The sequence below is a fragment of the Citrus sinensis genome, chromosome 4 (genome assembly GCF_022201045.2).
Source record: "Citrus sinensis cultivar Valencia sweet orange chromosome 4, DVS_A1.0, whole genome shotgun sequence".
Lineage (NCBI taxonomy): Eukaryota > Viridiplantae > Streptophyta > Magnoliopsida > Sapindales > Rutaceae > Citrus > Citrus sinensis.
The window spans coordinates 1,237,237-1,378,415 of NC_068559.1; the positions used below are offsets into that span (position 1 = coordinate 1,237,237).

At 33.9% G+C, this 141,179-nt stretch overlaps 17 protein-coding genes and 1 long non-coding RNA gene across 22 annotated transcripts; 13 read left to right on the forward strand and 5 right to left on the reverse strand.

Moving 5' to 3' along the window:
- The first annotated feature begins 5,341 nt into the window (after positions 1-5,341).
- Positions 5,342-8,520, forward strand: LOC102627293 (zinc finger CCCH domain-containing protein 29). The gene is made up of 2 exons (XM_006486245.4): positions 5,342-5,553; positions 6,224-8,520. Exon 2 carries the CDS (start codon positions 6,268-6,270, stop codon positions 8,230-8,232), a length of 1,965 nt encoding a protein of 654 aa, XP_006486308.1. The 5' UTR covers positions 5,342-5,553; positions 6,224-6,267; the 3' UTR covers positions 8,233-8,520.
- Positions 8,521-10,636: 2,116 nt separating this feature from the next.
- LOC102627010 (N-(5'-phosphoribosyl)anthranilate isomerase 1, chloroplastic) lies at positions 10,637-12,442 on the forward strand. Of its 2 annotated transcripts, none has more exons than XM_052440180.1 (5): positions 10,637-10,941; positions 11,084-11,149; positions 11,227-11,594; positions 11,676-11,839; positions 11,918-12,442. In XM_052440180.1, the coding sequence occupies exons 3-5, from the start codon at positions 11,364-11,366 to the stop codon at positions 12,141-12,143; spliced, it is 621 nt and encodes a 206-aa protein (XP_052296140.1). In that variant the 5' UTR covers positions 10,637-10,941; positions 11,084-11,149; positions 11,227-11,363; the 3' UTR covers positions 12,144-12,442. The 2 variants fall into 2 exon arrangements, with proteins under 2 accessions (XP_052296140.1, XP_006486307.1); XM_006486244.4 differs by having other exon boundaries at positions 10,637-10,907.
- A 72-nt stretch (positions 12,443-12,514) lies between these two features.
- LOC102617119 (uncharacterized) lies at positions 12,515-21,164 on the reverse strand. Its single transcript, XM_052440181.1, has 24 exons — positions 20,851-21,164; positions 20,492-20,622; positions 20,206-20,290; positions 19,965-20,018; positions 19,667-19,710; positions 19,446-19,549; positions 18,758-18,821; positions 17,651-18,110; positions 17,082-17,414; positions 16,745-16,966; positions 16,499-16,597; positions 16,332-16,404; positions 15,974-16,101; positions 15,580-15,871; positions 15,258-15,496; positions 15,049-15,173; positions 14,722-14,839; positions 14,369-14,424; positions 14,145-14,238; positions 13,882-14,071; positions 13,734-13,802; positions 13,569-13,672; positions 13,426-13,494; positions 12,515-12,883 (listed from the first exon to the last, which is right to left on the reverse strand). The coding sequence occupies exons 1-24, from the start codon at positions 20,902-20,904 to the stop codon at positions 12,776-12,778; spliced, it is 3,315 nt and encodes a 1,104-aa protein (XP_052296141.1). The 5' UTR covers positions 20,905-21,164; the 3' UTR covers positions 12,515-12,775.
- Positions 21,165-25,950: 4,786 nt separating this feature from the next.
- LOC102626725 (gibberellin 2-beta-dioxygenase 2) lies at positions 25,951-28,427 on the forward strand. The gene is made up of 2 exons (XM_006486243.4): positions 25,951-26,957; positions 27,929-28,427. Exons 1-2 carry the CDS (start codon positions 26,145-26,147, stop codon positions 28,280-28,282), a joined length of 1,167 nt encoding a protein of 388 aa, XP_006486306.1. The 5' UTR covers positions 25,951-26,144; the 3' UTR covers positions 28,283-28,427.
- A 3,293-nt stretch (positions 28,428-31,720) lies between these two features.
- LOC102626227 (xylan O-acetyltransferase 1-like) lies at positions 31,721-35,400 on the forward strand. 2 transcript variants are annotated; one of them, XM_006486242.4, is made up of 6 exons: positions 31,721-32,137; positions 32,258-32,802; positions 32,889-33,060; positions 33,677-33,876; positions 33,970-34,128; positions 34,815-35,400. In XM_006486242.4, the coding sequence occupies exons 2-6, from the start codon at positions 32,300-32,302 to the stop codon at positions 35,161-35,163; spliced, it is 1,383 nt and encodes a 460-aa protein (XP_006486305.1). In that variant the 5' UTR covers positions 31,721-32,137; positions 32,258-32,299; the 3' UTR covers positions 35,164-35,400. The 2 variants fall into 2 exon arrangements, with proteins under 2 accessions (XP_006486305.1, XP_006486304.1); XM_006486241.4 differs by lacking the exon at positions 31,721-32,137 and having other exon boundaries at positions 32,156-32,802.
- Positions 35,401-47,435: 12,035 nt separating this feature from the next.
- On the forward strand, positions 47,436-49,563 carry LOC102616818 (protein trichome birefringence-like 30). Its single transcript, XM_006486466.3, has 5 exons — positions 47,436-48,077; positions 48,184-48,358; positions 48,449-48,651; positions 48,748-48,906; positions 48,992-49,563. Exons 1-5 carry the CDS (start codon positions 47,683-47,685, stop codon positions 49,338-49,340), a joined length of 1,281 nt encoding a protein of 426 aa, XP_006486529.1. The 5' UTR covers positions 47,436-47,682; the 3' UTR covers positions 49,341-49,563.
- Positions 49,564-50,331: 768 nt separating this feature from the next.
- LOC102625759 (anaphase-promoting complex subunit 1) lies at positions 50,332-72,276 on the forward strand. 3 transcript variants are annotated; one of them, XM_006486239.4, is made up of 37 exons: positions 50,332-50,685; positions 50,821-50,884; positions 51,137-51,221; positions 51,546-51,829; positions 52,033-52,138; positions 52,244-52,404; positions 52,992-53,179; positions 58,664-58,733; positions 59,164-59,334; positions 59,554-60,041; positions 60,428-60,887; positions 61,289-61,627; positions 61,904-61,987; positions 62,443-62,535; positions 62,648-62,707; positions 62,865-62,963; positions 63,121-63,261; positions 63,587-63,667; positions 64,316-64,384; positions 64,512-64,583; positions 65,225-65,318; positions 65,398-65,480; positions 65,672-65,728; positions 65,865-65,942; positions 66,067-66,188; positions 66,279-66,439; positions 67,199-67,275; positions 67,352-67,465; positions 67,560-67,661; positions 68,262-68,402; positions 69,230-69,403; positions 69,727-69,790; positions 69,877-70,016; positions 70,277-70,422; positions 70,581-70,659; positions 70,823-70,921; positions 71,345-72,276. In XM_006486239.4, exons 1-37 carry the CDS (start codon positions 50,456-50,458, stop codon positions 71,738-71,740), a joined length of 5,472 nt encoding a protein of 1,823 aa, XP_006486302.1. In that variant the 5' UTR covers positions 50,332-50,455; the 3' UTR covers positions 71,741-72,276. The 3 variants fall into 3 exon arrangements, with proteins under 3 accessions (XP_006486302.1, XP_006486303.1, XP_015388200.1); XM_015532714.3 differs by lacking the exons at positions 50,332-50,685; positions 50,821-50,884; positions 51,137-51,221; positions 51,546-51,829 and having other exon boundaries at positions 52,033-52,161; XM_006486240.4 differs by lacking the exons at positions 69,727-69,790; positions 69,877-70,016; positions 70,277-70,422; ... (1 more) ...; positions 70,823-70,921; positions 71,345-72,276 and adding an exon at positions 69,544-69,709.
- Positions 72,277-76,097: 3,821 nt separating this feature from the next.
- Positions 76,098-77,004, reverse strand: LOC107178010 (late embryogenesis abundant protein EMB564). The gene is made up of 2 exons (XM_025101123.2): positions 76,731-77,004; positions 76,098-76,451 (listed from the first exon to the last, which is right to left on the reverse strand). Exons 1-2 carry the CDS (start codon positions 76,966-76,968, stop codon positions 76,285-76,287), a joined length of 405 nt encoding a protein of 134 aa, XP_024956891.1. The 5' UTR covers positions 76,969-77,004; the 3' UTR covers positions 76,098-76,284.
- A 1,081-nt stretch (positions 77,005-78,085) lies between these two features.
- On the forward strand, positions 78,086-80,675 carry LOC102625479 (ribonucleoside-diphosphate reductase small chain). Its single transcript, XM_006486238.4, has 2 exons — positions 78,086-79,275; positions 80,118-80,675. Exon 1 carries the CDS (start codon positions 78,263-78,265, stop codon positions 79,250-79,252), a length of 990 nt encoding a protein of 329 aa, XP_006486301.1. The 5' UTR covers positions 78,086-78,262; the 3' UTR covers positions 79,253-79,275; positions 80,118-80,675.
- A 4,701-nt stretch (positions 80,676-85,376) lies between these two features.
- LOC102625197 (probable protein phosphatase 2C 2) lies at positions 85,377-87,512 on the forward strand. Its single transcript, XM_006486237.4, has 4 exons — positions 85,377-85,983; positions 86,190-86,534; positions 86,643-86,822; positions 86,938-87,512. The coding sequence occupies exons 1-4, from the start codon at positions 85,573-85,575 to the stop codon at positions 87,100-87,102; spliced, it is 1,101 nt and encodes a 366-aa protein (XP_006486300.1). The 5' UTR covers positions 85,377-85,572; the 3' UTR covers positions 87,103-87,512.
- A 4,995-nt stretch (positions 87,513-92,507) lies between these two features.
- On the forward strand, positions 92,508-104,152 carry LOC102624350 (clathrin heavy chain 1). Its single transcript, XM_006486234.4, has 29 exons — positions 92,508-92,838; positions 93,155-93,359; positions 94,297-94,385; positions 94,482-94,560; positions 94,699-94,826; positions 95,374-95,472; positions 95,574-95,762; positions 95,841-96,068; positions 96,158-96,223; positions 96,327-96,443; positions 96,581-96,778; positions 97,437-97,553; positions 97,665-97,724; positions 98,065-98,151; positions 98,336-98,419; positions 98,519-98,653; positions 98,738-98,800; positions 98,883-98,987; positions 99,069-99,181; positions 99,267-99,519; positions 99,615-99,751; positions 99,826-100,104; positions 100,191-101,193; positions 101,465-101,950; positions 102,050-102,220; positions 102,306-102,491; positions 102,588-102,710; positions 103,194-103,304; positions 103,619-104,152. Exons 1-29 carry the CDS (start codon positions 92,794-92,796, stop codon positions 103,766-103,768), a joined length of 5,106 nt encoding a protein of 1,701 aa, XP_006486297.1. The 5' UTR covers positions 92,508-92,793; the 3' UTR covers positions 103,769-104,152.
- A 488-nt stretch (positions 104,153-104,640) lies between these two features.
- On the forward strand, positions 104,641-107,766 carry LOC102624638 (GDP-Man:Man(3)GlcNAc(2)-PP-Dol alpha-1,2-mannosyltransferase). Its single transcript, XM_006486235.4, has 7 exons — positions 104,641-105,063; positions 105,746-106,032; positions 106,130-106,316; positions 106,602-106,670; positions 106,771-106,964; positions 107,135-107,244; positions 107,346-107,766. Exons 1-7 carry the CDS (start codon positions 104,761-104,763, stop codon positions 107,588-107,590), a joined length of 1,395 nt encoding a protein of 464 aa, XP_006486298.1. The 5' UTR covers positions 104,641-104,760; the 3' UTR covers positions 107,591-107,766.
- Positions 107,767-108,087: 321 nt separating this feature from the next.
- LOC102624918 (hypothetical protein) lies at positions 108,088-110,059 on the forward strand. Its single transcript, XM_006486236.4, has 2 exons — positions 108,088-108,254; positions 109,069-110,059. Exons 1-2 carry the CDS (start codon positions 108,213-108,215, stop codon positions 109,777-109,779), a joined length of 753 nt encoding a protein of 250 aa, XP_006486299.1. The 5' UTR covers positions 108,088-108,212; the 3' UTR covers positions 109,780-110,059.
- Positions 110,060-112,102: 2,043 nt separating this feature from the next.
- LOC102623576 (transcription factor bHLH51) lies at positions 112,103-113,296 on the forward strand. Its single transcript, XM_006486231.4, has 2 exons — positions 112,103-112,568; positions 112,671-113,296. The coding sequence occupies exons 1-2, from the start codon at positions 112,233-112,235 to the stop codon at positions 113,172-113,174; spliced, it is 840 nt and encodes a 279-aa protein (XP_006486294.1). The 5' UTR covers positions 112,103-112,232; the 3' UTR covers positions 113,175-113,296.
- A 4,918-nt stretch (positions 113,297-118,214) lies between these two features.
- Positions 118,215-119,738, forward strand: LOC102624059 (transcription factor MYB73-like). Its single transcript, XM_006486233.4, has one exon. The coding sequence runs from the start codon at positions 118,554-118,556 to the stop codon at positions 119,409-119,411; it is 858 nt and encodes a 285-aa protein (XP_006486296.1). The 5' UTR covers positions 118,215-118,553; the 3' UTR covers positions 119,412-119,738.
- A 1,016-nt stretch (positions 119,739-120,754) lies between these two features.
- LOC102623366 (uncharacterized) lies at positions 120,755-121,391 on the reverse strand. Its single transcript, XR_371476.4, has 2 exons — positions 121,114-121,391; positions 120,755-121,002 (listed from the first exon to the last, which is right to left on the reverse strand). It is a non-coding gene; the product is annotated as an uncharacterized LOC102623366 (long non-coding RNA).
- A 5,213-nt stretch (positions 121,392-126,604) lies between these two features.
- On the reverse strand, positions 126,605-127,090 carry LOC127901759 (RING-H2 finger protein ATL66). The gene has a single exon (XM_052439317.1). The coding sequence runs from the start codon at positions 127,088-127,090 to the stop codon at positions 126,605-126,607; it is 486 nt and encodes a 161-aa protein (XP_052295277.1).
- A 5,872-nt stretch (positions 127,091-132,962) lies between these two features.
- Positions 132,963-134,860, reverse strand: LOC102616521 (ethylene-responsive transcription factor ABI4). Its single transcript, XM_006486465.3, has one exon. It carries the CDS (start codon positions 134,682-134,684, stop codon positions 133,635-133,637), a length of 1,050 nt encoding a protein of 349 aa, XP_006486528.1. The 5' UTR covers positions 134,685-134,860; the 3' UTR covers positions 132,963-133,634.
- Positions 134,861-141,179: the final 6,319 nt, after the last annotated feature.

Sequence of the window (141,179 nt, forward strand, 5' to 3'; positions counted from 1 at the left end):
GAGAAGCCCAACCAAATATACACTAAGTGGTAGTTTAGAGTGATGTTATAGGCTTATAGAGTTATAGTAGCTTTGATCTAAATGATTTTGTTCAAATCATGATTAAATTGACGCATAGTGGAATAGGTCCTTAGTGAATAGGAATGTTGAACAAGAGTGTACACTATTGTTTAGGTTATCACTTTTAAACTTTAAGTATTAAAGTCAAGTTGTGAAGTGATTGTTAGAGAAACTTAAATGGTATTCGGCACTTCAAATATTAACTTTTTGGTTAAGTGATAACTCATTGAATGCATTGACATATAGGTGGATGTATCATTATAAATTCAAAAATTATCAGTCATCTACTTTTAAATTGTCTTATTATCAAACATACGATAATACTTTCAAGTTGTATCATTTGCTCCTCCTAATTTTATAAACTATATCATTTATATACTAAATTGTTAACTTCCAAAACTAGAAATACAATAAGGAGAAACCATGTAGCAAGTGGTCCAGGAGAGGGTTTTAATGCTGGATCAAAGAAAATAAGAACTATAAATATTGCTAGAGCTGCTAGAACAAGTAGAAAAAGAGGTCTGATTTGTTTTCTTGTAGTTCATAGTTCATAACTACATATATAGAAATTTAGTTAGTTTTTTTTTTTTTGTAATTCAAGAAGGACATCAGATGTCAACCTATCCAAAGTGAACTAATCCCAAAATTCATCACATGCATATATTATAATAGGTGCTATGTAATGAGTTGATGCTCATTGTGTATGATATAATTTTGTTGAAAACAAATTATAAATATTAGTTTTCCAATTTATTATGCTTGTTATGTTATTTTGAGTTGATGTGAATATACTTTTAGATGAGCTAAATTATATTTTGGACTTTTTGGATGTGTGTTTGAAGAAGATATATTGTTATTTGCATATATATTTTGGTTGCATTTTGAACAAGTTGTTATTGTTTTAGTTTATGATTATTACCATTGAAAATATGTGATTATTGTTGAATACTTATTGAATACAAATTTTATAGGCTGCATTACGTTCTCATAAAGATAGTTACAAAGACACACACTAGCACAACTAGGATATACTTAAACTTTCCTTCAATAAGCTTTAGCCTTTTCTTTATCTTCACTATATCATCATTTAGCTTCGAATCTTGTTCATATGACATCTCATCATTAGTATTAAGATATATGAAAGCTTCAGTAGTGAATCATTCCCAAAAACCACAATGCTTCACCCCATAATGCTTCCACCTGCATGATCAAAACATTGTATTAGTATTCTTCAATGATGTTGCCATTATAGCCACCACCTGCACGTCACTCGTGTAATATTTTGGCAAGCATTTTACTTTTTAATCTATCGACTCCACTCACATGAGAACTTGATGCTTCCCTAGAGGTCATTTTCAAATGAATGGCTTATTGTAAAAGTTCAATGGGAGTATTTTTGGTATATTTGAAGTGATTTTTTTAGGTGTGTAATAGATCAATGAGCAAGATTGCTGCTGATTTTTTGTTGCAAATGAGTAGCAAATTGGTTGAATACTGCAAGTTACTTGTTTTAGTGTATTTTAGGTCCTTATATAGCCAAATTTATAGTAATTATTGGCTCCAATGGATACAATTTAGGTTTGGTGCTTTTGGGGTAATTATGTCTTTTTACATTAACTTGAGTTTCATGGGCAAAATGGTTAATTTGCTATAATTCTATTAATTCTTTAATAGAAACTAATGATTTAGTGAATGAATGATACATTTTATAAAATTGGGGTGGATAAATGATACAACTTGAAAGTATTGTAGTATGTTTGATAACATGACAATTTAAGGACATACTGATAATTTCCCTTATAAATTTACAAAATATTTTGCATGTTCAAAAACTTTATCATTTTCATGTGTTTTAAAAAATATTAACATTTATTTCATTTCCATAATAGGAACTTCAAGAACCATTCATAGCACAATATTGAGAGTAAATTAATTAATTGATTAGTCAGAAAAAAATCATATCATTAAAGAAATATAGTCCCTTGAATAAACTAAGATTATCTCTTGACCTGAGGTTTTAGTTACTCTTGTATTTTATCGATCATGAAGTAATCTCGGTCCCTCGTGAGTTGCGAATTTGTAAACCCTTTACTTGCATAAATACTTAATATACTTAACATTCTTTGAGAGTTTGAAATAGTTCTGATATGGAGGGTATCTTTGTAAGAAGGAAGAAAAGTAGATTATTACTGAAGCTTGTGAAAGTCCATTCAATTGATTGTTGATTTGAAAAGGGGAAAAAAAACGTATTGTTGATGACGGTAGAGTTTGCAGAAAAATAAAATTATATAACGCTGGTTTGGTTTAAGGAATTTGAGTGGGCAATAGATCAAGTAGACTGTACATTTTTGTTTTTAAATGTAATTTTCATAGTAGGGGGGTTTTATCAGGATGTTGAAGGGTGTGCTAAGTACAACTCACTATCTTATCCAGCCGTGGCTAAATAGCCCCGCAATTGAGCGAGCCAGTTTAGATTTGTGGCATCATTGGGCTGTGCAACAGAGAAAAATATTCCGGTTGTTATTCCTTTGAAGTACTCACATATATTTTCATCAGCTACCACACCCCCCTTCATTTTTGGGCCAGTATGATAGGAGCTTTTAACCCCTATCTAAATCTATATAACACCCCTTTTAAATTGTATTTCCTAAAACACCCTCAGTTTAATTTATAAAATACAAACCAATGTATCGATAAATTAGTCAATTATTCCATAAAATTTTACCCTAAAAATGGTACTTTTTTTTTAATAAAATAGATGTAAATCCTAAAATCTTAAACTACTTTTCTCTTATTATATATTTCTATCTCCGTAACTCTAAACTCTCATAATTTTCTCAAAAAAAAAAATTGTTTGTTCAATTAAAATTTATAATATACATATAAATTATGAAATAGGGTAGGCGTAAAAAGTTTTTTTAAAAAGATAATTTATTTAAGTGTTTAATTGAATTCCTATTTATTGAATTTCCATTTAAAAGAAGAAATGAATCAATTAATCTTTTTGTTATTTAAGTAATTTCAATTAAAAAAAAAAGAGAATATTTTGAGGAATTTCAAAGGGGTGTTAAAAGCCTACTTCTGTGACCAAAGGCGTGTACTTAGAATCACCCAATGTCAAAGTTGTTCCACATCGGCCCCAAAAATACTACTCGTCGACCCGAGTCCATGGTCCAAGAAGTCTGTCTAATCAGAGTCAAACAGCTCATCATATTTGACCACAACAAGAGACCATGATTCCTTGCACCTGTGACAGGTATGTGATAGACAACGTATCAACAAATCTTATCTTCAAACTTTGATGATCGAAAGCCACCATGAAGTTGCGCTAGCGGCTTGTCCTTCAACAAAAGTTATGAGCAAGTTCCAAGTCTTTTTAGGGATTTAAATATTAATTGTTTCTTCTTCTGGGGTGAACATCCATTTAAATATTAATGACCTCCTATTTTTTAGCTAGTTTTGGTAGATTTTTGGGACCTTTCTATGTTACAGAATCTGTAACATACAACCACCCAAAAACTAGTTTCTTTACACCTCTAAGTGTTGTTATTCAAACAATTCAGGGGTTGTGTAAAATTTATTTTGGGTGAGCTGTAAGTTACAGAATCTGTAACTTAGCAGCACCCAGATGTTTGAATTGTATATCTATTGAATTGATAAGAATAGTACTGTACCATCTTTTGTACCATCGACAAATATCGTATTGTATGGTGATATCTATCCGTAGAGGTGGTAATCAAATAAAGCTGTAAGTTTGATGAGCAAATCATGGGATTGCAATGATTAACTTTACGAACTGTACAGAGAACGCGCAATAAGTCAAGTCTGTGGACTCCGTGTGTAGACGGGGAATCAATCGTCAACGTGGTTAACATTTATGGCGTGCCCGAATAGAAACAATAAACAAACAAACAAATAATTGGAGAGCGTCGCAGCTACGCTGGTCCATATTTTGCGTAGTGGAAGGGTGAGTCAGGCGTCACCCACCTGATAAATTAGCAATTTCAACGCGTTTCTCACTCCCGCACTCCCACTTGCTTCCAGCTTTCTTTTCCTTGTCCAGTTGTCCCCCACTCGCACCCCTCAGCTGATGACAACCAACTCGTTACAAAAAGAAAAGGATAGTAATGACATTTACAGTACAGCCCTCCTTTTTCTATATTTTCTTAAATAATAAAATGCTTTTTGCTTTTTGTGGTAAACCCGTCTTTAACTTCTACGTGAATATGATCAAAGCACTAGAACATTTATTCAAACAGTAAAATACAAAAGACTCTATAATTAACGAAGATATCTTACTTACTCCATTATGATGTTGGGTATGTATAAGTGATAATTTTTTAGAACAATAGATCAACCTAACATCAGCATAATAGAAATAGATAAGTTTGTGTTGACATAAAATGACATGATTTTTAAACGGATTTTGACATAAAATGACATGATTATTAAACGAGTTGAACTCTTACCGCCAATATATAAATCAAGTCTCATTTTGATTTCAAGTCTCAACATACCGACACATTCACGATAAAATTATTTGTTTGATTTGTTATATTTATTTTCTTTAATTCATTATTTATTCTAATAATTTGATTATTATTAACTCATTTTAAGTTTACAATAATTTTTAAAAAATTTTAAAAAATAAGCAAAAGCTCAAGTCCAGTCCAAGCACGTTTACTCTAATGAACTTGAATCTACACCTGAAAAAGTCGAGTCTAAGTTCTTAATTTGCCAACTCTAGTCCCTGTGTGTATAACATATTAAGATAAAATTTAATGAGGAATAGTTGGCAAGGTGAGTACTTTAAATTGTTGACTTAATTGATAAATGAGTTGGCCCAATAAATTGGGACAATATTCCGGCTCAAATGGTCACCCCAACTAAATGGAGACCTATTGATATAAGTACCTAAACTGTGTTATTATGTGAGAAAATTTAAAAACTTGAGGGATCCCAAAATCATTAAACCCATAAATCAGTAGAGGAGTGGGAGGCAGAGAGCGAAGCGCGCGTAAGCTTATTAGAGAAATTGGCACAAACAAAGGTGACTGACAACCCATGAAACCCGTTAGATATATCACAGCGTAAAATAGGACCCAATCACTTGTGTTTGCATTTGCATTTGTATTTGAGTTTCATTTCATTTCATTTCATTTCAATTCTTAACAGGAAAGAAACCAAACCAAAAACTAAACTAAAACTAAAGCAGTGGCCCTGCCTTTGAAGCATTGACTTTGACCAAAAGAGGAAACAGAGACGAAGAAAAGTCTCAAAGTCCCTCACTCACCTTCCTCACCTTCCTCACCTTCCTCCTCCCTTCTTCTCTTCAAAGAAACACATAAAAAGGCCCTCACCCCCCTTACCTTAGTCTCTCACTTCACACAAGTCATTTCTCAAAAGCTGAGTCTTTTTGTTCCTCTTCTTCTATAAAATTAACACTCTTAAAGAATCAAAGAATCTTATCAACTTATCAAGCTCTACTCATAGGTATGTTTTTTTTTTCTTTTGAGCAATATATGAACAAAACTCTTGGCTTATGTTTGTGTTGTACTTGTTGGGCATTTTGGTTTTTTTTTTTTTTTCAGTTAAAGTCTGATTTTTTTTCCAATTTAGCATGTAATTCTTAAGGATTGATTGCTTTGTATGTATTGTACTTGGTGCGTTAATGGGTTTCTTTTGATGGTAGATTTTACTTTTTGGGTTTCCGGGGTTGCTTGTGTTGAGTTTATTGGCTTGTTCTCTTGTGTTTTTAGTATTTGTTTCTATAAATTTGTCTTAGGGGACGAAGTCTTTGCTTTGGAGCTTACTATCGTATAATCATTGCTTGATTTTTGTTCTTTTTATATTAAATAAATCTATTTGTTGATGTAATTGAGGAATATTAAATGATCTATGCGAAAATTTTAAATTTTATGGTATAAAGTTTCTTCGTTTCTATTTTATTTGTATCTCACCACTATTAAGGGTCACAACTTTTCAGGTCAAGGGTAAAGTAATTTTATTTTGCTTTCTTGTATTTTTTACGTCAACCAAGAAGAACTTTTATATGTGCTTCATCCATTCTATGCTATAATCTTTCTCTTATTTTACTTCTTTACTATGGTTTGAACTTTAAATTGGGTGCCATATTAAATTGTTGTTGTTTATGAATATGCAGGAATTGGGTATTCAAATAGTAAATTCTGCAGCTCAAATTTCCTCATGGAAGGTGGACTCCCCAAGCTAAAAGATGGTGCCTTGTATAACAAATCCTCAATTTTGCTGGAATTGTCAGCTTCTGACGATATCTCTGCCTTTAAGAGAGAAATAGAAGAGAAGGGTTTTGATGTTGATGAGCCCAGCTTCTGGTATGGTAGGAGAATTGGATCAAAAAAGATGGGATTTGAAGAGAGGACCCCAATCATGATTGCTGCCATGTTTGGAAGTGTTGCGGTATTGAAATATGTTATTGAAACAGGCAAAGTTAATGTGAATAGGGCCTGTGGTTCTGATGGTTTCACTGCCCTTCACTGTGCTGTTGCTGGTGGTGCCAACTCTTCCTTTGAGGTGGTCAAGCTCTTACTCAGTGCATCTGCTGATGTTAACTGTGTTGATGTGTATGGGAATAAGCCAGTTGATCTCATTCCAGTTGCTATGAAATCACCACTCCATTCAAGAAAAAGGGCAATAGAGTTATTGTTGAAAGGCGATCATACTATTTTTGAAGAAGAAGAATTGGTGAATATTCCTGTGCCTCAGTTATCAAAAGATGGAACTGAGAAGAAAGAGTACCCAATTGATGTATCATTGCCTGATATAAACAATGGAGTTTATGGAACTGATGATTTTAGAATGTACGCTTTTAAGATAAAGCCATGCTCGAGGGCTTATTCACATGATTGGACAGAGTGCCCATTTGTTCATCCGGGTGAGAATGCTAGGAGGAGAGATCCTAGGAAGTATCCTTACACCTGTGTCCCCTGCCCTGAGTTCCGTAAGGGGGCATGCCCCAAGGGGGATGGATGTGAGTATGCTCATGGAGTTTTTGAGTCCTGGCTACATCCTGCCCAGTACAGAACCAGACTTTGCAAGGATGAGATCGGCTGCGCGCGCAAAGTCTGTTTCTTTGCTCACAAGCCCGAAGAGTTGCGCCCTGTATATGCATCCACGGGTTCAGCTATGCCTTCACCTAGCCCTGTTTCAGCCAGTGCAGTGGACATGACGACTTTGAGTCCCTTGTCTCTTGGGTCAGCATCTATGCCATTGCCCGCTACTTCAACTCCACCAATGTCTCCCTTGGCTGCTGCTTCCTCTCCCAAGAGTGGAAACTTGTGGCAGAACAAAGTTAATCTTACTCCACCGGCCTTGCAGTTGCCAGGTAGCAGGTTGAAGACCACTTTTAGTGCAAGAGATTTGGACTTGTTGCTTGGGCTAGAAAATCGCACTAGCAATTTGCAGCAACAATTATTGGATGAGATATCTAGTCTCTCCTCCCCATCTTCTTGGAGCAAGGAATACAGTAGGATTGGAGATGTGAATCGAAACCTTGACGAAGTTTTCGAATCTCTTGATCCTTCTATGTTGTCTCAGTTGCAGGGAATGTCACAGAAACAATCAACGCCAACTCAGTTGCAATCTCCAACCGGGCTTCAAATGCGCCAAAACATGAACCAACTTCGTGCAAGCTATCCAGCTGCCAACCTCTCATCCTCTCCAGTGAGAAAACCTTCATCATTTGGGTTTGATTCTTCGGCTGCAGTGGCAGCTGCAGTGATGAATTCAAGGTCTTCTGCCTTTACAAAGCGAAGCCAGAGTTTTATTGATCGTGGAGCAGTGACCAGTCGTGCTGGTCTCAGCATGGTTTCTAACCCTCCGACTATGAGATCCTCTAATCTATCAGATTGGAGCTCCCCTGATGGGAAACTGGATTGGGGAGTTCAAGGAGATGAGCTGAACAAACTTAAGAAGTCAGCTTCATTCGGGTTTCGTAGCAACAATATAACAACCCCAACAACAAAAGGCTTCACTCCATCATCATCGAATGTTGATGAGCCAGATGTGTCCTGGGTTAATTCCTTGGTGAAAGATGTTACGCCAGAAGGACAGGGATTGTTTGGTGCAGAGAAGCAGCAATACAATCCATGGATGGAGCAAATGTACATAGAACAGGAGCAGATGGTGGCATAATGAAAACAGCTATGTGCTCCTACCTTATTCTGACCAAATTCATATTCTTTGAATTCTTCTTAGATTCCACGTTTGTAGCTAAAGTTGTAGGAGCTAAAAAAGAGAGAATATAGTGAGCATAAATGAGGCCCTGCTCATATCATTAATAGTTTAGCTTAAAGAAAGATTTGTTAATTGTTTTTACACTCTTACATGGAAAGAGGTCTAAAGCCCTTTCCCTACATTGTGTAATCTTTTGATGATTCCCACTGTAATCTACAAAATATAATACTATTTGTTTCAATGCTAGTACTTGTTCAGTGCTCTCTATTCTTTTAAATCTTCTGGAATGTGATTTTTTTTCCCTTCCATTTTAATTATTAGCAAAAAGAAAGATTATATTGAAGCTGAAATGAAACAATAGAAGATATTGTATCACTTCTATATATATAAATTTCGGAAAAGATTTTAAAAATGGACTCACAAATCTCACTTTATTGTCAGTGATTTCTATTATTTGAAGCCATCAAGCATATTTTCATACTGATAGTGAAACTGGTTTTGTGAGCGGAGCAACGGAGAAGCCATATGTGCTGGTGTTGATTGGCTGACTGCAGCAGCCCAAATTAGAAGGAATTCTTCGTGTCTACTCCTGAAACGTTAGGAGGCTTGGATGTCCTTTTTCTGTAAATTTATATGCTGAAGAGACAAGTACAGACACCTAAAATATTTGCATAAACTCGTTTATGGAATGTTTTCTTCGAATAAAACTTTATTCAGAAGCAGCGTCATAGTTCTCAAAAGGGCAAGCGAGTAGTGAATCAGTACAACACTTGAGCTCTGGCAATGAACTTGGCCGCCCAAATGTCAATAATTTTACTTGAAGCTGGCGGCTGTCTCACTGCCAAGGATTTTCCAGGAAATTGCTGCTGGGAAAATTTTATCCAAACGTCATCAAAATGACGTGTGGGGTCCCCATACTTTTACTTCTGCTCCGTCTTGCCCTGGTCACTCCGAATGAGAAGCTGTCCTGTAATGATCAGCCGCCCACAAAGACCAATTCTTAGCCATACATCATCATTATTTATTTATTTTTATTTTTCATTTGGGAAGAAATTTCTTGCATGCTTCTTTTGAATCTTGAGTCACCAACACAATTAATGCTGTTCTTTAATGCTGTCTGAAGCTGACAACAAGGAGAAATAATCTCCAAGACTCTCCCTGCATTGGCAATACGATTAAGCAAATGGGTTGGCATAGAGAATGATGGGTAGGTTTGAAATTGTGACGTTATAATTTTTTAGTTATAATTGTTGTGAAAAAGAATTATGGTTATGAAATAAAAATTAATAATATATAATAAATATAAATTTTAAATAATAATTTTGATAAAATTATTAACGATATAATAAATTTTTTATTATATAAATGTAAAATCATATTAACATATCTTTTAAGTTACAGCAGTTAGTATTTATTAAATATTTTAGTGCTGTAATTTAAAAACTATAATTGCACAACCTTAATCTCAAACGCACCCGATATTATTTAGGAAAATTATCATTTGTATATCCTTAGTTTACTCCATTATCAAAAATACTACAACACTTTGAGGGTGTATCAATCGTCCACCATAAGTTGACAAAATGTATCAACTGACTAACAAACTGTTAGTTGTTGTTTAAGTATGATGACGTCAGAAGGGTAATTTGGTCTTTCCATATGATACAAGTGATAATTTAAGGGTATACAATTGATAAAAAGAGAATTTAAGGGTATACAAGTGATAATTTTCAAGGGTAAAATCGTCAATTCACTGTAATTCCGTTAACTTTCAAACGGCAGCTAACGGTTTGGTGGTCGGCTGATACATTTTGTCAACTAAGGCTGGACGATTGATACACCCTCAAAGTATTGTAGTATTTTTTATAACAGAGTAAATATAGGGTATACGAATGATAATTTCCCTATTACTTATCACAAATGTATTAAGTGATAAAAATTTTGTGATAGTTACAAATGTATTGCAAGGTAGGTGGATCGTGAATAATTTTTTTCCACCGATTGCAATTTTTTTAAAAACTGGATAGCATATTCTCTCCATTGTCTAATGATTTACTTGGATAATTAGAGGAATTAGTGTGGTACTGTGAATGTGACTTCTTAATTAAATAATTAAAATATTAGCATTCAAAGCATTATGATACGAATATTTGACTGAATCAATGGTAGTTTTGGAGTGTTTAAATTATATGTCTAATATTTGACCTTTTCCTTATAAGAATATAATTTTTTGAACGACAAGTATCAACATGCCATGCTTGTAATATATAGTAATCCACATTCAAACCAACGTTTATTATCATACAGAAGAAACTTAATAACACTAAAATTTGACCGAGAAATATCAAATAGAAGCTTTGGAGAAAATCTACCAAAAAACAAAATATCATTATCAGCGGGGCCCGCTGGCTGCATATAAAGATTGGGCCGAAATTTTATCTTAACGAGAGGTGTTAAATACGGAGGCGAATGTGTCATTTTCCCATAGCTGCATTATAAGTTCATCGTTATTTAAACAGTAACAGTTACTATCATTTGGCGGGTAACTTTTGACAACTCGCTGCCAAGTTACATCTCCCAACAAGATATGCAAAGCATTCCCATATTCTGAACATAGAGCAATATGACCACCGGTCGATTTCTCTATCCCTCCTTGAGCGTGTTTGGGTGATTTGCGTATTTACTGTTCGATGAATTTCCCCAAAGAAACGTTATTGTTTTATATGCCATGAGTTTTCTGGGTTCTAATATTTTTGCGCTGTATATATTAATGCATGATTTTTTTATTAACTGCATTCATCTTTTACAGGGTTGAATACTACTAATGGTCACTTTCAGCCCAAAATTTTTGAGTTGCACAAGAGGCATATCCAAGGTGATTTAATTTTACATTTTGTTCTTATTTTTAGCATGACATTTATTGCAAGGTCAGTGATTTTCTTGCATTTACAGGGGCCACGGAAGTGAAAAGACTATGCTTGCTAAGGAATGGGTCGTTTGCAAAGAATAAGATTACCTGCAGTTCTGCCCACAACGGCAAATTTTCTTCTAAAACTGAACAAAGTGAAAAGAAACCGCCTTTGGTTAAGATGTGTGGAATTACATCAGCCAAAGATGCTGCTTTGGCAGCAGAAGCTGGTGCTAATTTCATTGGGATGATTCTTTGGCCCGACTCCAAACGTTCAGTTTCACTTTCGGTTGCAAAAGAGATTTCGAAAGTTGCGAGAGAATACGGGGCAGAGCCAGTTGGGGTGTTTGTGGATGATGACGCCGAGACAATGTTAAGAGCTTCTGATTCCGCAGACCTTGAATTTTTGCAGGTTTGCATTTACTTCTGCTCTTGATTGCAATTAACATGACAATGTTCAAATAGTTACATTTTATGCTCTGAGGTTGTGTAGCTTCATGGAGATGGTTCTCGATCAGCATTTCCAGATTTAGTGCAAAAAAACAGAATAATATATGTACTTCATGCAAACGAAAATGGGGACCTACTGAACCTGATTTCTGATGAAGAGTGCTCTTTGGTTGATTGGGTTCTTGTGGATAGTGCAAAGGGTGGCAGGTAAAAGGAAAATCTTGCTTCTTGTAGTATTGTTCTTGAAGTTCATTTTATATGAAATCTTTCTGATACTCTGTGCAGTGGCAGAGGATTTAATTGGACCCAGTTTATGTTACCACCAATTCAAAGCAAACATGGATGGCTCTTGGCTGGAGGGATCAACCCTGAAAATGTTTGTGAAGCTCTTTCTATCCTGAAACCTAATGGAGTTGATGTTAGTAGCGGCATTTGTGCCTCGGATGGTATTCAGAAGGATCAATTGCGAATATCTTCCTTCATGAATGCAGTTCATTCTATGCACTACTGAGTGGCGATGACTGCCAAAGCATGACCCGACAGATAAATGACATGAACCTGACTGCCAAAGCATGACCCGACAGATAAATGACATGAACCTGACTGCCAAAGCATGACCCGACAGATAAATGACATGAACCTTAGTCCTTCAAATATTTGAGACGACTCAAGAATAAGCAGTTCCCGAACTGAAATTTGAGCAATTTGAGCTACATATGTCTACTGTGAAATATTTTCCATTTTTAATATGAATTGTGTAAGCACTTTGAGAATAATACTCAAGGATTGTGCGGCCTGTCTTCGATCTTCTTTCACGAACAGGCAATAACTAAGGTGAAGCTGAAAAGCTATCTGCAATTGTTATATCAAGAATTTCGAAAAGGATTGAAAGAGATTTTATGCATTAACATGTAAATAAAGTTCCAAGTAATGCATAAGGTGTCTCAAGTATAATTTTAGTAGTTCTGTACCCCCCCAATTTCTGATTTCAATAAGATTCTTTACCAATTACAGTTTAGAGAAATGGGGAGTTAACTATCAGAATCATCAACACCCGAAGTTTGCAGGGGTGCCATATCCCAATGCATTATAAGATCTTCATGGAGGGCTTGTCTTTCAAACGCCACTATGATAAGGAATTTGTTATAGCTGCCACCATTTGCGCCTCTCCATTCTCTTTGCAAGTTCACCTGCTAAATCTGCGAAGTTCTGAGCCCCATTTTGCAGTTCTTCAGTTCGTTCACGAAGCATCTGGTATATACAAACAAGGGAAAAAGATTGATGAAATGAAATAAGGAATCCAAAAAAAAAAATTTACTGGAGAAAATTAATGTGATAATTTTCCATCATAATGGTGGTCAGAGCCTAGAATTTTAATCAGGGGATGCCGGAACATAGGATGACCTTACACCCCTCCCCCACTTAGAATGGCTCCGCTCGTCACCGCGGCCTGAGCCCTCTGGTTTTGTTTAGCCACCTATAGGTAGTTCGGGTTGCCTCCAAATTTTTTTAAAAAAATTATTCCTCTCTACCAGTTCAAGATGCCAATTAAATTATAAAACCAAAAGCCTAAATACTGGCGTCCACATTCCAACGAATTTGTATGATTATGTGAGAGATACTTCTTTGGTAGGTTAGGCAGTATTGTCTAAAGGTCGGGCTTGTAAGATTGGTCAATTATTTGCTCTCAGAACTTTTAGAGCCATTATTAAAACAGTTATAGTCTCCAGAAAACTTAAACTTCCCTATTGCTTTTCGAAAAGTTGTCCTTAGACACTCAACAAGTGATTTACCTCGAGTTTTTCCCCGCGTTCTGCAAGCTTGTCCTTTGCTTGTGCAGCTGCGGCGGCAGTACCCTGGACCTGGAACCACTGATTAAGTTAGAAAGTATTATTTAGAAAAAAAAGTAAATTCCGATTATTCAAATGGAAATTACCTCAGATTTTTTATATTTAGCCTTAATTTCATCAACAGTTCTGGATTTAGGTTTTGTGTCAGTAGCAGCACCTTCAAATAATTTTTTCCTCTCCGTTCCCTTATCTGTCACAACAGCACTGTAAGGTGTACACAAAAAGTTAAAGAAACAAATCTACGAGTATACCTTTTCTATCGTTCTTGCTTGTTTGGGACGAAGATGTAACGATTAGAGGTCCATCAATGTCAATGTCATCTGAAGCATATTGGTAACACAGTCAGAGAAGGAGGGAGAAAGTGCCAAAGGAGAAAGATCAGAGTAAGAGATAGAGAACCTATGTTAAGTTCAATGACTCCTTTATCATCTGGAATGTCCGTGGATGGCTTTAAGAATGGTGGGTTCGAGAATATGCTGTCTAAGTGTGCACAAGTCTTGTTACTAACTTCTGGGATAAGTACATTTTGTTCCGCCTTATCTGCTTTGAAGCCCTTAATAATCCCACCTAAAATCCCAAGGGCAGTGCCCTGTGACCGTGGAAATTAGACACAGAATCCCACATTCTATATAGAAGCAAAGACAAAGAGCCTAAATATCAACCTCTTCTTTCCTCTGAGCAGGAGATAAATCGATAGTGGCGTCAGCTGCAGCTTCAAGGACCTTATCATGAAGATGGGGGAAAGACTCTGGAATCCTGAAACAAGGCAAAGATTCATATGAAATTACTGGGAGAATCTACTCTAGGCATATAACCGGATGCAGTATAATGCACACACAAAGGAAGAGAGGAACGGGCTGGAAGGACTAGGAGAAGAGAGAGAGACCTGAAATCATTTTCCCAGGAAAACAGTGACATGAAAGCAAATTCAAATCCATTTATCTGCAAAAGAAAAATGTAAAAATCACGTACTAGACAATATAACCCAAAGCAAAAACTGATTGGCGACGCCAAAATACATGCGAATACACACAAATATCATGTGATATTAGTATGATTCTATCACTAGTCTGCTTGGCATCTAAAAGAGAAAAGCAACCGCTTTGACAACAATTAAATTGTGACATAATTTAGGGACATGGATCAATGTTAAGCTGGTATTGTATGATACCGTATGGATAAATATCTGGTCAATTTAGAAAAAAAGATAAAAAATAAGGAAAACGAAGAAAAATCAACCAGGACAATTTCCCCACTATCAGACGAACATAGTGTGTCCTCCATATTAGTTTTATAGTTCCACCTTAGTAGTGACATTAGAGAAGTCTCTCCTCCTACTTCAAGGTATGGCAAAAACCTGTCAAATGATAAAAAGAAAAATACTAATAATAAAAATAAGTTTCAAATAATTGGGCAGAATATGCCAAGATTCAAAAACCTATGAAAAAATTTGGTGCTACATATATCTATTTCCTCTTTGAATAAGTGAAAGGGATTTGGTTTTTGAAACATAAGATATTTTACAGCATCCACATCAACAAGAATTGCAGTTTACATGAACTTTACCTTATCTCAATATCCCCAGTTTGATAAAGTACAACTAGACCACACTCTTTCTCATTTTTCTTAAAGCTTGTAGTCCAACAACAAGGCTTTAAAAGATTCACCTTGTGAATGGAGTCAGTATGCCCCTAGAAATAGGCAATTTTACTTCTTGTCAAGTGGAGATAGAAAAATCATGAACTTCAAACAAATTAATGAGAAACCAGAGGCACCTGAATCAAAGATTTCAAAGGGTACAACCACAATGCATCTTCATAACAAAGTAAAACAAACAAGTGCTCGAATATCCGCTCCAAATATGTGGCTTCAGTAGAGGTTTCAAGTTCAGCTACAACTGGATCACTTCCAGTGTTGGCATTTGTTTGATCAGGTTCACTAGTAGCTTTGCTATTTTGAGGTGCGTTCAATGACTGTTTCTCACTGGAAGTTTCAGAGAAAAAATTCCCACCCTCTGCATGAATGCTTGTATCAGGAAGATATAACTCGAAATGCAAAAAAGAAATTTTATTCTCTTTCACAACTGAAAATACTTGCCTATAATGCACATATAAATCGCATTTGACTCCTGATGATGTATTGACCGGGAGAAAAGTATATGACCTGTGGTGCTATCACAAACAACAATATGTGCATCCTTGGTCATAAAGAACAACGTCTCCTTCTTGGTGTCATTTGAAGAGTTGATATCCGAGTCTTTTGGACTTATTGTCAAGTTACTTGTGTCAGAGAGTGATTTCACAGCCAGATACAGTACAGGGGAATTTGAGTTGGATAAACTATCTGTAATAAATAAAACTGAGAATGTACTGATGTCAAGCATTGCGACCTGAAATACGAATGTGAAAAAGTAAATCCTAGGCCGTACTGCCACTCAACACAAGCTAGAAAGCACAGTATCAAAGAACAAAACAAAAAAATTGATCCTCACTTGGCTACATTCAAATCCTACGGCAAGTCTGGCTCCAAAATTTGAAAATTTGAGGTTGCATATGGGAGAATTGAGGACAGAAAATAAAGCCTTGCATTGAGGCCCATCCCCACCGGGCAAAATGTGAACTGCAGGCAAGTTATGCAGCAAAATTCATAAATAAGACTGAAAACAGTGTATATGGAGAATTAATTACAAAATTGAAATTAGCTTTATCTGTTGTACTTCTAAAACCAGCCAACTAGACTGATCCAAGTTGTCTATATGATTTGAACCATTACCAGACAAAGTTCCTGACAGCCATAACACTACTGATCTAACAATTATAAGAAATGACATAAGTATATGCAAACCCAACCTTCTTTTCCGGTTTCTGTCACTAAGTTCAAGGTTTCTTCGTTTGAACTCTTGATGAGATTATATAACCAAACCTACATACTCTCCAAGAAAAAAGGGAAAAAAAAAAGGTCTTTAGACGATTACATCTGCTGACATTATGAGAAGACACCCAAAAAATGCTCTTACCAAGCCACTAGAACTGCCAATGGCTAAATTTAAAGTGACGGAGCAAAATTCCAGTGCTGATACTGATTCACTTTCTGTAGCTGTTCTGATACCTGGCAGCTGCCCATCAGACAATACATGCTCCATCAAGCAAGAATGTCCCAATCAAAGTAATATGATCTGGATTAATAACCCCAATAACAACAGCCAAAGTTGTACATAACAATCCCCAATAAGAAATCACAAAACTGATATAACTCAACCAACCTCAGATCCTAAAACGTGAATAAGTGACAGAGTGGGATATGTGGCATCCCATATTCGAATAGATCCATCTCTGTAACCTGCTATATATAATCTCTCAACCAGATAATCTTCAGCATCATATAATTGGCAGGGAATCCCGCCGGTCAAAGGCCACTTTGTAGTACTCCCTGTCAACTGAGTTGATGGTGTATGTGATGCTCGAACTTTCGCAGCTGAGAGAGTCTAATCAAACAAAGTGAACCTAATTTAACAGCTGGTAATAAATCAACAGCAGAAATTGCAGATGAATTTTGAATCTATCCAATGTCTCTCAAGAAATCTCTAAATCTAATAATACCTTTGAAAGTTCTACTGACAGCTTCCCATTTCTACATACCATACACAACTTTCCCACTGTCATGTCCGGTTCAATGGTGGGTATGAGAATGGGATACTGCAATGAAGAAGAAGAAATATTTTTCCTCTCTTCAGATTTTTTAGAAGAAAAGCGTGGTCTATCATAAACATGTAGTTTTCCTGGGTTTGTCAATACACATGGCATGGTGCCATGACTTTCATTCATGCCATTAAGTAATAGAACCATATCAACAAAAGAACCTTTAAGTTCAAGGTCTACACGGCCAATGCATTTCAAACTTTCTATTCTAGAAGACCAGTTCAGGTACAACATCTGCAGAAGAGAAAAAAAGGAATTATAATTCTAAGCTTACATGAAAAATGATATTTCATGGACATAGGAGACTAGAAATTCCATCACTGTTCGCCAAAGATACAAAGAGATATAATGTTGACTCAAACAATTGAAAATAAGACGCCTTCCACCATTATTATATTGAATTGGACAATAACATAAGACTTAACTATGAGCAGAATGTAAAAAGTTATTATTCGGGTTAAGAAGAGTACTGTTAGGACTTCTTCAGACCCAATTTCATCACCACCATAGACAAAGAGTTGGCCACGGCAATCATTACGGGATCTCTCTGCAGACCAATGCAAAGTGATGACAGGGAGTCTTCTGTTTCCTGATGATAATTGTAGTTTACTAAAATCAGCAGATGAATTTTCAGATTTCCGATCTTTGGTAGAGGCTGCAGTGTGTAAGTTCCAAAACAATATATCTCCATCTACATAACCAACCGCAAGAACTGACCCATCATTAGATGCCCAACAGAGAGAGCTTATCTCTTTCTCCACTTGTTCATTGTCTGATACGGTTTCAGAAAGATCATGACTGGCATTTTTTGAAGGATCATCAACTATTTGAGTCTTCAATTGAAGATCTTTACTCCCCCTAACTAGGACAACTTTATCTTCAGAAACATCCCAAAGAATAATCAAGCCATTCGCATATACAAGCAGCAATCTGCAAAAGGAAATTCTTTTAATGCTTCAAAATAAGGGGAAAAAACCGCAATAGAAATGGTTTATTTTTTTTTCTAGTATCAAGTTCCATTTTTTGGTATAGTGTTTTCCTCAGGCTTGTTAAAGGAAAGTACATATCCATCTCCTGGGAATAATCCTAACAGAATTTGTAAAATTGGTCATTCTACTAGCAGCTTCAGCCGGGGTCACATAGTATTATAGAATAACCCAGTATGACATCACAATAAGTGATGCAACTCAGTAAATCTCCAAGCAAAGGAGACACCAAGATCCATTTTCTCTATCTTGCATCAATGTTACCAGCATACAAAAACCACAATGGAGCTCGGGTTCGAGTTCCATTTCCAGCGTCAGAGGCACCTATACCTACTTAAGTTCTGTAAATTGTGTACCTACGCAGTCCATGAACACCTTGATTACTGAGACTTAGAAAAGAGTAATTGCAGCTCAAGATGTCTCAACTAACACACTGACTGAATCCCAATGTGGAGTTCACATGCTTTTGAAATTGCAGTAACCTGATTTCAACAAAGAAACGAAGTTTGCTTCTGATGATGAAATCAATGAAACCAGACTCATCAGGTGGCATGCAGTAAAAGAGAAGAGAAGCATTGAAGGCTGCCTTGCCTTTTTCCCTCTGAATATGGTTGGGGCAGAACTCCAACAATAGATGATTGAATACTAGCAGCTTCTGCAGAATTGAGAAAGATAGTAGCATTGTTTAGATGTTGGGTATTGTATAGCTAATACAAATGATTCTGAAGTTGAAAACAGAATAATTGACCAAATAGACATAAGTAAATTTAGTATGCCTAATTTTCAACTCAAGAAGATAGGACAGGCCACTGAAAGAACTGTGAAGTAACAAGAATTTCAGGAAAATGTCTCGATTTTCTACTTTGTTAGTAGTTCTAGATAAATTATTTTAAAATAATGAACCATCAATTAGATTCCTTTTAAGAAACAAAGTAGAAGTAAAATGTGTCCAGAATTAGACCAAGAGCAGAACCCTCAAACAGGCAGTTTCTTGTTCGCATAAGATAGGTTTTATGGATGAAAAGGAACAATAAACTATGGAAAAATTGACAGAAGAACTCTTCATACCATGTTACCAACTCCATTATATCTCTGCTCTTTAAAATCATCAATGTGAAGAAAAATCAATCAAAGAAGTGACTACAATTGGACTGCAATTAGAAAAGAAAAAAATTGATGCATGGCTCAGGACTCTAAGAATGCATATTCATCTCAAAGTAAATTCACTGGTGCCAAAAGTAAAGCCTTTATTCACTGGCGCCGAAAGTAAAGCCTTTACCTTCTATAACATCTTTCGGAACATAATACGGTGAATGTATTAATTTTCCTTCTTCAGTATCATACTTCAATACATACACCATTCCATACTCATCTCCAATGTACCTAAATGTAATGAGGAGGTACCAACATCAATAGCAAGTTACAATATTTAGACTATAACTTGCAGCCAATCAATGACAACTGAAATGCAATATGCTAAAAGAAAATCAACCGTTATACATGTAACTGGTGCCAAAGATAACAGAGAAAGCAGTTATATTGGACTCCCATGGTAAAGTAGAAGTTATTCTCCTGGCTTCTAAATCCCACAGCTGTCAAAACCAACAAACTATTAATAATCCAATCATTCTGTCCATGGAAAGGGGAAGAAAGTAAGAAGGAAATGGCTAAAAGTACACTTTTGTAAGCAACTTTGCCAGACATTTGCACTGGATGAAGATATAATAATTCCTAACAGAGTAATACTAGAGTACCTTATAACCAGACAATTGCAGCTCCGAAAACGAAGAATCAGTACCTGAATTTCATTTCCACTGGAGATACTGACCAAAAAACCCTGATTTTGTAGGAACTGCCACAAATATGAAATAAAAAAATGCCATATTTTTGTGCTGTCATAAAAATGGTGCGCAAAGATTTTTTTTTAAAAAGGGAAAAAAATCCAAGCATAGTGAAATTTGAATAACCAACTTCTCTGATCATGCATTTAATATATCCACCAGGAGCACAAAACAGAAACAAACGTATAAAGCACGAACCTCCAAATGCTTAAAGGCTAACTGCTTCGGAGATACAAGAAGGCCTTCAATATTATCACCACCAATCACTTTTATCCTACCATCTCTGCGGTGAATATAAAGAACCAGAGATTAATGAACGCCAATAAACTAAATTTTGTAAAATAAAGTGCACACCAGCCAGCTTCAATAACCAAATGCAAAACTGCTCAATTCCAATGAGTAAGGCAATGGCCAAGTGCAAGCCAGTTTCTTTTATCAATTGAACGCTCATTCTTAACGTTACCAAACAAAAATATCAACTCACTGTGTTCCGATTGCCAAGAGGGATTGAACGTGATCAAAAGCCAGAATTGATGCAGTTGAGGGGATTCCATAGTGGAGAGTGACACGTGGATCAAAGTCCTTTGATGTCAGATTTTCCTTTATCTCATCATTCTGTGGAAGAATTCCATAAATGCTGTGATTAATTAAACATCTTTACAAAAAATAAAATGAAAAAAAAATGATGATCTCAAAGACAAAAGAAGCAATGGCTATCTAAAAGCACTTATATTTCCAAACGCATCTCTTATACAAGAGCTTTTTATGCATTGTAGCGAATTATTCACAAATTTTATATATTAAATAATTGTAACGATTCGTATGAAGAAATGAATTGAGAACCTGACGAGGAGGTGACGGTTGCTTGGTGGCTTTTTTAAAAATTTTGGTGAACATTTTCGAAACGACAACGGATTTGCTGATTTTCCAAAGTCTGTTTACAAAACAATTGAAGTTTGTTTTCGGTTTGTTCGTTTCCAGTTTTGGTGCAATTGAGGATATTGGCGCGATGGAGGAGAATTTTTATCGGGGGTTGGAAGTTTTGTGATTCGAATGTTTGTGATGCGGGAATCTGACGTGGAATCGATGAGGTGATTGTATCTAGGGACCCACTAAGTAGCTCTTTTAGTCACCGTTTGATTGATTTGATTGGTATCCATCAGCGCAAAAATTGACTTTTCATCTTTAACATTGTATTCTAAAAATTATTCTAAACATTCTATACACTTATTTACTAAATTTAAAAAATTAATTTTTATTTTATACACTCTTTAAAATATTAAGAAAAATATCCACTTAAATCATTTAAATTAATTTATTCAAAACACCAATAAAAATTCAGCACACTCAAAGATTTTTTTTTAAATAAATATAACATAACTTGCAATAATGAAACTTAGTCAAGTTTTAAATAGATTTTTAAAAATAATTTTATTTATTAGTTTTCGTTAATCAAAGAATGCATTCCATATCATTTTTGCACCTATAATTTCTTTAAGATCAAGAAGTATAGACTTTCACTACCCTAATAATAATTAAAAACTAAATTGTAATCTGACCAAAAAAAGAAGAAGAAGAAGATGTTGACTAGGTTATTAGGTTTAGAGTGCTTTTATTTTTTAAAAAAAAATCAAAGACAAAAAATATGAGCACCTTTACAATAATTTCAGCTTATTTTATTTCTTAAAAAATGTAACTCTTACAAATATTTAATCTTCAAAATTATTTAAAATATTGATTTGTTGTTCCATGAATTATTTTTTAAGATGTTAGATATAAAATATTATATGTTAAATATTGAGTGTATTCTATGAGTGTTTAAAGTAATTAAATTGTATTGGGTCATAAATAAATTATCCTTAATAGTAATTTATATGATGGGTGATTTTGTAATAAATTATTTTATTAAAATAAGAGTATTTAGAGTAATTTTATAGTGCAAATAACCTTACCCGTAACATCTACCCTCACTCTCCCCCGCCAAAAAAAAAAAAAAAAAAAAATTTAAACTGCATTTACTTCTTGTTGTGTCATAATCAAGTTATTAGTGGTATACTTTTGAATTTTTTTTTTTAATTTCTCTTAGAACTAATAATTTTATTCTTAGAGTAGCATTCCCACAATATTTTGTTCTTTACATCAATTTTTTTTTTTGGTATTCAATAAGAATGGGAAGGGGCCGCCCGCAACTCAAAACATTGGAGAGAGCGAAGCCATACTATTAATAAATGTTATTTAACCATATCCGAAGGGGTAAATAGGGAAATATACCCTTGCATCGAGAATATTCGAATAATTTGGCGGTGGCTTGGATTTATTATAACTGCAGCTTCAAAGACTTGAAGATAACTCTCATCTCTTATCTTCTTCTCCTTATTGAGTTTATTCCATAGCTGTCACCTTATCATGTTAGTAATTTCAAGTTCAAATTTTTATTAATTATCTTTAATTTCTTATTATGTAGCTTGCATAAATTAATTGCACAGAACACACCAATTCTTCATCTCTTTCATTCTTTTTTTCTTTTTTAATTGATCTTTTGAAACGAGTGAAAACTTCTACTTACATGGAGGAGACGAGTTTCTGATTCACAGAGCATTCTTCTAAATAGCTTTGTGCTTACCCAACTCCTTAGATCGATCATCTTGGTGGTGTTTAAAGCCCTAGCTTGACAGAATGAATAATTCTAGAGGTTAGGGTTACGCACACCTCCACATTTTTTCCAAAAATTTTTAAAATGCATTAATTACTTTATCTGCTTTTTGCATATGAATATATTAATTTGCGGTATTTGATAATATAATTTCTTTCTTATATCTTACATCTTGAAGTTTTAAGCATTTCACAAACTTCTAATTACCAACTTGTGATTCTGGATATTGAGCGGAGTATGTGTCAAATAAATTTATTTATAATCTGTTGTTTTTATCTTTAATTAGTAAAGAAAAACTTTACGTTCATTGAACTCAAAGAATTGGCTCTAATTATAATAACTTATTAATCAATAATATGGATCGTTTTAAGCATTAATAAGTTATTAGACGTGTGAAAATTTACATTTTTTTGTCAGTTTCCATTTATATATTGTTAATATAAAAAGTGTTTAGATTAACAAACTATATATAATCATTCTTAATGATCCTGAAGAACAGGCCACCTTATTAGACAAATTGAAAGGTTAAACTTATTTTATTATAAGTCAAGAATCAAAACGCCGTACAAGCTTGAATTTTAATTTCCATTTTCTGCTGAACCGATCCAAGCTATTTTTAATTTTGTATGATTGCTCGAAGCATGCCGTCAATCTCGCCATTTGTCTTTGTTATAAAATAACAATTATCTTGGGCCAACAAAACCAAAATTAAAAATTTAACAAAAAAAAAGTATCGCCATGGATTCGTCGGTAATATTCCCAAAAATTGGCCATTTCTTATTATTTGTTAGCAATACATGATAATGAAATATATATATTAATTGATATATGATACTTGCATATATAATTAATAATAAATTTATACTTGATAATAATATTGATGTAGTTGATATGTTAGTCTGTCGTTCATATATGTTAGTTCTCGGTATCAAAATTTAGGGTTCCAATCTGAAGAAAAACTATGCCTAATGCCTCTGCTCCAATTGAGAACTGAACTTTTACAGTCTCTGGATAAAATAATTAATGTAAAATCTTGGATGACAGATAAGCGTGACATACAAAAGTACATGGATTTGGTAGCCTTTATAGTTTATATAATTATAAAATTAGATGGAACATATTTATATAAGCATAACAACAAAGAAAAACAGAACTCGTGCGACCCAAAATCTGCTACAAACCTGCAGCAGCAATAATATCCCCGCAACAAGGCAACAGACTGCCACTACCAGCAATAAAGTTGCGAATATTTTGGGCAACTTAACAATTTTTAAAAAAAAGAACAAAAAGATACTGCACTGGGTGGAGTCCCTTCGCAATTGAGTCTCATGTGTTATCAACTCGGATAATTAAACAATATTAATTAAGCTAATTGATTTACTTTTCAATTAATATATTTCTGGTAACCGTATACACCATATATAGTCCAAAGGTGAATTAAACACCAGCTAATATTGTTAATTTTTTAATATTACATTATAGTATAATGCAGATAACGTTAAATATGACTGAATATATTTGTTAGGACCTGAAGTCTAACTCAATGTCTGTCGTGATTTGCCTCAACGTATTAAAGTTAAAAAATTTTAAACTACAGAAAATTAGAAATAAATGAACACTCTCTCACTCACAAAAACTCATCATCACTCATCCTCGAACTTAAAAAATAATCTAGATAGAAATTCAAAAAAAAAATCTCGCACCCGACCTCAACCAGTCATCCTCAAACCTAAAAAATTTTGATGTATCAAAACTGAAGTCTAATAAGAAATTTAAAGCTAAAGAAAATAATAAATAATTAAAGCTCTCGTGCTCATGTGAAAATTCGAACCCTCTACCTCACAAATAAATATGAATGCTCACTATTTTATTGAAGAAAAAAATAGAGGAAAGCAATAAAATTAGGAAGCTCATAATGAACTGATATTTAAGAAGCTCCTAGGAGTCTTCAACAAACTTTTATGCCATCAATGTCTTTAAGAAAGTACACTTATATTAGGTTAATTTTGGATTATCTCTCGTAAAATGATAATCTTTAAAAATCACTAAGCTATTATAAATTTTAATTGTATCCTCTATGTTTGTTAAGAAGACAATAATTTTCATCACCGACCCATTTCTCAATTATCTTTTAAATTAAAAAAAAAAGATTAGTTGAGGTTTATAATAGAGTTGGTAAAATTTAACACGATCCGATTACCCTTCACGAACATGACACGAATAAATGGGTATGTATCGTCGAATTTGACACGATCATTAAATGAGTCAGGTTCGGGTTTACATGATTTTTTTCGTGTCGGGTTAGGGTTAACATTCTTTACTCATTTACCCGACCAATGACACAATTATATCTTATATTTTAAATTAATTTTTAAGTTCTTGTCAATAAAACTCAAATATTCGACATGATTATCGCTTTCTTTTTCTTTTTTTTTAGAAGGATGGACATATAGACAATGTTTTATTTATAAAATATTATATATATTTAGAACTTTAATAGTGTAAGTGTGTAAATATTGGTACACATGCATATTTTATGATATCGAAATATAATATAATATTACACATACATACATACATATAATATATATAACTTTAATAGTATAAATGTGTAATATTTTGGGGGTATACATAACATATGTTAAATAAATAGATACTAAATGGGTTATTAATTAACCCGTTTATTTTCCGTACCATATTTGAATCTTAATATTTTGACATGATTATTAAATGATTCATGTTTAGGTTGACTTAAATTTAACACGACATAAATACGACCCAATGGCTCATTTTGCCAGCTTTAGTTTATAATAATTTGAATGATATTTTAAAATTATTATTCCATGCGGATGGTAACATCAAATTTACCCATTTGCATTTAATCTTAAATTAAATGCATGCGGTATGATTTTATTGAAAGAGCGCACATATAATTTGGACTTAAGGACCGACAAAGACTTTCTCAACTCAACTATTAAAGTACGTGACGTGTTAAAAAATGAAATAATGTTACTCATAAGAATAAAGTTCTTACATAGAAGGACATAACCGCGTTCCAATTTTCAGTTGTCAATTGCTGGTTATAAATTAAAACTTTGACACACATTTTTGCAAGCGATGACAAGCTTTGATAAAGACAATTTGCCACCAAAATCATACGAACATCTTGACTCGTCCAATTCTGCATGCCACTCGCGTACTAGATTCTAGAATACATTAGTTCACATAAAATTTCCCAAAAACAAATAACTAATATTATATCATATATTGTTATTCCCCTCCTCTCGCTTTTAATATTAATGAATTGAATTGAATTTTTGAAATAATACCATTTATTTATTTGGTTGCTCATGGCCCATGCACACAAATTCGTTTCCCAATTGGCTCAATCACACACGTGTGTGATCACATACCGATCTCTATATATGTCTTGTATTATCAAATATCAATACACAGCTGCATAATTTTTCTTATCTCCTTCGCAATGATGGCATCCTCAGCTCACAAGCAACAACGACAACTCCACTTGCCAAACATTTGCGTCGGCGGCGGCGCGGCACCTCCACCGACGCCCTCCAACAACCACCCATCCACGTCAGCATCCCCCGCCGCAGATGCCCTCTCCCGGCTCCTCCACAGCCTCCCATCTCCCACTCTTTCCCTTCCAAATACCCGCACTCGCTCTCCTTCGGCCACGCGTCCTCCTCTCATCTCACTATCAAATCCTAACCGTAATGAACAGATCCTCTCTTCAGCTTCCCAACTCGGTTTCTTCCAACTCACTAACCATGGCATATCGTCTCAACTCGCTCACTCAGCTGAGCTAGAAGCTCTCTCTCTCTTTGAACTTGAAAGAGATAAAAAACTATCGTGTTTCCCGAAGAACTGGCCTCTGGGTTATGAAGCTGAGGAAGAAGAAGATGAAGAAGGAAACGGCGAGTCGTTTTGTTTAGATTCAGCTTGTTATTCCGACTCGAACGAGTTGAACTTAACTTCCCTACGTGAGTTCACTCGGGCTATGGAGAAAGTTGGCTTGAAGATCTTTGAAATGCTGGCGGCAGCATTAGGGTTTCAGAACCCGTTGGGAGATGACCCGACCCGGTATTGTTCTTTATTGTGGATGTCTAAGAATCTGCATGGGAATAAGCCGGTCCTTTCGGGTGGATTTTACCCGTATATAGTTGGGTTACATTACCAAATCCGGCCTTCGAAACACACGTTGATAGCTGATGCGGGTTCGGTTCCGATTTCAGCAGAAGTGGACTCTATTTTAGTCACACTTGGCGACATAGCTCAAGTAAGTTTTTAACTCTTAAATAATTTTGCTATTTTGTAATGGAAAATATTTGGAGGAGAAAAGAACGAGAGAAAAATGAGAGAAACAATTAAAAGGTAGAAAGAGAGTAAGTAGGTTGAGAATGAACAAAATTATTTGATCTTTCTCTCGTGATTTTCTCTCTCGCACTACTCTTTTGCAATTATTATGCAATTATTTGGAGCAGCAATTCAAACAGTTCTCTGAGCCGTGAATTGGACCCACTTAACTTAAAACACGTAAAAGAAGGGGCCACAAAAACAACCACATGGCAAATTAAAAAGCAATAATTTCGACATTTAACGTATTTGTGTTTGATAAGTAAGCATAATTAAATTATTAATTTTTAGAAATTCATAATAATGTGTGTTATAAGCATGACTCAATCAATTTCCAGATGAGTAGATATAAGTTAAACCGAAATTATTTGATTTGGTGAGTCTTCAATGTATGTTGCATCACCGTACGTCTCTTTTCTCTATCACTTTTTTTTAATTAATTAAAGTTGGCTCGTGGGAATTTTATAAGGTAGTTCAAATTTGACTTATTTCAGATTTATATCATTTATACATGCTAATTTTTTTTTCCCAGATTTATTTATATATCGCGTTAATAAATAATAATTGAATGTCACTATCTCAAATCTTCTAAAAAAAAAATCTTAAATTTTTGCCAATGTAACTACTCATCAAAGCTTTGTATTATTAGGACATTCAATTTTTTTTTTTAGTATGCTCGGGTGAATATGAATTCCTAACTTCGTAAGTCTGTATTTTTAAAAATAGATATAATTAAGCTAGACTACTTTGTGCAAGCTCTAATTTGACACTAATTGTAATTAAACAGTGCAACTTAATCTCAGCCAGTATTCTTAAAACATAAGGACATCTTCATTGGGGATTCCCTTAAATTAATAACAAATTTTCTTATATTGAATGTGGGTTAAATGATAGGTATGGACCAATGGAAAGACAAAGAAAGTGAGATCGGGGAGGCCAATGGGTGGTGTGGGGGATGAGAAAAGCAAATCAGATGATAGCATATCAATGATACTACTTGTGACTCTTCCAATTGACAGCGTCGTCTTCCCACTCATTCCCAAGCTTGATATTAGTAATAACAATCATGGCGACGATGCTGAGAATACCGAAGATGATAACAACAATAGTGAAGGCCAAGGCCAAAGCCATGATGATGAAGAAGGGAGAAAATTGTTTGAGTCATTTTCTTTTGAAGATTATGCATGGAGAGTCTATCATGAGCGTCTTCTCTTCAAAGACGACCCACTCGATCGATACCGCATCTAAAACTTGTTAATTGTTTTTACTGTTTTTTTCCCCTTTTTGAAGATTATGCGTGGAGAGTAATTTACTTTTTTTTTAATCCATTATTGTTTTGTTAGAGCTGTTGTAAATTATCATTTCAGTTTTACTCGGTGGGTTCTTTTGAACATTTGTTGGGTAGTTGCTTGGATTTGTTTAAAAGCATGTTACAAATTTACTTACATTCATAATTTTTTTTAAAAATATGTACCTCGACTTATTAGATATGATAGTAAAATTAGATACAAGAGCTCAAGACAAATTGAATCGACATTTGTACTCAAATGGGTCACATTCACTTTTAAAAATTTTAGAAAAAATCAATCTCACCAATAGATTTATCCACTAGATAATAAATATATATATATATATATATATATCTATATATATATATATATATATATATATTAATCATAATAAGCTTGGAACTTATTATAATTTAAAGTCTATCAAAAATTTAGATATACATCCCAAGGATAGATCAAGTACAACTCGAAAATAAACTCTAACTAATATTAAAAAATACGTTTACCTCTTCATTCCATATTTCCGTTGAAAGCAAAAACGTATGTCATGGAGGCTTGAATGGGTGGGTACCTTCAATGAATGCCCAGAGTCCTAGCCCAACATTAAATTACCAGTCCAATGGGTTTGGGTTTATGAGTGGAGATTTTGTTAGCTTAAAAGCTGAACTCATAAGTACAGTTCAATGAATAATGTAAATAATAATAAGAGAAATTATCAATCGTATACCTTTAATTTACTCCGTTATTAAGTTTACTACAACACTTTTAGGATATATTAGTCGTTCATCCTAAGTTGATAAAATGTCTCTGTCATCCACCAAACCGTTAGTTGCCGTTTAAATATGATGACGTCAAGGGGTAATTTGGTCTTTTCATATTATACAAGTGATAATTTTATGGTATATAAGTGATCATAAGTTATTTTAAGGGTATACAAGTGATCATTTTTAATGGTAAAATCGTCAATTCACTACAGTTTCGTTAATTTTCAAACGACAGCTAACAGTTTAGTGGTCGGCAGATAAATTTTGTTAATTTAGGGTGGATGATTGATACACCCTTAAAGTGTTGTAGTATTTTTGATAAAACTGTAAATTTAGAATATACGAATGATAATTTTCCTAATAATAATACATTGATAGGATGTCACATTGTTTTCTTTCAATCATACTGCATGAAACTTGTATTTCGGTCAATAATTGGATAGTTCAATATGATTGACGCTCAACGATCTGGATATATCCATCATCTTACAACAATTCTACAATGACTTACTGATCACGTTTGCGTTATGTTGAAAAAATTCCAAACGAATTGATGATAACACATTAAATAAAAGCACAAGTGGAAAGAAATAAAAGTGGTCTATGATAGTTTAGAAGGTTTCATATTCTTTATAAAATTTGTTGTCTCCGTGAATGTCGCAACAAATATAAAAATAGTTAATATTCTGTACAGAAAATCAACATTATCAATTCAAAAAGTGGTTCGATAAAAAATGGAATCATTAGTTCATTGCTATAAATTCGAAATTGTGAGCTACTTAACTGTTTGACTCTAGGCCCTATATGGGAAAAAAAAAGGGCTACAAATCTCCCAAACAAAAGCTCAATTATTTATTTCCCGTCGCCGAAAACGTCCTCATGTGGGCTTATGCTTATCACTAACTACAGGTTTTGACATCGAAAGTGAATTTTAGAAGCTATGATGGTGCAATTTATTTCAAAGGCACCACACTAGCGAAAATAATTTAAGTCGAAGTAGACCAATAATCAAGGCAAATGAACTTATAAGGCCTTAAAAGTTTAATCATTTCCCATCCAACAAAAAAAAGGAACATGATAATTAATTCCTTAGCATGAGAATAGGATGAGGAAACTTATGTACTAAAATTAAAGAATAATGATGTTATTGAATTGATGTACAATTGATGTAGTACAAGACTTTCTTGTATGGGAGATAATGTTGTCAAAATGTACTGAATTAGTATAAAATGGTTTATTTTTTTATTATTTGTAACAAAAAATAAAATCTTCTTGCACTATTGCTCACTCTCTCTCTTTTCTAAAGCTTGTAAATATAAAATTACAATATTGTGTTAAAATTCTAGACATTGACTTCAAAATATAGAAATTTATCCCAACATAAAACATATAACCCAAGGCTTTCTTAATATTAATTACTTTTGAAACCCTAACTTTTACTTATAAATACACCTTTAATTTCCCTTTTTTTAATATGAATTGCAGATAAAGGAAAGAGTGGGCTGAATCCAAAGGTGTATTGTAAATGATAGCGAAAGTGGGCACAAAAGTTTATCTATTGATCATGACTGATGGTTATGTGACCAAGAACTTGACATCAACTACTGTAAAATTTCTCTTTAATTCATTGAAGCCTCAATCTGGCCGTCTAGCCTCAATTGTATAGTTGCCTTAGCTTGGAAAAAAAGCGATGTTACACCAATCAAACTACCACCAAAAGGGAAGTGTGATAGATGAAGCGACCTAGTGTACAAACTAAAGGGACATGGTTGATGTATTGAATACACAAGTAAAAATGTTAATTAAAGGGTTTCTTAGCCTTTACTTTTCTCAAACAGAAAGTTACTAATAATTTTGATTTATTTGTGTCTATTTTATTTTTTTCCCTAAAACTCGACTCTAGTGAAAATAGTTGTTGGGGACAAAGAAATATTACATGCATGATGCTTTGTTAAAAAATGGAAAAAATTGACAATATGGTGTTAGTAATTCAATTCTATCTACAAATAAGTGGATTATCAACATTGCACCAAACTTAAACATTGACATTTGAAGTGATTTTAGGTGAAGTTTTGATGGCAACCCTAATCGTTTATTACAATAAGAAAAGCATTAATTTGTATGGAATATTGGAACAATGTTTTCTATTATTGTGCAAATCATCTCTTCACGCAAAGAAAAGATTAATGTAATCCAAATATCAGTTTTAAAAATCAGATGAATTCAATAAATTTAAAAAAAAATTATAACACAAACTTGTAGAGGACTAAAAAAAATTAATCTTGATTAAGCTTAAGATCCTTGTACCAAATATTTCCTTGTACCAAATATTTCATAGTTGTTAAGTCAAGATAAACTAGTTTAATGGTCCATTTGTTGACCAAATATGTCAGATTATTATTTGTTTAAGCACCTGCTAATTTTGTTTTTTTTTTTTTTTATCCTACTCATTGAACTAAACTTTTGGGTGGCCCAAGGCTGCATGGAACTTCCAATTCTTTTTAAAATTTTGTTATACGATTAATATATTAATATATATATTGAATCTGTAACCGTAGCCCGCAACCCCTCTCTCCCCCTCAGCCGTCCGATCTTCCATTTTGTTAAATAAAATCAAAAGTCCATCCTCAGCCATCTGATCAACATACCTTTCAAAAATCACCATGATTGTTGCCCTTTCTGTCTCCATAGATTCTGATGAACAACAAGCTCAACTCAAGCTTCCGTTTCAGAATCTTAAAGAAAATAACAGCCATCCTACACATTTTAGCAGATTAAGACCAACTTCTGAAAAGTTTTGAGTTCACTCGTCTCTTTCTCAAAGTTATTACCAAAAATAAGCATTAAAGACGCAAACAAAAACAAAAACGAAACGAAACAAAAAAAAAAGAAAAAAAGAAAAAAAACGCAACTTGAGTTCAGTCCAATGAGAAAGACAACTCTCCCTCTACCAAAAGCCTAACCATTTTCTTCAAGAAAACCCCATTTCACCAAACTTCAACTGAAATAAATAAATAAATAAATAAAGAAAATCTGAAACCTAATATATTGTAAGTTTCTTTCTTTTATCTCTCTCTCTATATTTGTATCTCTTATTCTGCAGTTTCTCACAACACTTTACTAGCTGTATTAATAATTCTTTTTCCCCCCTTATTTTTTCGTTGATGCAGCTAAATCGCCGCAAGTTGTTTTTTGGTGAATCACAAGCCACGATGAAGCACAGGAAAAACAACAATCTTTCTGTTTTTGTTGTGGTGTTTTCAATATTTCTATTCGGTGTCTTTATGTACAACGAAGATGTCAAGTCCATTGCTGAGTTTCCATTTTCATCTAGACCTAATAAAGAAGCAAAAGAAACAAACCCAGTTCAAGAAACAGTAAAAGAAACGAACACAGTTCAAGAAACAATTCAAAATGATGAAGAATCATCGGTTTCAGTTAGTTCAAGAACTTCACTAGAAGAGCCTCAAGAAGTGGAGCAAAAGGTTGAATTGCCTGTATTGATACAAGATGATGATGATCAAGAAGTTGAGTTGCCTCCAGAAGATTGTGATCTTTTTACAGGTCAATGGGTTTTTGACAATGAGACACATCCTTTGTACAAAGAAGAGGAGTGTGAGTTCCTAACAGCTCAAGTTACTTGTCTGAGAAATGGAAGAAAAGATTCTCTGTATCAGAATTGGAAATGGCAGCCCAATGATTGTTCTTTGCCCAAGTAAGAATTTTGATTTTTTGAATTTCATTTTTCTTGATTGTGGAAATTCATAAGCTTAATTATGTTTTGTGAATCTGTTGTTGAAGGTTTAAAGCAAGGTTGTTGCTAGAGAAGCTAAGGAACAAGAGGCTTATGTTTGTTGGGGACTCGTTGAATAGAAACCAGTGGGAATCAATGGTTTGTTTGGTTCAATCTGTGGTTCCTCCAGGGAGAAAGAGCTTGAACAAAACTGGATCCCTAGCTGTTTTTAGAATTGAGGTATCTCCTTTTTATTTATTATTTTTTTTTTTTGCGAAATTTCTCTCTTTAATTTTTTGCTTGTTACTTTTAACTTTTCTCTCCTTTTTGACAATATATAGAATTTTAATATTTTAAGAATGGCATTATTGAGATTTGTTTGGAAGAAAAGATTATGGCTCTGTGAAGTTATAACCAATTTAACTTTTCTAACTTTTTTGGGAGGTTATAACCTACATTTAAAATAATATTATTATTATAGTTCAATGGAGGTTCTAAAAAGACTCTAGATGTGATGAATAATCATATTTTTTTATATTTAATACAACGTTTTAATTGCTTTGTGAATAGTTTTATAATTTTTATTTTTATAATTCATGGATATTCATATTTTTTTCGTCCACACATAAATATAATTACATACTCAATTCTATTCAGTGTCGGTAGAATAATTTGTAATCAAAATTTTTTCATGCATATGCTATTGAAAATTGGAAAATAAACAAGATAAATATGTGGACTCCTTTCTTCTATCTTCTTCCAAAATAAATAAATAAAAAATATAAATGAAAAAAAAATTGGCGGCATTTGCATGGAGATTTGCCCCGCGGGATTTAAGGTGATCATGTGTTTGCAGGACTACAATGCAACGGTGGAATTCTACTGGGCCCCATTCTTGGTCGAATCAAACTCCGATGATCCAAACATGCACAGCATATTAAATCGCATAATCATGCCCGAATCAATCAACAAGCATGGTCAAAATTGGAAGAACGTTGATTATTTGATCTTCAATACTTACATTTGGTGGATGAACACTTTCTCCATGAAAGTCCTGTAAGATATAGTAACAACAATTAACGCTGCCACGTGGCACTATCCCCATTAATTCATTTTAATTCATTTTTTTTTTCTTTCCGGGGAAAACAGGCGAGGATCGTTTGACGAAGGGGCCACGGAGTATGATGAGATCGAACGGCCTGTCGCTTACGCGAGAGTATTAAAGACGTGGTCAAAATGGGTGGAGCAAAATGTGGACCCCAATCGAACGACCGTTTTCTTTGGTAGCATGTCTCCTCTTCATATCAAGTAATTAACTCATAATCCTGCCTTAATCCTAATTATCATTGGATTTATATTTTTTTTTCTTTTTAATTGGAACGATTGGCAGGCTACTGCCTGCTGTTGGCTCATTAATTAGACAATAATATTAACAATTTTGATATTTGAGTTTCAACTTTAGGTTTAATATTATATATCACTTATTTATTAAATGATAGATTTTATAATTTGTAAAATAACTTAACTACCATCTAAGAAAATAAATACTATATCAATTGATAGTTAAATTGAAATTGAAATTTAAAAATGCTTAACAGTGCTCTCAATTAAACCAAGTCTGGAAGAAGCTATATATCGATAGTGAGGCATTTTAATAGGCGATTAATAAAAAAATATATTTTTAAATAGTTTTCTGAAAAATGCTTTCTACTAAACATATTTAATTGTATCACGCACGTAGCATGCCTATGAGTGGTTGATTGTGGGCCTTGTGACCCAATTACATGACCATAATTAAACGTTATTTTAAGCTTTAGTTGGTAAACCACTTTTATACCTAATAATCAATCATTATTTGCCTCAAAGCAGCATCTTCTCTTTGGTGTCATTTCACTTCAATTGATTTTCTTCCTAACATGGGCTTTCTTTTTTTTTTCCTCCAATTACCCTTTTACTTATTTTAATAATAATTTTACCACCAAATTTTGTTACAGGAGCTTGGATTGGGAGAACCCAGATGGGATCAAATGTGCCTTAGAAACTACCCCAATCACAAACCTTTCAATGCCACTAAACGTGGGGACAGACAGAAGGCTATTTGTGGTGGCATCAAATGTTACTCGATCAATGAAAGTTCCAGTTCATTTCATCAACATTACAACTCTCTCAGAGTATAGAAAAGATGGACACACGGCAGTATACACAATTCGCCAAGGCAAAATGCTAACGCCAGAACAGCAAGCTGACCCTGCAACTTATGCTGACTGTATCCATTGGTGCCTCCCCGGGGTACCCGACACGTGGAACGAGTTCCTTTACACACGTATAATCGCCCGCACGTGACCAAGGTTTCTTTTTTCTTTTTTTTCTTTTTCTTTTTTAATGAACCTCTATTGGTTCAGCTTTTGTTTAATGATTTTCAATTAGTCTTTGTAATAGGCTGTCAATTTTTTTGGTTCATTGTTTGATCATTGAACCAAATACGGTACACAACACGGAAAACTGAACTGTATAATGCATTATGTTCAAAGGAAAATAAAGTCAATACAAAAATGTATGCAATGTAATTATGCAGACACATGATCCCACATTCTATTCCTTATTCTTTACGTTTATATTTGCGTAATCATTTGCGTAGGGGCAAATATTTTGGAAGGGCATGGAGGAATCATTACAATAACGTAACATGTTTTCTTGCAAATTTATCGATATTCGTACAAAAGTCTAAAACTGTAAAAGAAAAAGCAACACTTATCGATGAACTTAGATCTTGACCATCTCCATTTTTAGATGCTCTTGAGCGTTTTCACAAGAGGCAAATTCCAGGCTCTTGGGCCAAGTGGCCAACAATCACCTGAAAACAGAAAAATTCATGGAGTTTTTTGTTTCATCATTTCTTTCTCTTACTTGCATTACAAATACATATTCGGTGAACGTCGCAAAATAATTTGTGGCTGATAACAAAAACTTGCAACTATTGTAACATATATCATATATATCGGCTGTAAAGTGTATTCCCCGGCAGGTTTCCTTGGGATTAATGGGATTAAGATACTGTAACTTTTTAATTTACAACTGTTGTAAAAAAAATAACTCTAATTATTAAATAAAAATTAATAATATATAGTAAATATAAATTTCAAATAATGAATTATATGCAGTTTTATTTAGATTGATGACACGTTTTGTGAAATGATCGATTTAATGAATGTGAAATGATCGATATGTAAAAAAATATAAATTTTAAATAATAATTTAGTCAAAATTATTAAAGATATAATAGATTTTCCATCATACAAGTGAAAAATCATATTAATATAACTTCCAAACTACATCGACTAGTGTTTACTAAACACTTTAATGCTGCAAATTTTAAGCTATAGTTGTCTAATCTCAATCCTAAGCAGATCTTGTGTATTCTCTAATTACCCTTAGGAATTTTTTATAATTGTAATTCAATATATTTAAGAGTGCGTTTAGGATTGAGGTTGGGTAGATGTAACTTAAAAGTTACAACATTAAAGTATTTGATAAATACTACCTAGTGTAACTTGAAAGCTATGTTGATATAATTTTTCATTTGTTTGATGAAAAATCTATTATATCTTTAATAATTTTGACTAAATTATTATTTAAAATTTATATTTTTTTACATATCGATCATTTCACATTCATTAGATCGATCATTTCACAAAACGTGTCATCAATCTAAATAAAACTGCATCTCATTCATTAGCACGTATCATATCTGTAATTTGTAACTTGTTTCAATGCCATAATACAACACCCCCCCCCCCCCCCACAAAAAAAAGTGCCTACCTGCTTTTTAAGTTTGTTATTTTTTCGTCCAAAATGTTGTCAAACTAAACTGTTTTTTTTTTTTTTTTTGGTTTGGCAAACTAAACTGATTTTAAGCTCACATTTTTTTTCGCTTATAGAGGAATCTAGACACAACTTTAAATATCTTTATAATTCCAAATCTTGAATCAAGTTCACATGATGAATTCAGTTTACATACTTTTTCTGTGAGCTCTCTAATTTTCCCTTCACTTTCTTGAGTTTTCTCATCAAACAAAATGCTTAATAAACTTTAAGTTGGCATGAGAGCTAGGTCTCGATCTTTTGAATGGCTTCACCAAGTTCAATTCCTTAACCTAATATTAGCGCTATGACCTCTTTTACCTTCACTGCACCAATTAAACTCAATCGCACAAATTACACGTTCTGGAAGCAATAAGTACTCTCTTCCATTCGTAGCAATGGACTTGAATGTTACATCGATGGATCTAGACTCCTTCCTGATCAACTTCTTACTTCTGGATCTAGTAGCTCTTCTAATATAGAAGCTCATGAAAATCCAGAGTATGCTATGCAGAAACGTCAAGATCAACTTCTACTTAGCCGGATAGTGTCATCTATGAGTGTTCATATACTCAGCATTGTGGTTAGCTCTAAAACCTCCTCTGAGTTGTGGAAGAATCTTGAAAATAGTCTGGATTAGAGTCAGCAACTTATCTTAACAAAATAAAAGTTTTGTTTGGTGAGAAAACTCAAGAAAGTGAAGAGAAAATTTAAAGAGCTCGGAGAGGAAGTTTATAAATTGAATTCACCTTGTGCACTTCATTCAAGATATGAAATTACAAATATACTTATATAGTAGTCTATATTCTTCTACACGAAAAAAAAAAGAGAGGTTAAAATTAGTTTAGCTTAACAACATTTTGTAGGGAAAAGTAACGAACTAATAACTTGAATAATAAACAGCTGAGATGGCAGCTGATTCAGCAACTACATGTTGGATTTGGAAAAGACAAAGCAATAGACCTCTAGACATTTTATATCTCTGCTTACTTCTCGGACCTCTGATTGAGCCTCGATCATAATACCATTGAAAACACATAGATCTGCATAAAAATTTCATATAACTACCGCTTTACCTAAAAGCCACCATTTTTTAGTTTTCTTACTTCAGTTATAAGTTGTTTCACCTAGTGTCCAATTTCATTAATAAAATCAATTTTATTTTAGTAATCACTAAATTTGGATGCATTTAATATTTATTTGCATGATAAACTATATTATTTTACCTTAATAAAACCTTACTTGTCCTTGTCAATGTAAGTTATATATATAAACATATAAATAGAATTGAATACTAGACAATTAAATCTCTACCATTCAATTTATATATCATCATGCACCTTTTACACATATCGATTATACAGATTTATGGGGCGACATGTTGTATAAAGGTTTATAATATAAATGACTTGTCGTAAATTAAAAAAAAATAAATGACGAGTCATCTATTAAATTAAGTAATAGACGACATAACATTCATTTTATAAACAGAACCGACATGTTGTCTTTTTTTATTCACGTAACCAGCATTCGTACAGAGTATGCGCGAGCACATACTATAGATGACTCGTCGTTTATATTCCTTATTTAAACGACATGTCATATATTTATAAAATATAGAGATGACATAACCTTTTTATTTTTACTGTATGAACGGCGCGTCATCTTTTGAGTTTAATTTCACAAGGTTTTATTATTAAAAGTGATTTTTTTTCTTTTTTTAACAATTACATGGAATAATAATCTATTTCAGTTATTCCTATGTTTTTACATTTTTTCCTCCAACAGTAAAATATGTGATTTGTATATTTATATAAAAATTAAGATAAAAAAATTAATTTAGAAATTACTTATAGATGTGAATATATTATATATTTACCGTATTTTGCTTCTCAGGATTCCTACATTTTTGGAACTTTGCGCACATTTAGAGTATAGCCCCAAAATTCTGAAGATGCTCAAAACTGCTCGGAAGTTTGCCAGAATGTCTTCCTTCGTCGGAGGGGCTGGTCATTCGAGAACGTGGACGATTGCATGGGTCAATTAAAGTTATTCCAACCCTTTGCAAATTAGAAATCGGTGGACGTAAAAAGCTGGCGGGGAGAAGTACAGTGGATCTTGGACTTAGCTCACCGAATTCATTGGTATGCCAAATGATCAAGAGTTTCGAACATATTTATGGCAGACTGGAAATGGATTACTGCAATGTGTTAGCTCCCTTCACCGATTAGAGATTGCAAGAAGTCCCCAACTTCTTTGGTGGTGGAGGATGAAGAAGACAAATTATAATATCAAGCATGCTTCATTATCTGAATCTCATTGATTGTTGTAGCCTATTAAGCTGACCACAAACATTGTTCAGCCTCCATTCCCTTAGAAAAATAGAGATCTGTTGGGGAAGGGACTCACGCAAACAACTATAAATTAAACTGAATCAAAACTCTTTTCCTCTTTTGTATGATTAAAATAGGATGTGTCAGAAAAATAAACCAATAAAATCTAAATTATTAAATCAATCATAAGAGACACAAATTTTTACGTGAAAAATCTAAAGCGGAAAAAATCACTGAACCATAATCCGATATAATCTTCCACTATATTCATGGGATTACAACACAAATTTTTCTCTAAATAATATTAGAGGCTAACAACATTAAGAATCTCAATATTTTTGGCTTACAGTAACAGCTTAATAATTGTCTCCAATGGTTATCTCAAATAACAACCAATGAAAAAGTAAAAAAAAATCAAGACCAGTAAAATTGTAGAGGACGATGCCAAAACTTATCCTCAAAATTTAGAAGAAATAAAAATTAATTTTACCTTCTGATAGTCTAATTAAAAATTAAAAATTAAAAATCTTACCGGAAATTACAGTAGCCACCCACTGCCTTATGCTTTCTTTCGTCTTTTTCTTCTCCACTTTTTGCAATTTCGTCATTACGGCTGCCGATGGCTTTTTAAAGCCAAATTTCATAGCAAATTTCATTTGTCTTCTTTAATTTTCTTTAGTTCCTTAACCACCCAAATTTATAAAAGCTTAGGCTTGGGCCAAATGAGATGGACCCAGTGTGATTTAATAAAATTTTTACCTGATAGATGGATGCACAAGGGTAAGGCACCTCTTGAATTATTGGTGGCTGTCATTCTGGAATACGCATTGCTCGGGTGCAGCTGCCCCCAAGTCTTAAGCGGATGAAGATCTCCAATTCGACAAAGTTAAAAGACTTAATAGATGAAGATCAAGTTTCAGAATAGAGTGAGCGGACAGCAACAGTGGCAGCATTAGATACATCTCTCTTGTCCGTCTCTCAGATCCTTAATTGTCAAAAAGAGAGCTTCCTGACACAATGGAACAAATGTTTGCGAGGTGGTGCTCAAGGCTTGGTTTCTTGTCTTGGAGTAGCCAAAGCTCTCAAGGTCCTTTCTGTTTCTGCTCCAAGCTGGGGTCAATAGCGCAAGGATTGGACCGCAACACATATCTTGATAGTATCTCGAATTGTTAATTGTCGAATTCTTTAAGTTTTACCTGATGACTTGCACAAAGCCCGCCACCTTCAAAAGCTTTGTGTGCGGGATTGTCCAAAGCTTTTTTTTTCCCTTTCCCCAAGGGGGGTTGCCTATTACGGCATTGACGGAGCTCAGTATATATCAGTGTAAGATACTGACAGCCACACCCAAGCGTATGCACAATTTCGCATCTCTTCGATTTTTACAAATAGCAGGATGTCCAAGCATAGGATCTAACCCTGACGATGGTTTACCCACCAACATTCGTACACTTTGGATTGATTATCAGAAGATGTAGAAGCCATTATTTGAGTGGGAATTACACAGATTCGCCTCTATTAGAGAACTCAGCCTTTATGGAAAACGTTCAGAAGTGGTGTCATTCGGACCAGAGGATACAGGAATGCCGCTTCCTGCCTCTCTGACCTCCCTGCGGATGTCTAGGTTCTCAGTTCTGGAAAGCCTGTCCTCAATTGAAAGCCTCACTTCATTGAGTATCTTCAGATTAATTATTTTACAAATCTCGAATGTTCTCCAGAGAATGGCCTGCCTACTTCACTTCTGTAGCTCGATATCTCGGAATGCCCGTTGATAAAAGAAAAGTGAAAAATGGATGAAGGACAGTATTGGCCCTTGATAAACCATATACCTTGTGTTCACATAGATCATTCATTTGCCTCTGATCGCTCAACGTGCAAGAAGTGAATACTGTTCAGAAAAAATTCATGAAACTCCAGGTATATGAATATTAAAAAGCATCCAGCCAGTGATTTAGATTCTTGTCGAAATTCTAAACCCCATCGATTCTTTTTCTTTTATTCATTTATTTTCTTCTCCCTTGATCCAAACAGGTCTACCCATCCGCTCGCTTTTCGCCTGCATTCAGCCATTGCAGTTCCATGGACAAATCTGCGTATTAAGGTAAATTCATTTTATCATCCATTAATCTTTGATGTAATGGATTCTCAGAAGATCTCTTGTTGGGCTCTAGGATTTGAAGGTTGATTTCTACTGATGGGTTCGTAGAATATTTGGTGTAAAACATGTGAAAGTTGAAAATTTTTTTTTGGAATATTACTGTTCATCTTACAATTTTTAAACTGTTAATCCCGGCCTATTAGTAATATCGAAAATTCAAATTTTTAACATTGTTTCCCTTTCCCTTTGAACTGTTGATAATTTTTTGTCTTCATTTACATTTTTCTTCTGCATAAATTTAGCTCACAGATTCTAGTTACAACTATTCAAGCAAATTCTCTCTGTTTTGAATTGTATATCATTTGAGGATCATCACCATTTACTACATTTTCCGTACTTCTTTTTGGTGCAGTGCCTGCCTTGTTGAGATCTTCTTTAGTGTGCGGCAATCCAACGGAAATATACCCATTAAAAAATCTCATGCTCCGTTGTTCTCTGGTGCTAGATTGTTTGTGGTTTGTGAATTAGTAGAAATAGCGAACACTTATCCGTTAGTCATAATCAAAATATGTGAAAGTATCGCTTCTCACAATGTTTCTTTGGTTATGTTTGATACAGTCAGTTCATTTCGGATCAGTGACTAATTGACGGTTTCTTTTAATCTCTTCTGTTCAGAACATAGATCTCTGAAGCACTCTTGAGTTGTTCGTAATATTTCCTGACGCTTGTGTTCGTAGCTAGAGTCAAAAGATTCCACGAGTGTTCTGTCAAAGACGATACCTCATTGATGGGCTACCAAATTCTAACAGTGATATATCTCAAACTCTGAATTATTTGTGCTCTCCTAACATGGCATGTTTGTAATTTGTAACTTGTTTCAATGCCACATTTTCCATAAAAACGATACGGGTACCTGAATTACAAGTTCGGCACATCGTATAGCCTAACTTCGTTTCTTTGTTGTAGTTGTGCTAGCAAACATAAGAACTAAAATCCAAAGAATAAAATTGCGATTTTTCTGTACATACATATGTAATCATACATTGTTGGCTATGTATATTTGAAGAAATGTCCTAATGAATCAAGATCTTCCCTTGATTTCAAAATCATCATGAAAAAGTGGTCATTACTTTAATATGTAGTTAACATTTGTTTCTATCAGTCACAAACGTGATGATTGTTTCTCCTATGATAAGCAATACTTAATACCAGGTTAACGATTAAAAATTCAATATCACAAGACTTCTTTATGAACTACCAGTGCCATAAAGCAATCAGATTATATATACTAATTAGAGTCCCCACACCTTGTTTTAGCTGCTAGCAATGCTGAGCTTAGAAATTCTGACCAGGGGATTGGGGATGACAATAATTGGTCTTTAACCTCTCTTCAGTCATGCTCGTGAGCTTCTCAAAAGCCTCTAGGTCAGCTTCCTTATCCTCATCGGTTACAATCCCAAATTTGGCAGCCTCAGGGGGTTTGACGGGTTCATTCATCTCAGCACTTCCCACATCCTGAGTCTCCTTGAGTTTCTTTGTGTTCTCGGTTTTCTTTTCAATATAGTGCTTCAGGTACTTTGTTGTTTCTTGATCAGTACACAACTGTCGAGAATGCAATAGCGAAATAATAAACATTTGAAAAGAATTTCTATCAGTGCAAATACAGCAACTCTGAGCTCACAACTGTTAAATAAAGAAGGCAATCAACTTTGTTTCTGCTCCTCTTCTAGGCTAAGAGGATGGTGTCATTCAGGTCTAAAATAAAAATCCCCCAAAGTATAGACCCCATTGAAGATTATAAATTGCACTTTAGTAAAGTTCAATAATATTTTTTTGGGTTATTATTATTTCATTACTTCAAAAATTGACAAATATCAAATGACTAAGCAATATTGTCTCCTATCATTTTTCTACTATATTTTTACAAAATTATTATTTTACTACTTTTCCATTACAACCGTTAGTTGACTAAAAAAAAATCAATTTTACCCTTCATGATTAAAAAAAAAACTTGAAGCTTATTGACAAAATCAGCTCTTCCACATTTATTTGATTATACAAGTTTCATTTCCAACATTATGATATAAAAATAGAATTAATAATAAGACAATTTTGTAATTCATTTACAAAAATGGATACAAAATACCAACATAATTCTTTTTGCTGGAATTATGATATATGGATTACAAATTTGTCTTATTAATGATTCCATATTTGTATCCTAATGTTGGAAATGAAACTTGAATGACTGAATAAATGTGGAAGAGCTGATTTTGTAAATAAGTTTCAAGTATTTTTTTTTAAATCATGAAGGGTAAAATTGATATTTTATTAGTCAATTAACTGGTTAACTAACGTTTGTAATAAAAAAGTAGTAAAATGACATTTTTGTAAACATATAATAGGAAAATGATAGGGGACAATACTTCTTATAGTTATTTGATATTTGTCAATTTTTGAAGTAATGAAATGATAATAACCCTATTTTTTAATATCTCAAAAGTTTCTTTTAACCTTTATCTTAGATTTGAGACAGTACTAACCCAATACTTGAATAATTGAGCAAACTTATAAAATAAATTAGTGATTTTCTATTAATCGTGCTGAAACTGTGCCACAATAAACTATAATAACTAATGTTAAGGCAAGCAATGGACCTTGACAAAACCATCATACATCTACAGTTCATTGAAAATGCTTTTGGCACCATCAAACTTGCTCTCAAGCAACCAAAAATGTTTTTGCATCTATATTTGGCAGTCTTTGGTTGAAATAGACAATTTGGAATGTTTAATTTTTGAAGAATCAGTTGTTATAATTTCAGTACTACTTAGTGGATTAAAAAAAATCAATTAAAGTGATTTCTAAAGAAATTTCTATAAAGCTTTGTACTAATTCTTGCATCAGTGGTGCCTGTCGGTTTAACCTCAATATTAACATGTAAAACCACTTAAAAAACAACAGCAAATAAAATCCCTTCAGCAGACTCAAATTCACAGATCCCACGAATTCCTGCCCATCAATGTTAACTTTATGGAGCAGTCGTAATGCGCGTAAAATCCCTTCAGAAGACTCAAATTCACAGAACCCAAAGCCTTTTAACATAAGTGTAGAGGGATTTTGAGAACGTTTCCAACTCTTGACAGGTCCTCAAACCTTCCAAAAACAATAAAAATTAGATTAGCCATCGCAAAACTTCAAAGAAGAGCTACTGATTTGTGAAATCAATATAAAAGAACTGAAATCAATCAAATAAATAGTGTACCTGATGTACAGCAAAAATGAAATCATTATCTACAGTTGGTGCTATCTTGCCACATAAACTTTAGTTTTTGGCAATGGAGAAAGAGGATAATTGGTCTTTAAACCCCCGTCAATCATGCTCGTGAGCTTCTCAAAAGCCTCTCGGTCAGCTTCACTATCCTCATCAGTCACAATCCCAAAGTTGGCAACCTTGTAGGGTTCAATAGGTCCATCCATCTCAGGAATTCCCACATCTTGAGTTTCTTTGCATTCTCAGTTTTCTTTTCAACATAGTGCTCTAGATATTTTATTGTTCCTCCATCAATATTTAACTGTCAATGATGCAATAATTAAAGAAAATAATTAAATTTTTTTTGAAAAGAACTAATATCAGTGCAAAAACAGTAGCTCCAAGCAAACAATTATTAAATAGTCTTTGTTTCCCCTCCCAACTATAAAACCTCCCAGCATATTAGCTCCATTGGAGGCTATAAATTGCCCTTTATTAAGGTCCGATAATATTTTTAAAATAATTGAGACGGTGCTCCTCAAACTCATTTCGTACCACTTATCTTGCAATTGATACCGAATTGACCCAAACTTGAGCCATTGAGCTAAGGAACAGAGTAGGAAAAATGTCGAAAGTAAAATAAAGATGTAATTTTCTACTAACATGCTAAAATTTGGCCGCATTAACATATAATGATATATGGAATGACAATGGCGGTCAATGGATGTGACAAAACCGTTACTGATTTACAGTGCATGCATTTGGCACCAGCTTTCTCTGAACCGAAGCTGCCTAAAGTTTTTGGTAACCAGAGTTATTAGTCCCAACCCCAGTGATGGAATCAGTGCAGTATCACTCAGACGTACCAATAATTGTTGCCCATCAATGCTAAAGTTGTTGAGCAGTCGTAATGCAGGAAGAAGCCCTTCAGTAGACTCAAATTCACAGAACCCAAAGCCTTTAAAAACAAGCGTGAATGGATCTTGAGCACGTTTCAACTCTTAACAGCTCCAAAAACCTTCCAAAAGCAAACCAACAATACAAACATCAGATTTGCCCACGTAAAACTTCAGAGAAGTGCTCCAACATTTTGGTTAAATCAAAATAAAATAGTTAATGTATACCTGAAGCAAAGAACGCATGAATTCATTATCTCTAGTTGGTGGAATCTTGCCAACGAACATTTTAGTCTGTAGTTTCTCGGCCAACAAATTCGAAGCTTGATATGGCGTCATCGCCTGCGACAGAGTGCTGGACTGCTGTCACTGGCGTTTGATTAGAGCTAGTGTTAGGTTTTGGAGTTGTGAGAAAATGCAATTGAGGATTGTTGTTGCTTCTTATGTGCTGTCTCTGAGGGTAATGCGACATGCATGAGGTTTTTGTTTTTGGGCTTCTCCGAGTCTATAGTAAGGGAGAGATAATTAATATGACAAGTTTTTCTTATTTATTTATTTATTTTTATTTTTTAAATATTGTACTCCGGCCTCGTCAAAATTCTAAAATAATACCCCACTCATTCATTTGACATTCATATGCCCCCAAAAGAGATAAGAAAAGCCGACAAAACTCTTCACATATAAACTAGAAATGTCAAATTATTATTCCCATAATTAGAATATATCTTCCTATTAACATTAGAGAAAAATAAAACGTGGCTAAAGCCACTCTCTCACAAGTGTGAGAGCAGTGGTTCAAATCCACATAAAAGTATTGTGGAGATTTAATTTAAATTTTCTTCTTCAAAAATTTGAGTAAAAATTACCGTTTCTTGAATATTAGAGAGAGTAAAAATATGCACAGTGCTATATAAAATTAGATTGACATCGCTCGACTATTCAAGAATGTTAAAATCTGCACAATGTTATATAAGATTTGATGTAAACTAGTCCCAGTACGTAATTGTCTGATTGTAAATATCAGTTATTTAATAATGCAATATATTGTAATATGAGTAATAGTCTCATGTAATAAAAAAATATTGGAAAAAATAATTAACTTTACCTAATTATAATTGAGAGATTTTGAGAAATGTCTAAGTAGTAACATCAACGGGACGGAATGGAATGTGATTTACTAATCCCAATCATGTTTGTTTATATAAGTGGGGTATAAAAATATTATATTCCCATTCATTTATTTTTTTGAGATAAAAATATATTCCAACATCATCTCAAATGGATGGGAACCTATAAGATCTCAACCCAACAAGAAAAATTGTTATTTCTATGTCTAACTCCATGTAATGACTAAAAATGAACTCATATTTAATTAAAGTCCATAATAACTAATTAAGTAATAAATCAAATAGTAAGTCTAAATAATTAAAAAATAACTCATACTTGATTAAGGTAATAAGAGCTAATTTTGATTAAGGTAATAAGAACAAATTGAGTGGTAAATCGAATAGTAAGTCTGAATAAATATTTAATTTTAATTAAAGATATTTTACTCGACGATTTTATTGGAATGCGTAAGACTTTCTTTCCATTAGATACATGACCGATTCTTTTCTTCATCGTGTTACGATCAAAGAACGGTAATTTGACTGCTTATCAGTCCAAATCAACAGGAGCTGATGATTGTTTGTAAGATGCCCGCCGTTTCCGTTATGTCAAGAAAAAGAAAGGAACTTGACCCCGCACCAAACGATTAAAACCAAATCGAACGAACGTTTATAAAGTTTTTGGTGAAATAAACAGGGCAAGACTTGTAATTATTAATATAAATCTGCAACTTTAGTCAACTTGCTTAACTAATGCTTATGGCTCAAATACAGAGTTGCTTCAACTGCCACATGTTTTACAAAGAATATTCAAATAAATATGTATTAGGTCAACAAAACACACAACAATTGCGAATTTATAATTTTTTTTTAATTTTATTTGCAGAGAATTAAGCCACACCCAATTAAATGGGAGCATAAAACTTCTTACAACTCTAATTTACTTTTGAAATCATACAAGATTGAAGTTTCAACTCTATAAGTAATCACTATCAGATTGTGACCCTGCAATTTATTACTACTACTCATTACGTGAATGGAAATATTAGATCTCCATGTTCTTGCATTCTAAAGGGTAATGAGTATTATTAAATCTCTATTTTCTGCAACATCTGAAAGTGGTATGTGAATATAATACAATAAATCCAAAAAAAAAAAAAAGTATCAAAACAAGCATCGATATAATAAAGAATCACTGACTTTGGATCTTATTTTGTTCATCAGCATTATGCATTTTGCTGCTTTCAGCAACTAACACTATTCACAAAGACGTACGGCTATCGAAACTTAAGCTTGATATAGCTTCAATCCCTCAAAGATGGTCACAACGAAGGATGCCGGTGACAGCCAGAGATTCAATTACTTCCCCATAGTACTAGTAGTATCAATTTCTTCTATATCATTCTTTGTATTTTATCTGTACAGTGCAAACATCAAACTCTTTTCGTTTCCAGAACCTAAACACCAAGAATTCGCACAAGAAACCGAACCAGAAGTAGAAGACAAAGCAAATCAAGATAGAAAGGTTGTGTTGCCTCTAGAAAAATGTGACATCTTCGCAGGAAAGTGGGTTCTAGATAATGTGACACATCCTTCATACAAAGAGGATGAATGTGAGTTTCTAACAGAGTGGGTTACGTGCTTGAGAAATGGAAGGCCGGATTCTTTGTACCAGAAATGGAGATGGCAGCCTACAGATTGTTCTTTGCCCAGGTAATCATCAAAAGCACTCATAACCTTTTAAGCCCTTTTTTCATATTATAAAAATAATAATAAATAAATATTGATATTTTAATGATTTCGTGTATTTCGGCTTAAGGTTTGATGCAAAGCTGTTACTAAATAAACTTCGAGGCAAGAGGCTTATGCTAGTTGGAGACTCCATACATTATAACCAGTGGCAGTCCCTTGTTTGTATGGTTCAATCTGTTATTCCACCTGGCAAGAAGAGCTTGAGATATATTTCAACCCAAACAACTGCCTTCACACTAGAGGTTCTTCTAACAATTCTGTCATTTTCTGCTAATTCAATTGCTAAATTGGCTGGTCAGTGTTACTGTTTTTTCTTTTTTTAATTTTTACAGGACTATAATGCTACTTTGGAGTTTTACTGGGCACCATTTTTGGTCGAGTCAAATGCAGACCCTCCAACAATGAGAGACGGCAAAGTGGACCCGATTGTGATGCCTGAATCAATCACAAAACATGGACAAAACTGGAAGGGCGTAGACTATCTCATTTTTAACACATACATTTGGTGGACTAAATACCCAACAATGAAAGTATTGTGAGTTCTTGGCAAGTTTTTCCCTTTACTCTCTTATTATACTCAGTGTAATATTGATCAGGATCTTTCTTATTTCTTGTTAAACCGATGGAAAAGACGAGGATCCTTTGATGAAGGTGCTACAGAGTATGATAAAATTGATATGTATACAGTCTATGAAAAAACTTTGAGGACATGGGGCAAATGGGTTGAAGAAAATGTTAATCCCAATCTTACTTTTGTTTTCTTCAGCAGTGCGGCTCCTAAACATGTCAGGTACTACAGCAGATCTTTAATTAACCAAAAGTACCCTACCTCTAAATAACTTGTGCTTTAAGTAATTTAAAAAAAAATGTAACAGGAGCTCAGATCGGAACAATGTGAATGGAGTCAAATGTGTTCAAGAGACAACACCTATTTTAAACAGGACAACTCGATTAGAAGTGGGTACAAACCAGCAGCTCTTTGCAATTGCTGCAAATGTGACTCAATCAATGGAAGTACCAGTGCACTTTCTGAACATAACAAGCCTTTCTGAATACAGGAAAGACGCACACACCTCTGTTTATGGAACTGCTGCAGGCAAGATGCTGTTGCCGGAGCAGATATCTGACCCCGCAACATATGCAGATTGTCTCCATTGGTGTCTCCCTGGATTGCCAGACACATGGAACGAGTTGCTCTATGCGAGAATTGTCTCTGGCTCTTAGACAGACCTTTTGAGTTTTATATTTTTTTGCAATTGAATTGAAGATGATCCTCCCAAGTTTCTCAATCCATATTGCTTTGTTCGAAGAATTTGCATGCATCCAGTGATTCTACTGTACCGTTCTAATTTCAAGACATCATAGTTTCAGCATTGCAATTGTAACACAAGTTCATAGAAGCTACTCTCCAAATAAAGAGAAGTATTATGATGCCGCAAACACTTTAGCTACCATCAAAATCTCAAGCATTTATCAACTTCAATAGACTACCAAGTGAAGCACCAAAAGACATTAAACCGGAGGCACTACCTAAACAAGTATCCCATCCGAAAAACATGCCAAGAAACGTTCATTTCAACAAAGTTCCAACAGTCTGCGTATGCATTTTTATGGCGTCATGATTCTAAAACCGCAAAGAAATCCCAAGTGAAAACTCTATAAAGTATTCAGCCTCACAAGTACTAGAATTAATCGTAATGTTTTATTCTCAAAAGCAAAAATAATTTTTTTAAATAACTTTGACATAGCTGTAAAAATATATAAAAATGAAGATAGACTATAGATGCAAGCAAAAAGTTTTCGTCGAGAGTGAAATGACATTGTTAGATTAAACTTCCAAAATGAAATTAGGAAGGCACTCATCGTTCAAAGTGATTTGTTAATTTGTATTAAGTTAAAAAGAAGAAAGGGGATAAATATTTGGCCATTGATGTATAGCATATCTTCTATAAGTTCATCACATAGATGACATGTAGTATAGATATATGGAACTTGTATCACTATGGTGCACGATTATAAATAAATTCACATAAATGATATTAGGCATTGATAAATTCATCATTTTATCATTTCAACAAGAATGGACATTTTTGATAGAAATAAACATAGGATGCCTTATTGATAAATTGTAATAAATTAGGGACCAGATATTATTAACCCATTTTCCCCAAAAAGAAAAAAGAAAAAAAAAAGTTTAAAAGCCCTAGGGTTTAAGCCCAAGCACCATACAAAAGAGAAAAAAAAGGCGGGACTCAAACGACTATAATTAATTTAATTTCTCCCACTACACACTTCACTTCACTTGCTCGGTAACAACTTCATATCAAATCGCCACCGACATGTCGGTTGGAGTTCGCCGCTTATCAGTTCTCGGCGAGTTCAAGCCGTTCGGCTTAATTGCCGAAGCTCTCGACGGAAAGCCGCCTGATAATCTAGCCGATAAGTACGATTACTTCCTCTTCGACCCCAAATTCGTCAGAGAGCGAGCCGAAGCCGATAATAATGGCGGCTGCTCCATCTCCGCGCCGAGCAACTGCAGTGATCACGAGCTTTTTATTAGAGGAAATCGGTAACTCTTCTTCTCAGCTTAATTTACTAAATGTAGCAAAAATGAATATTAATTTTCGAATTTCGTGTTAATTTTGCTCAAATCTACATTTAACTCCTTTGTAGTTGCAATAATTTAACTACTTCTATTGTATAGGATTATATGGACGACTGGTGCTCGAGTGTTTAAGAGGTTCACTTTACCTTCACAAGTTATCACGGTAAACATAATCAATTTTATTTTTAATACTTGTCTTTGCATATTGGTTAATGGAGCTGAGATTAATCATTTTTTAAGTTTTTATTAAATTTAAATCAGAAGAAGGTCAATTTGAGAAAGTTTTCTGTTGTTTATGTGATCTGAAACTGACTATTCAATTTCTATTTTATGTAGTGTCGATAGCATGATGTTGTAGTTTCTCTTTTATGATATATTTTATTTATTTTTGTGGCTATTTTTTTCTATGTTCTAGGTATGTTGGTGTCATATTGGTGATATTTCTGAAGCCCTTCTTTGTGTCTTACAAATTGAGTCGTTGACGATTTACAACACATCAGGTGAGCCGACTATAAAATGGTTATTCATAACTCAAATAAGCTTATAATTGATCCCAGTAGATAGTTTAACTGCCAAATATCCATTTTGAGGATTTTATCCTTTTAGTTTCAAAAATTATTTGGAAATGATGTCAAATTTGTTGAAGAGAAGGAAAATGTTGTCACAATTTATGACACCAATCTCATTTTACTGCACAATCCACGATTATACCTGCATCCTGTATCTACCGTTTTTAGTTTATCGAATATATTTTATGAGTTGATACAATAGCCTCGTTTCATATTGTAAAAGGAAATTGTGCTTCCATTCTTTTATTTGAACAGGTGAAGTGATATCCATTCCACTTCCTCGTACCATCACATCGATATGGCCTCTTCCATTTGGCCTGCTACTCCAGTCAATTGAAGGGAATTTTCCAGTGCATGCTCCTTTTCCATCATCAAGCCATTTGTTAGGTGCTCGTGATATACCCCGTCCAAGAAGGGAAATTGGGCACAGTCCACAAAATAATTACAGTTTACCAAGTTCCTTTAACCATAATATCAAAGGAGAAACAGTTTCCATGTCCTCACATCTGATTCTAAGTGATCTGCTGGAGGAACCACAGGTTGTATTTGTATTCTGTAGCTTCTGCAGCAGTTTCAAATTTTCTTTTCTTTCTTTGTGACTGCCTTGTTTCATGTGAATGTTGTATCTAACCTTTCCTGCTTTTGTGTAGCGTTAACACCTCCACCCCCCACCCCCCTTGTGTTGATTTTCTGATAAGTACCCTGTTTTATTGTTATTATTTTTATTTTGTTGAACTTTCAGTGTACATATATTGAAGAAAGAGGAAAACTGAATATAATGAGGGATTTTGATGAAAGAACAATTTGGACAAGTGATCAAATTCCTTTGATGGCATCATACAATAAAGGTTCATTTGATTACCTCTCAAAAGTAATTTGATTTCCCTGAACTCCTCCAGTCTACCCTCTTTGTTCCCAATTGGTAATGTTTGATCTCCTCATTTTGTTTGCAGGAAAGATGCAGCACTCTGTGTGGGTTGCTGAAGTTGTTAATTGTATCCCTGAAGTGGCAAGTGCTAGTTTGTCTGATGTAGTTCCAGCTGGTGTACTACCAAAACAATTTTTGTTCCGTCGAATATGGCAGGGTAAAGGAGCCCAGACATCTGCTTCTAAGGTCTCAATTATTTTTTAAATCTTTCACTTTTATTTTTCCTTTTAGTTTATAAATCTATGGGGAAGAATATTGAGCATATTTATCATTTGATGATTGATTTTTACTCTTACACGGATTGTTTTTGGATAGTGCACATCAGTTGCGCTTTTGTGTTTTGTGTCTGGTCTGCTTCATTATATCCCCAGCAAGGAATTTAGTTCAAAGATTCACTGAGGGTTTGGCAGACAATAGTTGGTTGACTTATTGGTGCATACTGGTTAAGTAAACCTTTTCAAATCATCCCATAGATTATGTTAGCAAGAATTCACATTCATTTTGGTTGTTAAAATTATTTTTTATTCTTCTCCACAAATTTCACTTTTGCATTTCTAACCTTCTTGAATCAGCTTTTAACACACTTCCATCATCACATATCCCTTGTTACACTGTTTCTTCTATCCAATGTGCATGTGATCTGAATGCGGTTATTGTTGAATTTTTGTTAATACCTGTAGTGCTTGTTTATTATAAGCGTGTGAGATAGTGTTATATAGTGTATGTTACCCTTTTTGGTTCTTGTGACTTTGAATGGCGGCAAAAACCTGCAGGTATTTTTAGCTACTGATGATGATGCAGCTCCTATAATTTGTCTTCTTCTTCAAGAACAAAAAAAGTTGTTGGCTTTAAGGCTTCAGTCTGTTGAAATAAATAATGAGATTCTCTTTGATATTAAACCTGACATGAGCTGGAGTATACCAGCAGTTGCTGCTGCGCCGGTCATAGTAACACGCCCAAGGTAGAGTTAAATTTTTTTCTCATTTCCTTATTTTCTATGTCTCTATGTGTGTGTCTATATATATATATATGAAAAAAATTTGGGAAAATATATCTTATTCATAGAAGTGGCAATCTTTATATTATATACTACTCTGACTAGGATATATAAGGAAGTTATAGGAAATTAAGAAAAATAAACCATACAAGGAAAGAATAAATATATTTACACAAAATTAGGCTACAATCTCTGACTTTCAACACTCCCCCTCAAGCTGGCTCGAAGATATCTATCATTCCTAGCTTGGAATTCAGTGATTGAAAGACCTGTTTTGATAATCCCTTGGTGAGAATATCAGCCATTTGCTTTTGAGTAGTAACATATGGAATGCATATCAGACCTCTCTCCAGCTTCTCTTTGATAAAGTGCCTATCAATCTCAATATGTTTTTTACTTATCATGTTGGACTGGATTATGAGCAATGCTAATGGCAGCTTTATTATCACAGTACAGTCTCATTAATGCAGCTTTCCACATCTTCAACTCTATTAGAAACATTCTCAGCCACATGGCTCACCTGAGCGTGTAGATGTTGGAAAAAACTCGCAAAACTAATCTTCCATATTATATTCCTCCTTTTCATATTATATTCCTCCCCTTGAAGAGAAGTTTTGGAGAAAAAAGGCTTAGTTTAAAAAAAAGTCACATCTATGGTGACAAAATATTTCGTAGTAAGAGGAATATAAGAGGCAGTTTAAACAGCTTCACCCCACAAATACTTTGGCACCCTCATAGTAAACATCAAAGATTGAGCAACTTCAAGTAAATGTCAATTTTTCCTTTTTGTCACTGCATTTTGTTGGGGAGTATCAACACAAGAGGATAGATGAACAATTCCATTCTTAGTCAAATAATTTGCCATCATAGAAGAAAAAAATTCCATTCCGTTGTCAGTTCAAAGCACTTATATTTTTACTTGAAATTGAGTTTGAACCATTTTATGGAAGATTTGAGAAGTTTTAGACACTTCAGATTTTTCTTTTAGTAAATACACCCAACACACTCCAGTATGATCATCAATAAAACTGTTAAACCACTTAGCTTCAAAAATATTGGCAAAACTGGGAAGACCCAATACATCACTATGTATAAGAGAGAAGGGTTGTAAAACTTTATAAGTTTGGGCAGGAAAATGAGAATGAGTACGATGATGTCCCTTTTATTCTTAGATAACATTGGGAACAACTTTAAATATGAAAAATTTGGGTGTCCTAATCTAAGATGCAACAAACTAATTTCATTCTCATTAGGCACTTGAGAAACAATTTTGTCAACTAAGGATAGACTAATCAAAGCTTCAGGCTCCTCTTCCAAATAATAAAGTCCATCCACCTCCTTAGCACTGCCAATCTTCTTCCCCATACACACCTAAAATTCTTAGTTGGAAGGAGAAAATTTAACCATATAGTTAAGGTCTTCTGTAAGTTTACTGACAGACCAAAGATTTCAAGACAAATTAGGGACATGCAACATTGATTTTAAAATCATTGTTTTGGAATCTGAAATTGAACCTTTTCCTGTAACTGAAGAAAGAGACCTATCAGCAATTTTCACCTTTTGTTTACTGGAAAGAGGAATGTAAGTAGAGAATAAGATGGACAAACCAGTCATATGATCGGTTGCCCCTGAATCAATGATCTAAGGGCAATAAGTATTTGAAGAGATATTGAAGGTATCTAGAAAATTAGCTGTTTGGTCTAGATTAGAAGAAGTTCTTTGACTCATGAACCTGACAAGTTGCTCAAGTTGTTCTGTAGCGAACAGATTTGATCCTTGATTCCCTGAGTTTGCATTAGTGTTATTAGTTGCAGCTTGAAAACCCTTTGAATTTTGTCCATAAGACTCGTTACCCTTCCCCGAGTTTTGTGGCCTTCCATGGAGATTCCAACAAAATTATTTGATATGTCTCGGGTAATGGCAATAATCACACTAAAGTTTATCCTTGTCATCTTTCTTCTTGCTAGTATTCATTGTTCACTTACAACGCTGAATTATCAGCACAATTAATCAAGGCAGAATTATCAGTATTAGGGCTGTTCATCATTACTTTTCTTCTACGTTCTTCCCTTCTCTCATATGCATAGACTTCTCTAATTGCAAGAAGAGGTTCTTTGCTAAGTACTCGTTCCCTTCCTTCATCCAAATCTGGATTCAAACCAGCCAAAACCTCAAACACCTTCTTCTTCTCGTGTAACCTCTTAAATTTTTTTACTGTCATCTCTACACTTCCATTCTCCATCATGGTACAAGTCCAATTCTTGCTATAAGCTCTTCATGATTTTGTAATATGTAGTCACTGTATCACTTCCTTGATTGGTTGATGAATACAACACTTAAGTTCGTAGAACTCTGCAGTATTTCCAAGATCAGAATATGTCTTTGTGACTGCATCCCATAAATCTTGTGTTGATGGTAAGAAAAGGAATGCCTGACTAACGTAAGGGCCCATTGAATCAATAAGCCATGAAATTATCATAGAATATGTCTTTGTGAGTTGTGACTGCATCCCATTAATCTTGTGTTGTTGGTAAGAAAAAGAACGCATGATAATGTAAGGGCCCATTGAATCATGATGGTAAGAAAAAGAACGCATGATAATGTAAGGGCCCATTGAATCATGATGGTAAGAAAAGGAACGCCTGACTAATGTAAGGGCCCATTGAATCAATAAGCCATGAAATTATCATAGAATTCTGTTCATCTTAGATTTTATGTGAAGGGTCATCAGCCTCTGGCATGTCTATTGAACCATCAAGATAGCCCATTTTCAACTTCACAGGTTGTGACCATTGCAGAAAGTTTTGGCCATTCAATTTGTGAGTTGTAAATCTGCAATAACGGATTGTCAACAGAATTATTGACTTGAACTTGCAGAAAGTTTGAACCATTTTATGGAAGATTTGAGAAGTTTTAGACACTTCAGATTTTTCTTTTAGTAAATACACCCAACACACTCCAGTATGATCATCAATAAAACTGTTAAACCACTTAGCTTCAAAAATATTGGCAAAACTGGGAAGACCCAATACATCACTATGTATAAGAGAGAAGGGTTGTAAAACTTTATAAGTTTGGGCAGGAAAATGAGAATGAGTACGATGATGTCCCTTTTATTCTTAGATAACATTGGGAACAACTTTAAATATGAAAAATTTGGGTGTCCTAATCTAAGATGCAACAAACTAATTTCATTCTCATTAGGCACTTGAGAAACAATTTTGTCAACTAAGGATAGACTAATCAAAGCTTCAGGCTCCTCTTCCAAATAATAAAGTCCATCCACCTCCTTAGCACTGCCAATCTTCTTCCCCATACACACCTAAAATTCTTAGTTGGAAGGAGAAAATTTAACCATATAGTTAAGGTCTTCTGTAAGTTTACTGACAGACCAAAGATTTCAAGACAAATTAGGGACATGCAACATTGATTTTAAAATCATTGTTTTGGAATCTGAAATTGAACCTTTTCCTGTAACTGAAGAAAGAGACCTATCAGCAATTTTCACCTTTTGTTTACTGGAAAGAGGAATGTAAGTAGAGAATAAGATGGACAAACCAGTCATATGATCGGTTGCCCCTGAATCAATGATCTAAGGGCAATAAGTATTTGAAGAGATATTGAAGGTATCTAGAAAATTAGCTGTTTGGTCTAGATTAGAAGAAGTTCTTTGACTCATGAACCTGACAAGTTGCTCAAGTTGTTCTGTAGCGAACAGATTTGATCCTTGATTCCCTGAGTTTGCATTAGTGTTATTAGTTGCAGCTTGAAAACCCTTTGAATTTTGTCCATAAGACTCGTTACCCTTCCCCGAGTTTTGTGGCCTTCCATGGAGATTCCAACAAAATTATTTGATATGTCTCGGGTAATGGCAATAATCACACTAAAGTTTATCCTTGTCATCTTTCTTCTTGCTAGTATTCATTGTTCACTTACAACGCTGAATTATCAGCACAATTAATCAAGGCAGAATTATCAGTATTAGGGCTGTTCATCATTACTTTTCTTCTACGTTCTTCCCTTCTCTCATATGCATAGACTTCTCTAATTGCAAGAAGAGGTTCTTTGCTAAGTACTCGTTCCCTTCCTTCATCCAAATCTGGATTCAAACCAGCCAAAACCTCAAACACCTTCTTCTTCTCGTGTAACCTCTTAAATTTTTTTACTGTCATCTCTACACTTCCATTCTCCATCATGGTACAAGTCCAATTCTTGCTATAAGCTCTTCATGATTTTGTAATATGTAGTCACTGTATCACTTCCTTGATTGGTTGATGAATACAACACTTAAGTTCGTAGAACTCTGCAGTATTTCCAAGATCAGAATATGTCTTTGTGACTGCATCCCATAAATCTTGTGTTGATGGTAAGAAAAGGAATGCCTGACTAACGTAAGGGCCCATTGAATCAATAAGCCATGAAATTATCATAGAATATGTCTTTGTGAGTTGTGACTGCATCCCATTAATCTTGTGTTGTTGGTAAGAAAAAGAACGCATGATAATGTAAGGGCCCATTGAATCATGATGGTAAGAAAAAGAACGCATGATAATGTAAGGGCCCATTGAATCATGATGGTAAGAAAAGGAACGCCTGACTAATGTAAGGGCCCATTGAATCAATAAGCCATGAAATTATCATAGAATTCTGTTCATCTTAGATTTTATGTGAAGGGTCATCAGCCTCTGGCATGTCTATTGAACCATCAAGATAGCCCATTTTCAACTTCACAGGTTGTGACCATTGCAGAAAGTTTTGGCCATTCAATTTGTGAGTTGTAAATCTGCAATAACGGATTGTCAACAGAATTATTGACTTGAACTTGTTTAATGTTGACACCAAAGCTGGATTCATTGACATCTGACATTTTTAATCAGATATTTAAAGTCACAGAACAAACCTTCCGAGGTCGGAAGGAATAGCATTCTTTCTTTAGGTGGGGAACCGATGAGAAGACTAACTGCCCGCAGCGCAAATGGTACCGTTCAAATTCCTTCTTCGCCCTGGCTTCGATGATCAACCCCTGGCACATTTAGGTTTTGATCTTCGGCCATCCTGGTCCTCAGGACCCAACACAATTCTTAGATATTTCCTTTTTAAGATGCAAAGGGTGTTGATACGTCCTATCCACATAGAAAGCTTACCCTCTTCCACACAGTCTGAAAAGCTGTTGACAAAAAGATGCCCAGAAACCTAACAAGAGCTTTGATACCATGAGAAAAAAATATTGAAAAGTATAATATACCTTATTCATAGAAGTTGCAATCTTCATATTATATACTGCTCTGACTAGGCTATGGAAGGAGTTATGGGAAATTAAGAAAAATAAACTAATCAAGGAAAGAATAAATATATGTACACAAAATTAGGCTACAATCTCTGACTTTCAACAATATATATGTTTTTTTTCGATAATGATTGTCATGCTTTTCTCAATTATTTTTCCAGAGTGAAAGTGGGACTACTGCAGTATACAGACATTGTTGTTTTGGCTCCAGACAACGCGCTTCTCCTTTATGTAAGCTGTATGCATAAGTGTCCTATCTATTAAGCTTCCCTCTGTTAGTTACGTATTTAAAACCTTCTCTTGAAGTCTAATGATAGTCAGCTGCATATACTTACTTTTCTCTTTATTAATATTTTCTTCAAAATAAAAAATTCTATTTTGGCAAGTTATGTTAATGTTATATTATTCTATAATTACTGACATTTATATTTAATCTATCTGCTATGATCTATTGCTTCAAACTCCAGTTCTAGGTTTCAGGACTAAGACAATTGTTGTCTTTTTGTCTACTGGACATTCATTTAGATATTGGATAATTTTCCTACACGACATGATATTTATGTTTTAAAATTTTTTTGGAAAAGTTTGCCTCCAAACATCCTTTTGTACTTCAATTCCCTTCTCTTGGTATGACTGTGGGATATGTATATCATAAATGCAGTCAGGAAAGCAGTGTCTCTGCCGATATATGTTGCCTTCTTCTCTGCATAAAGGCAATCTTTCACGTAGTTTAGAGTTCTCAGAAGCAGCTTCTGTCTCCCATGACTTGAAAATAATAGGACTTGCAGATGCCGTTGAGGGGCGTATCAATGTCATGGTAAACACTGGACAGGTATGCTAACTTGTAAATTAAGTATTACCAGTAAAATTTAATACTTTCTGGACCTTTTTTATGTCAAATGATTTTTTAAATTTCTTAAGTTGTTGCCATTCGAGTTACACTAACTTTACAAGTGTATTAACAGGGTTTGCACAAATGTTTCTATTTATGGGTGGTATTTGAATGATAGTAATTGTTGTGGTCTTAAGAACCTTTTGTTCTATTGTCCAGATATTCCGATGTGAGTTAAGGCAGAACCCTTCCTCTTCACTGACAAATGATTGCATCACAGCAATGGCTGAAGGGCTGAGTTCCAATTTCTATAATTATTTTCTTGTTCTTCTCTGGGGAGATAACAACTCTACTTACTTGTCAGAGGCAAGTTCTGATGTGGATTCAGAATGGAACTCTTTTTGTAGTATTATAATGCAAATGGGTCAAAAACCTAGTCTAATCTCCAAGCAGCACTTGAATTCAGCACCAGACTCATCTTGGGAGTTCCTTCTTAACAGTGATTTTCACAAGAATTACTGCAAATTTAACTTTATTGCTGGGATTTCTGGAACAAAACCTGCTGTGCTGGTACCGAATTCCTCCAGAAAAGAAGTAGATGGATCGCTAATCTTGAATGACTCATTTTACTCTGAGCTTTTCATGGTGTCTTTGGATTCCTTGCATTCGTTGTATGAGAGTCTAAAACTAGATACTCTTCGCAAACGGTAAGTAAATGCGTAATGCTGTGTAGAATTGTGTTGGTGGTGTTAAACTTGTGTACTGAAAAAATAAAATAAAATAATTGACGATTAGTACCTCCTAAATGTGAAGTGTAAACCTTTTCTTTTCCAAGCAAGCAATCTTTTTTTCCCTTTTTTCCTTCATGTGGTGGACCATGTGTTTTAACATACGTTAATGTATATTTGCACCAAACAGGTCCATGAATTTAACTTAATGGTATATTATTTTACTTTTACTGTTTGCTTTATGCACTTTGATTCAAATCGTTCCACACAGTTACCTGGAAATTGCTTGGAAATCTGCTTTCTTTTTGGTCAAATATATCTTTCAATTATTGTTCTTTTAATTTAAGACTTCAATTACCGAGTAGGGACTTGGAGCTGTTGGCAGTTCTATTGTGCAATGTTGCCAAGTTTCTGGGTGAGGAATACTATTTAGATCACTATATTCGTGATTTTCCTTGTCTTTCCAAGAAATTTGGGATGTCCATGGATTCTGTCTCCCAGAAAAATCCTCCCAGTTTGTTCAAATGGCTTGAAAACTGTTTGGAATATGGTTATAACTATGCAAATGTGAACGACCTTCCACCTTTAATTCGTAAAGATGAAAGTTCCGTGGTGAGCTGGGCACGGAAGGTAGTCTCATTTTATAGTTTGTTGTTGGGTGCTAAGCCGATAGGGAAGAAGCTCCCCTCTGGTGTTTTTTGCAACATAGCTCCTGGGTCATTCTGCAGTAATGAGGAGCTCACGGTGCTGGCAATGGTGGGGGAAAATTTTGGACTGCAGCAGCTTGACTTGCTGCCTTGTGGTGTATCTCTTCCGCTGCGACATGTAAGTTGGCTATGGTAACTTATGATTTATAAAAAGCTATGAGTGTCCTTTCTTTTAGCCTACGTTTTGTAATCTTTTCTAGCACTGGGCAAGGACTTATATATTGTTATAGCCTTGAATGTGTCTACCGGTTATTACTTCATATCACAATGAACTTACTCCAGTTTCATAAATTATTTTAGTCAAGAATAGATATAGGATGGGTTGAATATCTGATTTTTGTTTATTTTTGTTTTTTTAACTCTCTTTAAAAGTTAAGTTTACTTTCTTTTTTGCTGCACAGCTATTACTGGTGACGTGATCTTGGCAGTTGCATGTTTAACCCACAATGATTTCTATGTATCCAAATTTTGCATCTTAATTCAATATTCCAGCAACATGATTATTTCTGCTCTTCACAGGCATTGGATAAGTGCCGAGAATCTCCTCCAACTGACTGGCCTGCTGCTGCATATATTCTTCTTGGTCGAGAAGATTTGGCTTTGTCGTGCTTGGCGAATACATGCAAATCTAAGGAACTTGAAACCCAGACCAATGTGAATTTAATCTCTATGTCTACACCTTACATGCTACATTTGCACCCAGTGACAGTTCCTTCCATTGTCTCTGATACTAGTGGATTGGATAGCACCAAATTTGAAGATACAGATTCTGTTGATGGGTCCATGACTGATGGGATGGAGCATATCTTCGCCTCTGGCACACAGTTACGTTATGGTCGTGATCTACGATTGAATGAGGTATGTTTGGACCTTCTTTATTGAACCATTAGTGTTAAAATGGTGGAAAGTAACTTAAAAGGAATTAGTTGTTGGATTACCAGCAGATTCGTAAGGTTTAATCTGGATTAATGTTGAGTTGAATTCTTGCGATTTAGTAGAACTTATTAATTGGGTCTTTAAAATACTGCCTGTTTATTCACATCTCGGACCTCATTTAGTTGTGCTGGAATATTTTCTTGAAATTCAACTATCTTCTGTATATATATAATTTTTATGTATTTGAACTTATAATAGGTTAGACGTGTTTTGTGCTCTGCAAGACCAGTAGCTATTCAAACATCTGTGAGTCCTAGTGCTACCGATCAGGACCTGCAACAGGTATACCATCATTTTTATTCCCTTACTTACAATTGAAAAATCCAGTCTGTTATTCCTTGGAAAATTTTTAAGTTCAAAGATCCCTGATGGACCTTAACGGTTTTTATATCCTTGGACTTCTAATTGACGCCAGCCCTAGCAAAATATGTCTATTTAACAAGCAGATCGTAGCTATTGGATTAGGAGCGTAGACAATAGATGCCTTCTTTTTTAATCTGCATTTGGTATATTTAGTTTGTGCATAATAGCATAACAAGGATCTTACATTGTGGACACATTTAAAGAGCATCAAACTGCACTGAATATGTATCTATGCTATGTTCTTACAGAACCTTCGTATTTCTTTTTGTGTTAAATAAAAATTCTGGCTACCTTAGTTTTCCTACTTAATATGTATCTTTGTTCCAAGTTTACATTGTTTTATTTTATCACTTCCTCTACTTTGTTATATAAAGGCTCAGCTATGGCATCTTGCTCAAAGGACCACTGCACTTCCTTTGGGCCGTGGAGCATTTACTCTGGCTACAATAAATACTCTTTTAACTGAGGTACCATCATTCCTAACTGTAAAAATTTATTTTCTTTGGAGAAAAGTTTCTATTTATATTTATTGGTTGAAGACATATTTCACTTTCTAACAACTCTTGTGATTTTATGTAGGCTTTTACAGTCCCAAAGCTTGTTTTAGCAGGTCGGTTGCCTGCCCAACAAAATGCAACTGTATGTCCATATCAAATTTGTGTAATGATATACTGATTTTTTGTTCTTCTTTGCTCAAAGGTGTCCTTTGATTCAAATTAAATGTAACAAGTTCCTAGGAATTGTAAAAACTCTTACCATTCCTTTTCTTCAACTTTACTTATCTTACACCTCATAGGTTAATCTGGATCCAAACATAAGGAACATACAAGAACTTAAATCCTGGCCAGAGTTTCACAATGCTGTTGCTGCTGGACTAAGACTGTCACCCATTCAGGTGTTTCTTTATTCTTAAGATCTTACGTACATTTTGTAAGATGGTGCATAAATGTTCCCACAAGCCACCCCCCACGGCCGTTTTCCCTTAATAATATGCTTATGTCATATGATTATTATTGACTTTTCTGTGATAAACTTAATCCTTTCATTTCCAGGGGAAAATGTCAAGAACGTGGATAATGTATAACAAACCTGAAGAGCCAAATATTACTCATGCTGGACTCCTCCTTGCACTAGGATTGCACGGACATCTGCGTGCTTTAACAATTAGTGACATATACAAGTACTTTTATCAGGTTTTATACTCTGGCTCTTTCTTCTTGTTATTATGGACTGTAATAATGTAATTTGTTCATTTATCTAGAGTTTGAAAAAAATATTATTGTTAAGATTACTCTAAAAATTTATATATTTGCTTTGCTTGGCCTGTATGTCTCTGAGCTGCTTGTGTTGTTATTTGATTGCTTTAGGATTTTCAGTCAAGCACCTTTCTTGGTGAAAATTTCCATGATTCTCTTGAATTTTGCATATGGGATATACTTCTTTTTGCCATTATTTGTAATTTCTTATTCTTTCTGATCTCAGCGCTTCTTTAACTTTGCTGATGCTTTTGTGTTATAGGAACATGAAAGCACAGCTGTTGGATTAATGCTTGGACTGGCAGCTTCTTATAGAGGGACCATGCAACCAGTAATATCAAAGGTTACAAAACATTGTTGCTTATGTTGTTGCCTACCCTTTTGCTTTACATTTCCTTTCTTTTTCATTATCAAGAAGCATAAATCACATATGAATAACTATTCTACTTATGTATTTTTCCTTTTGATTTTGTTTGACTTCCTATATTACGTATATTAATTTAATTCCTATTGCAGATATGTAAATTAGTGGCGCATAATTCCCTACAGATATTTTATGCTATTTGAACTTGTAGTATAGGTTCTTTTGTCATTTTGATTTTTGAGGAATTGAACATGACTTCAAGCTAACCAGAAAATATTCTCTGACTAGAAGTTATGGATATTTATTTGTTATTGACTTATTGTAATATTTTTGAACAGTTGTTCTTGTTCATGATTTAATGAATTCCTTCTTAATGGATGGATATATTAGTATGTGTCCCTTTCTACATTTAGTTTTAACTTATTATCTTATTTCGTGACAGTCCCTTTATGTTCATAATATTGTTTGATTAGAAGCTATAGATATTTATTTGTTATTGACTTATTATAATCTTTTTGAACAGTGTTCTTGTAAATGATTTAATGTAATTCCTTCTTAATGGATGGATATATTAGTATGCGTCCCTTCCTACGTGTAGTTTTAACTTATTATCTTATTTCATGACAGTCCCTTTATGTTCATATACCTGCCAGGCATCCATCATCAGTAGAGCTGGAAGTACCAACAATTCTGCAGGTCTGCTGTTATTGTTCATATGCCCTTTTTCAGATGTGTGCACATGCTTTTACACTATCAGTACAAAAATTACAGTGATTTTCCTAATTGTAATACTGATAACAACTCTCTTGTTATGATTCTCCAGTCAGCAGCGTTGATGTCAGTGGGACTTCTTTATGAAGGATCGGCACACCCGCAGACAATGCAAATCCTTTTGGTATATTGTTTTTCCAGTTTGCTTGTTGATTGGCTCAATGTTCCTTTTATAGTTTTATTCTGCTTATGTGGTTAAAGTAACATCATTGTTTATCGTAATGGGGAATGTCAATGATATATGTGAAAAGTGAAAACGTACCCATAAATCCGGTGTGGATCAAATTACAGCTAACTGTTTGTAGTGCTCAAACATTCTAATGATGTATAACATTTAGACTAATCAGGTCATTTGCGTAATCCTACTGATGTTTGTTAATCAGTCGAAGCATTTTGTACTTAGAATAGCCATGGCTAGCTTGGTGCCAAGGATTTTTGTGAATGAGTGATCTGAAATACAAAATTAGGAATTGAAACAATGAAATTTTTCATTTCTATAGTCTTGTTTATTTTATTCTACTCAAGTGGAGTGTGAACATCATAGGGAACCTAATTGATATATATTCTTGGTGAGAAAATTCAGTTGATCTGTAGTTTTTACTTAGTAGCTACCAAGATCAATATGTATCATTTTCATTCTTACATGTAGAATATTGTAAATATGGTATGCAACAAGATTTATGCAGCGTTGTGGGGTTTAATTCTCCAAGATTCCTCATTATTATCCATTGCCTTGTAGTTGACCTTGTCTATTATATGTCGCAGGGTGAAATAGGCCGCAGAAGTGGAGGTGATAATGTTCTTGAAAGGGAGGGTCATGCTGTTTCTGCAGGATTTGCGTTGGGCCTTGTTGCATTGGGTACAAGTGGTCTGGTATTTGCATTAGTTAAATTTTTGTGAGGCGGTCATCTTAGCTAATCATTATATGTTAACTGAAGGTCGAGGAGAAGATGCACTTGGTTTTACGGACACTTTGGTTGGTCGATTGTTCCACTATATTGGTGGCAAAGAAGTTCATAATGTATGTTGACTTCATGTTTACTTCTATTAATTCTCGATTTATTCTGGGTGTGCAACTTGTTTCCTTATTTCAACTTTTACAATAGCTGCACATTCTCTTTCCGAAATGTCATGTTATAAGAGCAGCACAATCTCAAAATATCTACTTAATTTTACTTTACTGAATTATTTCTGTCCTGAATTTCTTGCCAGGAAAGATCACACTTCTTGTCACTATCAGCAGATGAGCACAACCGTTGTGCTGGGCAGGTTGTCTGAGCTAATTTTGAATTATTCTATCTTTCCATATTTTCAATGTTGTGTCTGGAGCAAGAATTCTTGACATAAGTTTATCCCCATAGTAATTGATATTCAGATTCATTTCTTGGGAACCGATGTTTTGTAGATGATGGATGGAACCATGGTCAATGTTGATGTCACTGCACCTGGCGCTATAATTGCTCTTTCTTTAATGTTCTTAAAGGTAACGTGGCTACTCAGTTTATTTTGTTTGTAATTTCTGTAATATTAGTTTGTGACTGTTCATACACATAGAATACCTCCAAATTTGACAGATTTTCTCACATGGTGTTATTTATTAATTACAGACTGAATCAGAGGCGATAGTATCTAGGCTTTCCATTCCAAATACACATTTTGATTTGCAGTATGTGAGGCCTGACTTCATAATGCTTCGTGTAATTGCTCGGAATCTGATCATGTGGAGCAGGTAATTCTGGTCAGATTAACCAGTCTGACAATTGAAGCTTCCTCTATTTAGACACTTTTCGAACCGAGTCAATGAGCTTTTCTGTTTCAGGGTCTACCCATCTGAAGATTGGATTCAGTCCCAGATTCCTGAAATTGTCAAAAGTAATGTCGAAGCCCTTAGAGATGATACTAGTGACGTTGATGAAATGGATGCAGAAACATTTGTCCAAGCATATGTCAATATAGTGGCTGGGGCATGTATTTCTCTTGGTATGTTATTTCTTCAGATTTATCTACTAAATGTAACATTGAGTTTTGTCCCCTCCTGTAATTAATATGTCAAACACCTAAAGCATCTCTCCTGGTGTAATCTAGTGAGGAATCTTCTTATCTAGAATTAGTTGTTGTGTTGTTCAAAAAGAACAAGATGATTGAAGCATGCCATGAAAACTTATGAATATAAATATATATGAAAATTTTAATTACTAAAAACTTCACAAAATTTAGAGAAATACACACAGACACACACAATGATTCTAGTTATCTAAATTTTGGGTCAGATTTGTGCTTGATTTTCTAGTTGCCTGGTACTGAATTTTTCATGGTTGAAGCTATAACATTAATTCGATTTCCTGATGCTCTGTTGATTATGATGCATCTATTTCAAGGATTTTTCAAAGAGATTCTTGGTTTCCTAATGAACAAAGTTAGCTTCAGAGTTGTAGTTGGAGCAAAAGAATAAATAAAGAAATGGCATTTGCATGGTACATTTTGACGGGGCTAGAAACGTTGGAATTATGTGAACCTACACTCACATCCTTTTCTTGGGATATATATCGTATTTAACATGCTGTTTCTATTTTAATTAGAACTCCTACTTTACCGAACATTACCTCAGGTGCATGTTTAGTTGCTTTCCTTGTATTTTCAATTTAATTTTGCATCAAATTATTATTATTTAAATTGATGCTATTTATTTTGTAGCAAATATACCGATGATCCACTATGTTCATCCTTAATCATGGGCAGGGTTGAGATTTGCTGGTACAAAGAATGCAAATGTGCAGGAGTTACTCTATGGATATGCAGTCTACTTTCTAAATGAGGTCTGTATACAAAATGATGCTACTCAATATATGCTCACCGCTTCCTAGTGAAAATTATCCACTTTAACGGTTGCAGATCAAGCCTGTTTTTGCTACAAGAGGGAATGCCTTTCTAAAGGGATTGTCTCGCTATGTCGATCGGTGCACATTAGAAATATGTCTTCACCTAGTTGTTCTTTCATTGTCTGTGGTATGTAAAAACATAGTCATTTTTCCAATTTGTCCTCCGTTCAATGTACTGTTGTGGCTGAGTTTCTTTTATGGATATTGTCCATTCGGAACAGGTTATGGCTGGTTCTGGACATCTACAAACCTTTCGGTTATTAAGATTTCTCCGTGGTCGAAATTCTGCAGATGGGCATGCAAGTTACGGTATTCAGATGGCAGTAAGTTTTTCCATACGTTATCATGAGGTCTTATGCATTTGTGAAGTTTTTGATAGTCTAATGATTTCTTTAGAACATATCAAAAAATTAAGATTTTGAGTCGAATTACCAAATCATGTAATAAATATTGGAAGAAATAGATAATGACAAAGTTGAAAGGATTGTCATTGTTGATTCTATGATATTTAATTGTACAGTTTGCCTAATTAGATTGGCCTGCCAAATGTCTTAATTGGCTGCTTAGTTTATGTTAATGGAGGCTTTTTAAATGCCACTTTCATCCATTAAATCACGAGCAAAGCCTAAGTTGACAATTAAAGTTAATTAAATCTTGTATCATGTAATCCATTGATGATTTCAAACCTTTGAAATATTTAAATGTTGCTGATCACACAATGGTTGTTGCCTTCACCCTTAAACTAATTTGATTGTGTTTCATCATCATATGAGAGGAATTAATTCATGTAAGCTTGAGATGGATGCCACCATGTTTATGGGCATCCATTTGGGATACATGCAGTTGAGAAATAAGTTACATAACTATTTTTGCCTTTCAACAGTCCAATGTTCCTCATAACTTTTATTCTGCACTGCTTGTAGGTAAGTTTAGCCATTGGTTTCTTGTTTCTTGGGGGTGGAATGCGGACATTTTCAACAAATAACAACTCTATAGCTGCTTTATTTATTTCTCTTTATCCACGCTTGCCCAGTGGACCAAATGACAACCGCTGCCACCTTCAGGTATGCTAAAAGCAATATTTATGTCATGTGAAAGGTATAACTATGTTCACAGGAATCTGGTTACTGAGAATCAACAAGTTACATATCATGAATATACATTGTGAATCAGGAACTCAAATGATAAAGCACCAGTACTATACAAACGTCATTATTTGGATTCGTAACTATTTCTTCCATGTTCCCCTAAGCTGGAAACTTGTGAATGTGCAACTCCATCCATTCATATGCAAAAGTGAATGTTTGGATTGTAACTTAATTTTAATCAGATATAAAATGCCTATTTTAAGCATTGAGTGGAGAAAACAAACATGTTAAAAATCCAAATAACAGAAATATAACTCATGTGCAGTATTAGGTCCTAAAAACAAACAACCCCTTGGTGTTGGTATATCACGGACATCACAATCCCTAGCTATTCTACATGAAAGTTTCCACTTTGAAAATATATATCTGGTTGTGCTCCCCTGATTCCAAGAATTAGAAACGTACCCCTTTCCTTTTTCAGTCATGGAGTGGCACAAATAGGTCAAGTCCTCAACAGAGTACTCAAGTGTTCCCCCCCCCACCCCCCCCCCCCTTCCTCCTCCTCCTCCTCCTCCTCCTCCTTCAAGAAACTACTCAAGAGCATTTGATTCTGAATAATTACACGATTATTTTTCCCATTTCCCAGTGATCATGATTAGTTTAATTGGTGTCGGTTTGGACTGGTTACTCTGTAAAGATCAAATAAGAAATATAAGAATCATTATCTGTTTTGCCTGTGAAAATGGTGTCTGATGACCTGTTATTCATTTAGTATCTTGCCTTAATTGACTGTAATTTTTCAGGCTTTCAGGCATTTGTACGTACTTGCAACAGAGGCTCGCTGGATTCAGACTGTTGATGTTGACACTGGTCTCCCTGTGTATGCCCCTTTTGAAGTTACTGTCAGGGAAACTGAACATTATTCAGAAACAAGTTATTGTGAAGTTACCCCCTGTATTCTGCCAGAACGTGCTATAGTAAGTTATGCAGATTTTGGAATAAATTATTTAGACAGTTTCACCACAACCTTCTGTTTTCACCATTGTAATGTGAAAATGGGAAGTTCTCTTGGAATAGTCAGGATTTGATTGGATCTCGATCCACTTCTTCCACACAGGCATAGCACACGGGTATTCACAGATACACACAAGCACATGCACACACGTGAGAAACAGAGAGAAGGGTAGGCAAAGTTTCTGATTTGAAGGAACTTTGTCTATTAAAGCCATTATCATGAGTATCCTTATACATGCACATAAGCAACTACAACATGGTGTGATGACTTATTTACTGCTTGCAGTTGAAGAGAGTTTGTGTTTGTGGCCCTCGATACTGGCCTCAAGTAATAGAGCTTGTTCCTGAAGGTTAGTGGATTCTGGCACTTCACTTCTATTATCTAATGTGAATTTTAGATGATCCTTATTATTCCAAATTTGTCATAATTCAACAGATAAACCTTGGTGGAGCTATGGTGACAAGAATGACCCATTTAATTCAGGTGTTCTCTATATCAAACGGAAGATTGGAGCATGTTCATATGTGGATGACCCTGTGGGGTGTCAGTCCTTGCTATCACGAGCAATGCACAAGGTCATAATTCCATCATATTGTCTTTGTTTTCTTATTTATTGGGAACCCTTACCTCCAGTCCTCCACTCTCACTAATTATAATCAAAACCTTTCCCATTCTTCCCTCACCAACTATTATTTTAGTGCAATTTGGATCCCAAAACCTCTTGTACATGTACAGGAGAGTGAACCAACTAAGCTAGTTATTGCTTGTATTATATTTTATAACGGCCAGGCTCATTCCAGTGCTTACCGTATATTTCACTTTGTCCTTGATCCAGGTGTTTAGTTTGACATCCGATCCTAGTACTAATGACAAAAGTGGACTTGGTTCTGTTGCTGTTGATCAATTGGTTAGTACCTTCTCCTCTGATCCTAGCTTGATTGCGTTTGCACAACTCTGCTGTGATCCTTCCTGGAATAGCAGGCAAGTATCTAGTTCACCCATTTTCAGAATCCTCTTCGTGATTATTAAGCAATTTGCACGGTTAAATATCTGGAATGTCAAAATTATTTATGCAAAGAGTATTAATTTCTTTCCATTGTTGTAACCTGTGGCTCTGCAATTCATCAAACATTTTGCAGATCTGATGGTGATTTCCAGGAATTCTGCTTACAAGTATTATTTGAGTGTATAAGCAAGGATAGACCAGCTCTTTTGCAGGTAATGTTTAAGTTGGAAAGTAATTCCCACTCTCTACATGGTCTCATAATTACCTGCTACACAATGCAATGAATTAACTGATTATCATACAAAGGGGTATTGTCGTGTAAATCAATTGACAACTTTTCTGGCATTCATTGAGATTTTGCTTATTGATGTCTAGGTCTATCTGTCGTTGCACACAATGATAGGATCAATGGTTGATCAGGTTATCAATGGTCATGTTGTTGTAGGTGACTCACTCAATATCTCCAATTTGAAGGTCAGTTTTGGTATCCCTATCACTATTTTTCTATTACAGGATCCAGTCTCCTCTTCTGGAAATTAAGATAATTTGGTGATTTGTGCTTTAATAATTAATTTCTACCTTATCAGTTGACAAGAACGGAAGTAAATTATTCAAGTTTTTTTTCCCCTTGTCAGTTCCTTAAAACTTAAAACAACTATTTTCTCTTTTATAATTTCAAAAATGACTAAGGTGTTTCCATTGAAATGCTGGACGTTATTTGTACCTAAACATCCTTTTGTTTAGTTGTTAGAGTTTACGAGTTGGTCGCAGTTAGGCAAATGCATGATGTCTGAGATGGATCAGTTAGTTGATGAGAAGATATGGATAACGTCTGTTGCAAAATCAATTTCTGAATTACGTACTAATAAAAGTATCCCCACCCATTTCTCGGTGCAGCTTGCACTAGCCTACATTGATGCTCAGTTGAGTGGAAAATTGACTACCTCAAAAGGTGGCATTGTTCAATCTAAGTTCATGGGGTCGGTTAGAAAGCGAGTGGAAGAGCTTCTAAATTGTTCAAATGGATTACAAAATCACTTTAGCAACTACTTGACCTCTGGGAAGTGGCCTGATGATGAATCCCAGGGAGATAAGAATTCAATACTTCTTTCGTGGTATCTCAAGTGGTTTCGTGTACCACCTCCTTCTGTAATCAAGACAGCAGCGGAGAAAATAAAGCCGAAGCTTGTTTCATCGTCTTTGGTTCCCTTCTTGCGTTTGTTGTTCCCCACCACTCACATCAATGCTATCGATGAGATTGATAAGTTTTTATCTTTACAAGTCTGCCAATGAAGCAGTGAGTTGTCGCTTCTTATGAAATGGTTGTAGTAACTAGTGCGCTTGTTGTTACGGCTTCTTGTTGAATGGCTGTGCGAAGTGCAAAAGCAAAGGAAGCAATGACTGATATATCCACAGTGACTCTGCATGGAATGGGAGCATTCTGCTTCAAACTAGCAAATTTCCAGCGGCTACAAGCCGAACCTGCAAGGGTTGCCTCGTTGGCGGTTGGCAATTTTCGCACTTATATGTTGTACAATTAATGTGGTTGATATATGTACAAGATATGTTGGGTCACAGGTTAAAACGAGACTTGCGAGGGTCCATGGGTCGCATTAGCACGGCCCACCATGTGATGGGTTGCACTGTGCCATGCTCAAATTTGTTTTGTTAGGCCGTAATATAGGAGCCCATATGTGCCATTCTCAGGCTATGCCCAAAAAGGTCTTGCAACTTTTTTTTAAGAGGGTGTGCCTGAGGTGCCTTTTTAAGTTTACATGCCTTGTGTGTTTTGTTTAAACTCACATGTTTAATATGTCTTTTTAAGATCATGTGTGCTTTGTTTAAGTTTACATACCTGGCATGCTTTTGGACATCCAAACGAAGCAAACGATTAGTTATGGTAATAGACGAGGCAACTTGTATTATTTATAGATGACATCAACAAATACTGGAAAACTAAGCCCCACATTAGTAGCAGATAATTTCATGAAAAAAAGAAAATCAGAAATTTGGTTATGGCATAGACGTTTAAGGCATGTGTCATTTGGTTATTTAAAAAAATTATTTCTTAGTTTGTTTCTAAAATTTGATGTTTGTAACTTTAAATGTGATATTTGTGAACTTTCAAAAAGCCATTAAACTACTTTTCCATAGTCTTTAAATAAGAATCTAGTTTTTTTCATGGTAGTACATTCTTATGTATAGGGACCAGTTAAAGTTTCTACAATTTGAAGAGTTCATTGGTTTGTTACATTTATTGACGATTATAGCAGAATGATATGAATTTTTTTTTTAATGAAATCAAAAGACAAAGTAAACTTTTTATTTTAAATATTTCATAAGATGGTAACGACTCAATTTCATATACAAATTCAAGTTTTACGTACTGATAATAGAGACGAGTATATGAGTACAACAATTCAACAGTTTTTTAAATCACAAGGAACTGTCCACCAAATCACTTGTGTGGGGACACTCTAACAAAATGGCATTGTTGAACGAAAAAACACACATTTAGTATAAGTTGTTCGAGCATCATTAATCCGGGGCCACATGCCACTATCTTATTGGGGAGAAGTACTAGCATCCGTAGCATGGCTCAGTGGTTATTTCTAGAGAAGATAATGACTTTCGCCCGGAGATGGCAAAACCATCGTCCATTCTACCGCATGAAGGGCAATCTTCTGTAGAAATCTCTCAATATGGTAACCCCATGCTAAATAATGTGATTGTTACCAACACAAAACATGTCGATCCTAGCCACAATAATACGCTTGCTAACAACTACAAAGCAGCTAATTTTACACAACATGCTAATCCTAGCCAGAATAATTCCTTAGCTCCTAATGCATTTGTTAATGCACTGTAATTTTCTCCTGACATACCATAAAGTTATCCTAATGCATCATCTTTTGACAACATGCACTACCAGTTGCCACAGCAAAATGGGTTCTTAAAAATTGCTCAACCAAATAATAATGTGATTGCCATGAATGGTGAGCTTCAAGCATTCGCTATGATTATGGAATTACTTAATGTTCTAACACCTCTACTACAATCCTTAGTATATCCTTTCAAGTTCAGCTATGCAAGAAATGATCCTTTGGGGATGCCTACATTACCAGAGATCCAAGACAATTTTTGAAGCTTCATTACACCTCCAAGATGATCATTTGCGTGCTTTTAAAGACATATTTGTTGTAATTATATATTTATGTTCTTTTTGTTCCTTGCATATCTTATTATATGTTGATTTCCTTTATGATTCTAGTGACCTTGATTTTTCTCCCTACACATATGTTGCTTGACCTAGAATATTTAGAAAGGAGGCAAACACACAATAACAAAGGCAATACGTGTGACAACCATAGAACTATAATCCTAGGGGTCATAATACTTTTAGGGGTGGCTTTGAATATTCTCGTAAAACTATTTTCCATCAACATCATGTCGTAAATTATTTTATTACAAAAAGTATTTTAAACAAAATTATTGTTGATGTTTCAAAGCCTTTACATGGGAATTACAACGTATCTTGAAGAATTATAACAACTGGAGTTGAAAACGATCTAAGAATCATAAACCCATAACACACACAAGAACCAATGAATAGCACCAAAGAACCAAACTAGAAAGAAAAATGTGCTTCACTTTATTAATCACAATTAATTAATTACAAAGAAAGGTCTATATGAGAAGCAAATTATCGAAACAAAATTTCAGCTCATTCTATAAAGAATCAAAGAAGAAAAAGAAGTTATATCAGAGGCTATCGATCAGCTGGTTTTATAGCCAATTTTTGTTTATAAATTGGAACAAAAAAGATCAAGAATAACCAAGAATGTGCACTAAAATGTGCACTAAGAATGACAAAAAATGTGCACCAAGAATGAGCAAGAATGTCCACTAAAAATGCACTACGAAACTCACATCACATCAGATGCTTCACCGGCTGTCTATTCTGTTTCTGAGAGAAAATCTTGAAACCGAAACAACGACATTCTAAAGAGTTTTGCAAAAATGACCCCTAATCTTAATTTTATCTCATTAAGGCCCTAATAGTATCCCTTAATTTCAGTTAGGTCCTTGAACGAGATTGCACTTTTTCTTCACATTCTCCATCTCACAGATCTAATTCAATTGATCATTTACCACAAAAGCTGCTTTAAAAACTTTTAAGCACATAACTAAATTAGAATTGCCGGAATAAGCCATAACCCCAATCAAGTCAACATAAAATTTGAATTTTACAATGGGAATGACTTTAGTGAGCACATCAACAAGATAAAAATTAGTGTGGATTTTGGAAACTATTATAGATATTTTGAGCACTTCATCTTTGATAGAAGTAGAGCTTAACATATGTGCATGGTCATCTCATGGTGGACCTAGTTCTTAATGAGATGAATAACACTTTGATTATCATAAAATATGTTGGTTGTTTATTTTATACTTAATATTGATTTTCAAGTCTTATGTTACATCTAGATGTTTTTATTTTTCTTGCTAATAATATACTAATTTGCCTCTCTTATATTAATTTACTTTTTTAACCTTATATTTACAAGTATTTCGTTCCATTTACATAATTTATGGTTTGTTTTACACTTAATATTAATTTATTAATTTATTAATTTAGTGTTAAATTTATATATTTCATGTTTTATTACAGTAATTTCTATTTAAATAGAGTAATTTATATTTAAATACAATATTGATCTATAATTTCAATCATCTTATTATAAAATCATCCATAAAAAAGAATAATTGATTTCAAGAAATGATGAAACCAGAGATAACTGTTGTTATAAAATCATCCATAAAAAGGAATAATTGATTTCTATGAAACCAGAGATAACTACCTTTAACGGATTCTTGTTTGTCATAGCATATGTCATACAGCCCCTTATAATAATAAATATTATTTTCATATACCTCATATGTCTAACAAATTTACAATTAGGTCCAAAAGTTTAGAAGTCCCTCCTCGCAAGCTCTCCGCCTCTGGGGCTCTTGGCTTTGATCGTGGAGAAATTTTCTTTATTTATGGATTAGTCGCAGGTACTCTACATATATTACAATACATCCCAAGATTTTTTTTTTGTAAAATTTTATTTTGGCCTAGACGGTTTGAGGGATATTTAAAAACTTAAATAACTTTAAAAACATTAAAATGTTTGAGATGGAATAATTTAAAAACTAGAAAAACTAAAAAAAAAATTGACAGACAATAACATTTATATAACTTAAAAATTAAATTTATTTTATTTTAATTTTATAGTAAATTTTTTTAATATTCTTATTAAAATTATTATTTAAAAATATATTTATTGATAATATTAATTTTTATTTAACAGTTATATTTTTAAATATTTAAAATTATATTTATTAATACTATTAATTTTTATTTAACAATTATATTTTTAAATATAACTAAAGCCTGTCAGCTTCTAAAGGAGCTTCTAAAGGAAGAGAAGATGGACGATTTTTAATACTGATTTTTTTTTTCTTTGGCTTTTAAAAATCTTCTGCCCCATGTCTTTCACTTTCACTAGTCATTTTAGTAATAGTGCATAGTCATCACGTAATCAGATCATGACTCCGCAATCCTTCAACTGTGTCCAACTAATTGCAAATGCTTAGGAGCCCGTTTATTAACGATCAGTTTATTGTGATTGAAAACCAGCATTACATCTTCCACCTTACCCTAGCGCATCACACAGCCAGCAGACACCAGGCTGATGCCATAACACACAACCATTAAAACATTACCACAAAAGAGAGAAAATTAAGCCAGACGTGCCAGTTTCTGCATTCTAATAGCAAAACATGTGCATTTAGCTCGTAGTCGTGACCTTAGACTCATTGACGTCGATACCCCACTCTTGCGCCGCACGTTCTCTGCCGGACTGGTCTCCAGTGCTCAGCCCGCCTTTCCCGCCCATCTCTTGGTATCCTTCTGTCCCCAGCTGCTCCTTCCTCGTCTGCCCTCCCCGGCTCCGCCCTTCACTTTCAATAACATCCAAAACAACACTAACAATCACCAGAGAATATATAAAAGCACAAACCACGAAAAATATTTTCATTATGATACGACCACCCAATTTTATATATAGATAGTCATTATACAGTTAAGAAATCTATGATTATTTTCAAATAACGCGCACCAACTAACGAAAATGTCACATGACCCCAATGCCCGAGCCGCAAAATAATTACATATAAGAATTATATTTTGCGTTTTGGATTGTTTCTCCATTATTAAAAATTTAGAAAGCTTTACCTTCGGCGAGATGTTCTTGGGCTTCAGGGCTTTTGCCACCGGTGCCACCGGGGACAACAGTCTGTCCTTGCCTGGCCTTGGCGTCAAGTTCAGCTCTTTCTTGTCCTGACGACATGTCGTCTTCGTCTGGAGTGAAGTTAAATCCTGTGAACGACCGACAAGAGCTTCTCAAAGTAAGAAATAGAACTGCTGAAACCGAAACAGAGCGCGCACTCTCAAACCCTCGCAATGCTAGCATGCAGTAACCTGCTGGAGCAGTACCGTAACAGCGAAGCTGCTGGGATTTCATTTAAAAGAAATGAAAGGTGATGCATTTTGTGACACTTGGTGGTTGATGTGGCGAGTAGCTGGGAAGATTGACGACACGTAGCTACACCGGGTGAAAAGAGGATGACACGAGTTCGTGGATTTGATGACTGTGTTGAAGAAATGCTCTACACGATTGCCACGTATCCACATGCTCCTTCATCACTGTTTCACTTGATTTTGGGAAATTTGGGTGGTTGTCAGTGTTAGCCGATTGCCTCCTAAAATCTAAATCATGTCAAAATATTATGAACAGAATATTTTTATTTTTATTTTTATGGTTGTTGTTGTTATTTTTACTATTATTACTATAACAACTCATAGTTTTATATTTATGGTTGTGTAAATAGGTAAAAGTTTTGAATCAAACGGCTTCAGTTCACTTCGAAGTTTGATATATCGAATAAAAAATTATTGAATATTCTTTTTCAAGTTTAGAACAAAATTGAATTTTTTCAATTCATTATTTTTAAATTAATCTCAATTAAACATATTCGTACTTAGATCGTATAAGATCACAAGATGCGATTATTTAGACCTAAAAATTGGTTGCTTAAAAATTTTTTGTGCTCCCAATTATTAGTGAGCATTAAATTCAGATATTATCATATATCACTTTGATATTAGTATGCTACATTGTTGCAGAGAATTTTATTTTTCAAATGATGTGTTTATTTTATGAGATTATCAGATAACCAATAGATTTAAATAAAATAAATAGCCGCATATTAATGTCAGATAATAGTCCAATAGCTCCAAGCGTGCCGCGCTGGCTCCAAGTGTGCCGCGCTGGCTCCAAGTGTGCCGCGCATCATTATTTAAGCGCCGTCCACGTTGATTCTGTGTGCCGTTTTTACTTTCAATTTCAAACTTCAAACCCCAAACTGGCGCCAATAAAAACTCCCTCCAAATCTCAAACATTTTCAAGTTCGTACCGAAATTTCCACAAGCTTCCCGCACAAAGCCTTGCCCAAATACGTAATTTCAGTTCTCGTATAGTTTCCCGAAACCACACACAAACACCGGACCACTGACCACTCCACCAAATCCAATTTTCAATACCGTAACTACCCCTAATCTGAAAATTTCAAAAATCTCCAATCACGCTCCCAATTCCCTTGTATAAATAACAGGCAATCGTCCTTCGTGTCTTCTCGTCCTCATCAAACCAAAGAAATAGAAAAAAAAACATCTCTCTATTCTCCCGAATTAGTGCGCTTACCAAAATGCCCTCGATTCCCGAAGAGCCGCTCCTAGCCCCAAATCCCGATCGATTTTGCATGTTCCCGATTCAGTACCCACAAATTTGGGAAATGTACAAGAAAGCCGAAGCGTCGTTTTGGACTGCTGAGGAAGTTGATCTTTCGCAAGATCTCCGCCACTGGGAGGCCCTAACCGCTGACGAGAAGCACTTCGTCACGCACGTGCTCGCCTTCTTCGCAGCCTCCGACGGCATCGTCCTCGAGAACCTCGCCGGAAGGTTCATGACGGAGGTCCAGGTCGCCGAGGCTCGCGCCTTCTACGGCTTCCAAATCGCCATCGAGAACATCCACTCCGAAATGTACTCGCTGCTTCTAGAAACTTACATCAAAGACTCCGACGAAAAGAACCGTCTCTTTCACGCCATCGAGACGGTTCCCTGCGTCGCAAAGAAAGCCACGTGGGCGTTAAATTGGATCGACGGCTCGGAGACTTTCGCGGAGAGATTAATCGCGTTTGCTTGCGTGGAGGGGATTTTCTTCTCAGGGAGTTTTTGCGCGATATTTTGGCTCAAAAAGCGCGGGTTAATGCCGGGATTAACATTCTCAAACGAGTTGATCTCGCGAGATGAGGGTCTCCACTGCGATTTCGCGTGCCTGTTGTACAGTTTATTGAGGACGAAGCTAAGCGAGGAGAGAGTGAAGGCGTTAGTGAAGGAGGCGGTGGAGATAGAGAGAGAGTTTGTGTGCGATGCGCTGCCGTGCGCGTTGGTGGGGATGAATGGAGAATTGATGAGTCAGTACATAGAGTTTGTCGCGGATAGATTGTTGGGTGCGCTTGGGTACGGGAAGCTGTACGGTGTGGCGAATCCTTTTGATTGGATGGAGCTGATCTCGCTTCAAGGGAAGACTAATTTTTTTGAAAAGAGAGTTGGGGAATATCAAAAGGCTTCTGTTATGTCCAGTCTTAATGGGAATGGTGGGAACCATGTGTTTAAAATTGACGAAGATTTTTAAGAGTCGTATAATTGTAATATTACGTAAGTGTGGTGGCTTTTATTTGCTTGTTTTGTTAGTTTCTTTGCTTAAGATATGATACAAAATCTTAATTCACATCTCTGTTATGTTCATTTTTACTTGGATAATAATATTATGGTCTTATTCTCTTTCTAATTTGGCTTCCTTTTGGTTCATGTGGCCTTGGTGGGTTTTGTTTAATATTGGAGGAATTGTTGATGTGATGATTTTTATTGAGATTCTTTTTAATTTGCAGCTTATTTCCATTCTTTTGCCTATGGTGTGGGTTTGACATCAAATGTTGTTCATTTAGGGAAGATGAATTTATAGTCTTGTACTCTGCATGCAAGATTCTGACATTTTCGTTGCACTCCCAATTAACAATTGCTCTTCATATTAAGAAACTTGGATATGAATTAATTCACTCGAAGAATTAACCGCTTTTAAATTACAAAAGCAAATTTGAAGCTGATTCTATTATCATGACATTGTACAATGACAAATTGTAGATGTCTGTTTACGTGGTTCTGTATATCCATGCTTGACACTATTTTGCACACAGTTTAGTCTATCTCAACTCTTTTATCGTTTTTGTTTTTGATTTCAAATGTTCAGATTTTGCGTACAATTTCCAATCAATATTATTATTTTTGGGGTTTGATGTCAGATGTATATGATGGTAAATTCTGCTTGCAGCTTCAGGTTTCAACAGTTTTCCCTTGAACATTTGCCTTTCATGTACATTAAGAAGATTCGACATGGATATTTAAAGCACATTTTGATGTAGTCCTCTAGTTAATTATCTGAAAGCTATGTTGTCTTCTATTCTTCTTCTTCATTTTGATTCCCTTTTCCTATTCTGTAGATATTGTTTTGACCACTAAGAGGTCTGAGCCGTGAAGAGTTGAGGCAGAAGCAGAGGCTACCTTTAACTCTTTCAAAAGGATAAATGCAAAGATTCAGAGAACAAAAGGCAACTGCAAGGTTCTGTATCTGTCTGGATTCCTCTACCAGAAAGCTGGATGAAACTGAATGTGGGTGCGGCAACAAATGCGGATAAAAAAGATTGAAGTATTGAGAGCAGCAATGCAGGATACAGGATAACAATACAGCATCTGTTTGTTTAGTTTTACTTTAATAATAATATTTTAGTTCTCTAATGTTTGCTGGTATACTAGAAACTCAGGTATGGTTATGTATTGACTTGAAGCATTGTTTCTACGAGTTCTCGAGTGTGGACGCAAATGTTTTAAAATGCATATTTGAAGTTGGATTGCGTTGTCCAGATACAGTACAGTGATAAATTAGAGCTAGACAAAGCAATTCGGTTTTAAATTTTCATTTCAGAATGCATGTAGATGTTAACACTTGGGGATTGTTACTGTTTTGATAGTCTGCTTGCTCAAAGCCTAAAACGTCTGAATCCTATGATTCTTTTCATTTTGATTCCTTTTTCCCCTTTGTGCGGATGTTGATTTATTGTACACTGTTGCATTGCTCTGTCTGTGTAGCCGTGCTTGACACACAATCTTTCTGAATTCTCTTTTTTTTTTTTTCGGATTGCGGTTCTGTTTTAATCTTTTTTTTTTAAATATCAAATAAATGTATCAAATAACACCGTGGCAGCAGCCCCTAAAACTCAAGAACTTGGATGAGTGCTTAGCAAGTTCTTCTATGATGTTCTCCCACTGTCCCACACGAGTATATTTCAATGTGAACCCAAAAAAAAATCTTTTCGTAGACTTATTTGGATTTTGGGCATGAACTGTTTGTTCAAAGAAAGTCCCTAAATTGACGAGGAAGAATCCGTTAGTTGATCGGGTGAAAAGGGTATTTCTTATCATTCTAAAGGACTGCTCCATTGCTTAATTGCAGTTATATCTCAATAAATTTACTCAAATTTTTCTTTAGGATGAGACTTGTAAGTTTATATTGTTTTTTTTTTAAAAAAAAAAAAAAAAGGACAAACGGGTTCTGCTCATAATAATCTAAAGCAAAAGTTCGGAGAATATTATCTTAGTGAACTGTCAGTATATATCATATCATGGAAAACGGTAGAAATAATGAGGAGGACAGGATATCTGCTCTCCCGGAACCAATGCTGCACCACATACTGTCATCCTTGTTGCTTGAAGATGTTGTTCGAACTATTACATTGTCTAAACTATAGAAACAATCCTGGCTTACATTCCCGAATTATATCTGCTCGCAACTGCTCTGAAGAAGTTGCCCGTTGTTAGTAGGAAGTTGGCCGTTGCTAGTAGGATGTTGATTGAAATTAAGATTGAGACTCCGAATTTAAGTATCTTCGAATATAAGGGTTAAGATAGAGCATACTATAGCATCACTAGATTTTGGTGCTGAAGAAATTTTGGGTATCTTTGCCGGAGGAGTCGTCTGATTCTGAAAACGATGATGAGTCTGAGTCTGATAGCGATGGCGGTCTTGATTATTGCATTGATGATGATAATGATGGCGGTGGTCTTGATTTTTCAAGCGATTATTAGTTTGTCCAAACTAAAATTAATATATACAATTTACTCTCTACCATTTTTATTATATCTAAAAAAAACTCTTTACACAAAGAATTTATATTTTATAGGAAAAAAAAGTGGAAATGAGTCATTTCCTTGATACTTTATTTTAAAAATATAAATTATTTATTTATTATAATAAAAAAATTAAAAAATAAAAATTACAAGAAAAATATCTTATTATTGATTTTTTTAAAACATAAATTTATTATTTTTATTATTTAATTATTTAATTTATAATTATATGTATATGACTTATTAATTTATAATAAATATGAATAAAAATGTATTTAAAAATAAAAGTAATTTTGTAAAATCATGGTGGCAGGGGATTATTAGTTATTATGAAAATAATAAGCAAGTAAATGATATATATTAATTTCAATAGATGAATTGGTAATTTTCAATATTGAATCTCATTTTTACTGCATATATAAATAAGTATTGTTTTCAACTATTGCAGTTGGTTGTTGGCAGCTTCTTGAATGGTTGTTAAATGTTATGTTTTCTACTTCGTTTTTTTTAATGATTTATGATATAGATGTGGAGTTGACAAAATTTCTAGGGTTTAAGGTAGCTAATTGGATTGAATTTTATTTTTTTTTTCTAAATGAGTGCATTGCCAAATGGTGTCAAGAGTTTCAAAAATTTTATTAAATTTTTGAGGGAAATAGTCAGTTTCCCTTTTACTGAAATTAATATATATATCATTTACTCCGTATTGTTTTCAAAATAGGCAATGATCGTCAGGTAGCATAATTTTACAATATTACTCTTATTTTCAAATATATTTTTATTCATATTTATTATAAATTAAATAAATCATATAAATAGAAATTAAACTAAAAAAATCAAAGTACCAAAAATAAGAAATATATGTTTTAGTGTGAATAAAAATTATTATTAATATATTTTTCTTGTATTTTTGTTATTTTTAAATATTTATCTCATAACAAATATATATTTTATATTATCAAGATAAATTATCAAGCAAAAAACTCATTTATTCCTATTTTCCTTCAAAACTTTTGGTTTCATGAAAGTTATTAGATGTTATGAAAACAAAAGTGGAGTAAGTGGTGTATATTGATTTAAATAGTGGGGAAATTGATAATCTCTCAAATTTGGGTGTACGAGGTACATTTTAAAGTGCTGGCAGCCCATCTTGTCAAAAATTGAATGATACATCTCAAGTTAAAATATAAGCTTGTATATGCAATGATAAACTTGTGATTGACGATGAAAATTTATAACAGTTATAACATATAATAGCTGGTTCGTAAACACCAATAGCTATGGTCTATGGAGTAAAAGTTGATAGATATTTAGTAATAAGAAGTAGAAATAATAACAATAATAATAATAAAATTGTAACCAATGAAATTAGTTTTCCTACGTAATTTTTAATCAGTTTCTTTTTTTTTTTCACTACAAATTCCAAATTCAATAATGCTATATGCATAACTTTGACAATATAATAAACCTTAATAAGTATAGTGTAACTAACAACGTAAAAAAATGACAAATTTGAAAGCCTCGTAAGTCATAACACATAACATTATAATCTATCTTTCTTTTCTTATCATTTAAAAAAAAAAAATCAAATTGATCACAAATAGTTAAAAGAATGTGCTCTAATCACACTTGTTGCCTTACGTAATCTGTAAGGTATAGCCCTGGCTAAGCCCGTCATACTCATAAGAGGCATTGCAACTTACAATGGTTATGATGTAGTCTTATTGAAAAACTATATTTGCTAGACACAACTTGAATGCATTGTAACATATAACCGTTGAAATGTAAACTGATTCGAAAATGTCACCTGCTAGACAAATTAAGACATTCAAGCTTAATAATCATTGTCATCTAGAAGACTAGAACCTTGCAATATTTTTTTGAAATTGACGTGATCTTCTTCTATTTGTCCTGTAGAATGAATCATTATATCTGACCCAGTTCACGAGTGTACTAAAACAACAGCAGCTACATTGTGACTGGGAATCGGCAGGCGTTATAAAAGGATGGGCGTTTGCAACTGCGGAAAGCTTCTTGCCACCAAATGCCAAGCAACTACAAGTCAAAATAAATACATATATTATATGCCATCGAACAATCCAAAAGATTGATTCTGTTCACGGTAAAATCTTTAACCAAGCGCCAATATTGAGCTTTGAAGCTACAATAATTGAATTTCTCTGTTTTTTTTAATTACATGATACTAATACTCATATTATAACTCATATTAAATAAAATTATTATTAATATATTTACAATCAGACAATTATTGGTACTTGTCTTACATTAAATCTTATATAAAATTGTCCAAACCTTATTATCCATAATATTCATATTATATGGGATTATTATTAATATATTTACAATCAAACAATTACTGAAACTAGTTTTATATTAAATTTTACATAGCACTACCCAGATCTTATTATCCATAATTAAAAAGGAATTTAAGATAATTATTAGGACTAATCTTACATTAGATCTTATATACCACTCTCAAATACGACCTTTGCTCAATTATTATCTATAATTGGGAAGGAATTTAAGTCCCCATAAAATTTTGTTGGAGCTCGAATTTATTATCTACAATTAAGAACGAATTTGAACTCCCACAAAGAATCTATAAGGGCAAGGGGCTCTGCCACTCGGCCTTTGGTGAAGTTCTCTATTAACAATTAACAAACACCCTCCACATGCGACATTTTTCAATTTATATATCTTTTCATACTATAATAATTGAATGATGAAACTTTTGTGTTATGAGCTCTTTTAAATTTTTTAAAATCTCATGCAACTTGTATTAACAACTGTGGATGGTTAAGATATATATATTCATGTATGATATCCACCAACTACTAATTTACTATCTTATATTTTACTCAAAAGAATCTCGACTAAGAAGATATCATAGTTGACTATAAATATATAATTCACATAAATGACGCCCATATAGGCCCCTATAGTTTAACCTAATATCTAAGTAGTGTTACGAATTAATACAAAAATCTTTTTTTTTTGTTAGTGTCTTTCATTTATTTGGAGATGTCAAATGCATTTTCAATTTTTAACTTAAGGAGCAACAATAGTTCCCTTTAAAAAAAAAAGGGAAAAAAGATATGTGTGTCTACTTTTAAAGTTTGTACATTACAGCAAATCAAAATAAATATCTGTGTGTCCTTTTTATTACGAAGATTAGTCTCATTGTGGTATAGCTGTTCATTTTCGTTATATGTTAAACAATAACAAAACAACCATAATATTAAAATTAATAATTTTTACATATTTGAAAAAAATAAATGAACAAATAATAATACCACCAATCAGATCTGGAGACTGGAATTAGTTGGACAACAACTCATCGAAGCGATCCAAAGTTTTGCCGGCGCCAGTCAGCCTTTGGCGCAAGGCACCGACTTTCATCAAATTAGCCATAACCACATGTTTAACTTTTGACCACCGACGTGGCCCAGCAAGATCGCGCTACGTGTCCAATTCACGCTTTAAGGAGAAAATAAATAATAAATAATAGAGACTCAGTCTCCGCAGTTTTTAACGTGTTTGACCGTTGGCGGAAGTCAGTCAGAGAAAAACAACCGCCTCATTCTTCCTTCCGTCTAAAAGTTAACCGAACTGAACCGAGTCCATCCAAGTCAATCCTCCAAACGACACCGTTTGCTTCAACGCTTATATATATATTCCCGGCGAAGCCATAACTTCAAAAAAAAGTAGCTAAGAAACAGAAAAAGAAAATTTAGGAGAAAGAAAAAAAAAATGCCGTGCGCCGTAGCGGTACCGAACTCGCCGATTTTTTCGCCGACGATAATTCCGTCAGTGCATCGCTATCCATCATCATCTCCGAGAATCCATGGTCCAGCAATGGCAGCACCACCACCTCCAGTACCGCCAACGCCAACACTATCGTTTCAGGTTCGAGAAGTGAAGAAGGACGCTGGCGGCGGTTCGGTTTTGAAGAGGAAGAGGCCGGCTAGGTTAGATATACCATTGACGTCGGGGATTACTAATGGTCCGGGATTGAAGACGACGCCATGTGGCGACGATAGATTGGATGAGGTGGAAGTTGACGGAGAAGGTTATTCTGTTTATTGTAAGAGAGGAAAGAGAGGCTCTGTAATGGAGGATCGATACTCGGCTCTGGTTGACCTCAATAGCCTGTCGAAACAGGTATTAACAAAGTGTAATTTCATTAATGTTATTCTAATTTGGGCCGCTGAATGCTGATCTTAAAGTCGTGTGTCTATTGCTGATACATTAGGGGTGTACCTTTAGTTTAGGTTTTAAGTAGCTTTTTCTCTTCTATTAGTTAGTTTAAGATGTTCATGACGGAAACCCTAAATTGGCTATGTTTTTTAACATTGTTTATTGTGCAGGCTCTGTTTGGTGTTTTTGATGGGCATGGAGGGGCGAAAGCTGCTGAATTTGCAGAGAAGAATTTAGATAAGAACATTATGGCTGAAATGTGTTCTGGTAAATTTGAACACGAGTGCATCAGGAATGCAATTAGAAATGGCTATTTGGCAACTGATACCGAGTTTCTGAAGGAAAATCTCGGTGGTGGTGTTTGTTGCGTTACTGCATTGATACAAAAAGGCCATCTTGTGGTTTCAAATGCTGGTGACTGTCGTGCTGTCTTGAGCCGCAGAGGAGTTGCTGAAGCACTAACTTCTGATCACCATCCGTCCAGGGAAGACGAGAAAGACAGAATTGAAGCATTGGTGAGTGCAAGCTTGTGTTTTTGCTTTGTTCAATGAAGTGAGTAATTGTCCACATTATGATTGATTAAAGGCTTTGCTAACTCTGTTTTTGTTTTTATATGTTTGCAGGGGGGCTATGTGGATTGTTACAATGGTGTTTGGAGAATTCAGGGATCTCTTGCTGTGTCAAGAGGAATTGGAGATAAACATTTTAAAACATGGGTTACAGCTGAACCAGAAACTAAAGTGTTCAAGATTAACCCAGAGTGCGAGTTCTTAATCCTAGCTTCTGATGGCCTTTGGGACAAGGTGATTACTTTTTCCAATCCACATTTATTTATTGTAATCCCCTTTGGACTTTGCTGTGACTTGGATGATTTGAAAAACATTTGATTTTGATCGGGTTTATTCTTTCTCATTGCAGGTTTCGAATCAGGATGCAATAGACCTAGTTCGCCCATTTTGCGTAGGAGTAGATAAACCAGAGCCATTTTCTGCTTGTAAAAAGCTAGCAAACTTATCTTTAAAGAGAGGTTCCATGGATGATATAAGTGTTATGATCATTCAATTGGGTAATTTTGCTGTGTGATTTTAGTTGGAGGAGCGGAAAAGTATTCAGATTAAGATAAGGTGATCTTTCTTCTTCCCTGGCAAGTGTTTTTTAAAGAAACTTGCTACTGAAGAAGCTGGAGTTCCAGCTTTTTTGGATTTTTTTCCCTCAGTATCTGGTAGCCAACAGTGATCACAGGGAGAGTGGTAATTACAATAGTGTTTGAAGACAATGATGGCGGTAATAGAAAATGACATTGTGGTACAGGAGTCAAGATTTTAGGTTCAATTTTGTGCTGGGAATAGCTGCAACTTTGTATATATAATCATAGTTTTGAAGATCAAATTATAACCCAGCTAGATCTTACTTCTAAGCACTGCTTATATATATTATTAATAAAAGAATTGATTATTTCCTTGTTTTCTATGTTATGGATAATACTTTTTTAATCTCTTCATATTCGCTGTTAGCTGGCTGGTAATTGCCAGCTTGCATATCAATAAATCAAAGGAAGATTAAATGCGCAGGAATCTTTTGTTGGTGATAATGCTGCTCAGTTGACCTACAAAAATTGTCAATTAACAATCTGTAATCCCTCGTCACTGTAGATAAAAATCTGGAGAATTCCGCAATTGACAGCTAGTGTTCCACGAGCTGCTGTTTTTAGCTCCTTTGTTAGACCAAGTGAGTCGTGTTTGCAACTGGCTAAAGCATATTATTTTATGCCTTCGGCTATTGAAATAAATTATTGTCTGATTTATAAGAGATTGATTGTTTTTACCGTAACTAGGTTTATTCAAATATTATCTCAAATATTTGGTACAAAATCTACTAACTACGTACGGACTTGAACTTGGGAAGTAATTGTCACCCTACTGATTAGTGGTTTCCGAGATAATTTGTTTTAGAATTTCAATGTCTACATTTTGTATAACAACTGGACTCCATAGGCGTAATGTTCCATTTTATTTAAACAAATATTGGAGTTGCGTTATAATAAAGATAAAGCTATGTAAAAGAACTCTCAGCAGATCATCAGGTACTGAAAGTGAAAAGCAACGAATCAAACTTTTGTATGTAGAGATTAAAGAGATAGATTGACTGTGCTTTAAAGTGATGCTCTTTATATGTATGGTCAAAATGACTGCTTTTGTAGAAGTTAATAGGTGACTGGTTGGGCTTTGCTCTTCATTTTTGGATGCATTAGGCTGCTGGGGCCGACTTTGTTTACGCAATCAATAGATTTTTACTTTCGATGGCAACTCCTAACAACCCTTTAAAAACTCCCATGAAATTTCACTGTTTATATTTATAGCTCTTTCTTTGATGAAAAAGTTTGAATTAAATTTTACCGTCGTGATAATAAATCATTTAAATTGTAAATATATTATTCTAAAATAAAATACTAATTATTAGATAATTTATTTTTTCATTGATTCAATATTATTTACATCATTTAATGTTTATTTGGTATGACTTATTTAGTAGTTATAAGTATTTATTCAATTTTATAAGTTCTTATCAAAATTTTTGTTGTTGTTTGGCTGTTCTTTAATAGAGTTTTTAAAAATTAAATAAGTTATTTTATCTCTATTTACAAATATTTAAATTTTATACTTTTTGGTGTAGAGATTGAAATTTTTTTTTTAATGTTAAAATATCTAAAATATTTTCTACTTTTTTAATTATTTTTATTTTATTCTTTTCATAATAAATTTTTTAAAAACTTAACTATTAAAATAATTTTATAATTTTTAATAAAAACATTCATTGACAATCAAATAACTAAAAATTTTTAAATAAAAATTTTATTTATAAATATTCTACTAACAAAACTTTATTTAAATAATCTCTACTTAAAAAATTATGCCAAACATATCCTTATAAAAATTTAATCATTCAAAGATGGATGGTGGCCTGGCCCTGGATTCAAGATTTGTCGTTTAGTATAATTTCTTATCTAATGGAACTTTGAGCATAAAAGTGAGGTTTTATGTGGATATTAAAGGGGTGTGAATAGCATTTCTCATAAGTTTTCTAAGCCCCTTGAAGGCCCGCCATTGGCCAATAATAACTCCCACCCGCAGGTCGCCGTTCAAGTCAACTCCTAGAAAAAAATTCCATTTTCGGGCTATAACAAAATTAGGGAAAAAGCCCAGGCCGGCTTGGTCCAGGCTTCCATGGATCAGGTTGGATATGAGCGAAAAATATAAAGTCCGTATAAATTGAATTTAGATAAAAATTTAAGAAAAAAGTAATTTATAATTAAAAATATATCAAATTAAAAAAATTCAAAATATTAGATTAATATACTTTTTTATACTAGTATTTGTAATTTATTATGTTTTGTTACTACTATCAAGCATAGGCTTTTTAATCTATAAATAAAAAAATGTATCAAATTAAAAAAACTCAAAATATATATTATATTAATATATATTTTATATTAATAGTTTTGGTTTATTATATGGTGTTATTAATATTTTGTGTATTAAACTAGTACAAGATTAACCATGTAAGATTGAAGAAAATCACCATTAAAATTTTAAATTTAAAATCTCCTTATTCAAAATTGGAAGTTTTATCTTTACTAACCTGTTTTTTTTTTTTTAACCACAAAAAAAATAAACCTCTCTATAGTTATAATATTGGGACCAAACTAATTTATTACTATGAGGATATTATAACTTAATAACAAATTATTAATAGGGTATGTCAAAACTAATATATAAACTTTGATAAAATAAATATATATATACTTTTTTAAAAAATAATAAACGTTTCCCTATAGTTTTTCAAATATGCAAAGTTATCTTAAAATTCTTCAAATGTTTGCATTTTCTTTATGGTGCATTTACTAAATGATAATCGGAATGAGATAGTATAAGAATGGACTTGATTCAGAATGGGTTAGAATCGAAATAGAGAATAGAACTTAAACAAATTGTTTATCTTAGCTTTATGGATCGAAATCTGAATGAATTATATTATCATTAATGTGTTTACTTTAACTTGAAATCAAAATAAATTGTTGCAAGTTACTAAAATAACATTGGTTGATTATTGTTATTATTTATTATCACAATTTTGATTATTATTATTATTCAAAATAACTATTGTTGTTAGTAATAATAATAATAATAATAATTTTAACAATAATTTTAAAAATAGCAACAACAATAATAATAATTGTTAAAATTATTATTACTATTAATTTTATTATCATTGTTGTCATCATCATCATTATTATTAACAACAACAATTAAAATATAATAGTAATAACAATAACAATAATATAATAATATGATATAATAATATTTTATTTGAAGACAAAAGTGGAATTATAAAATTTAGGTGAGGTAAATTGGAGAGTTCAAATAATAGGAACTTGATTCCCTGCCCCTTATGGAAAACCATAAGGGGTAGGGAATCAAGTTTCTATTCCGTATTATCAAAAACACGTGGGCCTTATGTGTTTCATTCTTATTCTCACATTTATTTTAATAAATAAACGCCATTAATTGTTATCATTCCGAATTCTTATTCTCAATCTAGCAAATTAATGCGCCATTAATGTTTTTTTCTCATTTTCTTATTGCATGTGGATACAAGTTCTTTTATTGTAACATAACGTACATTTTTTTTGCAATATATCGATAATTATTATTATATGGAGGAAAATTCGTTAAGATGATATGTAGAAAAATTATGACTTTTTCATAAAGTGGAGTTTATTTTTATTTAAACTGATATAGATTGGGACTAAACATATTTTATAAATACGTTGAGGTTATTCGTATATAGAATATTACTATAGAGAGATTTTACTATATATTTTCAATAATTACTGAAACCAATAACATGTCCAAAATAACTTGAAGAAGGAGGTAGATAAATGATAAAATTATAGAAATGTCCCAAAATTTTGTCTAGTTTACAAAGTATCTCAGCTTAAATTCTTCTTCTTCTACCAATTTTTTTTTCTTTTTAGCCATAAAGAGCATTTTAGACAATAATATATCTCTAAATATAATGTCAAACTAACTATACCCATTTAGTGTAGTAAACGAGAGTCTACAATGATGATCAACAAGGTCGATATTGCTGTCTATTGTCTAATGTGGTCAGGTTGATAGTGTCAGACTGATCTTGAAAACATTATAATGTCACATTGTTCTTGTAGACATTATTGCTCAAAATCCTTATTTTAGCAACAACATATTAATAAATTTTTAAGTTAGGTCATTTTTATAAGTTGACCATAGTTTGGGCTATTTCTGTTAAACTTGCTACATTTTATTTTATTTTTAACTTTTATTCATTTAATTTCCGTAGATATAGGTCTCATTTGGAATTGAGGTTGAAACTCAATAAACTGCTTATTTTATAATTTGTGACAAAAATAATATTTGGTAAATTTTGTAAAAGTTGGTTATTTCATAGTTTTTTCTATTTTGACATTAATTTTTAAAAGCAGATAGAGAGTTACTTTTCATAAGCAGCTTATTAAATAAACTATTATGCTTTTTTAAAGTTTATATTATAACCTTAATATTTTAAAAAATAATTAAGTCTTATTTTCCTATGCACCGTAATATTAAACCATTAGATACCGTATCACCACCACAATCAAATTACCACCACAACTACTGTATATTCCTTCTAATATCAAAGTTTTGATTTAGTAAGTTCATATTTTTTTATATTTTATTGTATTCTCTATTATAAGGTTCAAAAAGGCTTGCATATAATTATGTAAATTTTTTTGAACTTTGAACAATTTCACATGAAAATTGACCATAACTTTTAAAATTAATTTCATAACCATGGCTTTTAATATTCAATCTATTTATATATTTTTTTATATAGTTATAGTGTTTATTGCATCAAGTTTAATATGAATGTATTGTATATTACTTTTCTATTTTTATCTAGATTATGTATTACTATGAATTTTTATCATATTTTATATAACAAATTTATTGAGTTTTTTTTTACTTTAGTAATTTTAGGTAATTTAAAAAGAAAAAGGCATGTCCAAACATCATTAAATATACTCCAAAAAGATAAAAGGTAATTTAAATTTATGTCTATTTTGATCATTATATAATAAAATAATATATTTATAATAAAATTTAACAAACGCATGTACACTGCTTTTTAAATTCACAGTAACCACAACAACACAATTTATCAAACACTAAATTACTTTTTTAATTAACTACTTATTATATCTATACAGTAAAAATAACTTATTTAATCAGTAACCGTAGTCCCAAACATGCCCATAATAAATTCACATATATAGTTAAGACCGCAATACGTAATCATAACTAAAGCACAGAGTTAAGAACTAAATCATATAAGGTCATAAACATCCGATTCGGATCCAACCCGAAAACCCGGCGCCTATAAAAAAAAACCTAAAGCCACTATATGCGCACATCACACTAAGGCACATTTTAACACGTCCCCTCCTCTCCTCTCTCCCTCGGCCCGATTTTTTTCTTTTTTAAAAATTCATTTCACTTTCTTTTCCTCTTCGCTTCTTCTTCTTCTTCGTGCTGCGAAGTGCCTTAAGATAAGATCTCATTCTATTTTATCTCTCTAGATCTCTCGTCTAGGTTTTAATTGCTGCCGTAGATCTCGCAGCGATTTGAATCTCTCTTGTAATAGGATTGAATTGAATTGAATCTCCACCGTAGATCTCTCCCGATCTGATCCCAAATCATGGCTGCTGCCAACGCGCCGATCTCCATGAAGGAGGTCTTAACCGTAAGCGCCTGTTTCACTTCAACTCCCTCTTTTATTTTGATCACTTAGTATTCGTAAACAATTAAGGATTCACCCCAGTTTTAGTTTTGTCTAATTATTACAATCACACGAAATTTAACAATTATTTCTGGTTAAATTTCACGTTAAGTTGATTAATTGTTATAGCTCAGCTCAATTAGTTCGTGCTTAAGTGTTAATAGATCTATGGCCAATTGTATAGGTTCAGATCTGTATTTGATGTGTTTATTTAATGTTTTATGTTGCTTAGAATTTCGAGTGGCTAATTTCTTATGATCTGATGTGTGTGTGACTGCAGTTGCCAAGTGTCGGGATTAATCCGCAATTTATTACTTTCACGAATGTTACGATGGAATCTGATAAGTACATATGTGTTCGAGAAACTGCTCCACAGAATAGTGTTGTGATTATTGATATGAATCAGCCGATGCAGCCGTTGAGGCGGCCTATCACGGCTGACTCAGCACTTATGAATCCCAATTCAAGAATTCTTGCTTTGAAAGGTATGATTTAATAATTCACATTGTTTTCAGCTTTAATGTGTCAGAATAATTCTCATTGCATGTAGTTCTTGTTACTATGTTAACTTACAGTGCATTTGGTCTCTCATGCCATGGGATCAGAGCCAGTTCTTAGTTTTTAGTACATCTTTGGAGAGAAGTACATATGTATCAAGTGTATAGCATTCATTTTCCTGAAAGCTCTTGTTGTTATATGTGTACAAGTTATTTTGTTTGAATGCAAGCTTTTCTGGATCAAATTTACAAAAACTTTAAATTTGACCTGCTGTGTCATGTTTGCAGTGGTATTATTACAATAATTTAGTTTAAATTATCATAATATTTTGAGATCTCTTTTGTTATTTGTTGTAGGAATCTAATTTTTTTCTAGTTTACATCTTTTAACAATAGTTAAGGCATATGAGCGGTGAGTTTGATTTTATGAGTTGCATCAACATTAATGAACTGAATATTTCATTGTTTTTATTACCACTTGTTTGTTTAGCAGATAAAGACCTTCCTTAGATGGGAGAATCGTAGACCTTAGATGGGAAAATCATAGATGATTGGTTTTCTGAAAGTAGGTGGAATATATGTGTAAGGTTCTTTTGGCCATTATGAGGACACTGTCAAAAAGAATTTACTGTGTATATACAGTGGAACTATCATCATAATTGCCAAAGCAGTTATGCCAATGGTGTTAGTGTTTTTTATGAATATTTATTCAATCTCCATTTCTTGTGTTCTGATAATTACTTGTTCTTAAAGGAGCTAGTACGCGTAAGATGCTGATTAAGGAATTCCTTAATGTATTTTTGGTAAAAATCAGTTTTTCTTGAGATATTTTGAGGTTCATACTGCTATGTTGTATTGAACTTTTAAGTTCCTTCATTATGTTTATAGATACTTCCTGCTCATGAACGGTGACATTGTTTTGTAGCACAACTCCCTGGAACCACTCAGGATCACTTGCAAATATTTAACATTGAGCTGAAAGCAAAAATCAAATCGCATCAGATGTCTGAGCAGGTGAGACCTTTGTTTCATTAAAGCAACTTTGGTACTTGTTCAAAATTCAAGTAATTTACATTAAGCTTAAACAAAATACGCACATTTCATGTGCAGGTGGTCTTTTGGAAGTGGATTAGCCCAAAGATGTTGGGAGTTGTCACTCAAACTTCAGTGTATCATTGGTCAATTGAAGGTAATATGTCTTTCTCTAGCATTATTAAGGATAACTTAGCTCTATCCTTACTGTTTCTGTTCCATGGATATTTATACTGCTAGTTTTGTTTCCTGCAATTTTTGCCGGTGTATGAATCTCAACCATTGTTCTATGCAGGTGATTCTGAACCAGTCAAGATGTTTGATAGAACTGCTAATTTGACAAATAATCAGATAATTAACTACAAATGTGACCCTACTGAAAAATGGTTGGTTTTGATTGGAATTGCTCCTGGTTCAGCTGAGGTATGTTATACGGATTGATGCTATCTTAAGTTTGTTGCATTCAAGGATGTGGTATACATTTTCTCTGAAAGAATATCAAGAAGTTCCCTTCTTAGCCGAATCTTGTTATATGGTACATAAATATAATAAAACATGATATGAGCATACTACATATGTAATTGAGGCAACCTGGGGCCATCTTCTGTCCCTTTTGACCTATGAACTGCTCTCACTCCACTGCTGCATCTGTAGTTCAGGGTTCATTTTCCCCTGCCATCACACACCCACACATGCTCCTGCACAAATTCTAACTTTTTTTTTAAAGAAAAGAAAGAAAGCATAATCTGTTCAACTATGCTCTGTAATGTGGTTGAACCATCCTGTCTCGTATGTTAAAGTGCTTAAATTTGGCCTTTAAATGTCATTTATGAGTGGTTGTGTTTTTTTATGTTTTCTTTCCAATTTTATAATTTGTTAGTTATAGCTCATTATATGGCCAAATGTAGAATTATTTTCTCAACCGTATGGTGTTTCACTGTTGATTTTGTTGTCCTACTATGTTTTATAGAGGCCACAATTGGTTAAAGGGAACATGCAACTTTTTTCAGTGGATCAACAGCGTAGTCAAGCTCTTGAAGCCCATGCTGCATCATTTGCCCAATTCAAGGTTGGGTTTTCTGTGCTAAAAACATTCCTCATATTTGATATTATATAAACTTCTTTGTGTTCCATTGAGGATGAAGGTATTCTTTGATTTGTCTTGCGCAGGTTCCTGGGAATGAGAATCCTTCTGTTCTTATTTCCTTTGCGACAAAGTCTTTCAATGCTGGGCAGGTTACATCAAAGCTGCATGTTATCGAGCTTGGTGCGCAGCCAGGAAAGCCATCTTTTACAAAGAAGCAAGCAGATCTTTTCTTTCCTCCTGATTTTGCTGATGATTTTCCAGTGGCAATGCAGGTACAGTTGATGCTGATATTATACAATGTTTAAGAAATTGCAATATAAAAATTGACTCAAGAATTTGTTATCTGGTAGATATCGCACAAATATGGTTTGATTTATGTTATCACCAAGCTTGGATTGCTATTTGTTTACGATTTGGAGACGGCTGCGGCAGTGTACCGAAACAGAATTAGTCCAGATCCAATATTTTTGACATCTGAAGCTTCTTCGCTGGGAGGTTTTTATGCCATCAACAGGCGAGGCCAGGTGTTACTGGCAACAGTTAATGAAGCAACAATAGTGCCTTTTGTTAGTGGCCAAGTAAGTGGATAAGCTTGCTTTTCTTTTTCCATGCCCCTGGTTTTGGGATAATTGTTTTACAAATTTGATCTGGTTGTTGTTTTTCTTAGTTGAACAATCTTGAACTAGCAGTCAATCTGGCCAAAAGAGGAAACCTTCCTGGTGCAGAGAATCTGGTGAGTTCATATTTTTGTTTTAATGCATCTTCATTTTACTTAATTACTTTCTTACTCTCATGTGTACTCAGAACTTGGTGACATGCTGTCTTGGCCTTTTCAGGTTGTCCAGCGGTTCCAAGAACTGTTTGCTCAGACAAAGTATAAAGAGGCAGCTGAGCTTGCTGCAGAATCTCCACAAGGACTCCTCCGCACACCAGATACAGTTGCCAAATTTCAGGTTTTCTTTTATTTTTGCAATTTAAGTATTTTGCAGTGTTAATTTTGCTAGTATCAAGCTGAACTGTTTATTCCAGACGTTTTAATGACATGAAAGTGGCAGTAATGAATTAATCCTGTCCATCTTCACTATTGCAGAGTGTTCCTGTGCAAGCTGGGCAGACTCCACCTTTGTTGCAGTACTTTGGGACACTTTTGACAAGGGGAAAGCTCAATGCTTTTGAGTCATTGGAATTATCTCGCCTAGTTGTGAACCAGAACAAAAAGAATCTTTTGGAAAACTGGCTAGCAGAGGACAAGTTGGAATGTAGTGAGGAACTTGGAGACCTTGTGAAGGTTTGACTTGAAACTTCATATTGAAAATTAATTTGTTTTTATAGACCTAGTTTTTGTTTTTGCGTTGGATATGAATACGGGACTATTTAATTTGAGACATTAAAGTCATTTGGCTTATGCAAACTCTATTAAGGAGAAAAATATTGCACAGTCATGTGCATTAGGGTAACATAATGAGCAAATTCAGTGCTGTCAAAGAAGTCAAGTTTATCTAAATCTGCCATTATAAATTACAGTTAACGACTAAGTATTTTTCTAGGATGAATGAGCCATCTGAATATGTATTATAGTAGTAAATGCATTGACTATCTTTTAACAATGGCAAAGAAGTCAATTAAACAGAATTTTAGATTTGGTTACCTCAAATAGTCCATTTCAGAACATATTTAATGTGACTCAGGGTTGGACTTTAAGAGAGCTGACTACTTTATGGATAATGTAATAAAAAATGAAATATTCTGTGGATTATGGTAATTTAAAAATTGTGTTTTTGACTGGAAAACAATTTTTAGGACATATTCGATCTATATGGCACCAGAGAGTTGAATATCTTTTTCATTGTGGGCAACATATGATGGTCTAGATCTTTCAATTGACCCGAGCGTCTATTTGCAAATTCTGTCTAATTTGATTTTTTTTTTCCATTTGGGTATGGCAGACTGTGGATAATGATCTTGCACTGAAAATATATATTAAAGCTAGGGCAACCCCAAAAGTTGTTGCAGCTTTTGCAGAGAGGAGGGAGTTTGACAAAATTTTGATTTACTCAAAGCAGGTAATTTACAGACCACTTGGGTTGTGACAATCTCACATTTTTTCTGTTGTAGATTTTGATATGTTGGTCATGAAGAGTGAGAGTGCATTAATGTTTGCCTTATTGTTTTAGGTTGGGTATACACCTGATTATTTATTCCTTCTGCAAACAATTCTCCGAACAGATCCTCAGGTATGTTGAAGTTCTTGAAGACTGAAATATAAAAATTATCACATTTATTAATATCATGCGTTAAAATTCTATATCTTTTATTTGGCTGGCCACCTGAGTTCTAATCCTAGGGAGGTAGGAGGATAAAAAAAATCAATTTGGGCATTGCCTACCCTCCTTTTTTTTTTAAAAAAAAATCATAATCTGTCGGATATTCTCTTTGAATTATCTTTTCTTATGATGTTTCCCATGTAATTAAAGTAGGCATTTTATGTTTGCCTTCAAATCTTATCTGAAACAATGCAATTTCATGAAAAATGAACTATTAAACAAGGTCTAACTGTGATATTTTTTATTTCAGGGAGCTGTTAACTTTGCATTAATGATGTCCCAAATGGAGGGAGGTTGTCCGGTTGATTACAATACGATTACTGATCTGTTTCTTCAGGTTTGAATGCTTTCCCTGTGCTTCTCTTAGCTGCTTTGTATTGTCCCTGCTCTACATACGTTGCTGAATTTGCTTATTAATCCTTTAATATGCATCGTAATGCATGGAACTTTGTTCATGTTGTTACAAAATGCAAATTACCTGACTATGTTTTTTGTAATTTTAATGTCTTTGACTTTTTCAGAGGAACTTGATCCGCGAAGCAACAGCCTTTCTGTTGGATGTTTTAAAGCCAAATCTACCAGAACATGGTTTTCTTCAGACAAAGGTTCTTTAATTATTTATTTGTTGATATATTTGGTTGACTTTGGGGATGCAATATATATCTTTACTCATGCTCAGTTATATTATATTCTTTCATATGCAGGTGCTGGAGATCAATCTCGTAACTTTTCCAAATGTAGCTGATGCTATTTTGGCCAATGGAATGTTCAGCCACTATGATCGTCCTCGAATTGCCCAACTTTGTGAAAAAGCTGGTCTTTATATGAGAGCTCTGCAAGTAATACAGATTCATGCAATGTCTATTTAATTTTCTTTTCTGTTATCCATTATTACCTCGATTAATTTATAACAATTTTTGCAGCATTACACAGAATTACCAGATATTAAGCGTGTCATTGTAAATACACATGCAATTGAGCCACAGGTACATATGTCAAATGCTGTTCTCATGATTGTAGTAACTAGTTAGGGTCGTATAATTGTTAACTAGTATGTGGTTTTTGCAGTCGCTGGTTGAGTTTTTTGGTACTCTTTCAAGAGAATGGGCTTTGGAGTGCATGAAGGACCTTTTACTCGTTAACCTAAGGGGCAACCTTCAGATAATTGTGCAGGTATGCAATGTTGTGTGGGGTATATATCGGTAGTGGGTGTCATATTTACCGAGCTAGAGCTAACTGATATATGTCTTGCAGACTGCCAAGGAATACTGCGAGCAGTTGGGCGTTGAGGCTTGCATTAAACTTTTTGAGCAATTCAAGTCATATGAAGGGCTGTACTTTTTCCTGGGTTCATACTTGAGTTCCAGGCAAGGAATCTCTACTTTTAGTTTGTTACTGATAATGTTTATTAATGTTAGTTTCGAATCTGATTTTGTTTGGATTATTTGACAGTGAGGATCCTGACATACACTTCAAATACATAGAGGCAGCTGCTAAAACCGGACAAATAAAAGAGGTGGAACGAGTGACAAGAGAATCAAATTTTTACGACCCTGAAAAGACCAAGAACTTTTTGATGGAAGCCAAGCTTCCTGATGCCAGGCCTCTGATTAATGTCTGTGACCGATTTGGTTTTGTTCCAGATCTCACACATTACCTCTACACGAACAACATGCTTCGCTACATTGAAGGTTATGTTCAGAAGGTGTGAGATCGGTCCCTTTATACTCATATCGAGCATTTATCATTACATGTGATAGTCTTCATTTTGAGTTTTTGAAATTGTGTTTCCTTTTATAGGTGAACCCAGGGAATGCTCCCTTAGTTGTAGGACAGCTGTTAGATGATGAATGCCCTGAAGATTTTATTAAGGGCCTCATTCTTTCTGTCCGTTCTTTGCTTCCGGTTGAGCCCCTGGTTGAAGAATGTGAGAAGAGGTAGTTCCCATTCTATTCTCCTTTCCTTCTAATTGTAGAAGTTCCTTCATCTTACTCATGTTGATCGATTTCAGGAATCGGCTTCGTTTGCTCACTCAGTTCTTGGAGCATCTTGTTAGTGAAGGAAGCCAAGATGTTCATGTCCACAATGCTCTGGGTAAAATTATTATTGACAGCAATAACAATCCAGAGCACTTCCTTACCACTAATCCTTACTATGATTCCCGAGTGGTGGGTAAATATTGTGAGAAACGTGATCCAACCCTGGCTGTTGTGGCTTACCGTAGGGGACAATGTGATGATGAACTCATCAATGTCACCAATAAGAACTCACTGTTCAAACTACAAGCCAGGTTTGTGAACTGCTTATCTCTATATTTGGTTGTGTGTAGGGTTTTCTGGTGCTTTGCAGGCTTATGAAATCATCTTTTGGTTACAGATATGTGGTTGAGAGAATGGATGCGGATCTATGGGAGAAGGTTCTTACCCCTGAAAATGAGTATAGAAGACAGCTCATTGATCAAGTTGTATCTACTGCTTTGCCAGAAAGCAAGAGTCCAGAACAAGTTTCTGCAGCTGTTAAAGCTTTCATGACTGCTGATCTGCCCCATGAACTAATTGAACTTCTTGAAAAAATTGTGCTGCAAAACTCTGCCTTCAGTGGGAACTTCAACTTGCAAAACCTGCTTATCTTGACAGCTATTAAGGCTGATCCATCTAGAGTCATGGATTATGTTAATAGACTAGATAACTTTGATGGACCTGCTGTTGGGGAAGTGGCTGTTGAAGCTCAACTATATGAGGAAGCATTTGCTATTTTCAAGAAGTTCAACTTGAATGTTCAGGCTGTCAATGTCTTGTTGGATAACATCCGAAGTATTGAACGGGCTGTGGAGTTTGCATTCCGTGTTGAAGAAGATGCAGTTTGGAGCCAGGTAGCAAAGGCTCAACTGAGGGAGGGGCTGGTGAGCGATGCAATTGAGTCATTTATCCGTGCTGATGATGCTACTCAATTCCTGGATGTTATTCGTGCTGCCGAGGATGCAGATGTCTACCATGACTTAGTGAGATACCTTCTTATGGTCAGGCAAAAGGTAAAAGAGCCGAAGGTGGATAGTGAGCTCATTTATGCATATGCAAAGATTGATAGGCTGGGTGATATTGAGGAATTTATTCTCATGCCGAATGTTGCTAATCTCCAAAATGTTGGTGATCGCTTGTATGATGACACCCTCTACGAGGCTGCAAAAATAATATACGCATTTATATCTAACTGGGCAAAGTTGGCCGTCACACTTGTGAAGCTGAAACAGTTTCAAGGTGCTGTCGATGCGGCACGGAAAGCCAACAGTGCAAAGACATGGAAAGAAGTTTGCTTTGCATGTGTTGATGCTGAGGAGTTCCGTTTGGCTCAGATATGTGGTCTCAACATTATTGTACAGGTATTAATTTTCAAATGCTCACCTCGAAGTTTATCCTCAGATATGTTTTTCTTTTTAGGTCTACTGGCATGAATTTAATTTTGCAAGTTAAGTGTTAAGCCCTTTGGGCCATAAAGACTTGATGCAAAGTTACACTGTCTAGTACATATTTACTATCTGGATCTAGTTCTATTCAGAGCAAAATTCGGAAAGTTATTCTCTATTGTTCTTATTAGTAAGTACTATATACATTATATACATTATCTCAACATCTTCCATTGTGAGTCTGTAGGTGGATGACCTGGAAGAAGTCAGTGAATATTACCAGAACAGAGGATACTTCAATGAATTAATCTCTCTCATGGAGAGTGGTTTGGGATTAGAACGTGCACATATGGGTATTTTCACCGAGTTGGGAGTTCTTTATGCCAGATATCGTTATGAGAAGCTTATGGAGCACATCAAATTGTTTTCCACCCGCCTTAATATCCCCAAGCTTATTCGTGCTTGTGATGAGCAGCAGCACTGGAAGGAACTCACCTATTTGTATATCCAGTATGATGAGTTTGATAATGCAGCAACTACCATTATGAACCATTCTCCCGAAGCATGGGATCACATGCAGTTCAAAGACGTTGCTGTCAAAGTTGCTAATGTTGAGCTATATTATAAGGCCGTTCACTTCTACTTGCAAGAACATCCTGACCTCATCAACGATCTACTTAATGTGCTTGCACTTCGTGTGGACCATACACGTGTTGTTGACATTATGCGAAAGGTTTCTTCTTCTGCTTCCATATTTTTTTATTCCAATAAATTGCTTGAACTTTTTCTCTCAGCTCTTCAATTTATGATATTATATTATCTGTGGTATTAGGCTGGTCACCTTCTCCTTGTGAAGCCCTACATGGTTGCAGTTCAGAGCAACAATGTTTCTGCTGTGAACGAGGCTTTGAATGAGATTTACGTTGAGGAGGAGGACTACGAGAGATTGCGTGAATCTATTGATATGCATGATAACTTTGATCAGATTGGCCTTGCACAGAAGGTGAGATGCAACTATTCAATATTGTGATTTTTTTCTGTTGATAAGAGTCTTTAACTTATAATCCTTTTTGGAATGGTTTGAGCAGATTGAGAAACATGAGCTTTTGGAAATGAGACGAGTCGCTGCATATATTTACAAAAAGGCTGGCAGATGGAAGCAATCTATTGCACTGTCAAAGAAAGACAAGGTTTACAAAGATGCGATGGAGACTGCCTCACAATCTGGTGATCGTGAACTTGCAGAGGAGTTGCTGGTTTATTTCATAGAACAGGTGCTTCATTAGGGTTGATTCTTCTGATATCGTATGGCTATAATTTTTGGTTTATTTGTTGAATGTGATCTAATTATTATATTGAAATTGTTGCAGGGGAAGAAGGAATGCTTTGCGTCATGCCTGTTCGTTTGTTATGATTTGATCAGACCTGATGTTGCTCTTGAACTTTCTTGGATGAACAACATGATCGACTTTGCCTTCCCATATCTCTTGCAGGTGTTTTTTTTTTCTTTGCATCTGTAGTTTTATTATAATTATCGTTTATTATGGTGGGCTAATTGGATAAACCATTAGGTTTTCACTATGTTTAATGCAAAGTTAATGTCATTAACTTAAGCTTGTGGGCAACCAATTACCTGGAATTCTGACCTATAATTTAAATTTGGCTGAATCCTGTCTCATGGGAATTTGCTTATGTTGACTTAAGCTTTTGACACGTCTTCACTTTTAACTAGTAGAAATCATGATATGAATGTTTCCCCCCTTCTTTCTTTCTCTAGCCATGAGGCTTCAGACATATCCTATCATCATCTGGATCGCCATTATCACTTTGCTTACCTTGCTGAGTTCACCAATAGGATTTAATTATGACTAATTAATGATGCTAGTCTTTATGCATAATTGGCTCCTATTCATCCTTTTCATGAAGTTAAATCTTATGAATGATATTTTTCTCACCTTCATTTCCTTTGGTTGCAGTTTATCCGTGAATACACAGGCAAAGTTGATGAACTTGTGAAGGACAAAATTGAGGCTCAAATTGAAGTCAAGTCTAAAGAGAAAGAAGAAAAGGATGTAATTGCACAACAGGTGATTACTTTTATCATATCCCTTGCCTTACAGGAGTTGGTCATTTTTGCTTTCACTTGGGCTAGTTGGTTCTCGTACCAAAGGTCCATAGATTGTGAGTTTGAACTATAGATATGAACTGTTTTCCAACAAGCTGGGACGATGCCTGGTAGGGTGGGACCCAAGCCTATGTGTGAAGTTTTTTATGTACTTGTGAGAAAGGCCCAATTCATAAAACATTTGGACAAACTTTTAAGTAGCATGCTTTATTTGGTATTAGGAATTCACAAAAGTTGTGCTATTTCATTGATACGATTTTCTTTGCCTTGTTGCAGAATATGTATGCTCAATTGCTGCCTCTTGCTTTGCCTGCGCCACCTATGCCTGGTATGGGAGGTGGTTTTGCTTCAACAGCACCACCTATGGGTGGAATGGGAATGCCTCCGATGCCTCCTTTCGGCATGCCTCCAATGGGTAGCTACTGATTTTGTTGATCAGATCGGGAAATAGGTGTAGTTGCTTGTTGGTTGGAGCACAAGAACTTAGCAGTTGTTTCAGGCTTGCTTTTGCGTGGTGTTCCTCAGGATTCGTCGCCTCCCATTGTTTTTTTGGTGTTCCTTTTGTCTCATGGTGAAAGTCTAATCAGAAATAACATGGCATTTTTTTGTACTAGTTGTGTGGATATGTGTTGTAGTATTTTTTTTTTCCCGGGTAGCAGAGGCATTTTTTGGCTGCTGGTACAGAGCACGCCGAGAGTTTCCTGCTTTGTACTATTTTTCTTGTGGTCCAAAATTGACCAGGATTATCATTACCAAACACTTCTACAGATTTAAGTTCCAATTACAATATGTTCTGTATTTTCATTTTCATTCTTAATTTCCTTTATTTTCACAGCGTTGGATTTTCTGAAGATGGGAAAAATTACACTAATTTAGACAATAGTAATAAACTGTTTTTGCAGAACTATATTTTCATCAATGCCACGTGATTTGCACAGATTTGTGATAACGTCTGCGTTTGTACCGAGACATCTCCTCTTATTATTGTAAATATTATTGAGCAATCCAGCTATGACATTTCTAAAATTTCAATGCTCTAATTCACCAATTTAGTGGGTTAGCAAGAAAAGTACTTTATGGGATAGTCTCGTGGAATAATCACAATTTTTCTTTTTGGTTAAATTATATTACGACACTATATTTAGAACGTTTGTTAGAAATTCAAATCAATACAATTAAGGAAGAGTGGCCTCCATCACGAATTTAAAGATCATTTAGAATTTTAGAGAGGAGTAGCTGTTGAGTCAGGGGTAATTTGGCCAGAGCGATCCAAATTTCTGCTGTTATTTGCAAAGTGAAAACAAGATAAAATGTTACGGAAAAATAATGTGAGTCAGAGGCAGAGCTCCCCTGGACCCCTGCTTCTATCTATTTCAATCTGATAACATATAAAGAAAGTAAACTTACAAAGTACCGAAATGGCGCCGTATGGGATTCTGATCTGGGCTGTAATCACAGCGGTCTTAGCCTCAATCTTGATCTTAGCTTCCCACGTACACAACGCCAGAAGAAATAGAACAACATCGGTGGCCTTCTTCCATCCATACACAAATGACGGGGGCGGCGGCGAAAGAGTTTTGTGGTGCGCCGTCAAAGCTATTCAAGAAGAAAGCCCCGATCTTGACTGTATTGTCTACACAGGCGACCACGACGCCTCCCCTGACTCCTTGTTGGCTCGTGCCGTCGATCGCTTCGGTGTCGAGCTCCTTCACCCACCTAAGGTGCCGTCATTTCTCTCGTTTGATTGTTTATTCCTTGTTTTTGTTTTATTAGGCTTTGCGTTTAAAGGTTTTATTTTCGTTAATTGATTCTTATGCTCAATATTTGCTAATCTGGCTCTATGGTGGTGGGATGGGAAATTGATTCATCCAAACGATGGACTGTATTGTATGTACTATTGATGGAGATGATAGTTCATTACGTGAAATGACCAATTTGACTTCCAGATGCTCCAAGGGTCATTTTGGTTACCTGCTGAGGATACTCTGACATTAGTTGATGAGAAAATGAGTGTAGAAAAGACTCAAATCCACTTCTGTAGAAATTGGTGTGCTTCTTGAGAAACTGATTTGTGAATTTGTTTGTGTTAATTTCAGAATGTGATTGATTGACAGTTTTATTTAGTGGAATTTTGGAGGGAAACAACTAACTTCCCCTTGAATTATGCTCTGTTTGCTTGGGATAGGATCTCTTCAGCCATTGGATGAGGATTCGCTTGGATCCTAATTCATGATGATTAAATTTTCTTAGTTTTTGTCAATGGCTCAAACTGATTTTAAGATTAAATGGCTATTTTTCTATATAAGGACATGTGGTGAGGGAGGATTTGCTGGTACAAATCTGTTCACCTACAATTTTTTATTTCTGTGTTGTTCATGTTTGTTTGAATTTTCTTATGCTCAGGTGGTGCATCTTTATAGACGGAAATGGATTGAAGAAAGTACTTATCCTCGCTTTACAATGATTGGTCAAAGTTTTGGTTCGGTCTATCTTTCATGGGAAGCTTTGTGCAAGTTTACACCTTTATACTATTTCGATACTAGTGGGTATGCATTTACGTATCCACTTGCTCGGATATTTGGCTGTAGAGTTATTTGTTATACGCATTACCCTACCATAAGTTTAGACATGATATCCCGTGTACGTGAAGGAAGCTCAATGTACAACAATAATGCCTCTATTGCTCAGAGGTGAGAGTGCTTTTATGAAATTATGATTTCTTTTATGTGGGTCATTTGTAATTGCTTTCCCACAAGTGGAACCTAACAACTGTTTCTTCTGTTGCAGCAATTGGCTATCTCAGTGCAAAATTGTCTACTATACATTCTTTTCCTGGATGTATGGGTTGGTAGGCTCTTGTGCAGATTTGGCAATGGTGAACTCTTCATGGACACAGTCTCATATTGAAAAGCTATGGGGAATACCAGACCGTATAAAGCGAGTCTATCCTCCTTGTGATACTTCAGGACTTCAGGCCTGTAATCCTTTTTTTTCCCAAATTATTTCTATGGACCTATGTAATACATGTACTTTATTAATCGGCTGAATTATTGATTTCAATGCAACAAGATGATATGTTTTAACTAGTATTTGGCTGTTTGTTTTGGTGCTTGCATAAAAAGATGTTTTTGTTATAGATAAAATATAGAAACATAATGTTTCAACCAATTTGCAATATTTCTGTTTTCCAAAAAATGCTACTTGCCTCCCATTTATGTTCACATCTTGAGTGGTTTCTTACAAGCTGCGGTTCTAACAGGTGCTTCCCTTGGAAAGGTCAACAGAATATCCAGCAATAATATCTGTTGCCCAATTTCGTCCAGAGAAGGTGGGATATAAACTTATAAGCACAAGGTACTACAGTTATTTAGACTCATAGTTGGACCCCTAGTTAAAGTAGTCCTTTGATATTTGATTCCGTTAATCAGGCACATCCTCTTCAACTTGAGGCATTTTCAGTTGCCTTGAGGAAATTAGATGCAGACTTGCCTCGGCCCAGACTCCAATTTGTGGGTAGTTGTCGAAATAAATCAGATGAAGAAAGACTGCAGAGTTTAAAAGATAAATCTATTGAACTGAAGGTGGATGGTAATGTGGAATTCTACAAGAATCTGTTGTACAGGTCTGTTCTGACCATTTTCATGCACCTCTTTGTTTTTACAATGAAATGGCAATTAGTTTATGATGAATTTTTAAAACTGTATTTGCAAAAATCCAAAAACTGAATGTCCATCAAGGCATTGACTTGTATGTTTGCACTCGTTTTAAGTGTTGTGTAGTTGCAATTTGCAGGGACTTGGTGAAACTTCTGGGAGGCGCTGTTGTTGGAATTCATTCTATGATAGATGAGCACTTTGGCATAAGTGTTGTAGAATATATGGCTGCAGGGGCTATCCCCATCGGTAAGCATTTTAAATGATTTCTTAGTTAAACTAAATTACAAAAGTGCTGCTTGTATGCGTGTTTTTTTCTGTTTTATGATGTAGTGTCTTTTTGTCTTCAGCTCACAACTCTGCTGGTCCGAAAATGGACATTGTTTTAGAAGAAGATGGTCAGCAAACAGGATTTCTTGCCCAAAATGCTGAAGAATATGCAGATGCCATCGTGAAAATTATTTCGATGCCCGAAACTGAGAGACTCGAAATGGCTGCAGCAGCCAGGCGAAGAGCAGCCAGATTTTCCGAACAAAGATTTTATGAAGATTTTAAAGCTGCAATAAGACCAATTCTATGTCATGCTGCTAGATGATAAGATTGCTACAAAATACAACACACATGTAACAGAAAAAGCTAGTTGGATCTTTGTCAAAGAAATAGGTTTACTACAATGTTGTTTATTTCAATTTTGGTAAGTCCAAATTTTGTTAACAAGTTCAAACTGAGCTCAGCTTTATGTTTATATGGGTTTAGGCTATTTTAACTAAAGTTTTTACTTAAAATTATAACATAAATCTTGAACCATTGATATCGTGTTATTCTAATGCCAAGGAGCTCATTAATTGAAAATGAATTATTTTCGAAAATTTTATTAAAACTCTGTTGTGGACGGCCAATTGTTTGAAGAAAATATAAAAAAGAAAATTTTGAGCAGTGAAAAATACGGCTTTGGATTTTGGGCTTGGAATATGTTTATGTTGAAAAAATAAATCAGCGCTACTTTTGTAAATTATCGATGCTTTTGGGCCATTCCGTCTTATACCCAGACGGGAAAATTTTTTTAAAAAAATGAAGATTTAAGATATTTGTGTCAAATAAAAAATAACCACGTGGCAAGCAAGTATCTGACGAAGCTCATCCTCTCGATTGAGTGCCACAAAGTATCAGGCTCTATCTTCCCCTCTTTCATGGTTGGACCATAAATCAATCAGAAGATGGCTGTTTCTCTCAATTCAGTCGTTGGCTTCAATGCAACGGTACCGTTTCTCTTCTTCATTTATTTATTTTTGCTTTTAAAAAAATGTTTTCCCTTTAATTTTCTAATCGCTTTTCAAGCAAGTTCTGGTTTTTCTAGTTTCTCTTGAATTGAAGGAAAAACAATTTTAACTTCAAGGCCTGTGTTATTTATGCGTAGAGTGTATGTATATGGCTTCTGTTGCTGTATTTTGCATATTAGATACGGTCATTGTTAATTTTAGTTATAGGTAGACACGCTCCAGACTGGAACTATATACCACTGATTGAATGAAGCATGGGGAAATGCCTTGTAGGTTGCTGTAGGAATAGTTCAGGAGCCTACAAGTCGTACTTTGAGTTTATTTTAGTGATCAATCCCGTACCCATGAGTGGTTTAGAAAATAGTTGTCATCTAGTCTCTGTTGTAAGGTGATTAATTTGCCTGTAAATTTGGGTTGGGCTACATCTTGCTATTACGCCAAAACCGAATGTGTTTCGGCATGCGTCTGACAATGTGTATTTTCATCTTGCTTTCTCTACCCTGCTGTGTCAGTTGCTTATTGATCGTAAATGGTTCTTGAATATGTTTCTAACCTTCATGAGGATGTAAGGGTTCAAAATGAAATTTGAATGTTCTCTTTGGAGTTTATCTCGTATGTATGTTTTTTAAATGTCATTGAGCAGCAGCAATGTGTGTTTTTAGAAACTAAAAGAGCAATTTTGTTTATGATATTTCCTGTCTAATTGTGTTCTAGACGTATCTTGGTGACTTTTATTCCCTTTGATTATTTACAATAATATACTTCTTCATAAAAGTTGTTTGCCCATTATCAGCATGTGTCGAGATCTTCTGAGAGAGCTGCAGCACCAAGGGCTGTCCAATTTACATCCCCCTCGAGCATAACTGTTTCAAGGAGGAGGCATATAAAGAAAAGAACATGGGGCTTCTGTCGTTCGGTTAAAGATAGCAACCGTGTGGCCACAAACACCTCTGATGAGGTGTCTGTACATTCTGAAGGATCAGTTTCTGATAATCAAGTTTCACCTGTCAATGCCTCCTCTTTGGATGCTGCCGAAGGGACTGGCCAGCTCCAAACAAGTGCTGATGGCTCAGGGCCTCAAACCTCTGAGGCTACTAATGGTTCAGTTGTTTCTTCATATCAAAAGCAGGATACGTCATCGTCAACTAACCAGCAATCTACATCAAAAAGATCTCCTTTAACAGCAAGGGAAAGATTAAGGGCGGCACGGGTTCTTAGCCGTTACACTGAAACAAAAGCTTCTAAATCGGATATGAGCAGTAAAGTATTGGATGCCTTGAAGGAAAGCGATCGGGGAAAGAGAAGATCTCGCCTTCCTGAAGCCCCTACAAACTTGTTCGATGACAGCAAGAGAGGGCTGCCAAAGCCAGGCCTGACATTTCAGTTTCCTGGGGGTATGGACCTCTTTGTTATTGCATTCTCATTTGTTTTTATCAGCACGGTGATGTTTGCAACGACTTACCTTGTCTGGAAAGTTGGTGCCATCCATTTCAATGAATACTGAGGTGGAGGTCGGTGTGATCTTGCAATTTTGGAAGATTCTCACAAACAAATTTTAGTTTCACGTCCTTTTGATGCTCAATCTTCTTTTACTAACTAGGATTTGTAATCTCTTTTAGATAAGAAATATACGTGATGTGCAAAGAATTATGTGGCCGGTGCTTATATGCATATGCATATTCACATTTGTCAGCCTTGTGTGAATGTCATCTTTTCTTTTGTGATTATGATGCTGAAACCATACAACACAATCAAACGCAATGGAGTTTTTATTTTTCATGGGATGTTAAAAAGCCCCATAAAATGATTTAGATTAGGAACATAGTGCAATGTTTGAATGAGCTACTTATTTGATGATCTTATTAATTATTTATGAGCTATTTCTCTTTGTAGCTTGTTTAGTATGTGTTTTTTTACAGGCAAACTCACATGTTTATCATTTCTGTTGGCTCTTACACTTGTCCATAATCTTTTGTTGATGTGATAAGATACAACTGGTGTAAAAAAAACGCGCACATCAATTCTGCAACTTGTAACCTTAATTGTTCGATTCTTCGAAGCTGTTGTGTTACATGTTTAACCTTCTGCATGTGATGAAGATAAGAATAGTTGTAGTAAAATGCGGCTTAAAAACTTTTAAATTTTTTAAATTTGTTATTGTTGGCCTGTAAAATTTTCTATTATGATCCTCCCATGTATTATATATTACGAAAAGTATGGGGTGTCCCAAAGAATAGGATTTTTTTCCCCATAGAACTGTAAGGGTGTAATAGTGAAATAACATTGCATTATAAATGTAGTAGATTACAAATTTTCATCTACAAACATTAATTTTTTAAAATGTGAATTTACAGCTAGATTGTGTTGTCTACCTCTATATTGAAGCTAAACGACGCGATTTAATCTTAAATCTATATTTTAATGCATGTAAATAAACTCGTTCTATCTTTATCTTTTCCTTTGTAATAGTTAAATAAATTCGTTTTATCTTTTTCTTTTTCTTTGTATAGCTAAATAAACTCGTTCTATCTTTATTTTTTCCTTTGTAGTAGCTAAATAATAGATAAAATTATTTTGACAAACCAAAATGTGTTCCAAATAGATCTCACAATGTGCACCAAGATCTTGCACATTCTAATTTTGGTACCTTTGTTGATGCCTTCTATGACAACGCAATTCCAAATTGAATTGTTGAGACAAAACGTGTTTCGAATAGATTTTGCAGTGTGCACCAAGATCTTGCACATGCTCATTGTGGACTCTTTGCGACTATTGAAATTTTTGCCAATCTTTTCAAGCCAATGGGAGCTAAGAGACGAAGAAAAAGATAAAAAGGATCTTGATACCGCTAGATCCTAGGGGAGAACATATAATTTATTGAGTGTTGTTGAGTGAGTGGTTGATAAGAAGTCGTATCAATCTTTAAAGTTCTTTAATTGTGAGTAACCCTTTTGGAGTGTGAACAGGGCCCTACATTTAAGAATCCAACTTGTTATCGTAATTGAAGCCCTTCTTGTTTGCTTGTGTTGTGTAGGGCACCAAAGAAATAGCCTTATCTTGGGCTCAGAGTGAGCAAAAGAAAGTGGACAAGAAATAAAGCAGCCAATTTTTTTTAGATGACTTCCTTTGTGCTGCAGCAGCAAATTAAAGGACCTCGAATGAGAGAGAGAGGATGAGATCATCAAGTGTTTGGAAATAACACCATCAAGAGATGCCTAGAGGAACCCACCAACATGGTAGTGGGTTCAATTCAATATGACTTTTTAATCTCAAGAAAAGGGTAGTTCATGGTCACGGATAAGTTTATTAGAAAAAAGAAAAAAAAAATGACAAAGTGAACTTTTACTGTTTCATATAATTTATATGTAGACTCTTCTTATATTAACAATCAACACATATACCTTTTTTTGTTTTTTTGTTTTTGGTTTATTTAGGATTATTAAATATATCATAGTGGTGACCGTTTTACAAATTTGAAGAGATCTATGTGATTTTTTTTTTTTAAAAAAAAAGTGAGAGATGTCCATATATATGTATATATTAAGAAAAATTTTGAAATTTTTATGTCTGTTTCTATAAGAAAAATAGACGATCTGTAATGTATTAACATTTGTAATTAGATCAAACAAACTACTTGGCTTAAAAAAAAAAAGGGGGGAAAAACGGATACCTTAGGAAAATCATTCACGTAACTTCTTATCCGAAGAAAATCTTTCACTATTATTTTAAAGTTATAAAAAAATTAGCTTTGAGGTTGACAGCCGGATAGAGCCAAAACTCATTTCTTTTGACCAATTGAAGGCTACAAGATATCACACCAATCACAATCAAGATATGAATATCACACACCCATTATTAGTGCACAAAACAGTAGCAATAACGCAACCGCAAGATGCCCAATAAAAAAGCTCAAATGGTTGCAGTTAAATTTCAGTACGATTTTTTGTTGCATTGGCAATGGAAAACTTTAGTCATCAATCTGCTACAGCCTGCCCTGATCAAATGAATTATTGGGCTGCTAATTCCAACTTTCCACTCACATGGCTGCAGCAAACACCAGCACCCCATGTTAATTCATCAGCTTCTACTTCAAATTCAAATTCAAATTCAATTGATCATCACTTTCACGAGCTTCCTTATTCATGGTCAAATATTAATCCAATGACTCAAGAAGTCGCAGAAGACAGAGCCACTGCTGTTTCAAAGAGCCACAGTCAAGCTGAAAAGCGGCGCCGAGATAGAATTAATGCTCAGCTTGCAACTCTAAGGAAGCTAATCCCCAAGTCCGAGAAGGTGAGGTGTTGCAGCAGATCAGAAGCACTTAAAAAAAGAAAGTGCTTGATTCCCAAGTTGCTTCTACTTGGTACTTACATTCTTTAACTGTTATATCTGCAGATGGACAAGGCAGCACTTTTGGGAAGTGCGATAGAGCATGTGAAGGACCTAAAGCTAAAAGCAATGGAAGTGAGCAAAACATTAACAATTCCAACGGAAGTTGATGAAGTAACTGTTGAGTGTGAGCTTTTCCAAGCTGCAGAAGCACGGGCAGAAACAGAAGCAGGAAGCTCCATTAACAAAGTCAAGGGGGATACTTTGATCAAAGCTTCTGTCAGCTGTGATGATCAGCCAGAATTGTACAAAGAAATCATAAGGGTGCTTAAGGGCCTCGGGCTAACAACAGTGAGAGCTGATATTTCAAGTGTTGGTGGAAGAATCAAAAGCATTTTGGTTCTTTGCAATAAAGATGCTTGTGATCATCAAGAGAGTGTTTCGTTAAGTAGACGTTTGAAGCAAGCATTACATTTGGCTCTAAGTAGAATGTCATCGTCTTCATCAATGGCATCAAACTGTCGCATTAGAAGCAAGAGGCAGAGATTGTTCTTGCCTTATCATAATTAATTAATTTCTCATGACAAAAAATTAATGATATGTTTCCAAATTTTCTTTTGGTGTATCCTTTATTCCCTTTTACTTATTTCTTAATGAACTTTTGAGATATCACAATTCAAACATGCTTTGTCCTATTAACTAGTACCTGAGCTTGAGATTGGATTTGAGAGAATAATAACAATTTTTGCGTGCAAAAGGCTTAAAAAGAGCGTAGAATTAGATATTTGGAAGGCGATGGCTATGTCCAATAGCCGTGCGGTCATAGCCACTCCTTTTGACCGTGAAGGCATGGCTATGATCATACGGCTATTGGAGTTTCCCAAAAGCCGGACCCTTAGTAGAAATGTTTAGACGTTACATTACTGTTAAGATTAAAACCAATGTAAGTTCACAAGTAAGAGAAACTTTACAATGAAAATTTTCAATATGAACATCCAATAAAAACCAGTTCTTGATTTTCTTTTCCTTCCACTGTTTGATAGACTAATTTCAATATGCATGTATAGGCATCAGTAGGCTTACTGCGCTGATGCGGTTCGTACGTTCCATTCAAGTTTTTCTCCTTATTAATAATACTCTTTTGATATTTATCTATCGATTATATTTACTTTGATGATACAGCTATGATCTATCAAATAAATTACACATAATGTTATACTTTTCAATTAGTATATTAATCGTTACAATCTCAAACATAGTGACATTCATTTATTAGGTGGTAGATTGATATAATCAATAATTTTCTGAATTATAAAATTGATAATCAAATATACGAGTGCACGTCGGCACATAGGATGGAAATATTAACACATCCTTAGTAAGTGCAGTTTTTTTTTTATATAAAATATTATTAAAAAAATTTAATATTATATAATTCTTTTCTTCCACAACATTCATTATGCATTCAATGGCTAAAATAGTACCACTACGGATCCAAAACCCTCCATTGAATTTGGCGGTGTCCAACGCGGGTACACATTTAAAACTATTTCTCATCAGTGCATTGATTTTTGTGTCTCCTTCAGGTAATAAATTTATGCGCATATTGGGTACATACAAATCGTTGTTGTACAATTGTATGGCCACTACTTGCTACATATATCAATTATGTGTAGTATTCCCAAAGTCATCACTTTTTTTAATGCAAAATCACCAAATTCTCACAATAGCCAGGTGAAATGTAAGGTATCACGTTCGGATTTTCTCCATTATACATATAAGTGAATTTCATGTGTGATCACCACTTTCAATTTTTTGTTTCATGAGCGGCAACCTTTCGCTTTCCTCCTCGATATTATGATACAATAGAACGAATTTTGAATGATGACAATTCCATTATTGACTTTGATACATATTCCTGAAGCTTCAATTGTCTGCCACAATGGTGATACAAATTGTTTAACTATTTTCTCTAGACTCTTATTTCAACTATTTATAATTCCGTTTTTGTTTTGGTTTCCCTTCTTATTCTTATTTAAAAATTATGCACAAAATTTTAAATCAAGTCACCCTCTGAATTAATTTAAAAAAACAAAACAAAACCATGCTTGATCCGAGGACCGATAATAAGTTTCTTCCATTATTTCACGAAGCAATTGACCAAAGATTAATGGTAGGTAAAATTTATCCCTGTACTCATTAAACAAATTGAAAATAAGCAAAGAGAAAGCTCATCGTATAAAAAAGATATTTCATTCCATCCAATGAATGGAAAGCAAATGCAACTATTACATCTAATGGATGGGGCCATGCAACGGCATCTTGTGTTGAAGGTTTATTCGAGGACCATAGCGCTTCTGCATACCATTATCATGGACAACATATGAAACTCATACATCATGATCGTGATTGTCAGAGTTATGATGAAAATACCCATACTTTTAAAATTTTGCGGATTTTGCTACAGCTTTCATGATAAATCATTATTATTTTGACGTCAAAATGTTAACCAAATTAGCCACTAGGCTAAAGCTTAGTGGTTAGAATCCATACATTACAATTGTGAGATCATAAGTTCAAGCCCCCACAATGTATTGTGGAGGTTTTATTTCCTTCCTCAATTTGAGTAACGATAGTTTTTTCTCTTTCGAAATGTGAGTGGAGTAGACGTCCTTCGAATATTAGAGATGACAAAAATTTAGGCGGTCTTCATAAGAATTGATGTAAACTAATCCCAATAATAATCTAATTTATAAATATCAGTTATATTCTCATGTAATATGAGTTATATTTTTTAGCAATAGTCTCATGTAATAAAAAAAAATGTTAACCAAATTAAGAAAAAATAATAATTGAGTTGGCTGAGATGCATTTTTTCTATTAAAATTTTAAAATCAAAGAAATTAAATACTAAGCTTTATGAAAAGGTACTATCTCCCAAAAAATAAAATTAATAATAATATTATTATTTTATAACATTTGGTGATGTTGTTATAGATACTTCAGAGAATATAAAATAAGATATTCAAGCCTCTAAAGTTTGTCCCAATAAATAATTACGTCTTCACTATTTTATACGTGAATATTCAGATATTCTTCAATTAGTGAATTCTACTTCGATTGAGATAGAAGCATCTCATAGTATATTATTGATCTTAGTCGATGTTATAGTACATTAATTTTAGCGAGCATTATATATAATAATTAGGATTCTTATCTCCATCTAAATAAATAAAAATAACTAACAAAATAAGCTTTGAATGTCCATTAAAAATAGTGTAAAAATTTTATTTTATTTTATTTTTGGAACAATATTGGGTATGGAAGTGTTTTTCCTTTTTTTTTCCTCCTTCATTATTTTCTAAGTTATTAACTATCAATCAAGATGTCTGAAGTAGAGGGTTAATTAGATCAAGAGAGAAACTTGAACCCTTGGGACAATTTGTTTGTCCATACATACATACATACATATACATATACATACATGCATATATATATATATATATATATATATATATATATATTCTCATTTTGTTAAGATGAGGATGCTAACAAAAATTAAAAAGTATAAATTTCAATACGCTAAAAGAAAAAAAAATACAGTTTTTAATATATTAAAATCTGTGTTTTTTTTTTATATATTTTAGTGATTTCACTAAAGAAGAACTCACCCGCACTTTTTTAAAGTGAGGATGTGCACTAAAATACGAAAAAAAAATAAATTTTAATATATTAGAAACCATATTTTTTTTGTCAGGTAGTGTATTGAAATTAGTGTTTTCCGTCAGTTAGTGACATCCTTACTTTATTAAAATGAAGATGTTCTCACTAGAGAGTTATTACACACACATACATATATCTATTATATAGAGTCTAGGGTAACACCTTTATTTTTTTTAATGCAAACATGTTTTTACGTCGTATGATTTAATAGAGTTAATTTTTATTATTTTAAACTACATAACTTTATAGTATATTGGGAATTAACTCTATTAAATAATATGACTTAACAATGTGTCCGCATTAAAAAAAAAAAAAAGAGGGCGCCTTTAAGTGAAAATGAATTTATACATACACACACTCAGGGAGAAAGAAACCCATCAACATTATGCGATATTCTGCCTATGATAAACATTACAAACTAAAATGCCTTTTCACCAAAAAAAGGCACTTCCAAAAGCATCTTAATCGGTTGTGTCCGTTAATGATAATAAAAGCACTATGAACTTCACCGGTTTGCATTTAGTGGGACAAATTTTGGCTTTTTAAGGCAATAACGGCTCTACCATACAGTGTTATCCACCCATATTCTCATATTCATATTTAACTGAAAAAAAAATAAATAAAAAAGACGTTACGATCCGTCAACCCTCTCTCTCTACTTCATCACCAAACTTCCGTAATCCACGAATGTCCGTTACATCTTCTTATGTCACCGTTTTCTTTTTTTTTGCTTTTATTTATATATATTTCTTTTTCAATTTCAAAATTTATACGATAGGATAAGAAACCTAACTGCCACAGTTTCGGGGCTGTCAAATCCAAGCCGTTCGTTGAGCGCAAATAATAATTCCGTTATTTCCCACCCGTTATATTAAACCTGTTAATTTATAAATACGTACTAATTTATCAGCGTAGACGAACGCATTTTATAAAATTGTTGCTTGTATGTGATAACCAATTGTACATGATTCCAAGCAAATTAAAAATACAAATTTAGTTAAATAACCATGATTTACTAATAGCAATATATCTTGGGATAATAACATCTAAATCCACAGCTTTTAAATATTTCTCAAGAAAGGATATAATTTATCCATTGGTATCAAATAAATCCTCAATTAAATATGATCTTGATAAAATAACTGAAATAACGCCCCTTTTATGGTGTATTGTAATTAGGGGTGGAAATTGAGCAATTTGTATGACAAAATCTCTCGCATAAATGTAATTAAAAGTACTAAACGAGTTATGTGGGCCATACTCATATCACTAGCTATTTAGCATGTTTAATACTTATGTATGTATGTATCTTATTTTCTAGTTCTTAATCAATTAATTCTAATCTAAATCTAACTATGATATAATATAGTTATATTTGTGGGTATCAATTAGCTTAACTAATAAAACTTCTTAGGTAGTAGAAGTGGACTGAGCTATTGAAGTTCAAACCCTTTTATCATAGACGGTAGAATATTTAATTTTTCACTTATGCTATACTTAAAAAAAAAAATTGTTCTATTGAACAGAAAATAAGTAAATTTGACATAATTTTTATCCAAATTAATATGATTAGTTGAAGAATTGATTGTTTCACAAAAGAATTTATTTGTCAAGAACTCTAACTCGGACTTGATCACGATTATTTAAAAGATAATATAAATTATCACATTGGACATAATTGATAATCGTGTCATTATATATTATCCAAACTCACTAATTCATGTTGTGCTCGTATTCGAATTGGCAGTTTATGCCACAAAATATTACCACCACCCACCAATATCAATTGTAAAGTTCAATATTACAAGGCCAACTTGGTCATTTTCTTATTTCAATTAGAATCCGTTAGGGACTTGTAAGACACAAATGAAAAAACTGTACCTTCATTTATAAAACATAAAAAGCTAAGGGTCCAACTGTTAGTAACCATACAAAAATGAAAATTGCCATTTACAAAGCAAATATACAAATACGTAAAAATTCGAAAAAGAAACAGAAACAAACGCGCAGATAACTTGCAAAGTCGTTATTTCAACGCAGCGGTTTTACGGTTCACACCAACAACCCTTTTTTTTGAAAACGGTTAAACCCCATCATCTTATAACCCCATACCAAACCTCTCTCCTCATTCCATCAACAAACTAAATTAAAAAAAAAAAAATGTTTTTTTATTTTTCCATTTTCTGATTCATCATTTTCGTGATTTGTTTTCGTTTCAATTTCATTATGATGATCAGCACTACTTCTTCTTCTTCTATGAACAACAACAGCACTAACAGCAACAGCAATAACAACGATCGCATCAAGGGTTCGTGGAGCCCACAAGAAGACGCCACTCTGATCAAACTCGTCGAGCAACACGGCCCCAGAAATTGGTCCATGATCAGTTCGGGGATTCCTGGTCGCTCGGGGAAATCTTGCCGGTTACGCTGGTGTAATCAGCTCAGCCCGACGGTGCAGCACCGGCCGTTTACGCCGGCGGAGGACTCGATCATTATTCAAGCTCACGCTGTTCATGGGAATAAGTGGGCCACCATTGCTCGCTCGTTGCCTGGACGTACGGACAATGCGATTAAGAATCATTGGAACTCGACTCTGAGGAGGAAGCGGATGGCTGAGTTGTCGTCCGCGTCGTCTGAGTCGAACTCGGTGATGATGAAGCGGCCGGGTTTCGAGAATAATATTTCTAGTGCTGAGTCGGATTCTGACTCGGGAGGCATCAAGAGGCAATGCTTACGTGTCTCCCAGGAGCACGATAGTTACAATGTGGAAGCGGGGATTGTTGGGCCCGAGACTTTGTTGACGTTGTCGCCGCCTGGGGAGAGTGTCGTTTTGGGGGGTAGCGGTGGGGAGAAAGTGGAGGATGAGGAGAAATTGAAGATCAACAAGGAATGTGATGGCGATGGTGATGGTGGGAAGATTGAGAAAGAGAAGGGAGAGGACAGGTGTACGGTGGACATGGAGATGGAGGAGTCCTGTTTGTTCACGATTATGCGGCGTATGATAGCGGAAGAGGTTAGGAATCAGTTTGATGGTCTACGGGCTCAAGCTGGGCTTCGCTTTTCGGTCCAAAAGGACACATAATTTCACCCTTTTTGAGGACTACCAGTCCCACTTTTCTATTTTTGATCTTTTGTTTTTGGTTTTATTGATGCTGCTGCTGTGGGTAATGAATTTCCAGTTCCATTAGGGTCCCTTTTGGGCTAATTGAGAGTTAATGCCAGCTTTTCTTGTATATGAATTAGTGTTTAGCCTTCAGACTATAATGCAGATTCTCGTCTGCCATGAAACGTGTAACAGTTGGAAAAAAATACCAGTTGCATGACCACTATTTAGTTTACAGCAAACTGCTTTTCGAGAGTTTTCCGAAATGTCTTAAAAATTTTCCTTTGATCGCCCCCTTCGAAATGTTGTCACGAACGATTTTATTAGGATCTGACATTACTTACACGTCAGTAACAGATCCATTTGCATGTATTTCGAAAGCATAAATTGCTGAAAGCATATATCTAGCCTGCCAGGCCGATGGCATCATAATCTAATATATAACCATGAGTGCCTTGGCCTATTGAGCAATTTCAATGAATTGCTGCAGTGTCCTCCTGCCATAGCCTATAGATGATGCTGAATACTATAGGAAAAGAGCAATTTTTGACTTTGAAAAATATTGGAACTTTGAAAATTTTGTAGGGCATACAAAAGTGCGCTCGTGTAGATAACCCTGAGCAAAGGATCCAATTGCCATCAATCACACACACTGACAGGAGAGGGAGGCCATGAAACTGTTCTAACATTTACCATAATAATTCAGAAAGCAACGCAGTTTCAATGACTAACTGTAAAACCCAAAAGCATAAACCCATCCTGGGAAATACTAAGCCGCTACACTTCAATGCAAAATTAGCCCAGTGACAACACCAGTAGACAAATCTCCTCAATACTTGAGTGTCTTAAGAAGTGAAAACACTTAAATCTTCTATCTACTTGATTGAATACAGGAAAAATGAAGGATAACGTCATACACAGCACTCAAATCATTTTTCTTTTCCTTTGGCCTGGCTTGACCATCTTCATTCACCTTATGGATGCAGTGAGTATGACTTTCCTAAGATCATCCTAACTCCCCGCAAATTAAATCTTATGGCCGAGATGAGTATGGTCGATCATCTGACTTTCTGAAGGGCCTCCATATTCCCCTACCTTATTCCCCATAAATTCAAGATGACATTTGAGAGTCCAAATTGTCCCAGTACACATTTTACTAACACAAAATGTTCATAAAATTCGTGTAGTAATGCCTAATCCGGAGGATAACATGTATCTACGGCCTATTTATAAGCTTAAGAGATGGATATAGCTTAACCACTTGATTAAATCGATGAGTACAGCTAAAAAGTGACAGAAGAAAATAAAATGAAAACAAAAGATATAGAATGCAATATGATTCTGAATAAGCAAAACATAATCCCATTTAGAGCTAATAAAGTGATTCACTGGAATCAACAAAATGTATTAAAACATGAAATTAAAACATCAAAATCACTAATTGATAGGCAAAACAACAAAGCAACAAAATAGCTAAAAAACGACGCCGCACTAAGGAATAAGACTACTTGGATCTCTGTCTCATCTTTCGGCGCTTCCTCTTCAACCTCCTCATACGCTTCTTCTTCCACTGCAAAACACGCAAAACAAAAACACAAATTTATATTGATAAACAAAAAAAAAAAATTAGCAACAAAAGAAAAAAAAGAAGATAACGACTTATAAATTGATCAAGCTTTACCTTAGCTCTCATGGTGAGAAGTTTCCGAAACTGGCTTCTTCAATTCAAACCCTAATCGCTTTACTGAGGCTGCGGTAACGAGAGAAAAGGACTGTTAGCTCAGGGCTTTGCTGTGTATTTATAGGGTAAATAAAACCCTAGAGAATGTTTGATAATGGTTGATGAGGTAATGGGCCAGGGATAGTTTTTAGATTGGGCTATGTGGGAATTTAACCAACGAGGTCCTTCGTGAATCATAAACGAACGATGCTAAATGCTCTACAGCATTATATTAAATACACCCCGTTTCTTGCATATAGGTGCACCATTTGCTTGGGTGAAAATCAGGTGTAACATGAAGATTTACCATCCAATATTCCAATTGATGATATACTTAGTATGGTTAGTACACCATCAATATATAATTAAAAAATCTCACTACGAGGCAAAAGAAAATTTCACTATAAGGCAATTTTTTTTTGTTTCTTATAGATTTTTGTATTAATTTTGTACCTACAGGCTACATCATTATTCATGCAAGAATAATATTGGGACTTTGTATAGATAATTTTATCATTGTGTAATCCAAATATCTAGAACCAATTTAAAATTTTATTTGGAAAAAATAAAAACATCTCACTTTAAATTTTCACAGAACTTTAACTCCTACTTACATATGTAATATGTTGAAGATAACTTCTTTACCACATGATTAATGGTTGATTAATGGCTACTAACACAACATAATTGTGGATAGATTTTTTAACACAACATGTTGGTGTAGGACATTATTTTACGTATTTTAGGATTCTAGAATTTTATTTTATATTTTAATTAGAATCGATTATGGTATGTGATTTTGTATTTTATTTCCATTATAATTGTGATTTAGTTTCCCTTTTTAAATTAACTTACAGAAGTAGGTTTACCTTAGGGAAATGAATTTTCCTCTAATATAAATAGAGAGGTCTCATTATTGTAACTTCAAATTTAATTATTCAATAAAACTCATCTTTGCTAATTCCCTCTGGAATTATCTATCAAAATCTCTCTCGTAGAGTCGTTTGGATTAGAGTGTTATCTAATCTTAATTTATGCGTTATTAAAAATCTCATTAAATCGTTTGGTTATAACAAGATCTAATCACACTTCAATTAGAGCATAACATAATTGCATTGGCTTAGTCCAATACTAGAACGATATCTAATTTTTTCTAACCTATCAATTCCACGTCTACTACCCTCGCTCTATTAATTGGTATCATAGCAGTTTTGTGCGAATTACATAACTTTACAGATACCCATATCTATCCCCACCAAATCCACCACTAAAGAAAACACAAAAAAATTAAAAATTAAAAAACCCCCAAAATTGAAAACCCTAGTCGCCGCCACACAACCACCGCTGCCACCTCTCTACTAGTCGTTCACCGTCGGCCAACACAACCACCAACCTCACCAGCCACCGCTGACCAAACCCCAACCATCGCCGTCCTCAACCGTTGCCTATAATCGCCGCAAAACACCCAAAACCCACCATATTCCACCACTCAACCACCGTCATTTAGTCGCCTTCACCACCAACCAACACCACCATGAGACTTCCTAGTCACCATCAATCATAACCTAACTAAACCCCACCAACAATCGCTGCCATAAAACGGCCACAATAGCCACCCAAAACTTGTGACTCCACTACTGATTCCTCTGCCCCACTATTAACCACCACCACCAAAAGAATCCTTATCCTTTGCCGACTAAAATCCGACTGCCCTCTACCTTTGAGCATAGCCATAAATTGCCACGAACAACCATCAACTGCCGCCACTTCAATTTAATTTTTTGGTTAATCCACAACAATTTGAGCCAAATCGCTATTGCCATCACACTCACTAACCTCAAATCTTTTAGATCCACTCATCTTTGTCTAATTTTTCAATCACTGTCACTAGTAAACTATATTTTGCTTATTTACAAGTTTTGCCCAATATTTTTTTTTATATTTTTATCATTGTGTGAAAATTTGACCATAAATGGAAACTACCATCCTTGCCCTCCTATTTATCATGGAGCGAACTTATTTACATACACTCGTTTAAAGAAATTTCCTGATTGGTTGGATAAAATTGGGCATTGGTTTATACCTTGGCAGCACGCCTAAAAAAGAGCAAGTATAGTTTGTTGTTAGTAAATTAAGCTAAGTGTTTTAGAATGGTGAGATAAGTTGCAAATATCTTGACTTAACTAAGGCAAATGCAAAATTCGATCATGGAACCATAGGAAGCGTATTTTGCGATCTAAGTTTATCCTTCTTGATTATTATTTAGTACAACAAGGTACGAGATTGGTTTCTGATTATGTTTATGAGTTTGAACACGCCTAAAGAAGAGCAAGTATAGCTTGGCAGCACGCCTAAACAAGAGCAAGTATAGTTTGCTGTTAGTAAATTAAGCTAAGTGTTTTAGAACGGTGAGATAAGTTGTAAATTTCTTGACATAACCAAGGCAAATGCAAAATTCGATCATGGAACCATAGGAAGCAGATTTTGCAATCTAAGTTTATCCTTCTTGATTATTATTTAGTACAACAAGGTATGAGATTAGTTTCTGATTATGTTTATGAGTTTGAACAATTTTATGAGCGGACATATTATTATGAACCTAAAGAGAATACAATTATAAGATTTGTGAAAGGACTTGATTTATATATTCAAGGAAGGATGCCTATATACATTATCTATACTTTTCAACATGTAATTCATCTAGCCAAGCAAATCAAATTGCAAACTGAATCACAATGACAAAGAAACTTTGATGATGTGATTAAGAAATTTGACGAAGTCCAGGATTTAATCAAGGAATGGTATGTCTCTATGAAAGTGCCTACAAATGTACAAATGAGTTCTCTTATCGTTGAGGAAGAAGACTCACGTGAGATGTCAGAAGAAAATGTACAATTTATTATTGATTTAAAGTTTCAACCTGACAATTTGTGCCAGAATATGCATGATGTTTCCTTGGACAACAAGATAATCATTGAAGATGACGATGTTATTGATCTATCTGAGATTTTTAATGAAAAAGAACAACCTACTCTTGAGTATGATCGAAGTTGTGTAGCAAAATCAAGTTGAAGAACCTGAAATGATTGAAATGGTTCTACCTATTCATATTGAAGACAAAAAAAAATTGTGCTTGAAAAAGATTTGATTGAAAAGGTGAAAACTATTGGAAAGCGTATTGAACAACAATTAAGGAAATGCAAGAGTTATTTGATCATTGCTCATTCTTAAAAGTGATCTTCGCCTTGAAGAATGTACAAGCAAAGGAAATTCATGAAGTATGGCATCTTTAAAGTTTTGAGAAAGATAGATGAGAAAGACAATAAGTTAGAATTACAAGATGATTTAGATTTGCATTACAAATTTCACCCTCTAGACTATACTTAAACTCGAGGACAAGTTTCTTTTAAGAATGGAAGAATGATGTAGGATGTTATTTTAGATTATTTAGGATTTTAGAATTTTATTTTCTATTTTAATTAGAATCGATTATGGTATGTGATTTTGTATTTATTTCCATTATAATTGTGATTTAACTTTCCTTTTTAAATTAACTTAAGGAAGTAAGTTTACTTTACGGAAGTAAGTTTCCTCTATTATAAACAGAGAGGTCTCATTATTGTAATTTCAGATTCAATTATTCAATAAAACCCCTCTTTTATAATTCCTTGTGGGGTTATCTATCAAAAGATTTCTTATAGAGTCGATTAGATTAGAGAGTCATCTAATCTCATTTTACGCGTTATTAAAAAATTCATTGAGTCGTTTGGTTAGAACGAAATCTAATCATGCTTCGACTAGATCGTAACCTAATCACATTGGCTTAATCTAATTTTAGAACGATATCTAATATTTTCTATCCTATCAATTCCGCTTTTGCTATCCTCACTCTATTACATGTGTTTATTCCTTAACATGTATTTATGAGGCGTGCATTGTTTTTGTTTCGTGAAAAATATACACATTATTATAGTTACTAAGGGAAAAAATTGATATTAACCCATTAAGAAGACACCACCAAGTAGTGGCCTAAGTTATAAATTTATTTCAACTTGGGTTTAACTAAAATAATGGATATAAATTGTTATATATAGGAATTTTTTTAAGGACTAATATGAACATTGTTTATTATATTATGGATTAAAAAATTAAAAAGCTGTTAAGGACCAATATGAAAAATGTTTATCTATTCTTCACCACTGCCATCAAGACATAAATGATAACACTGTAGTATGAACAATACTATCATTTTTTGTGTGCTATAGTAATATTGTAGTACGAACCGCATTTTTATTTTAATGGTGTTTTCTTAATATTCAAATATCAGTGTTCCTCATATAGTACAGTACCTTCGTAGGTGAAAGTTGAGGCTACCAAAAAAAAAAAAAAACCGGAAGTCAAGCAAAGCGAAGACCAGCAGTATGTTGAGCTGAAGCGTATAACGATAAGGACTTGGAAACTCAATACTGATCATGGGCCAACATTAATTGCGGCGGTTACAAATTAAAAGGATCACATGGAAAATGTCCCAGAAACGGAAGCCCGAGCCCATCACTCTATGATAGGCAATTAGGCATGCCATAATTACTTGCTTTGCTTCGATAGCTCATCGACCTACTGAATTTCACTGACATTTCAACAACAAGAAGAGAGCGCAAGCATGCCTTAACATAATTGGTTCGTAAATGCAAGCACATCAACTGTTCAACTTTGCAATTGCTTCTTCATTCTTCCAAATTCTCCTTCCACATAGCTCCGTGCATTTTTTTTCCTGTTTATGGTCGTCGGAATATTTGAAGTGTTATGACCAATTGTAAATGTTAACAGATTGTTGTATTTGATCTTTTATAGGCATCTGTTGAATGCATTATGTCACATCATCTGTCGTTTTAATGTTGTGATCTTTTCATAGAAACTATATACGTTTATGTTAAAACACAATATCTTTATATATAATTATTTGATAGCATACTGCGTAGAAATCCTTCCAAATTGTTAAAAAATCTTTACATATATCTAAACGCTCCATCAAGATTACCGTACAACAAAAACCAGAATGAAAAACACATCCAAATTTTATACACTTCAAGAAACTTGCGGGCCATTCGTATCTAGCTCTCTATTTTATTAGCGTAGTCAGATTTCTTTCCAGATATTTGAAATAGAATACGACCCTTTATTAAGAGTTGAGAAATTCAAACAAAGCTCATATGAGAAGTTCTAATAAATTTCTAATTATATTATGTTGGTGTAAACATGTAATGTAGCTGAAAATAGAAAGAAACAAACCCAAAGCTATGAGAAGAATTGAAATAAATTAATGTGTCGTATACATTAATACACGTAATTACAAGAATATCATACACAAAATGATAATCTTTGTTACCCAAAAGAACAAGACAAGAGGGTTTTGTTTTGTTCTCGTTCTCGTAGGTGTGTATATATATACGGTTTATTGTGTGGTGATGGAGGGAAGAGCTGAGTCAACTCGGAGCGAATTCCTACAAAGCGGGCAACTCGAGCGAGCACTGAGCCACGCGTCAACACACTCACAGTGATAACAGTGTCGACACTTGGGCAAAATCTTCACTTTATCGCCATCTTCAAAAACACCAAGACATATGCAGCACTCACTCTCTTCTTCTTTGTCATCCTTCGTCGACTTTTCTGACCGGTGCAAGATAATCGGTAACGTGTTAATCGTCGTGAGATCGAGGCCCCGGGTGAGGGCTTGCTGCTCGCGTGGCACGTCGGGGTTGGAATTTTGGTGGGAGAAACGACGACAGAACCATCGCGCGTAGAGCAAGAGGAAGCTGGCAAGCAAAACGACGGCGAATACTACGATGATAGAGAAGAGCGTTCGGCCGCGAATTTGGAAGTTGTGCTCGTCCAGTTCCGTGTAGTGCCAGTGAAAGGGCTGAGATTCTTGCGATGCCATTGGATTGGCGACTCTTTTTTTGACCCATTGTTTTTTTAACTCTTATTAGCGGTTGGCTATAGCCGTGGTGGCATGGTGCTGTGATGGGTTGTACGTTGTGGTACAGGTAATACTTTTACTAAAGCAGCCTCGGGTGTGCAAAAAGAGCAGTCTAGTACTCTAGTTATACACAGTTTTATAGCTAGCTGACAAAATAAATGATGTGGCGGTGCTTATAAGATAAGATTAGATATATGTTCCTGTAAGAAGGATGGAAGCTGAATCGCATTACAGGCGCGTGCGCATTTAGAGTTATTAGCATGATCAATTCAGCTGTTACCTTATATTGAGCGCGAATCGAGGTTGAGTTTTAAAAATTACAGTATTAAAGTGTTTAATAAACACTAATTATTATATCTTAAAAGATTTATTAATATAAATTTTTTATATAATAAAAAAATTATTATATTTTTCATAATTTTATTAAAATTATGATTTAAAATTTATATATTATTAAATTTTATTTGATAGTGAATAGTTTATTATTATGAAAAAAAAAATCAATTATGTCACACATGCACGTCAATAGTTTACAATGAATCAAACGATGAATAGCATCTTTGATTAACCTGAAAAAATCGCCTTCCTAGTACCAGAATTCTTACGGACAAGCCGAAGCATATGTGCCTTCGATTTTTTTGTTTTTCATTTCCCGATCTTTTCATTTTCTCTTGTCAGCTACCAATTACATTATTTATTTAGTTAAGTAATTAAGCCTCATAATTTCATATAAAGAAAATAGATGGTCGTTCATATTGTACAGCAAAAATGAAATTAGGTGAGAGTTGAGACAGTGACCGAGGGAGTGGGATGATCAGGTTTGATTTTATTGGTAGTCTAATGGACATTCATGGATATTTATAATTCGTCTCTATCTCTCTCTCTTTTCAATCAACGAGCCACTTTCAGTTGAGATTTTGAAAACGAATGTTAGATTATATGTATAATGCATTCCTACCAAACTTATTTTCAAGTTTAAGTAAAAGTGCATGCAATTATCCAAATTCAAGTAAATTATATACGTTGATATAAAATTATACATTATAAAATATTGGACCATATATACATGGATAGATCTAAAAAATAAGTATGAGATTCAAGTTATGCGCCAATAACTCTTTAATTGAATTTATCGGTGGCTCCTAACATTATTATTAAGGTACAATATTTAAATTTCCTCAATCAGTAATGATAGATGTTACAAAATTTTATCTCATATTTTATTTTAAATGATCTGGCATCTGGCGTGCCGTTAAGTAGTTGATAATTTTACATAAATTGTAGATTAATCAATTACATTATCTCATTAACCAGCTGATAAATATCATAATATTTGTCATGCAGTTTTTGGATAAAATTTTAGGTTGTCTAGGAGTAAACGATCTAAAACTCAGCAAATATTACCATAAAATCTTTCTTTTCTCTTCTAGATTTAGCATATCCAAAATGATAAGCAGGAGTGGAAGACCATGACAAAGTACCTAGCCCGATTCGTTTAGAAAAGACAAAAATCATTCTTAGTACGGGAATTATAAATTAGCTAGCCTTCTTCAATAGTGGGAATATATTGAAGAAAAGTATGATACCCGAGTTCTAATAAATTATGAAGCGCGATGATGATTATTAACTATAAAGTCAGTCATCAAGTTTCCATAATCTAGTTATATCTAGTTATCGCACCCACTATCTAAAGCTAATAGGGGAAGTTCAAATCGCTCCAACCCGTAAGTGAAATGCCACTTCATTGCATGGCCATATAAAGTCAGTGGCAAGAAATAATTAAAAACGAACCCTCCCTTGATTAATTTTGTCGCGTAATAAAATTCATTCTCCATAGCCATACAGAGAAATAAAGAAAAATGAAATGAAAAATTAAAAATGCACTTTAAAAAAATGATATTTTCAAAAATAAAATAAATATAAATGAAAAAGGAAGTTTCATGAGAGGATTAGAATGGTGCCAATAGTCCAACCAAATGTTGAGACGTATCGGGGCTAAATAGCAGAGGCCAAAGACTTGGGACGGGGGATGCACACTGGGGGGTTAATTAACCAAAATGTGTTTCTATCGATCAAAACAAGCACCATAATCAATCATGTTATTGATGTGAAGTATTCGCTATTCATGTGAAATAATGATTAAACCAAGCAGTTAAGAAATGCATTGAACTCGTACCAGATATTTTGGCGCTCTGCAGACTGCAGGGCTGTGTCGTTTGACTCGATTCCACAACCCAAGTGTCCAGCCTATCAATCAATTATTGGTTATTGGTTGTGTGATAAAGATTCTTACTCCTATCATGGAGAGAGAGAGAGAGAGAGGGGTAGTAAATAATGTATTTGAAGGAATCTTACAACACATTTTTTAGTTTGCCCAATGGTTCGCCTCATTTGCCTCCGAGAGCGTAGGTTTGTATTTATTGGATAAAAGTTTTAAGTTTGTGTAAAATATGCGCATATGAACTCTTCGTAGGTTTAAAATTGTGTGATGCATCTATAGATTTTAAGTTTTTAATAGTGTCTAAAAAGATGATGATGTTAGTTAGACAGTTAGAGCACATCCTAATATCTCAAAAAGAAAATATCAAATAGATTTCCTCTTGTAAAATTTTCAAATCACACTCAGTGGGCTTTCCACTGTGCCATAAGGGCACCCCTCGGGGCTCGGATGCAATGCAGTCTTATATTTAGCTGCATTGCATATCTCGAGTTTAGTTTTTTTTTTTTTTGAGAAATTATCCACTACTACTTAATTTTTTACACTTTATCAAAAATATATAAATTTTTTTTTTTTGCAACAATTCACCCAAAATTTACAAGGTGTGTCACCACTCTATTCTCGTTATAACACCATTAGGGTATTCAATGGAATATTCATCAAATGACTATTTTACCCACAAAACTTAAAATGACTATTTTATCCAAGTTAAAAACAAGACTTTTAGTTACAAAGGGTAACTATAAAAAAATCTTTAAAACAATAACTATCAAATAAAAATCTTAAAAATAATTATAAATAATTTAGATAATAGAAGTTGCATATAAAAATAAATAATTATTAAAAAATCTTTAAAAATAATTAATTAAATAATTAAATAACAAATGTTAAGAAGAACACCTCCTTCTTCCCTGCCTAAATTGTTTGCAGCCGCTGTTGTGGGCTCTTCACTAAACTTATTAGCCCTAATCAATTTCCTAAATTCATGATTAGACAAAGTAATTTTTTTTTTTCAAAAAACAATTTAAAGGCTTAAGTAGATTCACGTACAAAAGATAAGAAAATTAACATATTGCATCTGCTTGAATCTTCATAAGCAAAGCTAGAAAATCATATGATCACTTTATTAAGTCCATTGGCAAAGCTTCTAGAAAGGCGAATCCGTCATCGTTTTAGTGTGTTTAGTTCAAATGACAAATTTAACCTTTTGATGTCAGCAATATTCTAACAAGATTATGACGAAAGTGGAACAATGATAACTTTGTAAACATTAGATAGATTGTTGAAAAAAAAAAAAAAAGATTTGTGTTGTTTTGATAAAGTGTGAAAAATCAAGTGGTCCGTAGATAATTTTCTTTTTTTTTAATACTATAATAAACCAAAATAAGTTTATAATTTAATATTATATTATATTATAATACACTATTGAATTTATTTTCTTTTATTTTTACATTATAATAAATAATAAAAATTTATTTATTTATTACTTAATAATATTATATTATATTTTTATATAATAATATTAAAAATATAGTTAAACAATGAATTACTTAATTGTATTATAATAATTAATATGTAAAAATTGATTATTATTTAATAAGTTAATATAAATAATAACAAATACTTAAATAATATAAAAATATAATACAATAAAATTAATTATATTAATTTAAAATAAATAGTAACATAAATAATGATAAAAAATATTATTACATATATTACCGTCCATACTGCACCAAATTTGATATTAGATTACAACTTAATACACCCAATATAATGCAATACAATTAGTATATGTGCCAGAAGCACCCTAACTGTTCAGCCTTGGTCACTTTGAGACAGTCAAAATTCTGTGGGGGGTCCATGCCCACCCGTTCTATATATCTGCGATTGCGAGCAGCTGAGCACGAAGTCTCTGCTAATTAGCTTTACAGTATATAGAAGCAGACACTATCATTTATCTGTTCACTCGTTGAAATCTGAATCCCCAACAAAGTGAACCCCGCTTTCTCGGATTATACACAAAACAGTGATTTTAAAATCCACAGCATAAGGCAAGCTAACAATTCAGTAACAATGAGTTACAGTAAATTGAAAAGTATGCAGACAAATGGAAATCAATATATAGCAATCTACAAATTCCGGACAGTTAACATTTGCATGAACAAGAATTACACAACTAATCCGATTGTCTGAGGATATGTAAAAACTTCCATGTAAATTACGACATTCAAACTGATGAATATAAGACAGAAGCTGAAAGTAAAAACGGGACACATCATAATAGGCAATTAAAAATGAAAGTAGCATCACAAGTTCACAACTAGGAGGAGATCCTGAGCTGATCAAGCTATAGAACACAAGCTATTCCAAATACAATGAACAATCATCCAAAAAAATTCTAATACCCCACGAAAGTGACGACTAGAAAACTCAGCAACAGCATATCTATAACTTTAAGTTGTACTTTATTATCGAGATGAAGAATGCAATATATGTGACCTTAAATATAATTTTTCTCTGATGTTCTATTCAAGTTATAAAAGCAATCAATCTAAATGCATAGCGATGCATCCACACAAGGAAGACAACATTTATCAATTGAATAAAACTAAATCAGACACAAAGTTGTTAATTGAAAGTGAGACAGATCTTAATGAACGAGATAAAACTTCTTAATTTCCACCAAACACATCATCTATTGATAAAGCTTAGTTAAAGTTGGTTTTTGATGTTAGGAATCCAAAATGATGAATCTAAACCCGCTAGATTCAACATGTATATAGAAAGTCTAGAAAAAGGCAAATTGACTCAAGATCAAAGACACAATTAACCAAAATCATAATATTCATGACTAGAAATGCTAACAAATTAAGAAAAATGCCAACTTGAAATCAAGAACTTTTAGTTTAATTAAAATTTTAAATTCCATTAAAGGTTTAAGGAAACAAAACCCGTTTGCATTCAATTAATTCTACATTTATACAAAGAGCACCTACAAATTTATCAGTTTTAGTTAAACATGAGCTATGCCATAAATATTCGTCTACACTTAACCTTTTCTACATATTTTTTTTTAAAAAAGGAAAACTTAAGGGGGGAAAAAATGTAAGAAGGCCCACAATATCCACAATGCCCCCGATGCCCTAACATAAAGGATATTAGCACAAAAATTTTTCCCAAAAAGAGAACAAAGAATATATTAACTACACATCTACCATGCCATTGCTAATATTATATCCAGAAAAGCAAAATAATCAAGAAAAGAATAATCACAAATATGCAAAAGAGATACTTGCCAGTACTACTTACTTTGCAAGCTTATGAAATGAACATATATAATTAATGTTATCACAATATTAAAGTAATTATCACTACAGCTCATGATCACCACGTACAAGTTACTTATCATTTCTTAAAAGTGCTGCTCACACAGGAAATAGTGTTCCATTTGAGGTTCATAGCCTCTTTGGTTCAAGTCTAGCTAGCTGCAGCTTAAACAGGAATTAATGCCAGAAATTGTTCAATTGATCAGCTGTAAATTGTGAACTGTGAGATATATCAAAATGATTGCAGATAAATGAGATCAAACGTATTCCAAATGAAACACCCATATGAAATAGGTTCCTTCATATTATTTGTTAATTTTCTTCGGAAAGCATAACGAGAAAAAACACTATTACAACAGCATCTAAATTAGGAAAAAGAGGTGAACATTTTCTTGCAATATAAAGCTAATAATATGATTCTTTTTCTTTTTCTCACAATAAATTAACAAACGACAATGATAAAATTTTACTTCAAAAATTGCTTTCTTCCATTCCTTAACAACATGCAAGTATCCTCCCAAACCCTAAGGACCCCAAAATCCTGACACCCCGTCATCAAATTACCATTGAAAATACAAATCTCAAATGCAGTATATATATAAGACAGCATGCAGCAATAAAAGCTCATCAATTATATCCTCTACCTGTTGATAGAAAATTGTATTTTAAAGAACCTCTCTTTAATTCCCTCTTGATCTTCAATTCTTCAACTTGAACTTGAACTTTAATTCCGTGATTCCCTTTTTCTTCATCTTCTTTGAAGTCTTTGAATGTTGTCTATATTGTCATGATCCTCATCTCCAAGATCGATCTCAATTTGATGAGATGGCCCCAACAACTATTACCGGTTGCACTAGTTTAATATATATGCATACTAGATTAACAAAACAATTAATTAATGACCATAAAAACCCTCTAATTCTAATTCGCTTGCATGCAACAATTATAATTATCAATATTATGTAGAAAAGAAAGGATCAAACAAGAAAGGATCAGTATAATCCCAAAGACACGTTGGTGGATAATCTTCTTCGTTTGTCAGCGGCCAAATGGAAGGTGATCCGGGCCCAACTGACATATTCGGATTCGGCGCAGCAGCCGCCTCCGCCGGTGGTGCATGTGCTACTTGAGTTGATAGAGACAAAGTTGAGCCCATGGACCCCGCAATTGAGCTGATATCATGGTACAAACAATTTTGTTCGTACTGTTGTTGATGATTAGGGTTTCCGTACGAGGATGTTGATGCTGCTGCTGCGAGTGTGTCATTGATACAGCTAACACTATTCAACCCATCGGGTACTTGTTGTATTTGAAGATGATGATGATGATAATTTTGAATCTCGCATTGCTGTTGCATCATCATATCTCGCTGGTTTTGAACTTGAACTATGTTAGGGCACAACAAAGCCGATGAAACGCTCATGATGTTTGGGTAAACCCCGTAAGGAACAAGCCCAGATGAAGAAGATAACCCAGCGCCGGCCGCTGGGTTAGCTGAACTGGCTGAGAAAGTGAAGCCGAAGCCGGTGGGCCGGGGAAGCAGAGGTCTAAGGGTTTGTTGTGAAGAGTTAGAAGAGGAGGATCCACCACCACCACCACCGCGCGTGGAATTAGAAGAGTGAGATGAAGACGAAGAGGTCGAAGGCTGAAGATTGAGCTGGGCCCTGGAGCCGTAGAGGATAATAGCGGCGCGGTCATAAGCTCGTGCCGCATCCTCAGCCGTGGCAAAAGTGCCAAGCCACTTTCTTGTACGTTTCCTTGGCTCTCGGATCTCAGCTACCCATTTGCCCCAGCTCCTTTGCCTCACTCCTCTATATCTGAACTTGCTATTATCAGGACCCCCTTTACCTTTGCACTTCTTGTTGTTGTTGTTATTATTATTATTGTTGCTGCTGTTGTTGCAGGTGTTATCACTGGTTGTGATGGTGCTGCTATCAGTGGATTTGGTGTTATTTGTGGTGGTGACAGTGGCGTTTTCTTGAATAGGGTGAGGAGATGAGTCGTCCATTTTGTGAAGGGGGGTGCTTTTAAGAATTAAAAGTAAGAGAAAGAAGGAGAGTGGCCTCGTTATTGGTATTGTAATAACTTAAGGGACTACTTTGATTGATTAAAGAACATTTTTTCAAAATTTTCGAAATAGAGAAGTTATTATTTTTCAAGTGTCAAATTTGTTAAGAATTAAAAGTAAGAGAAAGAAGGAGAGTGGCCTCGTTATTGGTATTGTAATAACTTAAGGGACTAATTTGATTGATTAAAGAACATTTTTTCAAAATTTTCGAAATAGAGAAGTTATTATTTTTCAAGTGTCAAATTTGTTAATGGTGGACACTGGCGGTGATATCATAGTTATATATATATGTGTGTAATGTGCAAGAGGGAGAAAGATCAGGATTCTCTCCTGATCTAATCATGTCCTGAGCAAATAACTCAATTGATGATTGATAGTTAATAAATAAAAAAATAAAAAAAATTAAATCTTACCCATACATTACAATTAAAAGATACATGATAGAAAATTTTAAAAAACTTAAAAGAGATCAGATCATAACAGAATCCTTTTTCAAGGGAGAAAGGGGGGATCGCTGAGCAATGAAGGAAACAGACTGATCGTGTGAAGACTGAACTTGAGCAGATTGGTTTTGGAATTTGGACTGATTAATTTATTGTTTTATTTGATTTTTATTGCAAAATTTTCAATGTTTTGTTTTGGCAAAAATCTTTCTGTGAGAGAAAATCACTGGTTGCATTAGTGAGAAACTCTTACATTATTATACTATACATCCACCAATCAATTTTTTTTAATAAAAAATAATAATATATTTATAAGGTTAGAATTTATACCTCAAATAATTTATCTAATAGTAGTTTTTTTCGGAAGCAGTTTGGTAGTGTTTTAATTTTTAAAATAATTGCTTTAATAATCAATTGTAAAAGAATTAGTTGAAATAAAATTTATTTATAAAAGTCGTGTGAATTTTAAAAGTATTGGCATTTATTTAATAAATCTCTTATTGTTAAATTACTGTAAGAATGCATATAATTAAAATGGACATCATTTTTAATAAAATTTATTTGCATGGTTTTTAACATTATATATAATTTTTTTTATTGTGTGTATATAATAATCGATAATGAAAATATTTTTTATTTTATAATTTATTTTTTATTTTGTTATCTTAATATAATGGGTAATAATAATAATCTATTTAAGTTAAGAATTTTATTTTTTAATCGAATGGATTTTTATAATATATGTAAGTATATGTATAGAAATGTATTAAGTATAAGATTTTGAAAAGGTACCTCTCCCCTACTTTTGAAAATCTAACATAGGATAATATAATCTTACAAAAATTAATTTTTTTAAAAACTATCAAACATCAAAATTAACTTTTAATTTTTCAAAAGTAATTCCAAACCTACGCTAAGAAAGATATTAGCAACTTCTTATTGGTGCATTTTCAATTTGGCATTATTGTTGAATGCTAGGCTTACAGCGGATTCGTTCGAAATTTATTACTATTTTTGTTTTTTCACATACTAGCTGCACAAAAAAGGATAAATGTAATTTGAAAGTATAATGGAAATGAAAGAAAATTCACTTTAGAAAAACAAGATTAACTTAGAAAAACATGTATATATTACAAAAAGAGAGAAGACCTTTCTTATATTCATGCTGGTTGATTTATCTCGTATCACATAATATAAAAGATTTATGACTCATAACTCGCTCATATTAGTCATATATACATACAAAAAAGAAAAAAAAAAGTTATCATCGTGTTATAACAGGAAAAAAAAAATCCTATTTTATGTTTTTGTATCATGCATGATCAGCTAATTTCATGCCCATATAGGATCAGTGTCTTTTTTTTTTCAACATTTCACACGGGGTGTACGCAAAATTTCCATCTAATGATTACTAACGGTGATGAGAATCAGTCTTTTTATATTTGAAAAAAAAAAACACTCTAATTAAAGCAAATTTGAGCATTTTTTTAATAAGATATTGACATTTTAAAAAAAAAAGTGAATATTTTGTCATAATAATTTTACAAGTATGTTTTGAGTTTATCTCATATGGGTTGGTGAAGCTCATGCCTCAAAGCTAGGGCACCAAGATGCTTCCTGGCTGCTGCTTCTCTCTGGTTGCTTGCCGCCTTTACTTTTAGGGTTCGCTTCCATGTATTACTTCGTTTAGAAGGCAGGAATTTGAAGAGCTTCCTTTGTAAGACAAGCTTCAACTGCCATAAACTTTCGATCACTAACTTCGCTATTAAATTTAATTTATTTTTCTTATCTTAAGGCCTATATATATATATACACACATAATCAGTTTTTTTAATCCAAACTTCCCTTATGATTAATTGAACTTGTTATCAACACCAGCTATACAAGCAGTCAGAGGCCGGAAATCACAACCTTAAATTACATTTGCTAGTTATTTTAATTTATTTTCATTATTATTTTTATAAAACACCTTCAATGGAAAGCTTCTTATAATACTTTCAGTGTGAGCGTATCTTATTCACTACATATAAAATTTTATTTTTCCTTAAAAAACCTTTAAATAAATTTCCAATTTCGCCCCATCTTAGCCATTCCACTGTAAGCCTGCAACCTAATTCATTGTGGTAGGGACATAGTTGCTAGTTGTTCTTAATTTCTATTTTCTAGCTCAGAGCTTTATGATCAGAGTTTATGAATTGTCAGCAAACTTCTGCATGATGATGAAAATATGTCTGCATGTAGTAACTGGGTGGCTTATCCTGAAACAAAGAATACATAAAGTAAATTAAGAGATACCCATATTTTATTATATATTTTAGGATAATATTAGATTTGTTATGTTGCCCGCCGAATTAGTTAGGGTCATGAGCACGGGACATAAAAGATCTCAAATTAATAATTTTTTTACTTTACACATCTTAAGTTATGATCTTAAGTTATGAAAGTTTGCCTCAATGATTGATTGAAGGGATCAATTTAAAGAGAATTGGCTTTTCGGAAAAGCAATCGTATAAATAGATGACGCATAAAAGTAACAAGTGAACTGTGTAAATTAAGTCAAGATTGATTCAATAAAGCTACAAATTTTATTTTCTGAAATTATGAAGCTATAAATTGATATCGTATATGTAGAATTTTGATAATTATTTTGGCGAGTAGTTTTTAATTTTAAAATTAATTTTTCAAGCTAATCCACCTTGAAGGTGCATTAAAGGATTATTCAATTCCCAATAAGGCACGAGAGTTGCCACTTGCTAGGTCAGAAGATTAATTAGTAGGGCGTGTAGAGTTTTTCTACTTTGGACACATGCAAGTTATCCTGCCGGTAATATTGTAAAATCTCAAGTCTTCGATCATGAAAATTTTATTAGTTTAACAAATATTAATATATTGATAGAAATATCAATATATTGATAATTATTAATAATTATTGAATCATCGGTAAGTAATAATTTATTAATTTATAAAGAAAATATGACATTAATAGTAAGAATGTTTATAAAGTATAGAGGTAATATATTCAATAACGTAGTAATTTTGTCAAATTATAGGATATAATTCTAATTTGGTCTTGATTGAGAATCAATGACTTCCCGATTGTATGGGTGGATGGATCACGATTACATATATTTCATCATAGAAGATTTTTAGAGGCAATATAATAATTCGATTTCTTTTTTATTTCTCTTAATATAACACATAAAGTACAATAATGACTTCTTATATGAAAGGTGTGAAGAAAACAATAATGATCGATGAAATGTGTAAAACATTATGCAGTACAACAAAGAAAAATCATAAATATGTATTTATTTTTAAATTTGTTAATTATTAATTTATTCATTAATTGGGTCCTATAGTAAATTTTTTTTTTAATTTTAGTATCTAATAAATTTATCAAATTATTAATTTACCACATTGGTCACAAGTCGGGACAATAATTATTATTATTATTTTAATCGAAGTTATCAATCTATCAAATATTAATTTAACAAGGTTATACTTTTAAAAAGAAAACATTACAAGAACAAAAACTAAATACTCCAATTAAAAGAGGAAAAATATAAATTTCAGTTACAATGAAGTGTGTGTATATAATATTTTTATTTTTTAGCGGCGTTCTTATTTTAATTTTTACCAAAAAACTGATCATATATATAGATTAGCAGCCTAAAGACACCTTTACTTTTACATTCATTAATATTCATTAAATTTGATATGAATTGAGACTTATTAAAATTAAATATTTAAAATTTTTTAATATTTTCTACCTATACGAACCCACCCTAAAATTCCCCTCTTATGTTCTCTCTCCCTCCCTCTTCTCTTCTCTTGTTTTTTTTCTCAGTCCGTGTGAAATCAACCACAATCACCCCCCTTCCGTTTTTTCTTTAGCCTTCACGTGCGTCCCTCCCTCTCTCCTCTCATTTTCAATCACTACTTTTTGTTAGTCAATCTCTTTCTCCAAATTCATCAAGTAATTAACTCCAACCTGCAGAAATTCTATCCAAAAGCCTGTCCATTGACAAGCAAGAAAACTGAAAGCCAGTGTTTAATTCTTCCCCAAAACTTTATTTGATGGATTTCTCACAATACGCGAAGAAGTATTTTGCTTTCTTCGTTCTCAAATATGTGCCTGAAAAGCATAAAAGATTTAGTATGTTGTCACGCTTTTGTACCATTAATGCTGTTTATTTTATTTTTTATTTTTTATCATTAAAGGGCTCTTAAGATAGCTAAGGCAACACTCAGCGGGAGTGTGCAACCCTATGAACATCATTAATCAATATGCTAAGCATATTTGGAGGAATAGATTGAAAACAATGTAAACCCAAAGAGAAAGAAAAATTGTACTAGGCCAAGAAATCAGTTGCTTCATTGGCTTCTCGGTAGATATGCTCCACTTTGGTCAATGCTATTTATTTTTCTTTTTTGTTATTTTCATTTGCTTCCCTGTAATGGAAGTACGTTGCCAAATCGGTTGGGCACCAGTCTGTTGAGTTAAAGATTCTAATTAATTTGCAACCAAAGTAGGTTGGTGTGAGTGGTTCAGCACCTCACTCTTTAAGAGAGGTCAGGGGTTCAACGCCCCGCTCTCGTATGAAGTCACCACTTTGGCCAGCACTTTAACTCTTACGGGCCGATCCGGTGCGAGCGAGAATTAGTCTGGGTTGTGGTACGGATTTAAAAGTACCTCCCACAATTGGAGCACACTCAGGATCACCTCGTGATTCAGACAAAAAAAAAAAAGATTCTAATTTGCATAGAATGATATTCACAAAATAATTATAAAAGCATGATAACATAACCAAATCTTCTATGCTTTCAGGCACACATATTTACATTTAATCAAGGACAAAACTACTTTGCAACCCTGGTACCAAATACCTAAATTTGGTTTTTTTTTTTTTTTGCAGTCCCTATTGTTTTCTGTAAATAATAAAAACAATAAGTGTCAAAAATTTTAAGCAATAAGCCCCAATTAAAATATAATAATTTCAAAATTTTTAAAAATTTATTTGGCATTTTCTTTAGCAATCCCTATTGTTTTCTGTAAATAATAAAAACCATATATTTTAATAATTTTATGTAATAAGCCCTAATTAAAATATAATAATTTTCAAATTATAAAAAAATTATTCTATTTATCTCATTCTCAAATCAGTTTGTCCTACTTTAAATCTTAATTTATTCATTATCAAACATATAATTCTTCTAAAACATTAAAAAATAAGAGTCTTCTAAACTACATAAATTAGATTAATTTCTTAAACACAAAATCTCAGAAAAATAATACTGCATTTTCTCAAAAGAAATATATTGCGTTTATGTTTTCTTCATTACCATTGTAATTAAAAAAAGAGTTATATCTTACTTTGTATAACAAGATCTAATCAATTAGAGCCTACTAAATGCGATTAAAGATAGTAGGATGGGTTTACTTTACTAAAATTTAATCTCAATAAGGTGTTTGGCATGGATAAGTAAACTAAAAATAATACAGCTTAGGCTACCAAATTATCATGTGATAATGATTTTTTTTTTTACCCTAAGGAGACCCTAGAATAAGTTTTTTAGACTAAATTTTTGTCTTATGTTAACAACAGAAAATAAAAAATGTTACCTTAGAAGCCTAAAAAGTTAGTTAATTTTAATTTTTTTTAAAGGTATTCTCCCATAATCTATTAATTTAATTTATCATTTTAAATTTAAGTTTCATTCTTTATAATTTTAAATTTAAGTAATTGAATAAATATTATACAATGCATTTGTTTTCACATTAAATAAATAATTGATCAGCTTCATACGTGTAATAAGATAATATTTTATATAATTTCAAATTTACATGTAGAACTATATTATTTTGAAAATATTATTTATAAATTCTATAATGAAATTTAAACGATTGTCAAGAATTTATTTAATATTTATTTATTTTCATTTTAATATTGTCAAAAATTTTATAAAACCTTGTCCAATCTTGTATTACACT

Excerpts from the sequence above, each read along its gene's own strand:
- LOC102627293 (XM_006486245.4), top strand. The coding sequence starts at position 6,268 with ATGGAAGGTGGACTCCCCAAGCTAAAAGATGGTGCCTTGTATAACAAA.
- LOC102627010 (XM_006486244.4), top strand. Across the intron at positions 11,150-11,226 it reads GCACAAGAGGCATATCCAAG|GGGCCACGGAAGTGAAAAGA; the intron begins GTGATTTAATTT and ends TTGCATTTACAG. Across the intron at positions 11,840-11,917 it reads GATAGTGCAAAGGGTGGCAG|TGGCAGAGGATTTAATTGGA; the intron begins GTAAAAGGAAAA and ends TACTCTGTGCAG.
- LOC102617119 (XM_052440181.1), bottom strand. The coding sequence starts at position 20,904 with ATGTTCACCAAAATTTTTAAAAAAGCCACCAAGCAACCGTCACCTCCT. Across the intron at positions 17,415-17,650 it reads GGTCTGAAGAAGTCCTAACA|ATGTTGTACCTGAACTGGTC; the intron begins GTACTCTTCTTA and ends TCTCTTCTGCAG. Across the intron at positions 14,425-14,721 it reads ATAGTGGGGAAATTGTCCTG|ATAAATGGATTTGAATTTGC; the intron begins GTTGATTTTTCT and ends TTTCTTTTGCAG.
- LOC102626725 (XM_006486243.4), top strand. The coding sequence starts at position 26,145 with ATGATGGCATCCTCAGCTCACAAGCAACAACGACAACTCCACTTGCCA. Across the intron at positions 26,958-27,928 it reads CACTTGGCGACATAGCTCAA|GTATGGACCAATGGAAAGAC; the intron begins GTAAGTTTTTAA and ends GTTAAATGATAG.
- LOC102626227 (XM_006486241.4), top strand. The coding sequence starts at position 32,252 with ATGCAGCTAAATCGCCGCAAGTTGTTTTTTGGTGAATCACAAGCCACG. Across the intron at positions 33,061-33,676 it reads TAGCTGTTTTTAGAATTGAG|GACTACAATGCAACGGTGGA; the intron begins GTATCTCCTTTT and ends ATGTGTTTGCAG. Across the intron at positions 33,877-33,969 it reads ACTTTCTCCATGAAAGTCCT|GCGAGGATCGTTTGACGAAG; the intron begins GTAAGATATAGT and ends CGGGGAAAACAG.
- LOC102616818 (XM_006486466.3), top strand. The coding sequence starts at position 47,683 with ATGGTCACAACGAAGGATGCCGGTGACAGCCAGAGATTCAATTACTTC. Across the intron at positions 48,078-48,183 it reads ACAGATTGTTCTTTGCCCAG|GTTTGATGCAAAGCTGTTAC; the intron begins GTAATCATCAAA and ends TTTCGGCTTAAG. Across the intron at positions 48,359-48,448 it reads CAACTGCCTTCACACTAGAG|GACTATAATGCTACTTTGGA; the intron begins GTTCTTCTAACA and ends TAATTTTTACAG.
- LOC102625759 (XM_006486239.4), top strand. The coding sequence starts at position 50,456 with ATGTCGGTTGGAGTTCGCCGCTTATCAGTTCTCGGCGAGTTCAAGCCG. Across the intron at positions 53,180-58,663 it reads GTCATAGTAACACGCCCAAG|AGTGAAAGTGGGACTACTGC; the intron begins GTAGAGTTAAAT and ends TTATTTTTCCAG. Across the intron at positions 62,964-63,120 it reads TAAGACTGTCACCCATTCAG|GGGAAAATGTCAAGAACGTG; the intron begins GTGTTTCTTTAT and ends TTTCATTTCCAG.
- LOC107178010 (XM_025101123.2), bottom strand. The coding sequence starts at position 76,968 with ATGCTAGCATTGCGAGGGTTTGAGAGTGCGCGCTCTGTTTCGGTTTCA. Across the intron at positions 76,452-76,730 it reads CCAAGAACATCTCGCCGAAG|GGCGGAGCCGGGGAGGGCAG; the intron begins GTAAAGCTTTCT and ends TTGAAAGTGAAG.
- LOC102625479 (XM_006486238.4), top strand. The coding sequence starts at position 78,263 with ATGCCCTCGATTCCCGAAGAGCCGCTCCTAGCCCCAAATCCCGATCGA.
- LOC102625197 (XM_006486237.4), top strand. The coding sequence starts at position 85,573 with ATGCCGTGCGCCGTAGCGGTACCGAACTCGCCGATTTTTTCGCCGACG. Across the intron at positions 85,984-86,189 it reads TCAATAGCCTGTCGAAACAG|GCTCTGTTTGGTGTTTTTGA; the intron begins GTATTAACAAAG and ends TTTATTGTGCAG. Across the intron at positions 86,823-86,937 it reads CTGATGGCCTTTGGGACAAG|GTTTCGAATCAGGATGCAAT; the intron begins GTGATTACTTTT and ends TTCTCATTGCAG.
- LOC102624350 (XM_006486234.4), top strand. The coding sequence starts at position 92,794 with ATGGCTGCTGCCAACGCGCCGATCTCCATGAAGGAGGTCTTAACC. Across the intron at positions 98,988-99,068 it reads ACCTTCAGATAATTGTGCAG|ACTGCCAAGGAATACTGCGA; the intron begins GTATGCAATGTT and ends TATGTCTTGCAG. Across the intron at positions 99,520-99,614 it reads TTGAAGGTTATGTTCAGAAG|GTGAACCCAGGGAATGCTCC; the intron begins GTGTGAGATCGG and ends TTCCTTTTATAG.
- LOC102624638 (XM_006486235.4), top strand. The coding sequence starts at position 104,761 with ATGGCGCCGTATGGGATTCTGATCTGGGCTGTAATCACAGCGGTCTTA. Across the intron at positions 105,064-105,745 it reads AGCTCCTTCACCCACCTAAG|GTGGTGCATCTTTATAGACG; the intron begins GTGCCGTCATTT and ends TCTTATGCTCAG. Across the intron at positions 107,245-107,345 it reads TGCAGGGGCTATCCCCATCG|CTCACAACTCTGCTGGTCCG; the intron begins GTAAGCATTTTA and ends TTTTGTCTTCAG.
- LOC102624918 (XM_006486236.4), top strand. The coding sequence starts at position 108,213 with ATGGCTGTTTCTCTCAATTCAGTCGTTGGCTTCAATGCAACG. Across the intron at positions 108,255-109,068 it reads TCGTTGGCTTCAATGCAACG|CATGTGTCGAGATCTTCTGA; the intron begins GTACCGTTTCTC and ends GCCCATTATCAG.
- LOC102623576 (XM_006486231.4), top strand. The coding sequence starts at position 112,233 with ATGGAAAACTTTAGTCATCAATCTGCTACAGCCTGCCCTGATCAAATG. Across the intron at positions 112,569-112,670 it reads TAATCCCCAAGTCCGAGAAG|ATGGACAAGGCAGCACTTTT; the intron begins GTGAGGTGTTGC and ends TTATATCTGCAG.
- LOC102624059 (XM_006486233.4), top strand. The coding sequence starts at position 118,554 with ATGATGATCAGCACTACTTCTTCTTCTTCTATGAACAACAACAGCACT.
- LOC127901759 (XM_052439317.1), bottom strand. The coding sequence starts at position 127,090 with ATGGCATCGCAAGAATCTCAGCCCTTTCACTGGCACTACACGGAACTG.
- LOC102616521 (XM_006486465.3), bottom strand. The coding sequence starts at position 134,684 with ATGGACGACTCATCTCCTCACCCTATTCAAGAAAACGCCACTGTCACC.